Source organism: Prosopis cineraria, unplaced genomic scaffold, assembly GCF_029017545.1.
Source record: "Prosopis cineraria cultivar Desert tree isolate PC_DT_omini unplaced genomic scaffold, ASM2901754v1 PC5, whole genome shotgun sequence".
Taxonomy (NCBI): Eukaryota; Viridiplantae; Streptophyta; class Magnoliopsida; order Fabales; family Fabaceae; genus Prosopis; species Prosopis cineraria.
In genome coordinates this window covers 5,249,339-5,350,417 of record NW_026555336.1, presented here as the reverse complement: position 1 = coordinate 5,350,417, position 101,079 = coordinate 5,249,339, and the positions used below count along the sequence as shown (strand labels likewise).

General features: G+C 31.8%; 9 protein-coding genes and 1 pseudogene across 14 annotated transcripts; 5 read left to right on the top strand and 5 right to left on the bottom strand.

Annotated features, from left to right (window-relative positions):
• The first annotated feature begins 5,635 nt into the window (after positions 1-5,635).
• LOC129311494 (BAHD acyltransferase BIA1-like) lies at positions 5,636-6,615 on the top strand. The gene is made up of 2 exons (XM_054953824.1): positions 5,636-5,797; positions 5,881-6,615. The coding sequence occupies exons 1-2, from the start codon at positions 5,636-5,638 to the stop codon at positions 6,613-6,615; spliced, it is 897 nt and encodes a 298-aa protein (XP_054809799.1).
• Positions 6,616-24,634: 18,019 nt separating this feature from the next.
• Positions 24,635-26,289, top strand: LOC129311859 (stemmadenine O-acetyltransferase-like). The gene has a single exon (XM_054954330.1). The coding sequence runs from the start codon at positions 24,722-24,724 to the stop codon at positions 26,126-26,128; it is 1,407 nt and encodes a 468-aa protein (XP_054810305.1). The 5' UTR covers positions 24,635-24,721; the 3' UTR covers positions 26,129-26,289.
• Positions 26,290-33,495: 7,206 nt separating this feature from the next.
• Positions 33,496-34,934, bottom strand: LOC129311602 (glycine cleavage system H protein, mitochondrial). The gene is made up of 4 exons (XM_054953959.1): positions 34,775-34,934; positions 34,608-34,696; positions 33,882-34,052; positions 33,496-33,765 (listed from the first exon to the last, which is right to left on the bottom strand). The coding sequence occupies exons 1-4, from the start codon at positions 34,863-34,865 to the stop codon at positions 33,637-33,639; spliced, it is 480 nt and encodes a 159-aa protein (XP_054809934.1). The 5' UTR covers positions 34,866-34,934; the 3' UTR covers positions 33,496-33,636.
• A 1,135-nt stretch (positions 34,935-36,069) lies between these two features.
• LOC129310653 (uncharacterized) lies at positions 36,070-40,348 on the top strand. Its single transcript, XM_054952562.1, has 7 exons — positions 36,070-36,354; positions 37,186-37,320; positions 37,941-38,014; positions 38,101-38,179; positions 38,562-38,671; positions 39,163-39,227; positions 40,050-40,348. Exons 1-7 carry the CDS (start codon positions 36,201-36,203, stop codon positions 40,141-40,143), a joined length of 711 nt encoding a protein of 236 aa, XP_054808537.1. The 5' UTR covers positions 36,070-36,200; the 3' UTR covers positions 40,144-40,348.
• Positions 40,349-60,641: 20,293 nt separating this feature from the next.
• Positions 60,642-65,567, top strand: LOC129312184 (protein phosphatase 2C 29-like). Its single transcript, XM_054954808.1, has 4 exons — positions 60,642-62,625; positions 63,207-63,320; positions 64,363-64,627; positions 64,757-65,567. The coding sequence occupies exons 1-4, from the start codon at positions 60,883-60,885 to the stop codon at positions 64,879-64,881; spliced, it is 2,247 nt and encodes a 748-aa protein (XP_054810783.1). The 5' UTR covers positions 60,642-60,882; the 3' UTR covers positions 64,882-65,567.
• A 2,259-nt stretch (positions 65,568-67,826) lies between these two features.
• LOC129312208 (uncharacterized) lies at positions 67,827-70,550 on the top strand. Of its 3 annotated transcripts, none has more exons than XM_054954845.1 (3): positions 67,827-68,057; positions 68,146-68,676; positions 70,269-70,550. In XM_054954845.1, exons 1-2 carry the CDS (start codon positions 67,880-67,882, stop codon positions 68,661-68,663), a joined length of 696 nt encoding a protein of 231 aa, XP_054810820.1. In that variant the 5' UTR covers positions 67,827-67,879; the 3' UTR covers positions 68,664-68,676; positions 70,269-70,550. The 3 variants fall into 3 exon arrangements, with proteins under 3 accessions (XP_054810820.1, XP_054810821.1, XP_054810819.1); XM_054954846.1 differs by lacking the exon at positions 70,269-70,550 and adding an exon at positions 69,126-69,260; XM_054954844.1 differs by lacking the exon at positions 70,269-70,550 and having other exon boundaries at positions 67,828-68,057; positions 68,146-68,940.
• LOC129312207 (NAC domain-containing protein 71-like) lies at positions 69,061-71,064 on the bottom strand. 3 transcript variants are annotated; one of them, XM_054954842.1, is made up of 5 exons: positions 70,726-71,056; positions 70,482-70,613; positions 70,099-70,385; positions 69,749-70,027; positions 69,061-69,633 (listed from the first exon to the last, which is right to left on the bottom strand). In XM_054954842.1, exons 3-5 carry the CDS (start codon positions 70,357-70,359, stop codon positions 69,388-69,390), a joined length of 786 nt encoding a protein of 261 aa, XP_054810817.1. In that variant the 5' UTR covers positions 70,360-70,385; positions 70,482-70,613; positions 70,726-71,056; the 3' UTR covers positions 69,061-69,387. The 3 variants fall into 3 exon arrangements, with proteins under 3 accessions (XP_054810817.1, XP_054810816.1, XP_054810815.1); XM_054954841.1 differs by lacking the exon at positions 70,482-70,613 and having other exon boundaries at positions 70,876-71,064; XM_054954840.1 differs by having other exon boundaries at positions 70,482-71,060.
• A 6,491-nt stretch (positions 71,065-77,555) lies between these two features.
• On the bottom strand, positions 77,556-80,520 carry LOC129311960 (aluminum-activated malate transporter 12-like). The gene is made up of 6 exons (XM_054954479.1): positions 80,174-80,520; positions 79,409-79,549; positions 79,002-79,274; positions 78,790-78,917; positions 78,557-78,700; positions 77,556-78,413 (listed from the first exon to the last, which is right to left on the bottom strand). Exons 1-6 carry the CDS (start codon positions 80,475-80,477, stop codon positions 77,772-77,774), a joined length of 1,632 nt encoding a protein of 543 aa, XP_054810454.1. The 5' UTR covers positions 80,478-80,520; the 3' UTR covers positions 77,556-77,771.
• A 990-nt stretch (positions 80,521-81,510) lies between these two features.
• On the bottom strand, positions 81,511-81,628 carry LOC129312238 (U6 spliceosomal RNA; annotated as a pseudogene).
• Positions 81,629-83,752: 2,124 nt separating this feature from the next.
• Positions 83,753-88,413, bottom strand: LOC129311322 (MND1-interacting protein 1). 2 transcript variants are annotated; one of them, XM_054953552.1, is made up of 3 exons: positions 88,273-88,413; positions 86,512-88,173; positions 83,753-84,401 (listed from the first exon to the last, which is right to left on the bottom strand). In XM_054953552.1, exons 2-3 carry the CDS (start codon positions 88,171-88,173, stop codon positions 83,883-83,885), a joined length of 2,181 nt encoding a protein of 726 aa, XP_054809527.1. In that variant the 5' UTR covers positions 88,273-88,413; the 3' UTR covers positions 83,753-83,882. The 2 variants fall into 2 exon arrangements, with proteins under 2 accessions (XP_054809527.1, XP_054809528.1); XM_054953553.1 differs by having other exon boundaries at positions 86,512-88,194; positions 88,273-88,358.
• Between the last annotated feature and the right edge of the window lie 12,666 nt (positions 88,414-101,079).

The following is a 101,079-nucleotide window of genomic DNA, read 5'->3' as shown; positions in this document are numbered from 1 at the left end:
TCAGCTTTGGGATCCGCAGTTTTCTCAAGATTGACTTAAGGTCCGGGTACCACCAATTGAGAGTGAGCGCAGAGGATTATACTAAGACGCATTTCGGACGAGATATGGGCATTATGAATCATGGTGATGCCGTTTGGACTTACGATGGCTCCTGCGGTATTCATGGATTACATGAATAGGATTCTTTCGACCCTATTTAGATTAAGTTTGTAGTAGTGTTTATTGATGACATTCTTATTTATTCAAAGGATGAGGAGGCTCATGGTGAACATTTAAGAATCGTCTTGCAAGTTTTGAGGGAACATAAGCTTTATGCCAAATTAAACAAGTGTGAATTTTGGCTCCAAGAAGTAAAGTTTTTGGGCCATGTTGTGTCCAGAGACGGAGAGTTGCGGTGGATCCTAGCAAGATTGATGCAGTGATGAAGTGGGAACAGCCAAAATCTGTTACAGAGATACGAAGCTTTTTAGGTTAGCAGGTTATTATCGTCGCTTTATTAAGGGATTTTCGCAAATTGCGATGCCCTTAACTAAGCTGACTAAGAAGGATGCCCCATTTATTTGGACTGACAAATGTGAAGCTGCTTTCCAAGAATTGAAAAAGAGGTTAACCACTACTCCAGTATTGACTATTGACCCTGTGGTGCCGTACACTCTGTACACTGATGCTTCTTTAAAGGGTTTAGGTTTAGGATGTGTTTTGATGCAAAATGACCGAGTGGTTGCCTATTCCTCCAGACAGTTGAGACCACACGAGGAAAATTACCCTACTCATGATTTGGAGTTAGTGCAGTTGTGTTTGCTCTGAAGATATGGAGACACTACTTGTATGGATCTAAGTTTCAAATCTTCAGTGACCATAAGAGCCTGAAGTATTTATTTGATCAAAAAGAGCTTAATATGAGGCAGCGACGATGGATGGAATTTCTGAAGGATTATGACTTTGAATTACATTACCATCCGGGTAAGGCTAACGTGGTAGCTGCCGCCTTAAGTAGAAAGACTATTCATGCTGCACATTTGATGGTTCATGAATATCATTTGTGGAACAGTTTTCATGATGTTCCAGTAGATGTGATTGAACATCAAATGGCCGCACTCCAGGTAGCAGACTTTGAGAGCAAATTCTGGGAAGATCTCAGAGTCTCACAGCAGAGTGATGACTACTTAAGGAATATAAGGAAGGAGATAGTGGTAGGTAAGGCCCCAATTTTACCATCTCTGAGGACACAGTGATGAAGTATAAAGGTAGAGTTTGTGTACCTAATGATCCAAGATTGAGGAATATCCTTTTAGAAGAAGCTCATAGGAGCAAATATACAATTCATCCCGGTATAACTAAAATGTACCATGATTTGAAGCGAGGTTGGTGGTGGCCAGGAATGAAGAAAGATGTAACTGAATTTGTTTCTAGATGTTTAACGTGTCAGAAGATAAAGATAGAACATCAGAAGCCAGCTGGAACACTGCAACCGTTAGATATTCCAAAGTGGAAATGGGATGATATTTCCATGGATTTCATCACTGGACTGCCAAGAACACCCTCGAGTAAGGATGCTATTTGGGTGATAGTAGACCGACTCACCAAATCAGCTCACTTTTTGGCGATCAAGTTTACCTCTACATTAGAGAAATTTGCTGAGATATACATTAAGGAGATAGTTAGACTTCATGGTATACCCTCTAGAATTGTGTCAGATCGTGACCCAAGGTTCACTTCAAACTTTTGGGGTGCGCTACAGAAGGCTATGGGTACCAGACTGAGTTTTAGCACCGCATACCACCCCCAAACAGATGGACAAACAGAGAGGACGATCCAGACTTTGGAGGACATGTTGAGAGCTTGTGCCATTGAACTACCAGGTAGTTGGGATAATCATTTGCCATTAGCTGAATATAATAACAGCTATCATTCTAGTATTGGGATGGCGCCTTATGAGGCCTTGTATGGAAGGAAGTGTAGATCGCCTTTGTGTTGGACAGAATTAAGTGAGAGGAGTATCATTGGTCCAGAAATTGTAGAGCAGACCACCCAGAAGATTGCAATGATTAAGCAAAAATTGCTAAACGCTCAGAGCCGACAGAAGAGCTATGCTGATAAGAGGAGACGGCCGTTAGAGTTTGAAGTAGGAGATCATGTATTTTTGAAGGTTTCTCCAGTGACAGGCATTGGTAGATCCATTAAGGCAAAGAAATTGACACCTAGATTTATGGGCCCGTATGAGATCTTGGAGCGAATTGGATCTACTGCATATAGAGTTGCATTACCTCCACAGATTGCAGGTATCCATAATGTGTTCCACGTATCACAGTTGAAGAAGTACAACCCGGATCCCTCCCATGTTATTGAACCTGAAGAAGTAGAAGAATTGAGGGAGAATTTGACCTTTAGATCCGAACCGGAGCGAATTGAGGACTTTAAGGACAAACAACTACGCAATAAGACCATCCGACTCGTGAAGGTGATTTGGAAGGGTGGAGCCCTAGGTGATGCTACTTGGGAGACCGAGAGGAGAGTATGAGGCGAGATTATCCACATTTATTTGCTTAGGTACATAGTTTCTAAGCTTATCTATTAAATTTTGAGGACAAAATTTCTAAAAGGAGGGGAGAATTGTAACATCCTGATTTTTATATAATAAAGAAATTGTGGAATTTAGGTTTTGAGGAAAAAAAATGATAATAATAGGAATTTATATTATTTGAGGTTATTTAGAAATAATATTATGTTAGGTATTTAATTATGAATTTAAAAATTTAAATTTAAAACCACATAAGCAATATTTAGTTAAGATATAATACATAAATAATTTTTTTATGTGTGTGTTAAAAAAAAAAAGAGAAGGTAGAAGGAACAAAAAAAAGGGGGGTGGAAGGTTGTTGTTTCTAAGTCCCACATTGGTTAGATGAGGGAAGAGAAGAGGTGCCTTCATGTATAAAAAAAGGGGGTTGTGTTGCATTAGGAAGCATGAGAGGCTAAGATGCAATTTAGAGAAAATTGCAACTTTGGGCCCAAAGGTTTGAATAATTAAATTCAAACCTATAGTTTTTTTTTTAATATAATTTTGGGACTCACAATCCATTTTTATATTATTTTTCTCTCTTCCTCTCACGTTGCTCGGCGTTTTCTCGCAAGGGGGATTATTTTCTTTTTCTTCAGGTATGTTCTAACTTTCCTGTTTAGATTAGCATTTAAAAATTTATTTAATTACAAAATTAATTTTATAGTTATTTTCTAAATAATATTAGCTTTCTAGTGATATGATTATTTTGTAGGATAGAGTAAATATTTTGATTAGGATTTTTCTATAGGATAGTTAATCTGATGATATGATGGATTAAAAATATAGGTTAAAACTCTTAGGGATATAATAAATATTATAGAATATTTCTTGAGGTTGAAACTCATGTTTAAGAATTTTGAGTTAAAATCTAGATCTATATGGTTGAATTTATGTGGAATCTGAGATGTAGGGATAAACCTATGATTATTAAATATTTATTTAAGTATGAATAGGTATTTTTGAGGTTATAGAAAGGTGATTTGAGGCTTCAGGATAATTTTAAAATTTTAATTTATTTTTGGACGAATTTTTAGAATATAGAAGGATGAAATTGTGATACTAGAAGTGAATTGAGGATAAAAAAAAATAGTTCATTAGGGTACGAGAATTTTAGAAAAGAATTTGGGAAGTTAAATGAGGCATAAATCTTAAATTAGTGTTAATATGGATTATAGATCTAAGACTTTCTAACTCTTTAAATTAGAGTTATTTATTTTAATGTAAATTAATATATAGTATTGTGAAATAATTATGTAGATTATTGACAAAGATAGTGTGAAAAAGGAGTTGTGAAGGGGAACTTGTTATTCAAGACACAAGGTAACCATTATTAATGTGTTGTGATGAGTGTGTTTGTGAATGGTTATGTGTTGTTTTGTTGTTTGGAAAAATTATGAATTATTGAAAATAAATACTGTATATACTTGTTTGAAATTATTGCCAAGTGGGTTAAAAATTTATTTTTATTTATCATGATGAGATATTATTGTTCGGATATATTCCTGTTTGGATATTTGAATGATGCATGACTTGTCAGGGTATTTTAATGTATGGTGTTAATGGGAATTTCTGTTCGGTTAATTATTACCACGTGGTAAGCCCTCATTGGACCCAATGAGTGGCGTGTCGCTTGGTCCAACTCACCTTTGGCCCGTGTGATTTGGCGTCCGAGCATGGCGAAAGGAGGATATAAGGTGCAGTCATGCAATTAAATACTTGTTCGGTTTGTTTGAAAATATTGTTCGGTTAAATGTTTTGTGTGCCCACTTAGCAATCGCATGATTAGTTACATCCGCATGCATCATTACATATTAATTTTTGGTTACTGGACTTTTAAGTCTCATTCCCCGTGGTTAATTTTTTACAGGAGCGAGTCCGGCGAGAAAGCACCAGAGGTGTAACTATGGTGTATGAGACACCATCTTTTACGTTGCCTCTTATTTTGGATTATACAATGTATCTTGTGCCAACTTAGGACATATCTTCTTTGTGAAGCATGTAAACTCTAATCCTTTTTATTAAAAGTATTTATATGACCAAGAGGATTATGTCTGTCCCTCTTGATTCATGACCTGATTTAAATATCATGCATGAGGATCCTGTCTGTCCCTCATGGTTCTAATTGCTTTTTGAGATATTTAAGACCTTGGTATATGTCTTGGATGTATCATGGTAGAAATTTTTCTATGTAAGATAAGTATCATCAATGAAAAAAAATGATTTCTTGAATTATAATTTGCAAAATCGGTTAATTGAGGGTGTTACATGTTCCATCTTCAATCCTACATTTTTATAAGATTTTGTAACTTGCCAAATTTAATTATTAAATCAGGTTGCCTTGAATTTCTCAGTACAAAAAGTATAAATGTCTTATCTTCTATACAAAATCCTATTCACAACAGTTCAATTTATGACAAAGACTTCAATCAATTCATGTTAGGCATGCATGTATTATATACATATAAATATATATATATAATCCCTTTTTTATAAATATGCATGAGTGTTTGGGTAAGGTTAATTACTGTATACTCGTGGGTTCAAAATTCAAATACTTGAAAAATGAGTCGATTACAAAAGCTATATATACACACACACATTAATCTCAAAACTTACAGGAAAAAAAATAAACTCATTAGAAGAACTGCTGAGAAAAGGGATGCTAAGATCAGAATTGAGATCACTTCTAGAAAATGCATCAAACCAGCCGCATCCACACCATCGCACTTGAAATCTTTTAAACTCTCCCTTCTAGATCAGCTTTCCCCTAACATCCACAGTACTAGTGCTTTCTTCTTCCCTGTCGCCGCCACTGACAGCGGCAGCACCAGCTGCCGCGACCTCCTCTCTGATTTCTCCACCAAATCCCAACTTCTCCAGACCTCCCTTTCCCGACTGCTCACCTGTTTCTATCCCCTCGCTGGCCGCCTCTGGGGCGGCACCACCATCAACTGCAATGACGATGGCATGTTTTACGTTGAAGCGCGAACCCCCACCCTTCTCTCTCATTTCCTCAGCGACCCAGATCTCGACACTCTCGAACACTTCCTTCCTTCGTCCGACAAGCAAACCATGTTATTGTCAAACGGTTTCTTTATTCTTTGTCCAGTTCACAATGTTCGGTTGTGGTGGGACAGCCATAGGAATTTGCATCAGCCACAAGATTTCCGATCTAGCGACCTTCCTCACAATCCTTCAGAGCTGGACCGCCGCCTGTCGGGGAGCTGGAGATCCGTATGTTCCCGACTTAGGCCTCGCCTCTTCCCTTTTACCTCCACGAGAAATTCCGGTGATGTCCGCTTCTGTCAACATGGCAGTCGACAAGTTCACGACCAGACGGTTCGTTTCAGTCCTTCCATGGTGGAGCACTCAAGCGCGGAATAGAAACCGCTCTCGGAAAAGACAACGATCAGTTTCGCCCGTCGCGCGTCGAGGTAGTGCTTGCGTTGATTTGGAGATGCGCAGTGCTATCTCACAGTTCCAAAACGGGGTTGTTCAAGCGGTCGGCCATGTTCCAAGGCGTGAATCTCCGTCCCCGAATGGAGCCTCCGGTGCCGGCGACGGTGATCGGGAATCTCGTGTTGCCTTTCGTGGTGATGGTGGAGGAAGAGAAGGAGATGGAATTGCACGAGGTGGTGAAGAAGATGAGGAAAGGAATGAAGGAGTTCATAGAGAAGAAGGCAAGAAAGTTCAAAGAAGGAGATGGGGTTGAAGCAGTAATGGAGTTTCTGAAGGAGAGAGGAGAGATGATGAAGAAGAAGAAGGAGGAGACAGTGGTTTATAAGTGTTCGAGTTGGTGTAGGTCGGCATTGTACGACGTGGATTATGGGTGGGGGAACCCTGTGTGGATGTCGAGTGTGAACAAGATGGTGAGCAATACAGTGGCTTTGCTGGATTCCAGAGATGGTGGGGTTGAAGCCCTGGTGACTCTGGACGAGCAAGAGATGAAGATCTTTGAACATCATCAAGAGATACTTCATTATGCTCAGCTTAATCCCAGCATGGTTCTTCCACCTTCTAAGCCTAAACCTTTTATCAGTGCATCACTGTGATGTTGTGATTATTCCTTGTTTGTCATTTTAATCTCATATGAATTATTATTATGATTATTAAAGATCCTAGCACTCTCAAATTAGGATCTTCTGTGATATATCTAACGTTTCCAGTAATTCTAAAACTTGAATGCCACATTAATCGGCATCGTCTTGATCAAATTTCAGCCACATGAAAGTTTCCCTCAACCAGATTTAACCAAACTCTCTGCTTTGATCGTTTGTAAACATTAGTTTGAGATGATGAGCTAAACTCATGTAACTAATAATAAAAAGCTCATCACTAATGCATAATATACTATATTTCGTGTAGTAGTAATAGATCATCTTCGCGTCGGGTCGAAATAGAGCTGTAACAAAAATTCGTGGATTGCGGCGTATGATCCCATGCCATAATACACGCACACACACATATATTTCCACTCGTTTCGCAACTTGGCTTTCTTTTCCGCTTCTTCTATCATCGGTTGTACTTTTTTCTAGAGGAACATGCAACATCTTGATCTTTAAAATATGATTAGTTGTAGATTAATTAAAGGGTTTAATCCCATTCTCTGGTGGGAAAGGGTTAACACGAAAGAGAATCAGACCTCCTGATCGCATCCGGCTGGTTGCGTGCAAGGAAGAAGAGGTGAGCATCCAACCGCGAACAGTGACCGAGGCAGTGCCATAGGCTTCCAGCGCCGGCCATAAGGCAAAGTTGATTAGTCAAACGAGATAACGTGTCCGCTGACAGATGTGAATTTGACATGATCATTCGAAGTTGAGCACATCAAAGTTTTTCCCTCAACCATATTTAACCAAACTCTCTGCACATAGATCTCTCTCTCTCTCTCTCTCTCTCTCTCTCTCTCTCTCTCTCTCTCTCGGTCAGAGCATATCCTTGATCGTTATTTGTTAACATTAGTTTGAGATGAGTTAAACTATTCATAACAATATATATAAAGCCATACTATTTTGGATTTGAATTCTTTCTTTGTAGAAATGCGCTACTTTTTTAATTCGAGTAAAGGGTAAGTTTCATTTCTCTGGAGTAAGCTGTACAAGCAAAAGGCAAAACAGGAAAAAGCAAAGAAGTTACAGGCTATACATCAGAAAATTACACCAGAGATTTTTAAGTAGCAAATCTAAGAGTATGGATTGTGAGTGCTCTAACATGAGATAGAATAATATCTTCAGTGACATTACAGAATCATCATTGAGAAGTCGACGATTCCTAATTTCCAACATATGATGCTGATCGACCCCAGCCTTCCATGAATTATCAAGCTGAGGCAAATATTAGCCAGCAATTAATGTCCTTACCGTAAAAGTCAATGTACAAATCACTAGGTAGGACTTTTCTCCAAGCATTAGCAGCTAAAGAACATTCTTTAAGAACATGATTAATATTCTCAACTGGCGCATGGCAAAAGGAACATTGTTTATTTTGTGCTATCCCTCTTCGATATCTCTCTGAGTTGGTAAGGAGTCGCGTCCTTTAACTATAAGCCATAAGAATGTTTTTACTCTTTGAGCAACAGGAAGCTTCCAGATGTTGGTCCAGATAGCATCAGATTCATTCCAATCCAAAAGGGACGCAATATAAGCCGATCTAACAGGAAATTCATCATTTGCATTCAGATTTCAGGTACAAGTTGGTGATGTAGGTGTGTTCAAACTGATTGAGGCTTTAGCAATGCCGTCTATAACGTCTTTTGGCAGTAAATGCATGAAAGCATTCCATTTCCACTGTCCTTCATCATCTAAATAATCAGAGATTGTCTTCTGAAGCTCTTGCTCAGAAATTTCAGCATAAGATAGATGTTTTAAATGTCCTAAATCACCAATCCAAAAATCAAACCAAAACTTGATTTTTCCGACCATCACCCAGTTGCCATTTTATATTTATCACAGTGTCCAGCCAAATACGAGCAATATGCTTCCAGAAATATGAATATTTATGCCTACTTACATCCTGATTGATGTCTTCATTAATTCTATATTTGCCTTTTAGCACTCGCACCCATGAGAGCTTAGTTCAGAAACAATTTTATAAACCAGTTTGGAGAGGGAAGCTTTGTTTTGGGCTTCTAGATTAATGAGGCCGCATCCACCACGTGTCAACGGTTGACATAGGTCACTCCACTTAATTAAGCTAACGCTACGAAGCTGATCTGAAAAATGATGAAATTAGCATCAAAATTTACATAATTTAAATAAGATAAGAAGTTAACACGCATATCTAGAGAATCTATGACTTATGACTCCTCAAATACTTCGAGTGTAGGTAAACTCATAACACATCAGGCTCTCAATTTTTAGAGAATGCAGAGATAATAGAGAGAAATAAAAGAGTTGTGTATGTTGGTTATTGACTGATTGCATTATATTGATTATATTAATAACCGTCTTAATAATTAATTAATTAATGCTTCATTAACTTTAATTCAATCAATTAAGAAATAGAGAATAATTGACTACTATAAGGTTATAGGTTGGGTCTCTGTACATTGAGTTCACTTATATAACCCACCTATATATCACAATCCACACAAAATCATAATGATCAATCTATAAATCAATCTATTTTAGACTCACATTACAAAAAAAATGCTGCAATGGCCACAGATAATTGCCACGTTTTTTTCTTAAACTGTTGGATAATCCCACATTTTTACTAAAAAACCATTGCTGTCAATTTTCTTTTTTGAAAAAAGAACTAAAGCCAAGATTTTTCAAAAACTGTGGCTTATTGAGCCACGTTTTATGTGAAAAACAAGGCTCACATGGTCTTGTCACAAACCAAGCCACGATTCTCAGAAATTATGGCTCGATTTCTTCTTATTTATACCCACCCATATTATTTTCAACTCCGCGCAGTATATTCGGCATCTTGAGGTACACATGCTTCATGTCTTTCCCTCTTCTTTTTATTTTTTCTGTTTATTTTATATATGTTTTTATATTTTATATATTTTATTATATATTTTTAGGAGTTAAAAAATTCTCAAAGTCATTATAAATTTGACATTTCGCTGCACATTTGAGGTAATTTATTTTTTATTTTATGTTATATTTCGTTTTTTAATTATATAAAATTTTATGTATGATATTTATTATTTTGTTCTTAATATACATTGAATATCTATGAATAGAATAAGATAAAATTAGATATTTAATTTTTTAGGATGAAATGTGACATGAATTTATGTTGTAGTATTTTATTAGGTTTAAATTTTTTATTATAAAATTTTATTTTTATATAGGATAATTTAAATGTTACATTAATGTTGAAATTAAATTTATTTGTTGTGCTTAAATTTATGTTGTGCATGATGAGATTTTTATTTTCATTTTTTATATTCATTTAAATAATAAAAAATATGTTGAAATTTTATGCTTAAATATAATAAATTATAAATATTTTTTATTTTATATAGAAAATGGATAAATTATGGATATCCAATATTTGCAATACAAGAGAATAAATGAATGGTTTGGAAGGATTTTTAAATTTTACTTTTACAAATAGTGCTGTTGAAGGTAAAATAATTTATCCTTGCCCTAAGTGTAATTTTAATGGAATGTTCAAGAGGAGGTTCGAAAACATTTAATTGCTAAACCATTCCTAGATATATATGTTGGGTTTTGCATGGTGAAAATTGTGAATTTCGAGTAGCTTCTTCTAGTGGCCCAGTTAACGTAGGAAATAGAGAACAAGAAAATGAGGCTAGTGATCATATTCATAAATTAGTTTGTGATACTTTTGGTGTGCAAGAAGAACATGAAACATCAATTCAAATTGAGGATTCATCACAAAATCAAAATCAAAGGATGAATAATGACACCAAAGAATTTTTTGAATAGCTAGGTACAAGATGGGCAAGAGCAATTATATGATGGGTGTGAAAAATATTCAAAATTACCATTTTTAATTAGATTGTACCACATTAAATGCTTGTGTGGTATAAGCAACAAAGCTTTATCTATGATTCTGGAATTATTGGCAGATGCCTTTCCATTTGTTAAAATTTTCTCTTCATTTTATGAAGCAAAAAAGACTATTATCAAGTTAGGATTGGAATATAAAAAAATAGACATTTGTCCAAATGATTGATTGTATGTTATATTGGGGAGAAGATGACAAAAGAAAAACCTGTAAAACGTGCAATACATCAAGATGGAAATTGATATCCAAAGAGAAAAAAACAAGCAAAAAAACCAATGAAAATTTTGAGATACTTTCCATTAAAGCCATAATTGCAATGACTGTTTATGTCATCTAAAATTGCAAAGCATATAAGGTGGCATTTTGATGAAATAATGTTGATCGTTTGATGATGCATCCGAGGGATTTTGAAGCATGAAAAAATTTTGACATGAATTATCAAAATTTTGCTTTAAAACCTTGAAATGCACTATTGGCATTAGCTACTAATGGTTTCAATCCTTTTAAAACTTTGAGTAGGTGTTATAGTATCTGGCTAGTGGTTCTTATGCCTTATAATCTCCCCCTATGGATGTGTATGAAACAGGGTTCATTCATACTTTCAATGATAATTCCTAGATGAAAAGCTCCAGGAAATGACATTAATGTGTATCTGCAACCCTTAATTCAAGAACTTTTAGATTTGTGGAATGTTGGAGTAGAAATATATGATTCTTATTCCAATAAAATGTTTAGAATGCATGTAGCACTGATGTGGACAATTACTGATTTTCCTGGTCTTGGGACATTGTCTAGATGAAATGTTCATACAAGATTAGCATGTCCGACTTGTAATTTTGATTGTTCGTCATTTCAATTATCTAATAGTTGAAAATGGTGTTTTATGGGTCATCGACGCTTTTTAAATGGTATACACAAATTTAGGTTGGCTCATGCTTGATTTGATGGAAAATCAAAATTGAGAATGCCACTTAAGGTTCAATCAGGACGAGAAATTTTAAGCCAAGTTGAATGTATTGATGTGATTTTTAGCAAGGGCAATGATGAAAGATTTAAAAAAAGGGCTGAAAATTCAAGTGGTAAAGATTCTCAACAATGGCGTAAGAGAAGTATATTTTTTAATTTACCTTTTTGGTCAAATAACATACTTTGCCATTGTCTAGATGTGATGTATATTGAAAAGAATGTTTGTGATAATGTCCTTTTCACATTATTGAATGAATCTGGTAAATCAAAATATCATTTACAGTCATGAAAAGATTTGAAAGAAATGGGCATTAGGCTAGAATTGTAGCCAGATGATAATGAAAAATTTTATCCAGCTAAGTTTATTTGAGCAAGTCTAATAAAGATGTCTTTCTTAAGACATTAAAAAATATCACTATTCTAGGTAGATATTTGAGTAACATTTCTAAATGCATTAATTTGAGACAATAGAAGATTGGGGGATAAAAAGTCACAATTCTTATGTTTTGATGTAGCAATTGCTTCCATTAGCAATGAAAAATACTCTTTTAAAAGAAGTATCAACTATGTTGACTAATTTATGTTTTATTTTTAGAAATTTATGTGAAAAGGTTGTGAATATGAGTGATCTTAAAGAGCTTTAAAGCTGAGTTGTCATCACTTTATGTCATTTAGAAATGATTTCCACCCTTCTTTCTTTACTGTCATGGTCCATTTAATTGTGCACCTTGTTGAAGAAGTCAAACTCGGAGGTCCTATGCAATATTGATAGATATATCCCATAGAGAGGTGAGCAGAAAATATGGGTTTTAGACATCTAAAAAATATATTTCTTTTCACAATATAACCTAGCTTTGAGCTATGTTTTCTTGAAAAATGTGGCTATAGAACTCTGACAACTGAACAAGAGGCATAATTTTTGTAGAATGCGTGGGTTTGAGCCATGTTTTTTTTTTTAATCATGGCTATATTCTTCCCATGATTGATATAGTCAAGCTTTTTGACAATTGTAGAAGAAAGCTTTGCCATATTTTAAATACGTGGCTATTGAACAAGTAAAACAGTGCTAACATACTGGTTTGGTTGTAGTGTCAATATCTAATTGATACAAATTCACAATACATAAATATTTTACAAATATTCCAACAACAAAAAAACCCAAATGAACTTCTTGAGTAGCTTCTCAATTGTACAACAATCGACACAAGGTTGGAATCATAGTACTTTACATGGAATATAAAGGAATAGAGTCAATTGTCAAGGACAACTTTATTTTGCAAGAGTAATTCAGCTAGCTGGAAAGTGGTTGACTTTTGTATCCTGCTAGATTTTTATGCAACCTTTCCTAGGTATATTGATATATGCTACTAGTAAGCCTTCCAATGATAAGTGGAACACCTACATATCACCCCAAATATTCAGCATGTTGATAACTTAAGTAGTGGAAGATCTTGTATAGATAGTAGGCTACACATTCCTAGAGAAATAAATTATAGTCTTCATTTGACTTACTTTTTAACTTGAAGAAATACAAAATTGGGCTAAGACTCTCTCAAGTCTCAACTACTTCAACTTGGGAGTTTGAGGTGTCACCAAAGAGTATTAAATCATAAAAAAATGAGAGAGAGGAATTCCTTTACGCCCTATTTTAATAGTATGCCAATTCTTCTTTGTGACTTCATCAACAATTGCATAAAAATGTAAGACATAAAGGATCACCCTGTTGAACACCTCTCACAAGTAAGAAGGATGGCTTGCCATTCCAAATTAAGTATTTGCATGGTAAGCATGGTAATACGATTCATGATAAGAAAGATCATTGGAACAAGGAGATTCATGTCTTTCAAAGTGTCTTCAATCGAATCCTATCTCAACTAGTCAAAAGTTTTCTCAAGATCAATTTATTGCCATCCAGACTACTTTATGTTTTTTTCTTCCTTATCAAATGCCTCATTTCTTGAGCAATAATTATGTTATTAATGATACTCCTTCCTTTTATAAAATCAACTAATAAGGCACAGTGATAACAGGAATGATACTTCTAAGATGACAGTTAGCCAGGACATTATTAACCACCTTGTGCATAACTGAGCAAAGACTGAGAGGTCTAGATTGTCGTATAAATTGGTGTTGCTGAACTTTTGGAATTAATGCAATTAAAATATGATTTAGCATAGGATCTAAAGAATGCCCCTAGCTCCTAGAGTTCCTTAGTAGTTGAAACGAAATAATGCTAACCAGCCACCAACCACAACATTACAACACCAATGTTATGCCATTCAATTCCATTAACACTCATACATTCATTTACATAAACATTTAGCTCAATAATAAGCATTAATCCCTTTTATTGATTTCAATTGTAATCCCTAACCTGTCTCATTAGTATAAATATGTTACTTTACACTGTATATGAAGGCATGAATAGATTGAGAGAAATAAACTTCCAGAGTTCTTTTCCTATTTTTCTAGTTTTTATACATTTTGGTATCAAAAAAGGGTTCCAAAGCCAAAGAATTGGTGAAACATCTTTCGAGAATCAAGTTTGAGCCTAGAGTTGTCAATTAAGGCCAAGCCAGTTTGGGCCGAGCCTATTTAAACTCAAAAAAATTTAGGGCCGGGCTGCTATTTTAGAGTACGAAATGATAATTTAAGCTTAAAAGGGCCCTAAAATAAATGACCTTTTAGGCCCTTTTATATTTTTTTTAAATTTTAATATTAAAAAATTAAATAATATACTAATTCTAAAACCCTAGCTTTATTTCACATGAACGAAGAAGGAATATATAAAAATTTTAATATTTGTCACCATCAAGGCTCCATAAAGAGAATGATAGAATTACATTGATATTGATAATAATGAAAATCATTGAGATTTTACTGATAATGCTAGCAAAGTTTGATTATTATTAGTGTTGATTTTGTAATATTATTGTTTTTTATTAGACTTGAATTTGTTATTGTGTGTATTGACTTAAATTTTATTTTTATAAATTTAATGTTACGTATAATAGCTTTTTTAAGATTTTAAATATATTTTTGAAAATTTTTAAATTAACAAAATATAGGTCTAAGGCCCTGAGGGCCAGGGCCAGGCTTGCCAAAATGAAGCCCTGAGGTATAATTGGACTTTATAGGGCTAGCCTGTTTAAGTACTGACCCTTCAAGTACTAGCCCTTTAGAGTCAGGTCGGTCCTAATAGACACCTGAATTTGAGATGACATCAGTAAAAGAGGTCATCGTTACTCTTAGAAGTCCTATTTCCAATCCCTTTTTGCACAATTTGACATCACCATCATGCTTGGGAGGTCCAAGAATATGGAACAGAAGTACTCCCATCATAAAAAATGCATGCACTATCACCGTCGTGACAGGCGCTTGCTAAAGTTGAAGACACTAACATCATCCTATACGTTATCATGTTTGACTAGTTAATGAATTCTTGTCCAACCAGAGATTATTACGTGTCACAACCATCATGTCATCCAACCCAGTCAACCCTATTTTTTAAAATTGTAATTTGACCCTAACCTTTTAAAAGTTCTATTTTGACCCTTAAACTTTTGAAATTCTATTTTGGCCCCATATTTCCTAAAAAGTACACTTTGACCCCTTAATTTAATAGAAATTCTATTTTTCCTATCATTTTCCAAAATTATATATCTGGCCCAAAATTCCTAAATTTTCCCTTTTCACCCTTGCACTATCATACATTATATTTTCACCCCTATATTTGCTTTTCTAAAGTCCTAACCTTATAGAAAACAACCTAAGATGCCTATAAGATGTAGGAACGTGCATGAGATTGAGATAGAAGAAATGAGATGTAGGATATATTTGAGAGCTGGAAGCTATAGTAGAAATGTAGCGAGCTTTGTTAGACACTCATAGAGAAAACCCAAAAGGAGATTCGAGAAGCAACAGTTCATCATCTACTGATAACCGCCGCCATCCTTAACAATAGCGATTCCATCCTAATGACATCAAGGTAGACATTCTTGAATTTAAGGGAAGACAATAGCCAAATGAGTTCGTAAACTAGCTTTAAACTGTTGAACATGTATATGAATATAAGGAGATTTTATATGTGCAGAAATTTATGATTATTGCCCTCAAACTCAAGAAACATGCCTCTATTTGGTGAGAAAACCTTAGGTGGAAGTGAGAACATAAAAGAAAATGCAAGATTGAGACCTGAAAAAAAAATGACACTAATTCACTAGGAAGTTCCTACTAGAACATGACCATCAGGATAAATTTATTCAACTATAAAATTTTCAACAAAGGTCCTTGACTGTGGAAGAGTATATTAGAGAGTTTAAGAAACTCATGATGAAGTATGACATTTAGGAGAAAGAGGAGCAAACAATAGCCAGATACCTTACAGGCTTAAACATTAATATCAGCCATCTAGTCTAGCTTTAATAGTATTAAACCTTGGATGATGTAATCTGTCTAGCCATCCATGCTGAGAAGTAAATGTCTAAGAGATCATCTTTCTAGCCTTCTTCCTCTAAGGGTTATTCCAATGCTCGCAAGGTAGAGTCTCAGCAGCCTAGCCCCTCAAGCAAGTCACAATCTAATACCATGTGCAAGCTACCACTAAATGTCACCAAAGAGTCTAGCTCTAAAGTACTAAAATGCTTTAAATACTAAGGGTCAGCCATATTACCGTCTATTAACCTACCCAAAAGGTTGTCATCATTAGGGAAGGGCAAGTGCATGAAGTGCTTAAAGAAGATAAGGAGGAGACTGAGTTTTATGGAACTAATCCAGTATATGATGAAGAGGTTACGCTTGCAAATCAAGAAAAAGTATTGTTAATTAGATGAATTCTACATATAATTATAGTTAAGGAAGAATGTTAGCTATAACGCAACATTTTTCATACTTATTCCACAACCTAAGGAAAAGTTTGTAATGTCATCATCAATAATGGAAGCTATGAAAATGTAGTCTAACTTTATAGTGGAGAAATTGAGGTTGCCAACGCACAACTATCTACATCCTTACAAGTTTCACTAGCTTAATAAGAGGAATAAGGTAAAAGTTTTTAAATAATGCCTTATTACTTTTTCTACTAAGAACAAGTATTATGATAAAGTTTTATATAATGTTGTTCCCACAAATTCATGTCACCTTTTAAGGAGACCATTTCAATATGATCAATATGCTATTGATGATGGATGTGCAAATACCTTTTCTTTCATAAAAGATGGTGTCAAGTTCACATTAGTACCTTTACTACCCAATGAGATTAGCCAATCCTCAAGAGTATCTAAGCCATTAGTGACTTTGATGACTAAGGAGGAGTTTAAGGTGATGAAGTCTGAAGCCTAAATGATGAGATTCATTCTGGTGCTCGAGGCAAATGATAAATCTGCTAATTCGTTGGGAATCATGCCACTATTATCTAAACTTCCCAATATGATATATGTGAGATACCATTAAGGTTGACACCCATGCGAGACATACAACACGCTATTAACTTTGTTCCAAAAACAGTCATACCTAACAAGCCTACTTACAGGATGAGTCCTCAGGAACATGCTGAAGTCTAGCAATAAGTTGAAGAGCTGTTAAAGAAATGGTTTGTTCAAGAAAGTCTTAGCCTTTATGATGTACCTATTCTTCTAGTACCTAAGAAGGATGGGAGTTAGATAATGTGAATTGCTTACCGAGCTGTTAACAAAATCATTATCAAGTATTAGTTCCTAATACTTAGGTTCAATGATATGTTAGGCTAACTACATAGTGCCATTACTTTTTTCAAAATTGACCTTCAAAGTGAATACCAGTAAATAAGAATTCGATCAAGAGATAAGTGGAAGATAACTTTCAAGATAAGAGATAATTTGCATGAGTGAAATGTGATGCCTTTTAGGTTGATAAATTCCCTTAGCACGTTCATACACCTGATGAATTAGGTATTGAGACCCTTCATTGGTAAATTTATTGTTTACTTAGATGGCATTCTTATTTATAGCATGAGTGAGGAAGAACACTTAGATCACTTATGGCAAGTCTTGCAAGCCTTATGAGAATAGAAGCTTTATGACAATCTTAAAAAGTGCACCTTCCTCGCTAATGTAGTTGGGTTCTTGGGTTATACAATAACTGGAGAGGCTATTTAAGTTTATCTAAACAAAGTCACAGCTATCAATAACTAGCCAATTTTAAGATCTATTCGGGAAGTTTGAAGCTTTCATAGATTAGATTCTTTCTATATGAGGTTAATCCATAATTTTAGCTCTATTATTGCACCATTAGAAAATTGTACCAAGGCAGAAAAATTTCAATGGATAGAGCAAGCTTAGAGGAGTTTTAAAGAGCTAAAGAAGTAGTTAACTGAAGGTCCAATCCTAGCTCCTCTAAATTTTGACCAAGTGTTTAAAGTTAGTTATAATGCCTCTAATACTAGAATTGGCACTGTCTTAAGCCAAGAAGGCCATCCCATTGCTTTTTTTAATGAGAAGTTTAATAATGCCAAGCTTAGGTATTCTATATAACATCTTAAATTTTAAATCCTGACGCTAGATGTTAATTTAAGGGTAAATTGGCAATTATTGGATTGATTGAATAGTCAAAATTTTAAATGGTAAGCTAACATTTTAGTTTGCTTGGATGTTAAATGATTAGGATTGAGAGAAAGAGTGGCAATCTAGTGCGAAATAGGTAAGCAACAGTGAGAAGTTTCTCACTGTGCCACACACAGCAGCATACAGTGCATGCACTGCGGCGTATGGCACAGAATTTTGATTGTTAATACATAGGTAAGTGCGTAAAAAACATAAGAGATAAGGGGAAAGAAGCAGGAGGAGAGGAGAGGGAGCAAGGCTCTGGAAGGGCAAGAGATCTTAAAGCAATGGGAGTTTGTTTCGACTAGTTACTTGTCAGGTAAGTTTCGTACCACCCTAAGCTCTTGCTTTACACTAATTTCTCTTAGTTTGAGAAATAGAGAAATTGAGTTAAGGAGTTTTAAGGGTTTGTTTTCTCACCCATACGTATTAAAGAGTTTTTAAAGGTTGGCCTAAGATTTTACAACTAGTCTAGCAATTTTCAATTGAGCTATGAGATTATAGGCTCAACTTAACCTAAATTATGAGGTTTTAAAGGGGTGAGAATTGTTTATGTGGATAGTAAAGGAGCTATAAGAATAACAAAAGGTTTAAAGAAAATGATTAGGACTTAAGAGGAATAAATGAAAGTGATTGAGTAGTTGATTACGATTAATTATAATAAGTAGCATTTATGGTCAAATTAGTAACTAACATATAGTGATAAATTATGTAGATTGCATGGTTTGTGTGTATGACTTGAGGAGGTAACCGAATAATTCATTTTATCTATTAGTTAGATCAACTATTTATAAGTAACTATATTTGATATAATGCGTGAAATTTGTAAATAATGGCATGATTGTAAATTTGTATATTTTGTTTCGAAAAAGGGTTTTATGTAGAAAGTGAATTATTATGAAAGTTGATTTAAAAAGTAAACTTTTAATTTATATATGTAGAGATTTGAATATGCATATATTTTCATTCATTTGCATTAAAGGGGTGGCAGTTCACCCATATTGAAGAGATAAGTATGAAAAATCCCTATGGATTGGCTATCACCAGGGGACTCATGTTGCAATAATTTAGAGGACTGACCATGAAAAATCCAAATAGTTTAGTAACTCTTTAGTGCCTGAAAAGGTGAAAATAGAAGTCAATAACATCCTTAACATGTGTGAAGGGGGAATTCACAGTCCTAAAATAGGATAGAATACCTTAGCCTAGTAATTTACTTACAGAAGGTTGGGTGAGGACTGATCTCTTAAGGGACAGTCAGAGTTACCTACGAATTCAGTCAGGGATGTTCGGAGGATAGATGAACTTAGGTGGATCATATGTGTGAGAAAATGATTTGGCGAAATATATATATATATATATATTTATACTTTGATATTTGTAAATAAAATTAATTACTTTTTTATAGTTAGTCTCTTTAATAGATAGGTTTGAATTATCTTGGATACTAAGATTTTTATCTTGCCCTGTGATTTATATTTTTAAGTCTTGAGATTGATAGCAGCAAGGGAAAGGAATTGGGCCAAGATTAGTGAGACTACTGGAAGCTTTGAGTTTGTGTAATAAATTATAATATTGTAAATTGGCATGTTTATAAGTTGTCATAGGAATGCATACATATATGTTATATGGATGCTCTTGTATGTACGTGTGTCTTAGCCCTGAAGTATGAAAGTGTATGATGTGGTGAGGAATTTGGCCATATGTGTGAAGTATGTGAAAAAGTGTGGAAAATAGCCCTATGTGTGTGTAAAGGGCATATTTGTGGTCAGATTCAAATATATGTGTAATCACATATAAATTGAGGCCAAGAGGGCTAATATATTTGTGCAAGTGTATGATTGTGTGTTTGGAATGTTTATATGACTTATTGGCCAAGTGAGCAAGTTTTTGTGTAGAAATGTGCAAAAAGGCCTTATTATGTGAAGGGGCAGTTAACTAGCCAAACTTTTATATGTTGTCATTTTTGATAACGTATGAGGTCAATTAGGTGTAAAGTGTTCCATTGGATGTGATCAAGCCCGTGAAAATGGCTAATGACATACAGTTTGGGTTTGTAACACTTGGGTATGGGAAAATGACATAATGGTAGTCGGATGTCCAATTTCCAAATGAGGAATCGAATTGAGATGAAACCTGTGTCATTGATTAGATTTTGAAATAAGTGACGTGTGAGCACTTGAATCACCTTAATTGGATATTGAATGTGAAAATCAATAAAGCTACTTTGACATCAAAATCTGATACATGTGCCACGGTGCATTAGTCACATGTCATGGCGCATGATGCAACATGAGAGCCGTGGTTCTGTACCACATCCCACGGCATATGTGGTACAAGCGACGACGCATGGTCCTATTTTGATGAAGATTATTATTTTTTTATTTTTATACACACTTTTGAAAAGTTATCATCAAAATTTGGGATCATTATTTTGTAATTAAATTCCTGTAATTTAATAACCCTGATTTTTTTCAACCTAAAATGTGGGGCATGATCTTATGATTTGAAATGGGAATCTCAATGGCATCTTCTCATTCAAAAGTGCTTATTCTTTGATCGAGAAGAACCCACAGGAGCTTTATAATTCTACCTTCAAAGTCATGGAAATGGAAGGGGGCAGAAAGGATTAGATTCTTTATGTGGCAGACTTTTCACAATAGACTTCCCACGAATGCATGGCCTTTTGGTCATGATGCTCTCCATTATGTAACTGGTGTCAATGTAAAGTGGAGGATATCTTGCACATTGTACGGGATTGTGATTATGCTATACAAAACTGGCGAAAATTTGTTAATCCGAGGCACCACTCTATCTTCTTCTCTACTTCTCTGAAGGACCGGATGAATTTTAATCTTTGGCGAAAATTTGAGAATAGTAACAGTAACTGGGATCTCTTATGGGGAGTCATGATTTGGAAATTATGTAAATGGAGCAATAGTATAATTTTTTATCCAGATTTTAAAAAACCCATTGACCCGCTGTCTGTTATTTGGGCTACTTGGCATTTCTATGTAATTAGTGAGGATGATGAAATAATCTGTCATGGTACTCCACAGAACATTTGGACTCCTCCACCAGAAGGTTGGGTTAAAATTAACATGGATGGAGCGATGTCACTCTCTGATAAATTAGCAGGCTGGGGAGGTGTCTTGAGAGACCACACAGGCTCTGGATAGCTGAGTTTTGCCCCAATTTAGGTTTTTGCAGTGCTTATGAAGCTTAAGAGTGGGCTATGTTGAAGAGCTTGCGTCTGGTTTGGGATTTTGGATTCAAGCGTGTGATTCTAGAGTCAGACTGCAAAGAATCTTATTGATCTAATTGATGGGACGAGATCTAATAAACATATGGGAAGCTTAGTTTTTGTTGAAATTCTCAGCATGCTTGAGTGGAATTGGGAGGTGCAGATCCAATATGTGTCGAGGGATCATAATCAAGTGGCGGATAGACTGGCAAAAGAAGGACTCACTTATTCGTCTATGTTCGAGGTTGCTCCTAGTTTAGTTGGAGCTTTGTTACTTCTGATACTTTGGGATTTAATCCCCTTTAAGTGTAATTTCAGTTTATTACTCTGAGCTTTGCCCTCATTTGTACCAAAAAAGGATGGGGTTGAGCCAATGGTTAATCCATCCATTTGCTGGCTTATATGGTTAGGGTAGCTGCTCCATCTCTTAGATAAGGAACCTTTAAAAGTTTTAAATTTAAAAAAAAAAAAAAAAAACAATCATAAACCCAATGAAGCCCGTTTTACTTGACCCAGGTTACAGTGGAGCCATGTATCTGAAACCGGATTGAGATTCATGGCCGAAAATTGAAGTCCAAAATTACATTGTATTGAATCAAACATTCAGCAGAGCACAATTGTTCCGCCAGAGACTAAATCATAGGGTTTCATCCCTACCTAACAAGACTTGAGAAAGGAAAAAACTCCATCTCCAAATGTTCTTATTTCTTTGGTTCTACTTTTTATTTGCCAAATGTATTTAACATTACTATTTGAAGTTTTATCCAACAAAAATATAAATATCAGACATATAATTAGCATTATACATGCTATTTAATCTATGTTTTTACCAAATATCTTATGTGTACAAACTTTACACTTTTTGGGCCAGCAAACTTTCAAATACTATGGAGATTATGTTATTCCTTCAATCCTTCCTATTATATAACACTATGAACCTTTATCGTATTGCTTGCGTGCGAAACGTTGCTAAGAAGTGCATGTGATTTTATACTTTAGAGTTTGGATTCTTTAAATTATTTTTATTCCACCTGTGGTTTCCTATCTGTAAACATTTAGCCTTTATTTTTATCATCATCATCAATGCACGTTAGACTTATTTTTCGTGTTCTTTACCTACATACTTTTATTGCCCACATGTATCTTTTTATTATAAGTTACCTCATTCAAAACACAATCAAGCATTAAATATATGGATCCAACCCTTGTTTTGGTATCTTTACTTTTAAAATATGTGTAATATATATGCACCCTAAAGATACTGTTTCGAATAGAAATGGTCAAGGCATTCGGCAACAAAAGTAGGTAAGAAGTCTCTATTTTTTTATTACAAAAAAGGAAAATTAATAGTTTGGTTCTTATAATTTTAACTTAATTATAACTCAATCCTTAAATCTTGACTCATTATATATAACTTAGTCTTTGAAATTTTAACTCGGTTGTAAATTAATTCTTAAACTTTTTCTCTTGCAATTTAATCTCTAAAATTTTAACATCTTAAATATTAGTTCCTATATTTTAAAAAATAAAATTATAAAGATTAAAAGTATTTTAAAATTTATTACTAATATTTTAAATTATTAAATCCTTTTAATATTTATAAATATTAAAATTTTAAAATATTTTAAATTTTTATAATTTTATCTTTTAAAATATAGGGACTAATATTTAAGATCTTGAAACTTCAAAAACTAAATTGCAAGAGTCAAAATTCAGACTAATTTATAATCCAGTCAAAAGTTTAAGAACTAAGTTATAACGAGTCAAATTTAGGATTGAGTTATAATTAAGTTAAAACTATGAAGACCAGATGACTAATCTTTTTTTAATAAAAAAATAGGTGATTAGATTCAGCCCAAGCCTTCTTAGGGTTATGCACCTCTAGACTCACGTTTACAAAGACAAATAGGCAAGAGCTTTGTATCTAACTGAGCGTAAACAACGATGACATTGCTTGTGAGCTTAAAACATATATATACAATAGTATATGTATGTGTATGAAAGAAGGAAAAACTGAGAATATAAAGACTTGACTTTGAATAAATGGAAATGGAGCATGCACGTGTTTAGGAAAAACTTTCACAGGTACACACACACACACACACATATGCATATATATAATATTATGTGTGATAAGTGTTCAAGTAATTTTATGGATGTTTCCTCATGGAATAATAACAGCCAATTGCTCAAATATTTAGCAAGCCATTTAACTCGTCAACTAAATGATGTTATAAAATGTTTGGGTGAAGTTAACAGAAGAGATAGTAGTAAAAGTCATAAGTGAAAATGAACTCTTTCTTTCCTTCACCTTTATTTACGTGAATATCTTTTCAAATTTTTTATTGTAAAATTGATTAATTAAAAAATAACATAAAAAGAACTATACATAAAAGCACTTTTACTTTCTTTTACATTCTTTTTATCTAAATTTATGATAATTTTGTCTATATAAATATATACACTTTAATAATGAGATTTTTTTTTGGACAAAATATGTTTTTAAATTATAATGACAACAATAGGGGCAAAAATTTAATGACAATAAACATAATAATAAATTTAAGTTTTGTCAAAAAATAAATAATATATTTAAATTTATTACATATTACAATTTTTTACTCCTAACTCCAAGGTTCATTTTCTCTCTTGTCTGATTTGCTTTATATTAAAATTTCAAAAGAACTTTTAAAGTTAGTCTTATATTAAAGAATAAAGCCAAAAAGGAGTATCATTCCACTCTTTCCATTAACAAATGAAAGGTATTTTTTAAAAAATTAAATGTTTAAAAATATAAAATATTTTTAGTATTTTAAAGTCTATTTAATGTGTTTGTTTCAAAAATACTAGCTCATAATAAATAAATTATTTTTTATTTTAAATTAAAATACCCTATTAAATAAAGACAAATATGAAAAAATGGTACTAGTTTAGAGGCAATTAACTATTTTATTAATACGTAAGATTCAGTTAAAAATATATCAATTAATTTTTTTAAAGGAGGCAGTGTGTATTTACTTTTGTAAAAACAACAATGTGAATCACGAAAACTTTAATTGATGTATTTCTTACTTATGCTCACACGTTAACTTGTGATGAAAGAGGCGACGACCAATAATACTCCACACATAAATAAATATGATAATGTTTATATGTTTATGCTTCTCATACCCCAACGGAGGTCTTCTAGTAATGCATTTATTATATGAATTTATGACAATTAATATAATGTTCAGGTTGACTTCACAATTATATAATTAAGGACTAACTAATGGTATAGTAAGTTCCAAAAAATATGCAAACGATATTCGCTTGGTTTCTGGATGAGATCGAGACTTGTATATTTACAGGCACACAAACACAACCTCAAAACCAGAACATTGAAGCATGAACGTCGAGAGTCCTCAGAGGAAGAAATTCAAGAAAATGAGCACTATGATCAGAACAGAGATCATATCTAGAAGATGTATCAAGCCAACCTCGCCGACACCCTCACACCTCAAATCCTTCAAGATCTCTCTTCTAGACCAGATCTCTCCTAACATCCATGGTAATATGACCCTCTTCTACTCTCCCAACGCCGCCGCTGACAGCGGCGCCGGAGATCTCCTCTCTCACTTTTCGGCCAAATCCCAACTTCTCCAAAACGCCCTCGCCGAAACGCTCACCCGCTTCTACCCTCTCGCCGGCCGCATCCGTGACACGGCCACCGTTGACTGCAACGATGACGGTGCCGTCTACATCGAAGCTCGAACGGACACTCGTCTTTCTGACTTCCTCAGCCACCCAGACTTCGACATTCTCGAACACTTCCTACCTTCCACCGACAAGGAAACCATGGAATTGTCAAACGGTTCCATGCTCCTCGTACGGTTCACATTGTTCGGTTGCGGTGGGACTGCCGTGAGCATATCCCTCACCCACAAGATCGCCGATATAGCAGCCTTGATCACAGTCCTTCAGAGCTGGACCGCTGCGTGTCGTGCACGTACTGAACCGGACGTTCCTGACTTGGGCCTCGGCGCTTCTCTCTTTCCTCCGCGAACCATCCTGGGGATGTCCGCATCTGTAAATATCGCCGCCGAGAAGTTCACAGCAAGACGGTTCGTTTTCACCGGCTTCAAAGTCGGAGAGCTCAAGAGCAGAGTGGCAACTTCACTCGGAAGAGACAAATCCGACGATGAGGACATTGATCAGTTCCACCCGTCGCGAGTGGAAGTCGTGCTAGCTCTGATATGGAGATGCGCGATGTCGGCTTCCCGTTCCAAAACGGGGTCGTTTAAGCCGTCGGCTCTGTTCCAAGCCGTGAACCTTCGTCCCCGTATGGAGCCACCGGTGCCGGGGACGGCCATCGGGAACTTCGTGTGGCCGTTTGCGGTGACGGTGGAGGAAGAGAAGGAGTTGGACTTACATGCTCTGGTAAAGAAGATGAGGGAAGGGATAAAGGACTTCATAGAGAAGAAGGCAATCAAGTTCAAAGAAGGAGGTGGGTTTGAAGCAGTAATGGAGTTTCTGAAGGAGAGGGGAGAGATGTTGAAGAAGAAGAAGGAGACAGTGGTTTACAAGTGTTCGAGTTGGTGTAGGTTTCCATTGTACGACGTGGACTATGGCTGGGGGAATCCAGTGTGGATGTCAAGCGTGAATAAGATGGTGAGTAACACAGTGGCTTTAATGGATGTGAAGGATGGTGGAGTTGAAGCTCTGGTGACTTTGAACGAACAGGAAATGGATATCTTCGAACAACATCATGAGTTGCTTCAATATGCTCAGCTCAATCCTAGTATTGATATTTGATCTCTGGTTCTGTGTTTGACATTTTCAAATCTCATGCATATGATTCCTCTATCCATTGGTATGTTTTTTCCTGAATAATCAAGTACTATTTGAGCGTTCAAGTACTTACCCTTGAAGATATAATATGAAAACAATGAGTATATATAGTTTTTTTATTGAAAGGAATCGTTCGTCCAGTTTCAAAATTCAATTTAATTTATGTAGGTAGGTAAGTAGTCATTAGGAATTCGACGCACTGGTTCCGTAGAAATAAATGGCAATGCACATACCGGTATGGCAATCCAAAAGAGTGGACGTCACAGAGAAGATAAAAAAGGTCAACTCTTTAATTTGCGTTGTTGTGATATTTCAATGGGAAGAAGAATTGAAGGATTGCTTCACGACACCTTCAAGGTGACAACTCTGACGCATATACTAATGTGGACTTGGATTAGTGGCACGAATTCACTTATTACGTAAGTGTTATTTTAAGAGGACACAATTAAAAATTTTGTCATATAATATCACATTTGTTGAAAATGAAAATATCTTATATTTTTCAAGGATTTAGATGTAAAAATATGTAAAGTATTTTAGTTTTTTAAAATATAATTAATATATCTTTTTAAAATGTCCTTAATAAATAAATCACTTTATATTTATTTTAAAGTGAAATATCTATTAAACAAAGATAAATATAAAACTATAGTATTAGTTTAAAGATAATTTTAATTATTTATTAAATGGTCTAATCCCATTAAAAATACCTTAAAATTTTTGACAGAGAAAGTACTTAAAAAGTACTGAATATTTAATTTTAGAAGGGACAATTCATGCTATCAGCGTTTTGATTGTGATGATTATTTTAAATTTTTTTAAAAAATATATTTTAATAATTTTTTATTGTTGATAAAATGCAATGACTGTAATTAAGATACTAATTGAGTGAAAAAAAAATTAAGGCCACTTACTAGTTTTAAACATTGATACTCATCACAAAATAATGGTTTTGCCCATAACAATGACGAAGAGAAAGCTTGCCAACAAAAGTGATGAAGATAAAACCTAATGTTAAATACCTATTTACTCCCACATACTAAAGCTTCCTCCAGACTCCACATTATACGTGCTTTTATCTTTAACTTTGTTTGGTTCAAAATATAAGTCTAATTTATAATATCTAGAATATTTAATATTTTAATTTTGTGTGTTTTATTCTTTTTAACAATTAAATATTATAAGTAATTAATTCATTATTCTTAATGTAGTATTGATTTTTGCAATGGATATACTAGAAAAGTAATATATTTTTTTTAACATTTTAGTGATGTAACTTCTATTTGACTGTCATTTTTATTAATTTGTGTACTATAGTTAACTACCAACAATATCATTAGATTCAAGAAAAGTTTGTTATATTATTAAAATTGTTAAAAAACTACTTTGATTTTCATTTTTTTCCTCGAATAAATATCACGAATTTTTAAAATACTAGTATATACAATACTCCCTATAATAAGAACATTTTTAAAAGAAAAAATTAATCTTTTAGTCCTCTAACTTTTAAGTCACTTGTGATTCAATCCCTTAATTATGACTTGCCTATGACTCAGTCCCTAAACTTTTGAATTGGTTCCTTGACTTTTGTTAATTTTTTTTCATGTTAGCTTATATCTCACATTAATGAGTAAAAAGAGGGTATTTTAAAATAATATATGAGTATTTTTTTATCCCTCTTATTTGACAAGAAATTTTTTAAAAAAAATTAAAAAATAAGGACCGAGTCATAAGTAAATCAAAAGTTGAAGGACCAAGTTGCAATAAGTTATAGTTGAGGGATTAAGTCACAGTGAATCATAGTTGAGAGATTGAGTTATAAGTGAGTTGAAAGTTAAAGAATTAAAACATTAATTTTTTTTAAATAAAGCAATTTATTCTCTACAAACTTTTTGTAAAGTACCTGTAAGACCATGAAATTTTTCTTAAGCCGACCCATAAAAAAGAGAGGAGGGGGTATATATATACGGCACTTCATCGCTAAACCATCTTATACAGACAGCTGGCTGAGATTAGTCAAATCATACTCATTCAAGAAACCAGAAAAGAAACACCTCAGTCCTGTCCTCATGCATGTCTGATAATTAATGAGAGGAGAATGACGTATTCACATACAAACATCAATATAAAATGTATTATTATTAAAATAAAAATATAAACTTATTTTTTTAGAATGAAATTTGTTTTTAATTTTTATCCGTGATTAATTTATTGAAATGGTTTTTAAACATGATTATTCCATTAATCAGCCTCAATTTCACGCTGCGCCAAACGGAGACCAATTCTTTAGACGTATATTAAAAGACTAAGCAGCTTCATTTCTAAATTCTAATTTTCTATTCCAGTCAACTCTTTAATTAGCTCCTTGGGCTCGTCTGTTTTTTCTTTTCATCCCAGCCTATTCCAAATGAGCTTCATCAGATGGGCTATCTCAGCTTTTTGCTTTTATATTTAAAATAAATGTAATTTTATTACCAAAAAATGTAATTTATGAATAAAAATTAATCCCATTGATGTAATTTGGCCTATAATCTAAAAGCTTGTAGATTCAAATTCTACTGTTAATGCACATGTAGGCACTTCTATAAGCATACTTTAAATTTAGAGGCATATACTAGCTTGGCTGATCCTCGAATTAATCTAATTTAGATGAACTTTTTTATGATAAAATAAAAAAATATATATTTTTTTGAAAGTAATGAAATCTAAAGAATAAGAAGTTGTATTAATAATCATATAAAAATTTTACTAAAATTTGGATTTTTTTGGTATGGAGGACTAAAATTGTGAATAAAAATGCGTGCTATTTCTAAGTGAATGGGGGTTGGGTTAGGTTTAGTAGAAATGTCAAATCCCTTATATCTAGAGGTATTAATTAGAATCAAACCCGTCAGGCTAGGCAAGCCATTTTAAGTCTTTTTATGTTTTTTTACTTGTAATTTAAAAAAAATTAAGGGCTTGTTTGGATAAGCTACTTTTAGCTTTTAGAAAGTCTTTTTTGCACTTTCTAAAAGTTGAAAGCTGTTTGAATAAAAAATTTAAGATAAAGGAACATTCTAAAAATATATTTTAAAAGTAACTGCAAGTGAATCTTTTAAATGTAAATTCATGATAGCTTTTTAAAAGTATATTCTCAAAATGCATTAGGATGTTGGGTATTGCTAGTCTCCCAAAATAACCCAAACTCTTGTTGTGTGGGTTTGCTATTTATTAATAATGCTAATTTTCAGTATTAATGTATGTTGAACTATCTATATAAATGTGAAAAAAATTACAATAAAATTTCTTTTATTTATATAAATGATAATTTAGTCTCTCTAATACCAATTAAATTCCTAAAATTTTTTTGTCAATAAATTTTTAAGAAAAAGACTATTTTATCCTTATTAAAAATAATAAGACCCAATCACAATTTTTTGTTTAAAGAATCACAATTTTTATTTTGTAAATCACAAGAGTTGAATAAAAAATCACAACTTATCAAATATAATTTTTTTTATTAAAAAATAAGCCCCAATCATAATTTTTATTTAAAGAATAACAAATTTTGTTCTGTAAATTATAAGAGTTAAATAAAAAATTACAATTTATTAATTATAATTTTTATTATTGAAAAAAAATTTCAAAATAACAAACTCCATTCACAACTTTTATTTAAAGAATCACAATTTTTCTTCAAAAAAATTACAAGAATTAAACAAGAAATTACAATTTATCAATAAGGGTAAAATGATCTTTCCTTAAAAAATTTATTGACAAAGAGGTCCCTAGGGACTTCATTGGTATTATGACATTTTGAGGGATCAAATTATCATTTACATAATTTGGAGAAATTTTCTTGTCATTTTCCTTATAATTTTTGTCCAATATATCAAATTTCATATTTTTTTGTTCTCATTATTTAACATATCAAATTTTATGTTATTTATAATTTGTATCACATATATTTTTTAAACATTTTTAATATATTGTATTTATATAACAAAAATTATGAACTATAAAAATCAATATCTTTTTTGATAATAACACATTCAAAAGTGCTTTTCATTATATGTAATAAAAACAACTTTTAATTTATCAAACTAGCTTTTAAAAAAATATATTCAAATACAAATTCTGTTATAATAACTAATTTTTATTACATTGACTTTAAGTATTTAATTAAAAGAAATGAAAACCCTAGACTTATTCCTCCCTCCCTCATTCATTAATTAAGATTTAACTAATAATGCTATCAAAGTTTAAGTTTTATTAGTGTTAATTTGATATTACTATTTGATATTAAACTTAGATATTTAAGTTTTACAGATTTGTTGTTATGTGGATTAATTTAAATTTATTTTTCTAAACTTAATATTATGTTTAATGCATTTTTTAATATTATAATTTTTTATATTTTTAAATTAAACAAATAGGGCAAGGCCTATAGGGTTGATTCTTCAACCCTAAAGACCAAGGCTGAGTTTTTCAAAATGAAGCTTTGAAATATAATTGAGTTTATTAGAGCTAGTCTTTTTATTAAGAACCTATCCTTTATGATTAGACTGACTCTAATTAACAATTCTACATCTACTCATAACGTGATGAAGCGTTATTTGAATTCTTGTTAAAAGATGTATCTTTATTTAGTACCCAATCAAATGACCAATTTAATCCCAATACATTTTGAAATGCAACCAAGTCCCAAATAATTTTAAACCAATTTGGTCAAACCGAAATGACTTGAACAACCTCTTCATGCATTTCCCTCCCTCCTCCTTTCAATTCGATCATCTTTCCCTCTCTAAGTCCAACAACATTTTATTCCGTTCCTCTCTCCCCCTCTGTTTCTGCTGACTTTATCCTGCTTGTTTTCAAAGTGACATGGGCATCTTACCTTAGTTCCCATTTGGCCATTAGAATAGAATAAAAGGATAATAAACTAAATCACCCTTGTCCCATAATAAATATAATAAATTTATTAATATATATTATAAATAAATATAGACATTATAATATCTTCTAAAAATTTAATGAATTATAATTATCAACCTCAAAAGTTAAATTATCTATTTCTCTTACAAATATATTCATATATCCTCTTGATCATCTTATTTTTATTTTTATTTCTTTTAATCCTTCCATTCTACTTCTTTTCAATAACCAAACAGTTATCTAGTCTCATCAATTCTTCTGCATTGAAGGCTGTGCAAACACTCCAAGGTTTTCAGACAATTGGGACTTAGGAGACAAGGAGCAGGCAAGTGCACCGTCACTGGTTTTTTTAATATTGTTTTTGTCTTGTTCATGTGATTATTCTGTATAATTTTGATTCAAGGAAAGGTACGTCATGAACAATCGTTTGAGTTCTTGAAATTTTTGCAAATTTTCTTCCTAGATTTATAATTGTTTCGCAAGTAATTTGCAAATCAGGCTCCATATTTTAATAGGGAGTGTATTAAAAATTAACTTGAAAAAATTGTTTAACAATTTCACAAATTTGCAAATTGCCTTCCCAAAATTGCAATAGGCTTTTGAATAATTTGTTAATCATCTAATTTTTGACAGAAACAATAAAATCAATTTAAACAATCGTTTGAGACTTTTTGGGAATTTGCAACTTAGCTTATAAAAATTGAAACTGGATTATAAGTAATTTGCAACTCATGTGCCATGTTTTAATAAGGAACACAAAATTAACCTGATCAATGGTTTGAGATTGTCAGTGGCTTTATGAGATTTGGTAGTAGTTATGAGTAATTTGCAACTTAATATTTTAATTTTTAACAAGGAATAAAATTATTTTAATCAAATATTTAAATTTTTGAGTAATTTGTAACTTGGTTCTGGTAAAAAAAAAATTGCAACTTGGTTTCCTAAAAGTGAAAGTGGTTTTATGAGTAATTTTCAACTCATATTCCAATTTTTAATAGAGAAACTGAAAATAACATGATTGAGATTATTCAAGATTTTTAGGAATTTAAAAGTTCGCTTACCAAATTTACAACTAGGTGATGAGGAATTTGCGACCCAAGTTTCAAATTTTAATAGAAAAAGAAAATCAGCCATTCACAGACTTTTTTTGGTAGAAAATTGCCATCCACATACTCATTAAAGAAAGAAAAAGAACCAAAGTAACACATTTATTAATTACATATATATGGTAAAACTACATTCATGGTCCCCTAGAATCGGCTCAAATCCTTGTCCTTCTCAATGGCCTTCATTCTCTCCTCGCTGTTGAAGGGAACGAACATGGTGGAGCCGAAGCCGGAGTTAGGGTTGTACATCATTGGAGCATAGATGGAATGAAACGGAGAAGAGAGAGAGAGAGATGGAGGGAAATGGCCTCAGCAGAGAGAGAGAGAGAGAGCACGTGGGTGGGACCAGTGGAGAGAGGAATGTATTCAAAGGGCATTCAAGTCATTTCATCCTGGATTAAATTGATCCTCTGTGACCTAATGGTCCTTCAACCGTAAAAAGTACCACACTACAACTGAGAAGGGGAAAAAAAGGAAATGACAAAGTATTACAGATTGGTGGAAGGCTTGAGCTCTCGATGTTTTGGATGATGCAAAAGGGAGAAACTTGTCAATCTCTCCGTCTAAAATTTTTGAGTAGGAACTGGATACTTCGTTAACTAAATGAAAAGACACATACAATGGGCAAGAAACTTAAAAAGAGCCTCGAGTCTTCATCATTCTCCGGGAGGATGATTAAAGATATCAAAAATGTTGTTTGCAAATTCCTTCATTTAAGTTTTTCTAAAAGTTTTACTTGACTTAAAATATAGGATGTTGAGTAATTTTTATAATTAATTTTTTAACTATATTAATGCATTGAGTAATTAATTTTTTAAAATTATAGGGTGTTGAGTAATTAATTTTTATAATTACTATTTTTTAAAAAAATGCATTGAAATTTTAATTGTTATTATTAAGATACTTATATAATATATTTAATGAGAATATAATTAAAAAGATGTAATTTTTAAAAAAGTTTAGATTTCAACTGATGGTTTTTTAAATCATAAATTCGTTATCAATATCATATGTTATACTTGGAAAGAGTAAAATACTATCATTAACTACCTTTTACCTCTTGAAAAAACAGGCACACCATTGAAAAAATTACTTTCTCTTTCTATGTGTATTCTCATTTAATAAAATAATTCAATCGTATATATTAAATATGAAAATCTCATTAATTTTAAAAATTTATTAAAAATATTTTTTAAAAATCTCATTAATTATTCCTTGAAAAGCCAGAATATTTTATATTTTTAAATTATTTCTAAAAAACATCTTATAATCTTAAAGAAAGAGTATTTGTCAATCACATGAGGGAGGAGATGTAGTAAATAGATTAGATAGACGGGAAAGAGAAATGATGAGAGTAATAAATTAAAAACTGACAATCAAACGGTACATAATCATGTGGAGAAGAGTTAGCTATAGTCCCAAGAGTTGCAGAAGTAGCAAGTCTCCAACTTTTTAATGTGCAGCATCTTCTTCCTCACAAAACTTGGTGTATTCCTTGGAACCCATCAACGAGTCTAATTCTGATGGATTCTTCGGCTTTATTTTAATCATCCATCCCTCTTCATATGGGCTCGAATTAACCTTCAAAACACCACCAAATAAAAACAAAGTCAAAGTGCCATTATCCACAACAGCAAAAAAGCTTTATTTTAACAGTCTATGGGTTAAACGAAGGTTAATTAGAATGAAATAATTACCAGGCCAGGTGCCTCAGAGAGCTTAGTGTTAACCTCAACAATCTCGCCTGAGATGGGAGAATTAACATCACTGGTTGCTTTAACACTTTCAACTGCTCCGAAGCTACCCCCTTGGGCCACCGAGCCACCGGGTTCTGGCAGATCCACAAACACCACCTCCCCCAGATGGTCCTGCAATTCAAATGTATCATCATCTTCATGTATACCAATTACTAATTCTATTCTTTTTGGTAAATACAAGGAATAAGTTCCGTTGATAGTAGAAAATATCTTCCCTATAAGATGCTGAAAATAATAGATAGATCTCTCCCAACTAAATTACTATATGTTAGGATTCAAACTCCGTGACTCATCGCGTCAAGTTTAGTTGGTTAATTAATTCTATTTCTTACCAACTATGGTAGAATTTCTAGGCGTGTCAGAGACTCAAATGATCTCATTCTGTTCCCGACTTTTATCAAGCAAAATGGGCTCCTGGAGCCTCTCACTGCAGTTTTTGGGAATGCTAAGATTAGCAAGCACTACCCATTTTCCCATAATTAGTCACGAATCTAAGATTAGCAAACGCCAACTTGACTGAACTGTTCATCCATGTAATATAATATAAATATATATATGGCACAGTGATCATGAACAGATACTCAGAATCCATTATGCAGAAGTTGAGAGCACGAGCATTAACGAAACGGGTTGGCTAAGGAATTAATGAAGAATATTAAAAGCAACCTGGGCATGATCGGTGATGCCAATTGTAGCTACGGGGCCTTCATGCTTGACCCATTCGTGGGAAGAAGCGTACTTGAGTCCATCCAACACTGAACCAATTAACGACTCGGAGTTACAGAGAGAAAAATGAAACAGAAGAATGAATAGGAATAGTTGAGAATTAATACCAGAAGAGAAGCATCTGGAGAGATGTGGGCGAGAAGCGCAGGAGATCTTGAGGGCATTGGCAGTAGAAGAAGCCCACATTCTGAGAGCCATTGGTAGGGTGCGAGTGTGTTTTAGGTTAGGGAGAGAAATATAACTGAAGCAGAGGTTATATTCTATCTTGGATGAATGGTGGCCAACGAATGCCTCATCCTCATGCTCCAATATGATATCTCATGCCTTCGCTTCTAATTCGACAGTAAACAACACCCACGTTTTACTCCATGCATATCCTTTTTTCCCCTTTTTTACTCCATGCATATCCTTTCATTTATTTTCTAATTTTTTTATTTAATCAGGTAGAAAATAGTTTAATTAAAATATAATAAATAAATTATTTTTTTGATATTAAGATATGGGGTATTTATGTTTTTACAAATCAGAGAATTTTTTATATTTATTTTTATAAAAATAATGAAAAATTGAATTCAAATCTATTCATTTCTCGGAGTATCACTGTTATTTTTCTGAATTAAAATAAAAAATATTTAGTATAGTATTTATTTGTTAGAGAGAGATTATTAATTTGTGAAAATTACTATTTTCTCCCAAATAAATAAAAAAGTCTCGTAAAATCATAAAATTACTTTAAAATATCATGTCTTTTATCGATATTGTCATTTATTATATTGGAACTGTTAATTATTGCTGGATAGTTTGTTAGTGGAGTTATGTGGTTAAGAATTAATTAATACTCTCTTTCTCCAAATTATAAGATATTTTTAGATAAAATCTGACATACCAATAATCCTCATTAAATACACTTAATAATTTTATTTTTTCAAAATAAAAATATAAACTTTCAAAAATGCCCTTCATTTAATAACCTTAAATTCACACCTAATTAATATTAAATAGAAAGAGAAGGGATAATATTAAAATAAGTATATTTAATGAAACTTTAATTTTCTTAAAGTATTTTATATTTTAGCATAATAAATATTCTCCAAAAGTATCTTATAATTTAAGATGGAGGGAGTAATAATTAACAATTATCTTTCAAGAATTGATAATTTTAATAGAAAAATATGAGACTTCAGAATAATTTTATAATTTTATAGGACTTTGCTATTTTTATATGTTTATGTGAGATTTGAGAATGATTTTTCTAATTAATTTTTTAAGTCTAAAGCAGATTTCTAAATGGGCTTTTGACTAAAGCAAAAACATGTTTTATAATGGGCCGAGACAAAAAAGCTGGAAAATACGTTGGAGACTTGGAGTTGCGGTGGCCCATAATCATCAGCTTTTCCTTCTTCTTTCTTCGCTTTCCTTGCGCTCTGGCTCTTCCTTGACCTTAGACTTGGAGCCTGGTACTCAGTTCGGAGCTTGTTTTGCAGTACATTTGGCAAGGAATTTATTGATTGAATTGAGTTGTGAGGCACATAGATGAGCATGGGTGAGATTGTGGAGGAGGATGAGTTGAATCCCCTTGTTGGCTCTGACGATGGGCACGAGTTCGAGACTATTAGTAAGGTCGAGATCGTCCTCAAAACCATTGGCCCTGCTCGCCCATCTCGTCTTCTTGTTCCCTCTTCCTCAAGGTATATGGGTGCACCTCGTCTCTTTCCTTTAATTCAATTTTGGGTTCTCGCGGTTTTTTTCCCGGGTGTTACAAATGTTCTCTTTGCAATTGCACGATCTAGCTTAAGTTGCCTTGGAAATTATTATTTTATCTTGGAATCAAGTCTCCAAAGATTTATGGCCATCTGAAGAATTTGATGAATATGCAAAAATATGAGAACCAGAACAAGTTGTTTAGTTTTCTGCAAATTAGCATCGCCCCTGGAAAGAGGAAGTTCTTTTTGCATTTTCTGTTTTGTTTTATTTTTATTTTATTGACTTAATTGTTTTCATATAACTGGAATTTCCAAATACTTGCTCAAGCTTATTACATGCTCTAAAATTTTGAACGTCTGGCTAATTGATTCATCCTGACTGAGATTGTGTCCTCTGCGGCGTCGGATGCTTTCCAACCATATCTTACTATTAAGTGATCATATATCAGTATATCAGATGGACTATGCAGTTGATTATTTTTATCTGTTCCCGACTAATACTAAGATTTTTTATTCGTTTCTTAGAGATAAATCAGATTTTATTAGGAAAGTGAGGAACTTAATTTGGAGTTGGACAAAAGTCTAAAGTCTAAACCCAAAATTTGTTGAATGCCAAAAGTAGACAACCAATCTAATCTTTCAATAATGCCATGTTTTCTTTAAATTTCTTGATAGGGAAAATATGTTTTACATGAAAATCATGTTGGCTGGCCTTAATTATTACAGCTGCATTTGATATTTTCACTTGGGGGGTTTAATGCTCATTTGTAAATTCTTACAGTCTGCTTATAGTTTGTTTCTTCTAAATCATTTTTAGGTTCGTGACTTGAGAGGATTAATTGCCAGCAATGGTGGTTTACCTATTGATAACTTGAGTCTTATTCTGCGTGGAAATGTATTATATGATATGAAAAATGGAGATGACGTGTACATTCAACTTAATGATGGTGGTAAATGTCTTGCCTTAATATCTTTTTCGATCAATTCAGTGTATTACTTTTACATGAGCTTCTCTTGTATCATCTGCATACAGTACGGAGAAAGGTTTTGTTTCTCTGTGGCCGATGGCTCTTATTAAAACGTGTTTGGATGATAATAGATCATAAACATTTGAAGAACAATCAGCTCCATGTGACCACAGGAGCAAGTTCAAACTTTAACACAGATCTTCTTTACAAAATTTTTTATTCCTTTGTATCCGAGAAATATATCTTGGACAGATTGTTACTTTCATTGATCATTCATGACTTGAGTTGATCTAAAAGAAAGAAAGCATATCAAGTTCGGTAGGGGATAACTACTTCTCTATTCACTAAAGAAAAATCTCATTGAATCACTTAGGAGGTAATGAAAAGGAACATAATTTTTTTTTATTTCATTTTCAACAAAAAAAAACGTGCATTATATATGCGCCTATTTGTGGTAAATGCCTTTTGATGTTGAAAATCCATTCATGGTTTTGTTGTTAACGTGCATCATGTCTCTAATGACCCTTTATTGCATTTGTGTTTTTAGTTCAATTGACTATATATAATATTTCAATATTCAATGCATTGTGTAATTGTTTCAGATTCTCTAATTGTTGCTGTCAAACCAAAGCCACCAGTTCGTGATGGATATGATGATGATGACGACGATGACCTGGTAACAATCAATTTAATAATGTCTGAAGTGAATGTCAAGTCAATCTGGTACTCAGTATGATCTTTCTTTGATTGCCACTCTTCTAGAAGTTTAAGCTTCCCCATTCATCAAGTCAGTGGAAGAAGAGGCTGTACTCTTTTCTACATGATAACTTGAAGCTTCCAGGTGACAATCAACATTCTAATGGTTCCTTCTAAGCATGCTTAATATATTATTGTTTGGTCTCTGAAAAAAAAGTATAATTAGTCATAGACTAATTATGATTATCGTTTTTTGAGTATTTCACAACCTTTTAGTCATATCGATTTTTTTTTTTAACCTTTTGCTGTCATTTTAAAAGTTATGTATTGGCATAAGAAACATTTGATTTAGATTTAAAGCTATAATTACACAATTGATCGACTTATATATCATATGAAGAGTTATTTCAGGTATGTATTCAACTGGGGACAGCAACATAAATTACTCAATATTCAATAATGACTGAGCTACATGATACTCTTCAAATGTTAGTAATCTGCTGACCTTCTTCCTTTTGTGTTGATAGATATCCTTTTGATGTTTATATTCTCTCTGAGCTTGAAAGCATGGGTTCTCACACTTATGTGGTTTATCCTCGCACCCATTGCCCATAAATGGGATCTTGGACCTTTATATGTAAGTTTTGCCAATCATTGTATCCATATTTGGGCTTTGGATACTGAGCTTTAAGCTGCTGATTGCTACTTTGTAATATTTTCTGACTTTATATGTCTAGTCAATTTAATCAATTCAGATTTTGACTTGAGCTTGTTCTATTCCAACTTCTGACATTTCCAATCGTTCATTTGTTCTAATTGATATTTCTCTTCTCATAATTTTTCCCACCATTTGTTTGTTTTATTAATATTATTTTCTTTTGGCCAGTGTTTTGTTTTATTATTCAAAACTGATACTGAATCTGATTTACTTTTTTTTAGAAAAAACATAACTTTAGATCTCTGTACTTTGCTTGCATTTTGTTATTAGTCTTTATATTTTTTTCAGCGTTTTTGGTACTTGTACTTTTGTTTTTCATTGTTTTAAATCCCTTATATATCTATCTATCTATCTATCTATCTATCTATCTATTTGGTTGTGCTTCATCGTTTGTTACGACTTTTCTGCAGATACTTGCTACAGGTTTTTCTCTAATTCTCTTTAATCTTGGAAAGCGCCAAGCTGGTGATGTAAGGTATAAATCGATACAAAATATTGCATATTACACTATTACTGTTACACGATGACAATTTACTCGGGGTGAGAGCAATCCTCGTATATTTGTGAAAGTTCAAATAAGGCTATTAACATTCAAAAAGCAAACAGAATGAAAAAATACGGACGGTGGGAAGAAGAATTATTGTAAAGTATTGATTTTTGTTGGGGATGAAAAAACAAGCATATCTAACTCCCTTTGTAATATATGGGAGTTAAAATGCTTATTGTGTGAACTGTTGTAGCTCTGGATTTTTGTTTGTTCTTTTGGGGATTTATAATCTTATTTGTAAAATCATCAAATCTCTTGGAACTTCTTTTATTACTTTTTCATATTTCTCAATCCATCAAAGGGATTTTGTAGGTGAATTAGTCCAGCCAATATGTCCAAATATGAAAGGGGGAAAAAATCTCTTTCTAAGCAGAGCTTGTTAAGGATATAGATAGCTGGCTTATGAATATAAATTTATCGGTTATACCTATTACCTAAATGAGGTATTTATATTGATTTGGTCAGTATTCTTGATGACAAACATTGTTTGTTTTTGTGAATATACATACATTGCACCTGACTACCTACATTAGGTATTCACATTGATTTGGTTAGTATCATTGACTGACACATGCTTTCGTAATGAATATAATGCCACTTCATATTCAGCCTTTCGTGTCTGTTAATGCGTGTTTCAATTACTGAAGTTCTTGGAATCTGTTATTACCCAAGTTAGTTTAAGGATTATAAGAACATATGAAATCTATATCTTGGAAATCGATTGATAGTTTCTTACTATTTCCTGCTCAGTGCATATTCTATATTCAATGAAGATTTTAGAGAGCTTCCAGGGACCCTTAATGCAGATCGGCTTGACAGAGATATAAGAGCAGGACAGCTTTGAACAACCAAACACCCAAAAAAAAAAAAAATATGTACATATCTGCGCGAAGGATCGAGATTTTGATTAGCCAAGTTGGTAAACGCCCATAATTCTTTTTTTATTTTTTGTATTTTAGCTGTGTCCTGAAAATACTGTATGTGTTAGTTTGATATATCAAAATTATTTATGAGGTGCACATGTGTGGATGACCATGTTTTTGGTCACAGGTCGTATGAATTATACTTTCTTTGATCTTTATTATAAGATATTTTTTAAAAGTATTTTTTTATCCTTAACGTAAGGCACACTATGGTTATTAATAATGTTTTTCCAATATTACTTAACACATCAGGTATAAGAGAAAATATAATGCAAAATTAACAAAAAAAAAATCATTTATAGATAAGGGAAAAATTAAAAGTTTATTTTATTTTCATATGAAGTTAAGAACTTAATTACTTTTTTTAAGTTCCAGTGAGATTGTTGAAGGTATCTTGTAACAGGGAATGGGGGGGGGGGTATATGATAATCTAGTTAACACAGTTGCATGCCATAGCAAGATCCGAATGGTTAATTGTTATATTTCTTCCTTCCTTTTTTCTCCCTTTTTTTTTTGTTTGTTTGAAAGGAATGTTAAATGCAGTATTGAATCACTGACATCTTGCTCAATTGAAAAAGGAAAACCTGCTAATCCCTTGTAATGTTTCTGATCTGAATTTAGTGAGTGATTTAAGTACATTTAGTCAATAAATGTTTCAATTATAGTTATTGTATTTCAACAATACTTGAAAATTATTAAGATATATTTTCCTTTTAAGATTCAAAATAATTCCCATGATCAGAACACTTTTTATTTGTTGGTCCCTCCAAAAATTTAGAATATGATACTTTCTTGGCATTATATTATAAAATCTTTGAAAGCTGTTTATCAAATTATTATTATTATTATATTTTAACTCATTGAGTTAGGATCCAAATTCATACTGTTTCTCTGCTCCAAATCATGGTCAAGTGAAACGTGCCTCGCTCTCAGTAATATGCTAATATCAAAAGTTACGTAGCAGTCACTAAAGCGTTGTCCTTGTTTCTGGCATATTTTGTCTCGGACTTGGACTTTTCATATTTAGGATAGTATTTTCAAGATAAATTGGAAAAACTGACAGTCTGACACAATTGAAAGACAAAGGGGCTGTGGTTATAACTTTGTGGAACAAAAACGGAAGCTGGGCCAACACCATACGGTTAGGCGTCGATTTTTTGGAATTATATGTTGGTCCAAAAAGACATTTTAGAATTATATAATTGGGTTAAAGTGCGAACCCACCTCGAAATATTTTTTTTACAGGTGCAATTAATATTTTTAAATTTTAAAAAGTGTAATGTTTTCCCTATACTTTTCAAAAACTGGTCCAAAACTGATGGATCCCCAACACTGACGTTTAACTTGTGATTGTTTTGACCCTCCAATGTTTTGCTGACAGCCATGCTGGATGATGAACATTATCCCTCACATAGTGAGCATAATGGCCTGTGTCACCATTTCTGCAGCTTCAACCTTAACTAGAACAGCGTTCTCGGAGAGAGCCCTCCATGAGTTTTGGCCAAGAAGACAACGTGCGAGCAAAATGATGAGAGAAAGATCGATGCTATGATTGAAGAAATCGAGAATAAAATTAAACGCTTGAAAAGATAGAGAGGGACGAAGAGAGTAGGCCGCCAAGGCTTACAACGCTGCCGCTTCCAGATTCAGGGGTCATCAGGTCTTTGAAGGAGATCAAAGTTGCAACTTCTTTGTCTTTTAAGTATGGTACTAATTGCTTGCTTTTTTGTGTCGATGAAGTCATTCATTGATTTGTTTTTGGTTTTTCTGATGCAAATTATGGGATTTTGGGATCACCTGTATGAGCTTTATTGGGAAACAGTGTGCTTTTTCCTTCTCTTTGTTTCATATGCTGTTGGGTGCATGCATTTCGTGTAATTGAATTTTCCATGATGGTGGTTGTTTATCTGGATGCCTTGTCTATTGTTACGATTATGTATGTTCTCTTTTCTGGTGTGTTTGATACTTACTCGTTTTGGTGTATTGGGCTGATTTTGAGTGTAGTTTCCTTTCTTGCTGTTTGGTTCATGTTGCTATGGATCTTTTTTTGTCGGCTTTTCTTTTTGGATTCGGATGTTGTAAGCTGTAGCTGTGTTTCTATTATGTGTTGAATGAGGAAGAGGAGCAAGAGACGAGGAAGAGAAGTTGAACACATCTGTCCTCCTCCTCCTCCTCCTCCTCCTCCTCCTCTCCTTCTTTAAATGTTTAATTATTAAGACATGCCATGTGGCTTGCCAAAGTAAAATGGATGACATCTGGACATGCCACCTAACATCAGCGAAGTCAACATAGAGTCAAACATTTAAATCTATTAAAATTGAATAACATTGTATTAATTTTAAAAGTATAAGAGAAATATTGCATTTTTTAAAACTTAAAGATATCAATTACACATTGTAAAAAAGTTCAGGGGTGAATTTGCACTTTGATCTTATAATTTGGTTAGAATTGGATTCATGAAGTTTGAAATTTGTGAAATACTTTCTATAGAACTTTTAATTAACTCATCAAATTAATAAGAGGTAGTTAAATTATTAAAATGACTTAAAAAATAAATGATCTTTCTAGGCTATTCGTATTTAAAATTAGAAGCATGCATTTAAAAACATCACTGAAAAATTGTAAATAAAGATGATTTTGGGGAAAAAAAGCTAATTAATGCAAAGTTTATCCCTAATTTATGCTAATACATAAGATTGGAGGGAATAGGACAGATGTAAAAATTGGTTAAAATTTGAAAACATATTTTTATTGTTGGTATCATTCTTTTTTCTTATTTTAAATTTCAAACTAAAATATTTTATTTGAAAAAGGCTTAAATTTTATTCGAAATAACTAAGTAGCTGCTCAAATAAAATATAGTTTTTAGGTGAAAAATTCAAGTGAGTTTGGTAGACTTACATATGCTAAGAGCCTAAGTGTGCATTTGATTTTCAATTTACCAAAAGTCAATTTGATGAAAGTGTATTTGGCAAAAATCAATTTGGTAAAAGTCAATTGTTATAATAAATTTATATTTGGATACATTTTTTTAAAAGTTAGTTTGGTAAACTGAAAGTTGTTTGGATTAATAAAAATTTATTCTTTTGAAATATACTTTTTAATATGTAATGACCAAGAAGAACATTGATTTATGATAACTTATAATTTTTATTATACAAATATAATATATTAAAAATGTTTAAAAAATGTGAAACAAATTTAAAATAACATAAAATTTAAAATGTTAAATAATAAGAATAAAAAATATAAAATTTAATATTAAAAAAATTATATAATAAATAGTTAAATATTCATTAATATTGACTCGTTACATGATTAACAGTTCGATTTGTAATATGCAATTTGATCTCTAATACTGAACTCTATTCATCTCTCTATCTGATAGAGTACTATTTTAAAATTTTTCTCAACAAACTTTAGGCTTTATTTGGTAAGTTTTCTAAGAAGATTATTATATCATTCTCTCCCTTCTTCCTTGTCAGTGATACACAGAACAGAGTAAGAGATAACTCGTGCCTTTCCTTTGCTTTTCTCCTCCTCCTCGTTGCACTAGTTTCAATTCTATCGTTAGCATGCGTGTCTCCTCATTGTCGGAAAGTCATCCACTCCCCTTCCCTCTGTTGTTCGTTCATTTTTGTCTAGTGCTGTAGCTGAATTTCTTTTCTATTCTTTGCTATTGCATGGCTGAAAGAGAAACAAAGTGTCACTCTTTGGTGATACACACACGGAAGAGAGAATGAGGAGATGAGTTTTGAAATGCACACTGACTCTTAAGCCCAAGCACGAGAAAGACAAAACTCACGAGGGGGTATTATGGTCATTTTAATGCTTACATGCTCAAAGTTTGTTTCAAAAGCTACAAAGCAAAGCTTTTGAATTTTTTTCATTTCATCCCATTCTCAAATCTTTTTTAAAAGTCAATTTTATGTGATAAATGAATCCCAAACAATATTTGACTTCCTAAAAGTAAAAAATAGCTTTATGAATGCTAAATGTAAAGAAACCAAATGCACCCTAAGACAAACCTTCACTTATAAAAGAACACGACGATCTTTCAATGAACAAGATCTTCATACCAATAGCTAAATTTAAGCTTACTTTTTTGTTTCCTTTTGGTGGTAGGGTTTAAATAGCATTCTTACCTATTGTTTTAACTAGAGTGGTATTATTAGGACAAGGATTTCTTCTTCTTCCTTTCCTGTGATCTTCCCTTCTTCTTCTTTTTTTAATTAAAAAAATACTTAGATAGAGTAGGTGCACCATTTTATTTGTAATCTGTTTAATAAAAATATAATATTTAGATGACATTAAATATAAATTAATTTTAATATTAATAATGGTGAAGAGAGAAAAAGCAAGAAAGCGAATCTGTATTATATTATAAAAATAAAACATTTTTAATTGGACAGACTACAAGTAATATGGTGTACTCAATCTACAAAAGTATTTCTCTTTTAATCATTAGATCAAGATTTGGATGATTTAGATTTGATCTTCTATAAAATTATTATTGAAATATTAAATTATAAAAAATAAATATAATAAAATTCAAACTGTTAAAATTTAATATGAAAAATTAAAAATATAGTAAAAAAATAAAATATTTTTAAGAACTCAAATTTGAACCATTCAAATTTTGATCTAATACTTAAAAATTAAGAAGAGGAAGAAAAAAAGAATGAGAAGGGAAGAGGGTTAAAAATCTTCATCTAATGGCACGCAATATGAGAGGAAGAAATAGGAGAAAATGATAGCTAGATTTTAAATGTTTTGATTAATAATAGATACGTTCCAACAAAATTTTTTAAAAATATTAATTTAGACAATTATAAATTATAAATTTAATTTTTTAAATTGTATCTAAAATTCTTATTTATAAATTTTTGTATTGATATTTTTAACTCATGTTTTAAAAATTTTCATTGAAAACCTAACTATTATTAATTCAATTTTTTGGCATCTAATAATATTTTTTTCTAAAAAACAAAAATAACTTCATTCATGTGTATCAAAGTTCAAACAGAGGCTTTGTAATATTTGTTCATAAATTTTTTAAATATGATTTTAATTATTATTTCTAATTATACTCTTATTTAATATTAAAAAAATCACAAGTTAGATTTTTTTTGCCACACGTTTTAATTTTTACTCCCTCCAAATTATAATATAAATCATTGCAAATTAATTTACCTTTCCAAAAAATTTAGTTAAAATCTTAATTTTTTAAAAAATTTCACATTTTTTTAATCATATCACAATAAATATAACATTTGACTGATTAAAAATATTTTCATTAATTATTTAAGTGAAATATAATAGAATAAAAATATAATTAATATATATACACACACACATATAACCTATAGTTACCTTATATTTTAGAATAAGCGAAACTTCTAGAAAACGCTGTGATCCATCCTATAAGTATATGACATGAATTAACAAGAGTAACAAAGCACAGTTGGCATGCACGTTTTTGATGCGAATAAATGTGTAGAATGATCCCCCATTAAGATAGGGAATCTTATAATTTCTAAATTCTAATTTGACCTAATTTATCTATGCCATGCTGGATTTATCTTTGGCTTTTAATTTAAAAACAAAAACAAAAAAGCAACTTCTATTTATCCCATGATGGACGCACGTGTCTGGGGAAGGAAATGGAGGAAGGGGAGCTGCGGAGGGTATGAAAAGGTTTCGACAAGGATGACGTCACAGGAAGACCCACGGTAAGTGGCATGGACCCCTCTCCCTCGTTCTGTCAAAACAGTTGTTGACCAACTTCTATTTCGTGACACAAAATTGACAGTGCTCTGTAGACTGATTGTCATGAGTTTATATTGCAGTTTTTTCTTTTTTTCGGGTCAAAAGTTTATATTGCAGCTTGAAGAGATTGAATAGTTGTTGCTCATCGCATGAGATAAATGAAGAAATTAATATTATTTATCATATTTAGATTTGAATTTTTTCTGATTGTTCATTGTCATAAGAAGGATCCAATTTTTCTCAAAAAAAAAAAACTTGACAAATACTCCCTCTATTAAAAAATATAAAGTATTTTTTAAAAAATTAGATGTTTAAAAATATAAGGTATTTTTAATTTTTCAATATGTAATCATTACTTTTTTTTGTAAAAATTTTTCTATTAATAGTGATTTTATTTTTATTATAGAATATTTAATAAGAATAAATATAAAAAAATAAAATTAATTTAAAAATAAAAAACTATTTTATTAAAGGGTGAAATTTAATTAAAAATATTTTATTTTTTAAATAAAAGAGTGATACTTTTTTATTATTTATTTTCACTTATCTTATATAGATGTAATAAAATAACTTTTTTTTCCCACCAAATGAAAACTCTTTTGTCACCATGATAAGTTAAATATTTTATTATTATTATTTTGACCTATTGAAAATTTAAAGAGTCTTTAAACAACTTTTCCAAAAGTTTAAAAAAGCCAAAAACCCTTGGATCTAGTGGCAAGAGAAACGTGCATTTTATGACCCCAAGTTTCAAGTTTGGTTTGAATATTTGATCCTACACCGCGTCTTCAGGTGCTATGCCTGCATCTAGAAAGTTAATTGGAAAGAAGTCATATAAAACCTGAGTTTGATTTTTTTTTTTTTTGCAATAATATTGAGCGGGAGATAAAATACTTTGACTATCATTTAAAGGTGTTTTTTGCGGAGGGGAATAATGGAATGTCTGGAGATGACTTTAGCGCAATCGTAATTCGTTATCAACTCAATATTTTTATACCCTAAATTAGGTGGTTTAAAAATAAAATGTTTTGGAACAAATACTACTAAAAAACAAGTTATATATAATACCTTTATATACTCCCTCTATTTAAAAATATAAAACATTTTTAACTGAATCTTATCTCTCAATAAAGTAGTAATCTACGTTCAAATTAACCCTATCTTTTCATATTTGTCCCTGTTGAACAACCTACAATAAATATAAAGTTAATTATCAATAAGAACACTTTTGAAAAAAAAGGTAATGATTACACCTCAAAAGATTAAAAAATATCTTATATTTTTTAACATCAAACTCCTTAAAAAATACTTCACATTTTTTAATAAAGGGGGTAGCAATTCTAGAAAAAACAGCTATATAGTTGATGCGAGATTCAAGAAAAGAGATTATATAGTACTCTTTTCATTCAAAAATGTAAGACATTTTTAATCGAATCTCACTCCCAAATAAAATAGTTATCTACTTTCAAACTAACTCTATCTTTTTATATTTTTTTCCTATTAAATACCCTACAATACATATAAAGTCATTATCAATAGGGGCACTTCTGTAAAAAAAAAGCAATGATTACACCTCAAAAAACTAAAAATATCTTACATTTTTTAATATACAACTCTTTAAAAATGCCTTACATGCTTTAATAGAGGGAGTAGTTCTTTGAAATCACTATTATATAACCTCAACTGTTATGTAGCCTTTGAAATGTTTATTTCAAAGAATCGCTATATAATTTCTTTTTAAATTTTTTTAGAGACTATATAACAGAATAACTGTTATATACTTTTGAAAATATATATTGATTATTTTAAAAAACTGCTATACAATATCTTTTTTATTTTTTAGAGATTATATAATGGCTTTTTCTAAATTACTGTTATGTAGTTTACTAACTTTTAAAACACAGATTTTATATGACACATAGATTGTTGATGTCATTATTTTTAAACCATTTTTTAATCCAATGGCTCTCCCCACCCCCCTCTCATTGTCATTTTTCACATTCAAGTCAATCCCTCATGTTTCACCTTCATGACATTTAACCTCCCTGGCGCACAATTTCACTCGTCCACTCCATACTAAATCCTCTTTATTGCTTAAGTATCTTTTTCACTCCAAAATTTTGAATTTTTATCTTCAACACTCACACGATCAATTTCAGCTATGGTCTCTAGCACGACATATGTCCCTTCTCTACTCTATGTGCACACATGGCACTATGTGCCATCTTCTAGCTTGTGTCATACCCAATCTCCCCAACATCATTCTTTCTCAACTCTATCTCATCATCATCCTTAGTTATATTGTTAAATGAAAGGCTAGTGTTTTATATTTGCAACTATAATTTGTAGTTTTTGGTTTCATATCTGTGTGGTATTAGTTCAAGTTTGTCTTTTCATGAATATGTTTCTTTGATTTTCCAGATCTCTAGTTTTTTATTTTGCATTTAAATTGTTAAAAAGAAAATCTTAGCATCAATTGTTATTAATTTTAGATTTGAATATTTTCTCTACTAATATTTTTTCTACTACTCTAATCTTTGTAATTTTTTTCCTAATCTGTTACTCTACCTCACTCAAGAATTTAAGAGAAAAAAACCAAAAGATAAAATAAAATATGATGGAGGGGCTGCATTTCTTTTTTTATAAAAAAAAAGCTCATATATATATATAATAGTTATTTGAAAATAAATGCTATATAGTTACCAACATATAGCAGTTATTTAATAACTTAACCATATAGTGGTTAAAAATGATTATATATTGGTTTAAAGAATATATAATGCCATAATATATAATGGTTAAAAACTTATATAGCAAAAAATAATCATTATATACGGCCTATTTTATATTAGTGAAATAATAGTTTATAAAATTTTATCATCCATAATTTAACTAAAATATTATAAATATACCCATATACCCTATCCATTAGTCCGACACATTTGATGATTTTAGTGATTTACTTCATAATGAATAATACATGTTTTTATTGTAATTACTGTTGGTGTGATTAACTTTAAATTTAGCATGCATGACTAAGGACATCAATAAATATCATCTAAGATAGTTTTTATTTTTTCATACATATTCTTTAAATTATATTAATTGAATTATAACTCGTTCGACCAAGATTCAACCATTAAATCTTGAACCAATGTGTTGACTAATTTCATGTCCAACCCAATTACAAAAATATTACATTTCATCTCATTTTCTCAAATGCCTCAAGGTATAGTTTTTTTCATACTTGGTGCCTTGTTCCATTTTTTTTAGTTGACAAACAAAACAGTTAAAGGCGCGCATATCGAACTTACGAGCTGTGCCACATAAGCGAACTTAGTTTATGTTTGGTATATGAAAAGATGCTTTATGGGGGGGGAGGAGCGAGAAATGAACCTGTATTATTTTCTTTTTAAATACATTTTTCTTTTTTATATAAAATGTAACACTTTAAATTTTCAAATCGATTCACTTCATTTATAGGGTAATTAATTTTCATCACACTAATTTGAAATAGTAAAAAAACATCTATTATAGTAAATAAGAGTAAATATAATTTTTAATGAACCCTATCATGATAATAAATGGTTCATCACAGTAGAAAGAATAAAAAATATTATCATAAAACTCTACCATAATATAAAATGGATTACCGTAATAATTAAAAGTCAAAACAACTTCATAAAATCTTATCATGATAGAAAAAAAAATTCTTATAATAAAATAGATTTTAAAATGAACTACCATGATAGAAAAGGATCTACCATAATAGCAAAGATTACACATAGCAAATTAGACCTATGTGATAATTTAGAGATTAAATAAATTAATTATAGAAGTATTCATATTTGTATGAAAAAAAAAGTATCACGTAGTTTAAGAAAATTAGTTAATTATATTAATTGTGTCTAAAAATAAAAAAAATTGTACTACAATACCCTTCATTGATTGTGTTAATCAAACTTTTATTAATTGTTTCTTATAACTATGAATGATAAAATTATAAGGGGTAATTTAAAAGTTTACAATAACTGTTTATTGAAAAATATGATTTTGTTTATATAAAAACAACAAGTTAAAAGTTTTTCCTATAAATAAAAACATAAGGGGTATCAAATAGGACCCCATTGAAAAACAATTATTTTAAGTCCAAAATGATGTTCTAAATCTCATTTAGCATTGAAGCATGATTTTCATAGGATAAATTGTCCAAAAATAGGTTTAAAAAAGGTAAAAGTATCCAAAAGGACCTTTCTAACTAAAATAGGGGCATTTTTATAAAATTTGGGTCACCCATTGCGGCCAACGCCTCTTGCACCATGGTAGACAACACAATGGAAGTAAGCCATGGCCAAAAACATCATTTGTTGCAACCAACATTTCATTATGTCATGCTATAGTGGACCAGGCCATATCAATTTAATTATAAAATGAACAGCAATTATAAATTTGAAATATGCATAACTTTTTACACACACATTTAAATTAAATGATTCAAGTGTTTACAAAAAATTTGTCACAAGGTCTAGTTATTGGCTTTAATTTGGTACAAAATCAACTTCAAATAAAGATTTTGTTCGCTAAAACCCCATAAGGGCTCCAACACTACTTTTCAAACAAAACCCATCACCAAAGCTAAAGCTCATAGGTAAAACACTTGACCACATGATATATAAACTGAACAACAATTTTAAACCATACATATGTGGGTATACTTAAAATTATTATTGTTAGGTTACAAATACCCAATAAAATAATAATTTAATAAGATTCAAAAACTTGCCATAAAACAAATTTTGAACCAAAACATATTTTAATCACTTCATATAAGACTATGAGAGTAAAAAGCAAGCCTCATGACTATAATGGATCAAGTTTATCAAAATACAAGTCTACGTGTTCAAATACAAAATAATGCCTTAGGTTGGTATACATTAAGGGCAATATGAGGCTTACACAAACTAGGTGATGCCCCACACCACTACTAGCCTCTGATGTTTTTTTGGTTGGATTTTTTCTTGTAAAAAATTAAACATAGGGAATGAAACACAGAAGTCTTAATAACCAATAATAATATGCCATTATACATGCCAATAATGTGACACCAACCTTATACCCTTCCTTTTTCAAATCAAAGTTCATACTTGGTACTATTCACCTTACTAAAGGTAAGTTAGTCCAAGTCTTGGCAAGCCACTCAATGTGTCCAACAAGAGTATATCATGTGAAAAAGTTCATTTCCAAATAATAAAATCCCTAAATAACATCCAAACCCAATCATGCATACAAGAATATTTCAAGCTAATATGAATCCAAACAATTTATCATAATTCCAAACAACTTATTTCATCGTGAACATAATCACATATATACTTTTTAATTCCACTAGCAATAGAATTTTCTAAACAATTATTATACACTTTCCAAAACATATATTTCCAAACAACAATAATTTTCATTAAAACTACATACCACTAATCACAAAACACATACATAACATAAAAGTAAATGTTACTTTTACTCCTTAACTTCCTCTTACAAGTGTTCCCCCACTTTCAATAATACTAACACCACAATCTACATGATATATAAGACCAAACATAATTGATATTTGTGATTAAAAACTTATCACACCCAATCCTAGGGTTAGGTTAACTAATTTCATAATACTAGTTTGATCCCATACACTTTAATCATCAAACTTGTCACACTTAACTCATTACACTTCTAAATCATGAATTTAAACCTCAATCACCCAATCATTAATAATCATCACCAATACAGTGTAGGTTTTTGGATTTTAGCTAACAATCATCATAAACGCCATTAAAACAACTTTACTTGTTTAACCTCAAAATAACCATCAAATTAAAACCCAATGGTTGGGCATCACTGAAAACAAAATCCTAACCCACACCATCACTTAAACAAGCTAGAAGAGAGGAGTAAAGGGTACAGGGAAGATTAGAAGTCTCATCTCAATCCTTTATAGCCACAAGAATTCTAACCAAAGTGGAGGGAATACTAGAACCCTAATAGAGGCCAAGAAAATTGCACCCAAACCCTCAAAATCTCCCTTATGCATTTCTGTTTTAAATAGAAATATTTTTGCAAATTTTGCATCGTCTATTGTGGTAGACATATCATATGCCACGACGGATGGTGCAAAATGCTACACCTCACTTAGCCCACAACTGCTAGATCCGGGTAGATACCTAGGTTGGACCCTAATTAACCATTATACATAATTTTAAGCCCAATTTAAATCATAATTAAGTGTATGTACAATTAATTAACCTCAATCACACATATTTCCTCAATTAATGCCTTCGATTCATAAAAATTCTAAATTAAATCTTCAATACACATATTTCCTTAATTAAATCTTCAATATTTAAATATTCTTATCTTTTTCAATTAATTTCTAACTCAAAAACATAAAACACTTTTCTACATGCCAAACATCCCCTTTAAGAGCTTCCAAATCACTTGAACTTTGGCAACTTGTACCAAGTTCTGGTGTGATGTGAACATTGAAAGTCCCACTAAATTTGTCTTTGAAGTGCTCAATGTTACGCATGCGCAAACTTTGCTGCCCATTTCATACTAGAAATGTATATGATTTATTTTTTAAAAAATTATTAATAAATTTTATGTAGCGCACCTTACTATTGTTTTGAGAATTTTCTTACCATACTCTCATGTGAGATGAAAAAGCTAAAGCAATTAGAATTTACTTTTATTCTTCTCTTTACATTACTCATAACAGTTCCATAGAGGAAAAATATTATAATAACCATTTTATTCTATTCACTTTATAATAACTCCTAAATAATGATAACAATGAGATTATTGCTTCCTTTTGTAACACTCTCCAAAAATGGAACACTATTTCATTTAATTCTATTAAAGATTAATATATAATTTAAACCTTGAACTATAAGTTTGAGGGTGATTTAAATCCTAAATTTTTAAAAAGTATATTTTGAACTATAATCAATTAAAGTTAGGGACTTTTACTCCCACCATTAAATTTAAATAAATTTCTATAAGTTTTTTTTTAAAAAAATTGAGGGTCTAATGTGTCATTTTTACCAAATTTCATTGTCCGTCTTTCTTCTAACCTCATTTGAGAAAAATCGCATATTAGAATCTAATTTTTAAAAAATTGATGAGCGTTTGTTCAAATTTAATGTTAGAGTCGAAATTACCTTAACTTTAATTGTTTAGAGTTCAAAATATATATTTTAAAAATTTAGAGTTTAAATTATCTCTAGATCTATAGTTCAGGATTCAAATTGCATATTAATCCTTCTATTAATAACTATTTTATTTCATTCCATCCTAAATCATCAAACTGAGAGAAAGTTTTACCCTTAATTCATGTTAAAACTTATCAAAAAATCATAGACATTTAAAATTTGATAGAACAATATAAGGTATAATTTTTCCTTCTTTTAAATTAATCCATGTCCATTTGTTCTTTTGACCCTATAAGCCTTTTTATTTTAGATATATTATACTTTTAATCATCTAATTTTATATAATATTTTATTTTAATTTTTTAATTTTATAAAGTGTATTTTCAATCTTTTAATTTTAATACCATTAGTTTTATTGCATAAATTTTTTATATTAGACTTTTAAATATTGACTTGTTAGGTTTAATTTTTTTAAAAAAATAATAATTAATACAAAAAATAATTATTTAAAATTAACAATGTTAGGGTCAAAAACTAAAAATATACTTTATAAAATTAAAATATTAAGTTAGAGAACCAAAAATATATTATAGTCTTTCATTTTTATCTACTTCTTTCGTTAAAAAATATGGGGCATTTTTAATTAGATCTCACCCTCAATAAAATGGTTGCATACTTTCAAACTAATCCTATATTTATATATTTATTTCTATTAAATATCCTACAATAAATATAAAATCATTATCAATAGAGGTACTTTTTAAAAAAAGGTAATATTTACACCTTGAAAGACTAAAAATATCTTATATATATTTTAACATATGATTATTTAAAAAATATCTTATATTTTTAAATAAAAAGTAACTTTTACTGTGACAAACCAAGTCTTTCCATCTAGATTCGAATCCTCTTAATTTTCATTATATTGAAGCAAAGAATAAAAGAAAAGGTCAAAATCATAACTTATAGTTGACAAAATCATTATATTAAACAAAGGGATCGGATCTCTAGCTTCTTTTTCTTTTTTTTTTTTTTTTTCCATTCTACTCTCACTGCTTATTGAGATATGGAAACTTATGACAAAAAAGTATACCACCGTGTGTAATTTTATTAAAAGCTCAAAGGTGCAAATTAAATACATCATTCCAACGTTAGATCATTTGTAGATCCTTTATCAAATTTAATTATGAAAAAGTAACCTCCCTAAACTTTTTTCGAGCATAAAGGAACATTATATTGGAGTTTAAGGTTTGGGCATTTTCTTCCCGCACTAAACTTTTTTATTTTTTTGGCGAATAATTTGACCACTTTTATGTAACTTTAAACCAATGTTCATTCCACGAACAAGACAAATTAGCGAAATCTCTCTGTTTTCATTTCTTTTCTTTTCTTTTCTTTTTTTTTTTAAGTAAGGAATACAATCTTGCAAGTTGCAAGTAATGTTAAAGGTGTGCATGTATGAATTTGTAAGTGTGTAGGATTTTTAGAATTTCAAAACAAAATAAACCTAAATATCAATACGTTACTTTTTGGGCTAAATGTGACCTGACGAACAGTTACAAAGCCATTCGGTCATTCAATTTCAATTATTTGAACGAGACACACATGGATTTAAAATTGATATTCATGAATTTAGGTGAAGTTTTTTTAATTTTTTATAAAACAGAAAATTTTCTCTCCTATTCTTAAAAAGACAAAACTTTATGAAATTTATATATTCTCAACTTCAGAGGATCCGTTCTTGATAGACATGGATACATACTAAATTCAATACATACTTCCTCCATTTTATTTATTTTTCTTATCCTATTTATAAGGCAAAGAAAATATTTATATTTTGATAATATTTATATGCTAGAGTTTTTTTTAATGAATGATATAGTATTTTATTTTTAAAATATATATATTTAGTAAAGGTAAAGTTAAAAATCTATTGAATTTTTAGATATAGTTAATGAAATTTAAGATTTTTATTGATTTTTGTTGAAACATGTTGAAAATAAATTATAAATAAGATCGAAAAGAATATAAGACATTTTTAAGAGTGATTTGATATTTTAAAATATAAAATACTTTAATAAAAATAAATTTTTATTAATTATACTTGTTTTAATATTACGCTTTCCTTTTTATTATATTTTTCCTCTCTATTTAATGTTTAATAAATAACGTTATATTCAATTAAGAATATTTTTAAAATTTATGTTTGTGTTTTTAAAAGTATATGATTATAAAATATACTCTATTTAATAAATTTTATTAGCACCAGTAATTTTGTTAAAAAGTATATTATAAATTGAAATGGGAGTATATATTTCGCGTTTCGCACCTTTTTTCTCTTCACCTTGAAAAATACACTAAATAATCATCGCTGCTGCGTTTGACATTTATAGTGTTTCATTAAATTAATCCATTAAAGTGTACCCCAAAAAAAATATTCCAATAAAGTGGATTACCTTTTGACTTCAATGGAAAAGCTTCCCTCCCCGATTTTTCATAATAATAATAATAATAATATACCAAATAAAATAGTAACTTGCCGCGTCCAGTTTTCGTGTGAAATATTTAACGAATTATTATATCCCTAAACTTGTACGGAATGGAGGGTAAACAATTACTAATTAACAACTATACTTTGGTACTTAAATTTGGTTAAAGTCAAAACTTAGTCAATTAAGATTACTTACACCTGGTAATTCAATCAATTAATTCGATAACTTTATTGAGCATCTAAATTCAAGTATAATATAAGTTTTGTTTTTAATTAAAAAAACCAAAAATATATCTTTTAAGATATTTCATATTGGAAAGAGATCAAGTTGCAGTTGGGGAAGACAATAAATAAAAAGGAAAAACACTATTTTAATTATTACACTTTACTCAAGTTTAGATATAAATTTTTATACTTTTTTTCAATGTTTTAATTTTTACATTTTTCTTTATCTGTAATATTAGTTCTTATATTTTTAAAAGGATATTGGACATGGCACAAACAATGTTAATAATACTAATATATTAATTAATATCGTTAATTTTGTGCTTACATGTCAAACTGATATTAACGAATTTTTTAATAAATAAAAATTTAAAAAACTTATATAAGATGAAATAAAAATGCTGACCTGAACTCTTAAACGGTCAACAAAACACACAAATTTTAAAAAAAGTGGACCCTCATTTTTTAAGGTGCAAAGGAGTCCAAATCAATCTTTTTATTTCATCTGATGTAAGCTTTTTTTTTTAAAAAAGTTCTCTTTATAAAAAAATATATATTAACATTATCTTGACATGTAAGCATAAAATTAATAATGTTAATTGACACATTAATATTATTAACATTATTTGTGCCATGCCACATCAATGTCCTTATGAAAATATAAGGACTAATGTTGTAAATAGAGAAAAACATAGAAACTTAAAACACTAAAAAAATAGTGTAAGAATTTATATCAAAATTTGAATAAAATATAGAAACTAAAAGTAGTTTTTTTCAAGATAAAATGTAAAACATGGATATCTATGATAATGAGTCAGCTCGTTGCGTTTTTGTGTGTTACATACACATACACAATGTTCGAAATTTGTCACATGATTTACTTCATCCATTAAAGACATTTTTTAAAAATTAAATGTTAAAAAAATAAGACATTTTTAAAATTTGGGGGTTTTTTCCAAGCTAGTGATTTTTTCTTAAAGAATATTGACTGTCGAAGAATAATATAACCTTTTCTTTGTGGCCGGATATGGGGAAGATTGACTTTGCATCTGCCATTCTTTTCTCCTTCACCTCAAGAAAATTGCTATGTGGGACTTTTTTTATTTTGTTTTCTCTTTTTTATTAAAAAAGTAATTTTGCAAACCATTTATTTGAAATTTTTTTCAAAACAAATGAAAATGTGATTATGGTAATTTTAGAATTAATAATGGATGGCTTATGATAATAATTGACCATAACTGAAAATAATTTCTAATAGCCAAATATAGTGTACTTTAAAAATAAAAAACAAAAAAACTCTACAATATATATTTCAATTTTAAAAAAAATGCTTTGACAACATTTAAATTTAAAAACACTTATCCAAATAATTTTTTTATTTTTTATCCTTAAAGATAGAAATCAATCATGCCCATAGTTATCAATAACAAGTTGCCTGTTTTCAATGGTCTTTGGTTTTTAATTTAAAACAATATTAGTCAAACGGTTTTATTTATTTTAGGTAGGGCCGTACAAAAATCCTCCAATTCAGTTTGGTTTGGTCTGATTCGAGACAAACCTGATCCTGTTTAGTCTAGATAAAAATTGATTTTTTCAGGATAAAAAAGGCTAGACTCTTTTTTTGGGTTGAATTAGATAAAAGATCAAGTATCTTGACCACTTGATCTGGTCCAATCTATAAATTTATTTAATATAATTATAATTAATTTATTAATTATAATTATAATAAGTTAATTTATAATAATAATTAGTATTTTCTTTTGGTGTTGTATACTTGTGAAGTCATGAACATTGAGCAAAATTTTAAATTGACCAATCTCAGTCTTCTCCTTTTATTGGTGAAATTTGTTATGAACTTGATATAATGAACTTTAGACATGTTGAAGGTTGTTTAATTTGAATTATTTGTATTGTAATTGAAATACTTTTTATTGTTGTTGTTGGAGACTGTTGTGAGTTTATAATTGTTGTTGTTATAATAAATTTTATATGACTATAATTAATTTTATTATGTTGAAATAAATTGCTACCTCTCATGGATAAAAAAAATACAAAGTGAGATGCTGGATAAGATCGAGACTTGTCACCTAGTCCTACTGGATTAGTCGAGTCTTGTTCGACTTCAGGTTATACTAAGATCATACCAGATCATGGGTTACTTAACTCAATCCTTTTTATAAAAAAGATCAAATTTTGAATTAGATTGAAGTCTTATCAAATTAGTTCTTTATGTAATTTTAATTTTAGGTACAAGCAATTGCGAGTGTGTTAACATTTTCTCTTGACTAAATCCCCTATGAATATAAAATTAAAATCCTCTTAAAAATTACAATTATATGCAAAAAAAAATCACATTTATTTTTGTTCGTGAAATTAAAAACAATCATCTCATAAATCTTTTAAGAAATAAGCTTGGACTTTCAAATTTTTTTGATAACTTCCCTAATTTTGAAAAATACAAAATGTTTGTCTTAATATAATTTAGAAATGGTGATGATTCAAGGGATAACATGTGAAACTGACAGTTAAATTACATGAGAAAAAAGTAATAATAATTAAATCTCGATAAAATTTTATGACAAATAAGTTGTAAATATCTTGCAACTTCAAAAATTTTAATTACAAACAAAATATTTAAATTTTAAATATAATTATTTATTTGCAATTAAAATAAATTTATGTTTATAATTATCTAAATTAATATTAATAACTCATTTTTTAAGTAAAAATTTTTGTCACAGAACATACTTATCATTAATTTACTCTTTTAAAATTTTATTGCCATTCTTCCTACGAGGTATGTGTCTACTATTTCCAATGATCTGTTTTGGTCTAATTTGTTCATATATATATTCGTCAAGTCAAACAGTTTTATTTCGTCTAGGAACTATTAATTCTTTGCGTGTTTCTTTTGACAAAACTAAATGTGAATTCTTACCCAAAAAAAAAAAAAAACCTACATGTGAATTCAATGTATTCAAGTCTTAAAATTAGTTTTACTAACTATTTATGATTTATAAATAGTGTAACTCCTTCTAGATCTATATTACACACACATATATTGATTAAAAAAGAAGAGCTTAGAAAGAGGTTGAAGGGACATGAAATTGAGATATAAATTACTTTCTCTATTTCAAATTATAGAATACTTTTAAAAAAAAATTTCGTCTTAAAATATAAGATACTTTAAATATATTAAGGTTTCATTAAATGTACCAATTTTAAATTTATTTTTCCTCTCTATAATTAATTTTTGTCCATTCTCTTTTCAATATATTAAATGTTCGGCATTTTTAAAAGTTTATATTTTTATTTTAAAAAGATAAAGTTGTTAAGTATATCTAATGAGATTTATTAGTATGTAAAATTTTATCTAAAAATACCTCATAATTTGAGATGGAGGGAGTATCATAGATAAGATAGTTGCTTTTTAAAAAGGGTGTTTAGAACATGCATATGTAGTTAAAGAACAAGAGGGGTTTCTAAAATGCTATAAATATAAAAACATGTGAAAAAGATATTATAACAAGATATGTGCATCTTGTGAATCAATTTTAACTTAATAGATGATATCACCTAAGTTTGTATGGTAAAAATTTATGCACAAATTAGGTTCTAATTAATATAAATTTGTGCAATCTCAAATATTAGAAATTATCAGAGTTGCCAATGATCTAGCTGCCATAATGGCACCAAATCAGCCTTCAAAATCGTTCATAAGAGGAAGGCAGCATGTTCGAAACTTTCCAATGGGTTGTATTGGCAGAGTTGGTTAACACTGCATTGTTAAATTGAATTTGATTATTTAATTTTGATAGCTTTTAAAAGTAAAAGTTAACCTATTTAGTTATAATTTAATTAGTACAATTTAGACATGCAATGACGTAAGGAAAATGCTGTAGTGAAAAACCAAATTAATGTGGTGGCAAAGGCATTTGAAAGTGTTTAATTATCACATCGCGAATGTGGGATCCACATGGTTGACGTGACCAGTTACTTGTTGGTCACTGAGCATTCGTAAGATGCCATATGTAATCGTGAATTGTTCAGCCAAGGAATATGGAACCTTTGTGTTTTTTTATCATTATTTTCTCTACACTTTTCATTCATAACTATTGACATCATAGCATTAAGTGAATTTGATTTAATCATAAATTTAATGAATGATTACTTCTTTTAATTCTACTTATAAATTATTTTTAATATATTTTATTAAAATCAAATAAAATTTTAAATTTCATTAATTTTATCTTAAAATATATTAAGTTTTTGTCTTTATTTTTAATGAATGTTCTTAAATTTCATTATCGATAAATATTTAACAAGAATAAAAATATAAAAGGAGTATTAAGAATTAATAAATGTTTTATAAATAAGATTAATTTTTTTTCTTCCTACCCTATAAATATGATTAAAAGAGCATGATTTAGAGAAGTGAGGGAAAAAAGATGATTAAATAAAGAGGTTCTACTTCTGAATTGAACCAAAACTTTACAGTATGAGAAAGAAAAAAAAAATCTAAAAACAATATATATATATATATATATATTTTGAGGGAATGGCAGGGCTTATAAAGAAAAAAATTAGTTGAGTGCCGAACAAACTGAAAGTTTATCTCTCTATATATATTTTTTTGGGTCAAACTGAAAGTTTATCGATTTATAAGTGAAGCAATAAACTTGCACTCATCGACGAATCTTTGAGTTGTGTTTTGCTGCTATTTTTTCTCCCTCACTGCGTTCTACCTATTTTTTTTTAAGACGAGCAAAAACAGTTTTTTTTATAGAGAGAGACCAACATTTTTGTCTTCACTCTCACTCAATCAGCTTCGACTCATATAATTACATTACTGCCACTTCCCTCGCTTTACTTCCTCCTCCGTTCTTCTTCTCTTGCTCTGTTTTTTTCAACTCCGCCGGAAAACCTTCAATGGTTTCTTCTTTCTTGCAACACAGTGGAGCAAGTCAAATGTGATGGGAGGTGGATTTTCCAAATTCTGTTCCTGCTTTGAACCGCTAAACAGGACGGCGACGACGAGCCAACCGGACCAGCAGGATGGGATTTCTGCGCCGACTGAGCCTTTGGACGGAACTATAGGCCACTCCTTCCGATATGTCAGATCTTCATCTCGCTTGCTTTCACGCGGTCACTCGGATCGCGACGTCTTTCCTTCTAATTCCCTCCGCTTCTCTCCCTTCCATGAACCCGTTATCAGAGTCCGACCCGATTTCCCGGAAACTGGATTCAAGGCCATTTCCGGAGCTTCGGTGAGTGCTAACCATTCGACTCCGAAAACTGTTGTCCACCTGGAAGACGTCTGCGATGGAGCCAATGATGGTACCACTCCTGAAGGTGGCGTGAGGGGAAGTATTGTGAATGGGTTCGAAAGCACATCTTCGTTTAGTGCTCTTCCGCTTCAGCCGGCGCCGAGAGGAGAGCCTCACTTTCTCTCAGGTCCAATTGAGCGTAGTGCTCTCTCTGGGCCTCTTGAGCAAAACAACGCCACCGCAGAAGATGAAAGCGAGGTCCCTTTTTCGGCTCCTCTGGGTGGCTTTTATACCAAAGAGAAGCGCAAGAGAGCGTTTTCACGGTTGCGTAAGGCATTTCATCCGGCCAGTTCGGAGAAGCAGCAGCCAGGAGCGGTTTCGGTGTTGGATTTCGTGGGCAGAAAGGAAGCTCCGGCGAACGAAGAGAAGCCGGAAGTGAAGAGTGAGAGTAGTCATGTTCAATGGGCGCTTGGGAAAGCAGGAGAGGATCGGGTACATGTGGTTGTATCAGAAGAGCATGGCTGGCTGTTCATCGGCATTTACGACGGCTTCAATGGCCCTGACGCGCCGGAATTCCTAATGTGCCATCTTTATCGTGCTGTTTACAATGAACTAAAAGGTTTGTTCTGGGAAGCTGAAGGCGCAAAGGAAACCAATCCATCAACTTCTGAAAACACCATGATTGGCGTAGAAGAGCTCAAAACTGAGAGTGAAATTTCAGTGTGCGTAGAAGATGCAAATCCCCTGATTTTTCAAGCTGAAGATAGGCGACGCAGGCTATGGGAATTTCTTGAAGACGACGATCCAGAAGACGGTCTCGATCTCTCAGGGTCAGAAAGATTTGCATTTTCCGTCCATGATGCAATCAACGTCAGAAATGCGGGATCAGCAGTTAGTAGACGGTGGCTGCTATCAAAACTGAAGCATGGATTATCAAAACCCAAGAGGGTCCATGGTGGTAAGTTGTCATCGTCGATACAATATCATCAAGAGAAGGTTGGAGCGGAGAAAGAGAAGTCTTCTGGTGGAGGAAGGAAGAGAAAGGTGGGCCCCGTGGATGCTGACTCAGTGTTGAGGGCATTGTCTCGGGCTCTTGAAGCCACCGAACTTGCATATTTGGACATGACAGACAAGCTTCTGGATTCAAATCCAGAACTCTTTTTAATGGGGTCGTGTCTGTTAGTTGTTTTAATGAGGGACGAGGATGTGTACGTGATGAACGTAGGAGATAGCCGAGCCATTGTTGCGCAATACGAGCCCAGAGAGTTAAAATCTGCAACGGAATTGAGTTATGAGGGAAATAATAATGAGTCAAGCACAGAGAGCGTAACTGAGGAATTCTTAGCTGGAGATGAAAGAGCAATCAAGTTGGAGAATGAGGATCCTGGTCAAGAAATGAGGCTAGTTGCATTACAGCTTTCCACAGACCATAGCACCAGCATTGAAGAGGTATGCTCGGTTTATGGATTCTGAACACTGTATCAGGCTTATTGACTCCTCATCATTATCTTTCAGATTCTTCAATCAAAACTAAGAACTAAGGTACTCAAACCAGACCGGACCGGTCATTAACATTAAACTGCTTAAAACACTGTTTAAGGGTTAATGGTAAAAAACGTAGTTGAACCTTGAGAAAGCATTCATCAACAAAGCATTTTATTAAACTGGTCAAGACACTCATTCAACAGTTTATTAGTTCAATTGACCAAATTGACCCGATTGTTAATATTATGATCAGAACATGGTCATCCATTATTGATGACAAGTGTGTGATTTAGTTGGGATATTGTACAATTATTTTAAAAAACTATACACCTATCATGATTTGGGAAACTAATTGGCAATCAGAGTTTTGAATTAGTAATTTGCATTATGAGTAATTCGAAGTTGTTATATTCAAGGCTAAGCTGGCTTTATCTTATTCACAGATTCTTTCAAGTCCGAAAACACTAGAAGCTTTCTCTGCTGTTTTTTTTTTTTTACTGGTTATGTCAGTTGTTCAGTATAAGTGGGACTTCATTCTTTTACAGGAAGTGATCAGAATCAAGAATGAACATCCTGATGATAGCCACTGCATTGTCAATAACAGAGTGAAAGGTCATCTTCAGGTCACCAGAGCATTTGGGGCAGGATTTTTGAAGCAGGTTTCTTTCAGGATTTTTTTTTTTTTTTGGGTTTCAATACTGTTGTGTTATGCATGCTTATCAATTCTCCTGAGGTGTGCTTCTGATCTCTTATCTCCTCACTTCAAAAACAAACCAATACGTTGATCTCTTATCCCCATGATTTTCTTATATATTCTTGATCAATCCTTTTGGCTTTGAGCTCTGGTTCTCAGGTGGCACAGTCTTGATTAATTAATTTTGAGCAACATCAGTTTTTGTTGTATACTACTTTGTTTCTAATATTGCACATGGAAAATCAGTTCATAACTCTCATTATCCCTTGGTGCCTTGCAGTTAGAGGGAGGTCCTACGCTTCAGAGAGAGTCATAACTCAACTGTCTATGGAAAAATACACCATTAAATTCTTGATATTAATTATGCTTAATGATAGTCTACTTTACCAAAATAATTTAAATCATTTAGTTAGACACATCCCAAATCTTATATATTTATGATCTATTTTTTAATTTCTAGATATGGAACTTTTTTATCTCTAATAGCCACTACATGTGTGTCTGGATTAAAACTTTCAAAAGTGAAATTTTTATAAATTGAAGTTTGTAAACTGAAGTCAGAGGAAAACTTTGTTACTGTAATGAGATTTATATTTGAATATTTTTTTTTCATTAGTTAGTTTAATGTGATTTATGTTTGTAGTATACATTTTTAATTTCTTAACATGATTTATATTTTGATAAATAAACGCAGAAGCGAAAAGCCAAAAAATCAGCCTCTATGCCAACCTTAAGTTTGCGTCAAAGCCATTTTTCTACCATTTTTATACAAACAAGATTTTTTTGGATCCAAACTGACATTCGGGACACAAACGGCCAAATCTCAGTGTGGACCACCCAGACCTCAAACCTCAGTTTTAAACCAAAACTTGTAGTGCCTACTCTGAAATAGAATTCTGCTTATTTGGTCATATCTCTTGTTTTGTTTGTGACTGCATAGACTTTTCAAGTATTTTATATTAATTTATTTATACTTACATGATGGTATAATTTGCATGGTGGTGCAGCCAAAGTGGAATGATGCAGTGCTGGAAACGTTCCGTGCAGATTATATTGGCACTGCTCCATATATATCCAGCTCTCCGTCACTATGCCACCATAGATTAAGCCAAAGAGATCAGTTCTTAATCCTTTCATCTGATGGATTGTATCAATATCTAACAAATGAAGAAGTGGTTTCTCAAGTTGAGAACCTGATGGAGAACTGTCCAGATGGAGATCCAGCCCAGCATTTGATAGAACAGCTACTCCTTCGCGCAGCCAAGAAGGCTGGTAAATAAGAAATTTCTGATCTTGTTGAATTATCTCGTGTTTCGTGGTAGTACATACAGTAGAATTGTTACCAGGAAAATTCTGGAATGTCAGGTAGAGTTCACATTTATGGAAAAGGTGATTTTGCAGGAATGGATGTGCATGAGTTGCTTGATATTCGACAAGGAGATCGGAGGAAGTACCATGATGATGTTACTGTTATGGTGATATCACTTGAAGGCAGAATATGGAAATCATCTGGGAAGTATCTGTGAGACGTTGGATGTGTTTGGATACCTCTTCATAATCAATCATGGCTCCTAGAACTTTGTTTTGAAAAGGGAAAAAAAAAAAAAAAAACACCTCAAACATTCCATTTTTTCTTAAACTCGCTTTAGGCTCTGAAACTCCTTTGTGAGAGAGATTATTTGAAGCTCCATATGATAATCAATTATTTTGAAACTCCGTTTGATAATCAATTTTTTCCATAATGAATTTTATCCAACTGAAATCCAAACACAAGATCTTCTTGAACTTGCCGTGGTCACAGAATCTTTTCATCTCAGTGAGCCTCCAAGCCAGCTGATCCATTTTTCATGAGTCGTCGCCTTCTTCTTCTTCAGTTCTTTCTACAGAATAAAAGAATGGCTGATGTTAATGTCAATAGGCTGCCATGACCATCGCAGAGCTTCATCAACAATGCAAATTTAATTGCAAATGAGAAAGTTTCTGGAAAATCTCTTTCATCAGAAAACATAGTACAAATCTTTTTATTCTTAGCAGGCCCCTTTTTGTTTTCGTTTATGTTGCTTCAAGGAAACCAGAGGAAGTTTGGTGTACATTAATGGGATATGGCCGTATGGGAATGTAAGCATACATGTATTGACTGAGCATTGAACAGCTGTAATTGCTTCAGAACCATTGAGATTTTCTTTCTTTCTTTCTTTGTTCTTTTTTGAACCGACAGAACCATTAAGATATGTTTGTTACAAATCATTGCAATGAGATAATAGTCCCTTTGACTTGAGAAAGCTGCACAGAATATTGTGAATGTCAAACGTATTGATGCCTTCGTTTTTCAGCAATTATGCCTTAAAGCATTCCAATAAGTGCGCGCTTCATTTCATAATGTATCGAATTAAAATTTGAATTTAGTAGGGGAGGTACTCATCCGATTGCGTTTCAAATAAGATTATTTTTAAGCAGAGGAGGATACTTGAACGCAATAAAAAAATAAGAAAAAGATTTTTTTTTTTTGGGTGATCTGAAAAGAAAAGGAAGAAATAGACAAATGCAGAATAGCCTAATATATTTGAACTTTGTAACAAACTTGTTTAATTGTTATTTTTTTAAATTTCGGGTTAATAATTGGTGATAGCCTGCTTCGAAGTGCGATCCTCTTGGTCAAGTTGAGTTTTAGATGCAAAGCTCCAGTTCGCAAATATTTTTTATACAATTTAATTTAGAAAGTTTTTATCAGCTTGTTATCTACTTGTGACTGAGCCAAGAGCCCAAGACCATGAATTAGAAAGGTAAGTTTCTTAAAAAATTAATAGATTTAAAAATAATTTAGTAATTAAAAAATAATTATATATTTATTAATTATTATATTACTAAACTTTGAATTGAAAAGTTGAAAAAACAAATTTGAATTTAGAGAAAGAATATATGAAAAGAAAGGAGTGCAAAATCTAAAAGTCCATAACCATAATATGTAATTTCCCAAGTGACCATCATCATTGCTAAAGTCATCAATTAGGATCGAGCCCGTCAAGCCGGTCCTTTTAAGTTTAAAAAATTTCAAGGCTGAGTTGTTAGTTTAGAATATAAAATGACAAATCTAAACCCTAAAATAAAAGGGTTGATCCTTTTAAGTAATTTTATATTTTTTAAATTTTAATATTAAAAAATTTAAATATTACACTACTAAAATCCTAGCCTCATTTTTATGAGGATAAAGAAAGAATATATAAAAGGCTTAATATTTTTTTCATTGATGAGATTCCACAAAGAGAAGGATAAAATTATATTGATATTGATGACAATAAAAATCATCAACATTTAGTTGATGGTGCTAATAAAGTCTAGTTGTTATTAGTGTTAATTTTATGATGTTGTTATTTTTATTAGGCATAAATTTATTTTTCTAGACTTAATATTATATGTAATAACTTCTTGAGATTTTAAATATATTTTTTAGATTTTTAATTTGAAAAATGGAAAAACAATATAGGGCCTTCGCCCCTGAAGGCTAGGGTTAGACTAACCAAAATGAAGCTTTGAGATATAATCAAACTTAATAGAGCTAGCCCGTTTAAGCCTTAACCCTTTAAAGTCGGGCTGACCTTAACTGATAGCTCTAGTCATTGCTTGTACATTCCATGCAAAAGTGTCAATAAAATAGAAGATAAATGAACAAATTGTTCCTAGGCTAAATTATAGATATAGGAATGCTAATAAATTTATTTTTTGTGTAATGATTTTTTATTTTAAAAAACAGTGCGATTTGATTCTTGTCATTAATAAAAATTAATTTTAACCATTAATTAATTAAAAAATAATAGAAAATGACATTAAAAATTTAAAAAGACAAAAAATTACAACAAAGAAATCTAAAAATTACAGACAAAATATAAAAAAATTACATGACAGGATCGGTAAAATTTTATTTGTTCTTTTACATAATTTTTGATATTATTTTTAATTAATAAACTGTTTTCAAAAATTGATGAATTCAAAACCTTCTAAATTTATAATTTTTGAGTTGGTCCAAAAAAAAAAAATTATTTTGGACTGTTCAGATTAAGTTTAAACGATCCAAATTTAATATTTTTATTTTTTTATATTTTTAAAATAAAAAATATATAAAAATTTTAAAATCTATTAATAAATATACTTATTAATCTGATAATTTAGATTTAATATAGATATTCTAAATTTAATATTAAAAATTTAAATTGACTTTTTAAATATATTCTGAACAGGACAGTAAATTTATTAAAAAAATTAATATTAAATTTAAATTATTTATATTAAATCTAAACTCTTAGATTGATAAATATATTTATTAAATTTTTTATAATTTTTATATATTTTTTATTTTAAAAATATAAATGAAAAATATTAAATCTAAATCATCAAATTAAATTTAAACGGTTTAGATTAAGCCACTGTTTTAAAGAAGAGGCTGAGGGAGAGAGAAGCCGACTCCGCGAAAATAAGGATAAGTTGTTGTGAGGACTGAGGAAGTTAACGTGGAGGTGATTTGAGCATATGGCTTCGGGTCTCTCAAACCCTGTATTATCACAACAGGGCTGGAAGAGAAGCACCCCTTATAGCTTATTCGGTTGGAACATTGGCAAGAACAAGCCTGACGACAAACCTCAGACTAAGTATCATGACATCGATCTCACTTTCCCAACATCTCTTCTCAATAAAACTTTCTTGAAGGGTCCTCTCTCTCTCTCTCTCTCTCTCTCTCTCTCAAGTTTCAAACTTGCAGGTCACTCCTGACCTTCAAAATCCTGTGAATTGATCAGGTAAGGATCTCAAATGCTGCTATAGGGCCACAATCGATGGGTTCAGCGCGACAAAATTTCACGAATCTTGCGACTTCAAGGGGCCATGCGTGATTATAGGCTACACAAACAAGTCTTTCAAGTTTGGGGCTTTTAACCCTGAAGGCTACAGAAGTACTGATGATTACTATGATACTTTTGATGCTTTCTTGTTCTATTGGCCTGACATTCAAACCCAACCCATTGTTCTGCCCAAGGTAGGTGGCAGCGGCGCGGCTCTGTTCGATTATGCTCGTGGGGGCCCACAGTTCGGGGCCGATGGGCTTCTCATTGGGCCCCCCTTGGCCCCAGTTATGGGGGGCTTTGCAGGACCTGACACGAACTCTGGTATTGGTGACCTCAGGCAAGCCAAGTCTAGGCTGGGATTGTCTTATGCTAAGAGGGAAGACGGCAAAAAATCTCTTTTTGGGGACGAGTCCAAGGCTACCCTTGAAGAAGTTGAAGTTTTTTGCAGCCCTCAAATTGCTAGCTTGTACTAGAACATCATAATGGGTAACAACTAGTCATAATGCTACTATTTTGCCTTCCATGATGATGAAGCTTCTAATTATGGTATAGTTCAAAATGTTCATTCCTTGAAGCTTCTAATTTGTATAGGTTAGGCTTAAAGAATTAGCAGGTATAATGAGTTTTAAATGCTTCTCAAAGCAACTTCACAGTGTAATGTCTTGTCAACTTGGAAAGTAAACTTCAACTCAGCTCTTTTTATTAAAGAAAAAACTGAGTGAGCAGAATCAAGAGTCCAATTTGTTTGCATGCATTATGTACATGTTACTTTAGCTTTCAACTTTGACTCTTTTAGCTTTAGAAATTTAAGCGTCAAGATGCAGTAATGATGAATCCATAAGCAGTAGGCAGAGCAGAAGAGTATGCACATATAGAATTCTATGTATAAGCTTATTTTATTGATATTGATACATAGACGGCTGAATGTAAACCAGTTTCTGCATGGTGAAGCCGATAAAAGTGTTTATTTCCAGAGCAGACACTATAACACTAGGAGGGATACATCTAGTCCATCTGCATAGGAAGGGATCGCACATGCGCATAATTTTTACTCTAAGACGTACGTTAAAAGGCGTTGTCTTAGAGAGAGAAATCCCCCTTCCAACGAAACACCAAGAAACTTTTGTTGACTTAGTCCCACAAGGGTTGGACCTTCAAGGGCATTGAAATTGTCTCGCCTTCAAAAATTGCAACTTTTCAGAACGGTTTTGGATATCTGAGTGAATTGATATGATCAAAGCCTTCGTGAGATACATCTTCATTTCTATAGAAGTAGCCAACTTGATCGAGATCTTCAGCAAATTCAATTTCTCCATTTACATTTGAGTAAGATGAGGAGGTTGAATTTTCTGTTGGTAGGAATGATTGCCATGGATTCATTGAACATGATAAGTCGTACTGTGGAAAGTATCCAGACATGGCATCCTGTACTTGAGGGTAGTCCTGCAGAGTTGGGGGAGTAAATAAGTGAAGTATGAACTTGAGAAATGTCGCTGAAATCTTGCTAATGAATATGAAGTTCCCTTCTTTCTTTGTTCCTAGACTACAAACGTAATACCTTGGAAGAATCCAGAATCAAGTCAGGCGAGACATAAAAATGTGAAGGGTTGATGGACTCCAAGGAAGAAGCTTGCTCAGGCTCTGCCATGGTTGAAGCCACATGGTATGGACAAGAAGTGTTGGGGCTTGATTGAGACGATACATCACCAAAGGTCTTCATTGAAGCTTCTTTATTCCCACCGGTGCAACTGCTTCCTGCTACCTTACCTTTTTGTTCTTCCTGCGAACTCTTAACCTTCTCATTCTTCTTCATCACCCTACACAAGGCAAAACCACCCTACAAAGGGCCAAAAAACGACCAAATTCAGCCTCATTAAGGCCCGTACATCTAAAAGTAATAAAATTTACCTGAAAACTGGGAGATGAGTGATCAGAGTCATTGTTGAGTCGATACTCATGCATGATCCACTCAGTTCGATCCCCAAGTGGAGCTCTTCCACGATAGAAAACAAGAGTCTTTCTACATCCTTTAACAGTGAATGGGGTTGACTGACACTCTATATTTCTGTCTTTTCCAGTGGCTTTCCAGTACCCAGTTTTGGTAGCTCTATTTGTTCGCGATCCATTTGGGTACTTTCGATCTCGTGGACAGAAGAAAAACCACTCCATATCTCTCTTTGGGAGGAATGATTTGTCTGCATCATATATACAGTGCAAGTAAGCACAATAAATATCTTTTCCTATTACCATATATTTGTGTAATGCAATGCTATTGCTATTTTTTTTTTTACCTGGCAACTCCCATGGATCAAATTTGTACAATTCAATGACTGGGATAACCTCAAGTTCTATTTCAAGCCCCTCTATTTTTCTCTTTAGATAATATCCTATCAGTTCTTCGTCTGTTGGGTGGAAACGAAAACCTGGCGGTAATGGTGCACTTCCCATTCAAGATCTCTCTGTTTCTTACTTTTATATCACTAAGAAAAATAAAATAACCCACAAGAACTGAGGCAAAGAAAGAGAGAGACTCACCCCACCCACGAAGCACAAAACTTCAGAAAGATAAAAAGGATAAAATGTGAAGTGTTGCTAAGTAGCCGGAGAATGTGTAATAAACATATGGAAGATCCAAAAATATAAGCTTTTTGTGTTTTTCTTCTGGAGTCAAGTGAAACTCCTTACATGTCAGAATCATTGTCAATGTCTCTAATGGTAGGCTGCTTCAATATTCAGTCACTGAGAGGCTGTTAAGGGAAAAGGATACGAACAATTCTAAAGACTTGAGAGAAATCCCAGAAGTGGAAGCCAATGAATGCCCTGCAAGAGACTGAAACAATTCCTCTAGAAATTCGCAAAAGAAGAGAAGAGAATCAAGAGTAAAATAATCAGAGGCCCTATATATAGAGAGATATAATTTGGCGATGAAATCAGCAGTGGGAAAAAAAAAAAAAAAACTCACATGATACACCGAAAGTTTGGGATTGCTTGCCTCAAGTGCACTATGTACCCCAAAATTCCAAAGTACGTGGCCCACCACTTGAACCAGTTCACACGAAGGATGGTAGTGAAAGTTTGGTGTGTAAAGAGCTTATAGATCAGGAGTCCGGTTTCGGTAAGTGCTCATTGCTGTAATGACATCTCGGCCATTTAAATTTTAATTTAGATGGTTTAAATTTAAAGAATAATATATAAAAATTATAAATAAATTTTAATAAATTTTTTATTTTTAATATGGCCTAGATTTAATTTAAAAGATCTAATTTAATATTAAAATTTTTATAATTGAAATATATTAACTATCCAGATGTATTCTGCACAAGCCATATTACAATTAATCTGGCCTGTGCAGAGTATATCTGGATAGTCAATATATATCAATTACCCTCTAAATTAAATCTAGATCATATTAAAAATAAAAAATTTATTAAAATTATGTTATAATTTTTATTTTAATAAATATAATATATAATAATGTTTGAAATTTGAACTATTCAGATCAAAATTTAAATGGTCCAGATCTCACCACAGTGATGAGTACCCAAACTCGTTTCATAGATCAGGTGTTAGAGAAAAATACTTATAGAGATACTTGTATATACAAATCAGATTTATACTCATATGCTTGTGAAATATGAGTCACCTATACTTGCCACTGAATCAATATAAACAAATGTGCTTTTGTTTTTGCATAGACAAGAGATGCGTACATGGACAAGTTAGTGTAAGGAAGTCACGTGCGAATGAGAGCGGGAATTGTTCTTTCTAGGAGCTGTCATTACCATCAAATTTCTTTCACGTCATTACTGAGTCAGACAAAACAACTTTAACTTTTCTTTTATTCACTGATTGCGTCACCAAAAGTAAATCCAGAAAAGTGCTGAGTGATTTTTCTTTTGTTTTGGAACATTTATTTCAGAAATCATCCCTCCCTCCTCGGTTCTCTTGAACATGTGGTTAAGGCTGCAAAGCTCCCTCCAAACTACCGTTTGTGGGACCAACCAGTCATTGTTTACTCAATCAAAATCTTGGGTAATTAGTGGAATATCTTGCTTACGTATTACCAAAAGCTAAAGCCTAAAAAGGGTGAAAGCAAAAAAAACAAGAACGGAAATAAAAACTATGATTATGTTAAAATAAAATCATAAATTTATTCTTATATTGGAATGATGATTACTATGAAGAGGTTATTCCTGAGAATCCTAAGGAATTAAAGCAAACGGGACCTAAGACTTGCTTTATCAGCTGGTTTAGCTTGTTCTACTGACCTCTGTGTGATATACTGGGCTATGAATCTATTGGCTATTATTACCAGTTTTTGGAAATTTGCAAAAGAGATCAAGGGTAATTAGGTAGAATGCCAATCCCTGCTTTTTAAGTTCAGGGTTGATAAAAAGCACGGTCTTCTAACAGTCATCTGTATGATCCTCATATCAAATCTTAATAGAGGAAAAAAGTTCCTATCTCAGAAATATAATCTCTCAGGTTTAATATTCATCTGAAGTTTGTAAATTTCATTAATGGTCAATTAAATAATAGGCATTGACAGGTTGTAGTGGTAAGACAGACATAACAACGTGATACAATTTAAAATGCTCATACACTGTCTAGTTATCTGGTTATAGTTAATGCCAGTGAATACAACTTCAATTTTAAAGTGAAGATGATGCTTTTCCACCCATCTTCTTGCATTTCTTTGAGCCCATTGCTATTAATATTCATCAGTTTCTTTCCCCCCATATATTAGCGAATAAACGAAATGCAGAAAACAAAAATTTTTGCTTTTCCATACCAGGATGATGATGGAAAGTGAAGACAAGTTCCTATATCATCTTCAATCATTGATTATATCTGGGGTATCGAAGTTGATGCTTTTTGTTTCGACTTTAACATTGATATGTTATTTTCCCGCTTGTGGCATAGGATTTAAATTTGTCAGATCAATGATAAAGATTGCATTTGCATGCATGTATTGCCACTTTTTTTTTTTTTTTTAACATGTGAAAAGGAAAAAGGAGCTCGACCCTTGAGTGTTCTTTTGTTACTGTGTTGATATTTTGATTCGGGTGGTCCAAAGCATATATAACAATCTTTTTAGCTTTCTGATCAAAGCCACTAACCCCGATAATTACGTTCACATTGATTATTGATAGGAAGCAAACGACAATTTTGGATTTATTGAGACTGGAAATGAAAATTCCAAACTAATAATTGAAGCCCTGCTTCCCCCCCCCCCCCAAACACTTTCTTCTGTGGTGGAACGCTGTGAAGCAGAGTTTTCATGGACATGGATTTGTAAAGCTGCCCTAAATCAGTATAAAATCGTTATTATTATATCAAGATCTAAAAATTTTAATCACATTTGGTTCAACTAATAAAAGAGTTTCAGCATAACTAGAGGAGCAATAACGTTAGTGATAGAGCTTAGCTCCAAAGGGTTCTTCATCAATGTAATTTGGATTAGTCTAGGTCCCCCTTAAAATTCCTTCACCCTCTTATAAACCTACAATGATACCAATTGATTGGTACTTGCAATGAGAAACCCTCCCCCAAAATCTCATTATTGAGGATGGAGAGCCATCCCACTTAAATATCCTGTAACATCCAACACTCCTAAATGTGGGGGTTAAGAATCTCATACTACATACCTAACTCTCCGTTAATATCGTTTTTTTTTTTTTGGATTTTAAGCAAAGCAGGGGCTCACATGTAATCTCTGCAAATGCATGACAGCACCAAACCTTTACAATAGAATGAACCAAAAAGAAGAAAGAGACGAAGTACATATTGGGATTGCAATATTAGAACCCATGGAAATTTTTTCATGGGAAGTGAGAAAAACGTGGAGTAGGACAACCTAATCTTTGTCACTGTTTGCATAAGTATTCCCTTCAGTTCCATAGTGCCAAGTTCACGCAAGTCAAACTTATGTTCATTCCAGCTTGTTTGATTTAGAGATATCCTCCGTTAAGTAATGGGAAAGTCACATTCTAGTTTCATTAATTCTCGCTACCCAACTAAACGTGTGGTTGATGAAACCCAAGGCTGCTCTCAAATGGCTGTCTTTTAGATGATTGGGATTCTAATTATATGCCTGACAAGTACAACACTTTATTAAAATAAAGAAAAGAAAAGAGAAAACACTATTAGTCCTTGTACTTTCAGCTTTTTGTGGTATTAGTCCTTATATCTTTTTAATTACTCCAAGTCTCTTAAATTTTATCAGTTTAAAATGTTAGTCCTTATCATCATTGATATAATTAAATATGTTGATGTATACATAACTTTGTCAATTTTATTGCTGAGCTTGTAAACTTATGATAAGTTAGATATTGTATAAGCAAAATGGCCACTAACCTTTCTATTTGAGTGCCCTAATTTTCGTGTCTTCTTCCTTTTGGAGCTTTATCAATTGCATATTCAAGAATTCTAATTTAATGCTTAGCAGCTTTTTTTTTTTTTTTTGGGGGGGGGGCCTGGTACTTATTTTTTATACAGCTAAGCATAATTTTAATAAGTCAGCACAAGGAGTAATAGTGTTTATGTACACATTAACCATTGTTAAATCCTTGTAATCATATTTAAAAATATAAGAATTAACATTATAGACATATGAAATTTAAGAAACTTGGAACAACAAAAGAAAATATAGGAATTAATACCAACATACGTTAAAAGTATATGGATCAATTGTTGTATTTTCCTTAAAAATTATAAGCTTTAAAATTTGAGTCTATGAGATTGTGAAGAGTTCTACACTTAATTTTAGTACTTTGCATGCACCTGGAGTGAAGCTGAACTGTTATAGATTCATGAGATAAACCAGACCCAATGGATGAATGTAGGATGTTTGGCTATTGAGTCTTTGGGCGCACGCAAAATGTTACTCAAACGTTGACTGTTGGGAGTGATCATTATTAATAAGCCATAATCTTAGACACAGAACATTGACTTTTGGGAACTATATTAATTAGAATGTTGATTTTGTTGAAATGTAGATTCAATGCATCGTGATCATGAAGTCATGAGCCAAATTGCTTTGTCTTTCATGGTAACTATCTTGGTTAATCACCCTTTACATTGACACCACTTACTTGGCATTCAAAAAGCTTTATTTTTAAAATTTTTTTTTTCAAGTAATACATGTAGTTTATTATTCTTTTTTTTTAAATTCAAATATATGTAATTTATTACTTCGTTCTGAGATACAGGGCAAAACTATGGTAAAATCCACTCAGCAGGAGTGTATTTGCCATCTTATCTAGTCTCTAACCTCTCAAACCTTTGTTGCTTATTTTTAAAAGTTTAAGTGCAGAGGGTGGTAAAAAAAAGAACAAGTCTATAGAATATGTAATTTAATGTACAACAAACCAAATTGTTAGCAGCCAGATGTTGAGACAACCAACTTAAGCCTGACTTTAGTTGAAGCTGGATTAATGCCAAGTTGAGATTCAGAAGCCGGAAAAGGTGATTCCAGATCTCTGAATTAAATTATTAAAGACAGAACCTGGAGTAGTTTGTAACTGAGTTGCTCCATTCGTAGCAGAGCCAGGTGTGTGTGTGTGTGTATCAAGCACTAAAGTCCTGTCCAGATGAAAATTGTTAGGATATGCACCTTGTGAGTTCAAAGTAGAACCAGAGTTTGATAACGTAACATGTTTTCAATTTTAACATTTTATGAGTTATTGGAGAAAGTTCAGATGGAAGAGATTGTGAGGAAACTAACTTGATTCAGGCGGCAGGTTTTTGAAAAACTGGCAAAGACAGAGATAGGATAACTAGCAAGAGTTTTGCAGATTATAGCCTAGCAACAAAGACTCAACTGATTTGAACGTAAATTATAGCCTAGCCTATTATGCAGCAAAGTGAAAGACCAATCCACAGCTAGTAACCGAGTTGAATTTACATTTATTTGATAAGAACTAGAGATAAATATGACAACAAAGGCAAATGACCCTTTACTGAGCTTCCCTTCCAAAAGAGTTCTGTTTACCCTCCTGTTTAACATATCAAAGATTGGGGTGAAGCCTAGGATAGACACCATTGCCTTTTGTAACATGAGAAATACTCGGTAAGTTTTGAGAAAAATTGGTTTACTAAATGTCCAGTTGGTGAAAAACTGAAACATCACCTGATAGGATCTAAGATAGATAGAGAGAAATAAGGAAGATAAATCTCTATTAATATATGAAATCAGAATCTAACTTCATAATATTAATAAAAAAACATAGAACTGATAGAAGAAAGTAAAAGAAATAAATCTATCGAGATAATATAAAACAAGAATCTCGTTATATATTTTCCTCAATAGCCATGTTAAGGAGAATCTCCAAGGGGCCAAAAGTCTCAACAATCTGTTTTATTCATGATATGCTTGCTTTTAAGTTGCTAAGCATATTTATAATTCTAAATACAACCTAAAATAATGAATAAAATCTAGATAACTGGATAATTAAATAAAACTGAATAAAATCTTCTAAAATCTATATCTATATAAAATCCTAAATAAAATTTAAAGAATTAAATATTTAAATAAAATATAAATAACTAGATATTTGGATAAATATATAGATATCTAAATAAATATCTAAATATCTATATAAAATCTAGATAATTAAATACCTAAATAAAATCTAAACAATATTATTAATTAGAAAATATCTAAAATAAATTAAAAGTAATATTTATTCATAATATCTATCTTTCCAGATCACCTATTATCTTGGAACTCTATCATCACCTATCATAACTTGGTAAGGTACTTTCTTTGAAGATTATTGGGGTCATAGGCGATGTGATTACCGGCACCAAGTATGAATACTTGTTTGAATCCCCTATTGAATCAGAAGTAGATATCAATATCATAGCTTGCACTTGCCTGCTGGATTTGTAATTCCGGAACTTTTGGCCTGTTGATGAGGTTGCATATAGGAACTAGGACTCATATCTGTGATTAGCAAGTCCAAATAGTGTGGCCAAATTTTCACATCACTAGCAGCTTTGGCTTTTTTCTATTTTCAGACCCATAAACTCCTATTCCCCTTCTGTCACAATGATGCTTCTATTTCTATTTCTCTTCAATTGAAACTAGCCAGATCAGTAATCATCTGATCTGCAGCCTCTGAATGCTTAAAACCTTGATCCTTGAGCCAATAACAGTGACTCAATGTCTGTAACTAAGAAGGGATATAATCTTTTAGGACACTGAAGAGATGAAAGGGTCACATATCTTCACATACACTGAAAATAGCTTCAATGTGCTCATTTTCAGAAACAGGATTGCCTATGGCTATCATCAAATCTAGTGTGCTCTTGATCTTCAAAAGACTAGTCATAGCCTACTTTGTATTTCCAAGAAAGTCATTGCATCTCTGAAAGGAATTTATTGAGCTGGCTTTTGATGGAAACAGTGGTATGCAAATGCAGTTTCCTACAACTAACAGATTAACTAAATCTGGCTACATAATCTTGCAATTTAAAGATATTCAGACAGTTCAGTGATTTATCTATATATCTGAAACTCGTCATCATCATCGTTGTTCATGTCCATGAAAGAATACACCTCTTAACGTCTCTCTAAATTAGTCTACTCCGTGAGATGGTAAATGGCTCTGAGTTACATCAACCCGGGGTTTCTCACAGGTGACGACAATCTCATCACCGGGTCTGTACTCTTTGAAGCACGCTAATCTCCCCAGTTCTTCAACTTCCTCGATTACATGGTCCAATTTTGCTATGGTCTCCACAAGCAACGAAGCGAAAGCAGCAAAAGGAAGAGCCTCAGAGAACTCAAGGCTAGTAATGGCGATTTTACTACTCAACTGGGGTCTCAAAACCTTTCGCTCTGATGCTTCCTTGGATTGCTCAGCACTGGGCCTTTTGTTCTTCCATTCGAGCGAGGCAGAAGAATCAGTTTTAACACTTGATAATGTCACTCCTGATGAGTTATTCTTCCTTGGCTTTTTCTGTCCTACTTGCGATGCTGCTGCTGCGGCAAGCATGTTGGTGGTCTTGCTGTCGTCAGAGCCAAGGAAGAGCCGAGGCTGAGACTTGATGGCAGTGTTGAGGTCTTGTAAGGCTTCATGAAGATGATCGGAGAGTATCTCCGGCGAGCAGTGCCGGCGGTTCCTTATGCTGTTGGCAAGTTCTATCAGTACTTTTGATACCTCTGTCGCCAGCCTTATGCAGGGGTCCTTGAACATGGCTCGAACCGATGGCGGAGTCTGAAAAAGAAAAAAAAAAAAAAACCGAACTTTGCAATGAGTATTTCCAGTACCAGAAATAAATTTCTCTGTATTAAATTCCTGAAATGTGGGAGCATTCTTGGTCCTAGGTAGGTTCATGCGTGATTCCTTGAATGCAATACCTGAATTTCTGTTCTCAGACAACCATGGAGGGCTACGACGGTGTACCCAAACTGGCGAAGAACAGCTCCAACTTTTACATACTGCTGCCATGGAAATCTGTGACAATACCTCGAACGCCTTGGCTCCCAACTCGCATGCAATGCCTACTCAACAGAATACACACAGACACACACACACATGAACAAGGATTAAGAATGATGATCTCAAACATGTGTGTATGTGTTAAAATTACCAGTGTTTCATCGGTGGATTTGGAGTCTAAAACAGCCTTATAACCCTTGTATATAGTATCCTCGGATGAAGATTTAACGTCCTCATTTTCTTGAATGACACCGTTTTTGAAGTACTCATTAACACAAGCTGCGAGATGTTGATATAATAAATCTGCGACAAGAAAGAACAAGGAAAAGAAAAAAATGTAGCGGTATGTTATATTATAAGTACCTTGGATGGAATCAGCGAGGCCTTGGAGCTTGAAGATGGTGGACTCATGAAGGTCTTGGCCAGACCAGTTAGGGAAAACGAGAAGGCTCATGAAAAGAGAGATGGCACAACCTATGGCGATGGTGTAGAAACGCTCATGAGCAATCTTCCTGACGTTGTCGACACGATAGCTTGTCACACTGATCAAATTGAAGGTCAAGAGGAATATGACCACACCATAATCATAGTTCTTCTTTATGTAGGGAATGAATCTCATGTATGTAGCTGCAGCTCCTGTTAAAAATTGTCGTTCAAAAGTCATTTTGAATTCAGAAAGTTGTATCAAAGAGCCAAGTACTGCCTGATTCATTTAGATCTGTCGAAGCATATGTGTGTGTATTTATATATGTATGTATGTATCTATATACCTATAATAAAAACTGAAGCTCCAATGGAAAGAGCTTGAAAGACCCGACCAGACGCTTCTGCAATATACTCTATAAGAAGTGCTAATAATCCAGCCAATAGTGTCCCCAATCCTCTGTTGAGCCCCTTGTATAACGTTGCCCCTGCAAACCCAACTCAGAAAATTCATTATCTTGTCAACTCAAGATTATGCATAACGTTGCCCCTGTTCATCAACTCAAGATTATGAATCAGAAGCAAAGGCAGAGAAAATCAATCTTGTCAAAATCCAAACGAGTTTTGAGCCGGTCAGAATACTGGTTCATTAAAATAGTGATTTAACTGCTATTAATAAAATTTAAAAATTATGTATGAAAAGTAAATATAGTTTAAACAATATTTTACTATGAACATATCATATTTATACTCTATCGCTCCAGCGTTATAATAAAACTATTTACTGTCTGTTACATGTAACCAAAATTATCATCAACTATGTTAAATTAATTGTCTAACTGCCAGACCAACACAAATTTCTATTATTAACTAAAATTACTAATGAATCATCAAATATATGTATAATAAACCACAAGACAAATAAAAACACAAAATAACATATATAATTTTGGGTTATTGAAATTTTAAAAATTGAAAATTGGTTCTTGACTGGTTTTCCACCGGACCAGTTCACTTCCTCTCTGGTTCTGTACCTTAACCAGACTAGACTACAGGCCGGTCCGGTGCAGTTCTAATGACACTGGAAAAAACCAAACAAGAGAAGGTGTGACCTGCAGTGAATTCAAGGACAACAACGACGGTCATGACGGCCCAGATGGCATTCTCGCCAATCCCTTTGAAGAGTGGTTCCAAGAGATAGAGCAAAGAGACGACCGTGAGAGCCAAACCCACTTTGATTGCATGAATCACTCTTCTGGGATCTTCACGTCTCACCTTCCACGTTGATTTCCATGCCATTCTCGGCATCCTCTTCATCTTCTCACCTATTCTGTTCATCCTCTTCTTCACTTCCCATCCCATAATCTTCTCACCCGTTGCCATTTCCATCTCTGCATGAACTAACTTCGCCACCATTTTCTTGTTCTGGGGAGTCTAGACGATGCCAGAAGAATCCCAAGTTTCTTCAACAAGCATGCCTGAACTTTATACTGGTGTAGTAGAGAGAGAGAGAGAGAGAGAGAGAGACTCGGGTGATGTCATTTCTGCACTCACATGCATTCCATTACACAACGCTTTAAGAGGTGAGTTTTTCACAAGTCTTAGAAGTCAACGCATTGCAGAAATATACTGATTTTTGTTAGAAAAAGAAGTTTAGTGGGAGTGGTTAGAAGCTTCTGTGATCTGCTGGTAATCGTGGGGTGGCTAGATAAATGGCTCCAATTTTGTTACAGAAATTATCAGGAGCATATTTATCATTCTGTATCAGCAATTCATTAATAATGGTGAATATCACGTGTTACATACACAGAGGTACGATAGAGGCACAGTAGCTACTTGGTTTAGCAAGTTCAACAAACAGGTAACTTCTTTAGTACCCACCTTTTTTGGGAGTTTAGTTGGATTAAATTGTCCTGAAATCCCCTTACATTTTTTTTTTAATCTAATTAAAAGTTTCAGTTAAACTCGAGAGTTTATCAATATCAAGGCATGTTTTTGTAAATATACTTACAAATCCGTCCCCCACTAACATGACCTTATATTAACAATGTGATTCGAGATCATCTTTGTCGGTATTATAGGATAGCTGGATCAAAGCCAGAGGTTCACGAGAAATGAAACAAAAATAACGGCCCATGTATAAGGAACCGTGTGACTGGGGACTGTTATTTTGTAAACTTTATGAATCAGAGTCGTCGGCTGTGTTTATTTTTGTCGTTATTAACAGTATCTGTTGTTCTCACAACAGTTGGGTTGACAATTTTGCATGAAAGGACGGTTCTCTCGTGCATTGTCAACTTCTCCATTTGAATTTACGTCTTCGATTTCACCACATGGCACTATTTTTCAGTTGCCACCTGCTTCTCTTTGCTTTCTCATAATTCCTTTTTTTTTTGGATTTTTTATTTTATTTTATTTTGTTTTTGGGGTCAGGATTGTACTTCTTCTTAATAAAGGTTTGTATTTCTTGATTTATGCATGTCATCCTTATTATACAAGGGTTATGCAAGGACCAAGCAAGTCTTTTATGTATCATTCAAATTTTATTAGATATCTCTCAATAAAATAAAATTTAGACATGACCACGGTTTATAAAGTGTTAGTACAAAAAATTGGAAAAAAAAAAAAAGAGAATGACTAGTTGACATTGTGAAAGTTCTTAGAAAAAAAGAACATTAATTGAACAAGCTGAATTCTCAGGTATTAGCAGGGGTGTATCTACATGTGAGGGTGGGCACATTTACTTGGAAAAAATTGCATGTTAGTGTAGAAAAATTAATACTTTGACTTCACAAAATTTAGGATTTTTAACCCACTAGAATATTTATCTTCCTCACTTAAAAAAAAATTGAGAGAATTACAACTACATCCCACACAAAAAATTTAATTACTACAAGAATAAATAATTTATAATTGATTGTGTTATCAAATGTTAATGGTGTTTAATTGTATTGTCAATGAATTTCTTTATATAAAACTTCAATGAACGTTGATGTAGTACTAAAATTTAAAGATATTTCTATATTTTAAATAGAAGAGTCCAAATATAAATAGTTAATTTTATTTTATTTAATCTTAAAGTTAAACATATTTTATTTAAATAATAAATTTTTAATTTTTTTGTTATTTTTTTAAAAATGCCCCCCCTAACCGAAGGTCCTCAGTCGGCCACTGGGTATTAGCCCAATTACTCCAATACCTACGTACTGCTGGAAACATGATCTTAAATATGAAGGATGATTACTCAATACTCTTGGATAGGCGATTTTAATACTTTAAAGTGATATTCCGCCAAAAAAAAAAAAGGTATGAAATATTCGTGAAAATCCAGTCTTTGTATGTCCAAACAACATGCAAACAATAACGTTTAGAGAGAATAACAATTAAATTTTAAATGAAAGAATTAATAACAGTCAACAAAATTACAAACCTCTATTTAGATAATTATAAATTTAAGAATTTTAATTATAAATAAAATATTTAAATTTTAGATATAGTTTTCAATTTACATTTAGAATTCCATATTCACAGGCCATTTTTAAAAAAAATTTATTTGAAATTTAGCTACTATTAATTTCCTCTTTTAGAACTTTATTATCATCCCCCTAATGTTTTCCATACCAATACACACATATGGGTTACTTTGATTTATTCATGATTAAGACGTTGAAAGTTGTGGAAGGAGAATACTTCCTCCGCCCCATTTACAGACACATTCTACAATATTTATTTAATTTTATTTATAAATTATGCTACAGTTTTTATATAGGATTAATATGTAATTTAAATTTTAAATTATAGGTTCATAAATGATTTAAACCATAAATTTTTAAAAAATATATAAATTTTAAATAATTAAAGTTGAGATAATTTTAACCCTACCATTAAATTTCAATAAACGTCCATTAAATTGAGACTTAATATATGATTTTTATTAGATTTTACTCTCCCTCTCTCATTATTTGGTGAAAATTATACTAGCTTTAATTCCACATATGTTTGTCTAAAATTTACAATGGAAGTAAAATTGCTCCACTTTAATGAATGTTTGTCTAAAATTTATGGTGGAAGTGAAATTGTTCAAATTTTAATTCTTTACAGTTCAAAATATATATTTTAAAAATTTAATATTCAAATCACCCCTAAACATATAGTTCAAGATTCAAATTGCATATTAATCCTTTTAAATAATTAAAATGTTTTTCTAAAGGTATATATAAAAATTTACATACTTTTATTCCTTTTATATTTTTGTATTAGTATTGATAATTGTATTAGTATTGATAAGGTTGATAGGAATGATTTATAAAAAAAATCAAAGGAAGTAAATCCTTTTAAAGTAACTCCTTAATACTCAGCAGGTAAGCCTGAATATTTGATTTGTAATATAAATAAGCTAGCTCCTGCCTTGAGTAGGAATAATCACTTATTATTAACACCCTAACAGTAATTTTAAAAATCCAAATGCTAATTACTTTCAAGATATGGAAAAGGCTATCCACATCACATTCGATATAATGCAGTTGCAAAACTGCATGCTTACCAGAATGCCAAAGCTAATTTCAAGTCATCCTTTATGGGTCATTTTTCTCAATTGCCGTAATTTTATACAAGCATCAAATGGTCTATTTTTTTGTTTGGGAAAGCATTGACATGCCTATTTCTTATTTTCAGCAGCAACGGAAGAAAAGTTTGAGATATTCCTGGAGACGAGCTAGCGCCAGGACTTGGCTTTTATTTACATAAATCCTGATTATGATGACTTCCCACAGCATAAGGACAAGTATGAAAATTCATAGCATATATTAAAAAAACTATCAGCTACGAACTTGCCCCGAATACACGAATCCTCTGCTCAATTGGAACACAACAGCATGGACAGGCAGCTTTGCCCTTTCTCCCATACTCATCACTGCAACTAGCACACATAACTTGGTGAGCACAAGGCAAGAAAACAACAGAGACTTCATCTTTCATGCATATTATGCATTCCCTATCACAGTTTACTTCTTTATCTGAGTATGCCTCCAGTTTATCTAATTCTTGAAGCATCTTAGCAATTGTCTCTCTTTGGGGCTTTGCACTCTCAGACTCGCTTGCAGGTGAAGTATTTGATTGATTTAGAAACTCAGCAGACTGAGCAGATGATTTTAAGCGTGAAAGCTCCTGCTCAAGTCTTAGGAGATCATCCTTGTGCCGCTGGAAATCTATCTCTATCTTTAGGCGCAAAGCCTCAAGCTTCCGCTTATTTTTAGCCTCCACTGCTTCCTTAGCCCGTCGCTCCTCCTCAACTAATCCTAAGGCTTCCTCTTTAGCCTTCAACTCTTTCCTCCACTTGACCTGCCATAAGAGTGTGGCAACACAACTGGCTCAGCAGATGCACTTAGGGTATATTTGGGAATGGGGAAGGCAAGGGAATGGAATCCAAAGAAGGAAGGGAAGAGAATGAAGGAAAATGAAAGGTTAAGTGGTCGTTTCATTCCCTTTGTTCAGGGAAAACTTGCCACTCCAAGATTCCCCAGCTAGGGGTACTTAAGCTATAAAAGAGAGAGAACTATGAAAGACTTTGGAGGGTTGGTTGACAATCTTCAATCATCCCTCCCTCTGTTCAGGAAAAATTTCCTCCTTCATTCAGGGAAAAACTCCTCCAATCACCCCAAAATGGTCATTTCCTTCCCATTGTTCAGGGAAAATTTCCCCCTCCAAGATCCTCCAAAATGGGGGAACTTAAAATTATAAAGGACAGAGAACTATAGAGGACTTGGGAGGGTTAGTTGACAATCCTCCATCACCACCCCCGCCCAACCACACACACACACACAAAAATCCTTTACATAATCTCTCAAATGAGGAATAGGTTTCCCGGGAAACCTTCCCTTCTCCCCCATATTCCCCCATCAGAACACACCTTTAGAAAAACAACAAAGAAGCACCAGACAGAAACAGCAGTTTTCACAGAATCAGATTTATATTGGAAATAAATAAGTATAAATTTGTTGTATCAGGTTGAATGCTGGCAAAATCATATAATAGTATACTATTCAAAGAGACTTGAGTGCCGTTAATAGAGGGAAATTTCAGGAATACCATTATCATATTAGCCGCGATTAAGCACATAATCCATTTTCAGCATTATGGACGAGAAAACAAATATATAATATGTATGATATGGGATCATCAGTGACATCAGTTCTCGACACGCCAATATAAAAATACACAGATAAGAAAAAGTTCCATTGCTGATAACTGGGGACCAATTTATCTGCAGAAATTATCTCCAAAATATCAGTAAAATTAATGTCAACTAAATGGAATTCAACTTTCTTTTGGTTTCAAACTGGGTATAATAACATTAAAGGTAGAAAGAAATATAAAATCTATTTTCAATTTTTCACTCAGAAAATAGAAAATTAAAACAAGGCATAAATTAGATCTTGATTGAAACAATGATGATAAATATACTTAAGTTCAAACCTGCAATCACACTGTAAATATGTATCTCAACACATCATTACGAGTTTACTTTGATTAGCGTTTGTTGAACATGATAAAAAATCATAATCATATTAAGAATCCACCTAAACAAAGATCTCAGTTTCCAATAAGAATATAGTGTTAAAAAAATAGTGGAAAGAACATGTTCACGTACTACCTGTTCCCTTTCACTAGCTCAAATAACATAAAGGTACTACACATTAAGCATATTGAAATATGTTTCCCTTGACTTGAGGAAGTATTAGCATACGATATACTATGAAACATTATACCAAACTATCATCTGAGAGATGGTATTATCGTAACTTGTTTAGAGACAAGTAAAACATCACATTACATCATAACCTAATCAAAGATCTCGCCTTAAGGAATATCTTCTATGCTAATTGGAATTTAAGGTTGAAACCCATGAAGCAAAGTACATCATATTCAAGTACATTTTTGCTTAATTTGGTGGTGTAAAATTGAACAAGCATTGAGAAACACATTATCCCAAAACCCCGAGCACACATCTATGCACATGCAAACTACAAGACATTCTAATGTCCAAAATGGAAGGAAATCGATACTGATTCATCTTTCTAAAATCACATTTGATAACCAGTCACTTGTTATTCTAAATAAATGTAAGTCCTATATAATGTAAGACATGTTGAACAGCACATTGTGGACTCTAATTTCAAATTTGATTCAAACATGAAATCATTCACACGTATGAAGAAAAGAACTTCATGTAGAAACTAGAGGTCACAAGGTGACAATAGTAAACCACCTTTTTTATACCTATCCAGGATGCATTTTAGACATCTGATCTTGAAATTGGTTATATTTGTTGTGACATTAGGGATGCAAATGCATAGGAATACTTCACCTTTTTATGAGGTATGTGTGAATGGCATTGTTGATTAATAAACAAATTTTGATCAACCAATAAAAAGGATGGTGGAGCGCACACCTCAGCATCTTTCCGACGCTGTTTAATCTGAACCAATTCTTCCTGCATCTCCAGTATCTTCTCTTTCTCACCTGAAATCTCTTGCTGTAGCTGAGCTTTCTGTTTTTCCCAAGCTACAAGCCTCTTCATGCACTTTTTCTCCCTCTTTGCAGCTTGCAAGCAAGTCATGACTGATTCTGATGCACTTAATTTGGAAGCCTCCATCTCTGCTTTAATTTCTGCATTCTCTGTCTCAAGCTGTCTCACAGCTGCATTTGCACGGTCCACTTGACCACTGGCCCTTCTTAAAGCATTCTCCATCTCTGAGAGTCTTTTCATGGTTGTGTCCTCCAGTGCCTGTTTCCCTTTCTTCAATCTCTGAGTCTCCTCTCTTTCCATCCTCAACATTTTCAGCTCAGTCAGATCATTGCTTAGCTTTCTTGCGGCCTGCATTGCCTTCTGATGGGCCCAATCTTTTCGTTCTTTTACCTGTTTCTCAAGATCCTTAATCTGACGAAATAAAGTGACTATCACCTCATCTTTCTGATCTTCTGTCACAGACTCCAGATTCTCATCAAGATTCAGATCACGGAATTTGCTCAACACTGAGTTCACAGAATCATTGTTATTCAGATTCTGAGAATCCCCAGACTGCTCTGTTGGGACATCAGTCCCTGATACAGCTGGAGATTCCAAGCTTGGCAAAGTGCTATTGCTGGGAGAGGCCTTGGCCTGTGTCTGAAATTGTTTTGAATTTGCCCTAAAACCAGCAGCAAACATTGCAACATTTCTTTTCAGTAAAGACTTCATTGAAGGAGAAAGATTAAACCTTTTTGGAAGTTCAATATCTCTTCGTAAATTCATCTCAGCGCTATAAGAGAAGAACCCATTGAAGGGGAGATCTGAGCCTCCCCCGTTTCCAAATCCCCAACCCCCGTGAAACCTACACAGGGCAGGGGCCAAAACACCAACTGAATTGCTAGCCTCAGAGGCACTAGGATCTGGACAACCATTACCTGAAGCAGGAAGCACTGGAATTTCCATGGCACATGCCCGTCCTACATGAAGATCACTCATAAGCAAACACCACATGGCATCGCCTTTACTCAAATGTGGCCTGACTTGTTGCAGCAAACAGACCATGCCTGCCAGAGAGCACTCCTCCAACTGCCTCAAGTCAGAGAAAACAGGATCGGACTCATCCGAATTGCCATTACTACTAGTACTGGTACAATCACAGTTACTATCCAAATAAGCCAACGAATTATGTAAAATATTGGTGAGCACATCCATTCGACCATAACAGTGCCCATTTCGCAATATTGCTTTGATAGCCACGTCCTCGTCGTAGCCCAATGCAACAAGCTTCGATACAGCTTCATTATATAAATGTTCCAAGTTTTTCAACAGAATTTCTTCTAATTGTTCTTCGGTGCAGTAACCCCAGCCGGTTTCCTCAACATTAAGGGAAAAACTAGGGTTAAGGGTAGGATTAGAGTTGGAATTTGGATTTTGAGAAGAATCGTTGAGAGCAAGATGGTTTCTCACAGGCTTCAGGCTTGATTCCAGTATAGATTTGGAAATGGGAGCCTTGTCGAGATAACAGCAGGAATCCATATAGGGTTTGGATGATCGAGGTCTCCGATTCGCTCGGAGGTGCTTTTCCCTCACAGTGCAACCCATCTATCAATTTATATATACAGGCTTATGCGAGAGGAAAACAGAGAGATATACAAATAAACATGAAGAATCAGAATATGAGGGGCGACGAGAAAGACTCACAGACGCGGATAAAGAGAAGATCGTCGTCTGAGTCGCTTCTGAGTATCGCTGTAATTAAAAGAGAAGAGAGTTGTCAAATTTTGTTATCTACAAGACAGCATGCAGAGATGAACAATAGTATACATTTATGTCTCGAACAACTTCATCCTTTTTTGGCCAAAAAAGGCAAAGCTTTATTCTTTGCCTGTGGTTAGGTGTTTTTGGGCCTTTTTTTTTTTTTTCCGGTTAGTGTTTCAGTTTTTTATAGTTCAGTCATCGATCTTTTCGTCACCCTTGTTTGAAAATTTTGCTTATTGAGAGTTGAGACCTTGTGAAAGTTTCTCTGGATGGCATCACATTCTTGGGTCCATTATGAAGGGTCCACGGTCTAAAACAAGTGGCGGATGGATTGGTGCCTAACAGCAAGTATCATGCCTATAAAATTGATTAAAATCTTAATTTTTTAAATTTTTTTACATCTTTCCAAACATAACATTGAATAGAATGATTTAATGTTTGAATTATTTAAAATACTCTTATTAATTACTTGATTTGAGTGAAATATAATAAAATAATTATATAATTGGAAAAAATATATATATAACCTACATAATGTCCTATATTTTAAATTGAGATGTCTGAAAAATATTCTATATTGTGGTGTGAAAGTAGTTTTCTATTATCTACTCTCTTTAGTCTATATTATAAGTTACCTTTAACTATCTGACCAAAACCAAAGAGATTGGATTAAATCATTAGCTTTGTCTAAAAATAAAATAACATTTCAATTTTACCTATATTTAAATGCAAAAATTTTAAATCTAGATTACATTATCTATCATAATTAATGAATTTAAATATGAATAATATTAAAAAATATATAATTAATGTCACAACAAGTACCTTATATTAAAGACCGTCAATCTTTTTTAAAAAGTATCTTATAATAAAAATCGGAGGGAATGTGATTTATGATCATATCAAATTTAAGTGCTATCTTATTCAATTAGGAATTAGCTTCTCAACATAGCTTTTTCATTTACAAGATTCAAATCATCAATCTAGTCATTATTAGTAACATTGCAAGTTTTTTTTTTTTTTACAGTAGTTATCTTCATCCCCTCGTTGATTTAATTTATTGGAAAGTAAATTAAAATTAATATTATAAGGTCGATTAAATACTTCTCTTAAAGCTGGCCTTAGTGTTGGTGACGAAGATTGGCATGGGAGTTTTGTAGAATTTATTAGTTATTTATGTATAGTTATTTATGTATAGTTATCTCTCATTTATGAATGAAGTTATGTTTAAAAGAGGTGAGATAAAAATAGTTGTGAATACAAAATTGAATTTTTTATAAGTCAAATTGTAACACTATTGTTCATACATTTTAATGTTGAATTACAATTTACCTATTTCGCACGATTTAGTGTATATTTGATTTTTCGTTGGTCAAAAGTTAGTTTATCAAAATTTTATTTGACAAAAGTTAATTATTGTAATGAAATTTATATTTAGACACTTTTATTTAAAAATTAGTTTGATTAACTAAAAGTTATTTAGATTATATATATTAAAATGTGCTTTTGAATATATACTTATAAAAATAATATTGATTTATGATGATTTGTAATTTTTATTACACAATTGTAATACATTAGAAATGTTAAAAAAATATGATAAAATAAAATTTTAAATAAAAAAATTGACGTATTAAATAATAAGAATAAACAAATAGTTTGATATATTGAAAAAAATTATATAATAAGTAGTTCAATATACATTAATATTGAAATTTAATATAATTAATTGTTTGATTTATAATGTAAAATCTGGTTTCTAATTGAATCGCGAACTCTGTTCGTTAAAACATGTGTTTGAATATGATAAGTTGAATAATTGGCCAAAAAAAAGAAGAGTATGATAAGTTGAATAAAATATATAAAACTTCTTTGTTGAAAAAAAATATATATAAATGCTATAAAACTTTTAAAGGGTAATATGGGAACTATAATTTCAAATGTATATTTTCAAATGTCAAAAGCAACTCTAATGAAAGTTGAGCAAAAATCCATTTGGATTATATGAAATGTCAACGAAACTAAAATTGAAAATAAACCAAACACTCCAAAAAATGAAAATGTGCTTTCAATCACTCTAAGGATGTTTAGTGAGTATCCCAACAGGCTCTTAATTTGTCATACTAAATTTTTGTGAGATTTTCCTTTATTTAAATTCTCATTGTTACATATCAAGATTATGTTAGGCTCATTTTGTATCATGAAAGAAGTTTTTGATAAAATCAAAATTAACATAGAATTATGTTTTAAAAATATATTTGATATGGAAATGAAATCTTAATGTATTTAAAATGTATCTATGAAGACCCAAATGTCCTTTTCAAAACTGAAGGGAAGAGAAATCTCATTGCTGCCCTCTTTACTTATTCCACAGATGGTGATAATAACAAATAGAGAGATTGAGGGTAGTGATGAGATTTCCCTGAAATTGGGCCAATTCTATTGTGGTAATAAAATTAAATTCCAGGCATTTCAGCTAAATTAAAATTCTTGAGAACCAGAATTCATGTATACCAAATCATTTTAATTTCATGATTTTGGTTCCATCCTTGTTTCTCGTTGGCCAATTCTAGGCTATTTGCCTACCCAAACACGGCTGTATTCCTTGAACATCAATTCTTGGTAATGAGAATTCTATTTTTATTGGAAACCATTTGACATGCAATCTTAAAGTTGAATCACGATTCCTTCCCTCGTCCTTTCCTTATTTCCTTCTCACCACATGATTAAGGCTGTTAAGTCAAGTGTAATACCCCAAGGACTTGCTAATAGTGGGAACATAGGAGGAGTGTAATACAATGATGAGAGGATAAAGCAACTCCCTCCTAACACGGTAGTCAATGATGAAAGGAATTGATCTTCACTAGTTCTGTATATAGTTTTTTTCCTGAGAGAAATATAGCAACCACTTTTAATCCCAAAAATAAATGAATAAATAAGGTCCAATGTGATTGATAAAAAAAAACAAGAAGAAGTGGAATGTATTGAAAAATAAAGGTAAAAATAATAAGATCAAAATGTAGAGGGAGATAGCTGAATTATATTCATAAGAGAGAAGGAGAATTTTAGTTCATAGGTTGAGAATTATAATTCATAAGATTTTTAAAAGATATAATGATTCTCATATTTATGGTATATAGTATTAACTTTTATACTAAAATACATAAAACTCTTATGAATTTTGAGATAGTTGCATATGACCCATTTATCTTTCAACATTTAAAATTAACTCTCCTAACTTTTAATTTCGTTTTTCAAAACCTCCTACTATCAATTAACTACTATTTTATTAATATAGTTATTTCCATGTCATATTAATGCAATGCACATGACATATGATATGAAAAAAATATTTTTATTATTTGTTAACACAATTTAAAAAGGGATAAATTGTAATTTCTAATTTTAACACACATAATGATGGTCTCATTTTTTTTTAGTTTAGTGACATTGTTCTCATGGTTCATAAGTAATACAATTTAATAAAAACATTATAATTTTATTATTCTTTATCAATTAAAACAATATTTTATATTAAACAAATGAAAATAAAAATATTTAAAAGCTGCCATTAATAAGAGTCTTATAAATTTCGTTATCTGCTTTGTTTATTTTCTTTATACTCTTATCTATTTGTAGTTTTTATTTTCCCTTTTGAATAAAATTTCACTACTTATTCAAAAATATATAAATATATATATATATATATTACTAATATGTTACAAATGGAATGTGTGCAACTTTAGAACAATATATATTTTTTAGTATTGGTGTTTTGTATTGATTTTGTTTAAAAAAACATGTAAAATATCATAGTTTTCTCATATTAAAAGATAAATTTTTATTTATTTGATTTTTATTAATGACAACTTTTAAATATTTTTCTTTTCATTCATTTAATATAAAAGGCTATTTTAATTAATAAAGAATAATAAAATTATAATTTTTCTCTTAATTTGTGTTACCTATGAATAATAAGAATAATGTCATTTAACTAAAAAAATGAGAGCATTGTCATGTGTGTTAAAAGTAAAAATTATAATTTTACCCCTCCTTGAATTGTGTTAAAAGAGAACAAGAAGAAAGAATAAATCATAAATGCTTGCCTTTCTTCTTATGTTTTTGAAAACTACTTTACATTTGCTTTTAAAAACTTCATTACTTTCCTGAATTAAGCTTCTTTGATATAAAATGGATTTTTTGAAATGGAATTGGTTGAGTTGTCCATTGTTGTTGGTTTGATTTCTAAGGCTTCATTATCCAATATATATCATGCCATGTGTTCTTTCAAGTTTCTTCTTCTATGCTAATGTCTTTCTCTTTTTACATGATTTGCTTAGGTTTCTGACCATTGATGATTCCTTCCCATGTTTACATTGAATAACTTTGGGAGCAATGAAGTGCCTTTTCTTTAGGTAAAATATTGCTTTATACTTTAAGCTTCTACCTTTGTTCAGTTTGCAATAGCAAATTTTACGTACCACTATGTATTTGACTGTCATCATTTCATAATAAGCTAGCAAGGCATAATCAAAGATATATCAAAAAATATGGAGGTTTGCATAGTCATTAAATTTTAATCTTCTAACTACATGAGATGGCCACTAGCGTTTTGTCTCAATCATAAAGTTGTAGGTGGTGCGCTTGTAACCTTTAGGTTTTATGGATGCAAAGCTGTCCACAATTTAACGGTCCATCAGCCACTTCATAGCTTCTCATTTTATTATTTGATTTCATTTCTCAGTGTTTAAAATGCTGTAGTTAATATTCATTTTTGGACATTATATTTACTTCTTGCAGATTATCCTTTGCTCTTTGATGAAACATTTTCGTGGAGCGAAGAAAGACACAAGACTTGGTGAGACATGCATTATAGAGCAATGAAACGGTTTGGTTCCATCATAAATATTTATTTATTTCCATAATCGTAATAGGCATGTAGTTTGTACAAATCTTACATGGGCATATGCAAATCATCACTAATTCCTCCTACTTGAATTCTGTAATTTTCAAATATGTGCAGACCATTGAATGACCAGGTATGCATGACAATGTTTACTGTAAACATGCTTATTTAGACGTGGCAATATGCCACTGGATATAGGTTGTCATTCATAGCATTTTACCAGCTTGGGAAAGTAGAATGATGAATTTATTCATGAAAATCTTAGAGGCTTATTAAACTAGGACATCAAGAGAGGACAAATTGAAGAGGGTGACACTAAAAATAGATGAAGTTGATAGATATCTTTGCATTGCAGTAAGTTTTCAAAGGTTTAAGCCCTTGTATGTATACCATTATATTTTCCCCTTGTATGTATCAGATTTTTCCCTTGTAATGTAAGTATTTGGAAACATTTCGCTATATCAATTATGCAGTTGATCATGAAGCTGATAGAAGTGAGACATGACTTAAAACTTGCAATAGAAAAGGTATTTCAGTTGCTTTGAGGCCTTAATGATTGCAAGAACGTTCCCCAAAAAAAGTTCTGCCGCTTCAATATATATATTTATAGGAAATCGCAAGAAAGTTCCCTTAGAAATAATAATCTGTAGGTTCCTTTCTCCCATTCGCATATAATATTATACAATTATGTAAAGTTGCATCTGATGGTTAATATGGCATTGTAACAAGGTATTGTTGATGCGGCAGAGGGTAATAAGGCTTGCGCTTTACTTTAGAACAAGAATGTAAAGAACTTATATATTTAGTTTTATATATATTTAGTGTAACTATTTTTAATTAAATCAAGACCTGTGAATCTTTTATGGATTATTTATACATGCTATAATAAATTTTTGTTATCAATTTAGTTAACATATTCAGATTCATTTACAATGATTTGATTAGATATAAGTATATTAAGTATATATGGTTAAGTACATAAAATTTAGATTCATTGACTATACTTAATATAGGGATTGAGTGCTTGTGCCACCTGAGTAATTAAAATTCAAATCAACAGTTTAGATAAACTCATTAATTAATTAATTTTAAGTGAAATATGAATTTATAACCATTGATTTAAATTTTAATGGTTCAAATGATATAGACACTCAATATCTATATTAACTATAGTCACTGAATCCAAAGTCATTACATATGTCTTTTGGAAACCACAAATTTTTGATCAAAGTGTTGCCTATCATATTTTTTTATAATTAACACACACACATCTTATGATCCTTTCTATAACTTTAATCAGAGAAGAATTTTTGTTTATATTTCTAAGGTATATCATTGACTTTTTTGTTGTGTCATTTTTCCTTTATTAAATGTTAGCATATTTAATAAAAGAAAAATTGAAAGCTCATTAAATTTTTAAATAGAGTTAATAAATTTTAAAGTTTTCATGGATTTTAGTAAAATATATTGAAAATAGCTAATAAATAAGATCAAAAGGAACATATAATTTCACTTTATCATTTTTTTAATTTTTTTCATATATTATATAATTATATGTAATTTATTCTCTATTAAAAATTTATTGGCCTCCCTTAATATCAAGGCTGGTTCGACCACTGAATGATGGTCTCTTTATGGTTGAAAGCACTAATTTTTATGAACTCTTCACTACCTAGATCAAAACCACTAATTGGGACTGTGATTATATGGGTATTCTCAAGAATTTTCAACAAAAATATCCAAAGATGTTGAGTTAGGAAAATGGACCCAAATATAGGGTGCATTTTCACCACTATAAATTATCAAACCAAGTGAGGCCAAACAATCTACTAGTATTCTTGCATCTCCATGTAGTAGAGGGTACGGAGCTTGACAACCTAAAATGTTTAAAAAGAATAATCACCAAAAAGACTTTGTGACTTGCTATTTTCTTTAATAATGTCAGCCTAATTGTCTTTGGGTTCGTGTCTTACATGATAAATATAAATTCCAAAATCCTATCATTCTTATCGTGTGTAAAACCAACTCTTGCTCCTATACATGGTCCAGTATATGTAGAGTTTGAGATCAATTCATAACTCATGTGGGCTAGAAGGTAGGGAAGGGGGACTAAACACCATTTTGGTTCGATAAATAATGCCCCCTTCTTGAACCCCTTGTGAAGTGTGAATCTCCTAATGCAAATTCTATCCTACATGCAAAAGTATTTGATTTCTGCTCTGCGATAGGAAGATGGAAAGTTGATCAATTACACAGATATCTGCATTAGGATGTCATGAACCATATCACTGTCGTTCAACCTCTAAATCTCAATGCAAATGATGATATTATATGTTGGAGTTCTTTTAATGATGGTAAATTCACCATCAAATCTGCTTATAAGACTATTGAAAACTATTGTGATAGCAATAGCTCTCAGATCTGGAAATGGCCAACTTACAAGAAAATTAAATCCTTCCTCTGAAAAGCGACTTGAGATCGTCTCCAACTTAAATTTACGTATTCTAATAGGGGCAATCCTTATATCAAGATATGCCCCTTTGGATGTAACTCTTTAGATTCTACCATTTATATATTGAGAGATTGCAAAAAATATAAAGAGGTTTGGAGAAACTAATTAAACAATCTAAACTTAACACTTTCTTTTCTCTCCCTTTATAGGAATGGATAATTTGAAATGTGGAGAATGATGCAAGTAATACATGTGCAAGGAAAACCTTTTGGTAAAGACTCTATGCACACATGTGTTGGAACAAATGAAAAGAAAGATGCAAAAATATATATTCTAAAGAAGATATCAAAAATAGAGACATTACTTTCACCAACATCCAGGATATACTCAGGGTCTAATATCTTTAATGTAAAATTAATTTCTTATCTCAGAAGGGAGATAGAGTAATAGCTAAATGGTCTTCCCCTCAAGAAGGATGAGTTAGGTTGGATACTGATGGCTTCATTAACATTCATAGTGCATCTACTTATGGTAGTCTCATTCGAAACAACCAAGACAACTGGATTAAAAGCTACTCCAAATACCTTGAATATTACCCAAGTACAACAGCTGAGCTTATGGACATCTTAAAAGGATTAAAAATTTATTGGGCTGAAAAGTTTGACAAAGTTAATGTCCACTCTAACATTACAAAATCTCTCTTGTTAATTTGCAATGAATTCTTTACTAATCACCTAACTTTCTGCTACTATCAACAAAATCAGAGATCTTATCATGTGAGATTGGACAATCACATTCAACCACATTTTCAGGGAGGAAAATAAATGTGCCGATTGATTATCTTGTCAAGCCCCTATCGACAATTTATATATTCGCATTTTCAATACCCCACTGCTTGGTTGTTGTAATTTTTCATATGCTGACATGACTTATCTTGTCAAATTAGCACAGTTTATCCATGGCCTTTGATTAAAAAAAAACAAGAAGAAGAAGATCATTTCAATGCAAAACCATAAAGCTTGTGACCAAAAAAGGGGGTAAAAAGAAAAAACTTCTAGGATTCAACTTATGTGGACACAGCAACAAGATCTTATGAACTACCACTCAACTTGGTGATTGACTTATTTCTAACTTAATTAGCCAGAAGTGATTCCGTTGGATTCTAGAAATAGGTGCACAAGTTGATTATAAAAAACATTAGACTAAATAAAACCCTACAGCATAAATGAGCAAGATTACCTTTTTGGCACCAGGAATTTCATAGAATGATTTAGGACTATCAAGTATCATCATAGATATAAGTTGAATATACAAAGTCAAAGACAATGATTAATTTAATTTATGAAGCTACTATTAAACAAGATCAATCAAGTGTAGTACATCATTTGGAATAAATCAACAACTACTGCACTAGTGACAATGTAAATTAAGACAAATAAACAAGAACATAGAAGTACAGCACGTATCCGCTTTTCAAAATTTGATTGTACTTGGGGTTTGCTTTATTTTGTTTAATTTAAAATTTCTTATTGTGTATTGAAAAAAAAATCCTCTTCTTTAAAGATTTTACATATATCCTAACCCTTTTTCATAAAAAAGAAAGATGCACGCACCCACACATGCACACTAACCATATTAATGTTAGGTTCAAACCTATGATTTCTTTCGAGAGAAAAAGTTGTTGTAGTTATTTTGTGTGTATGTCAAGAGAAGTTCTACGTTGCTCACACGAAAAGAGCTCTTAATGTATAAATATTAAAAAATGAAATGGGTTAGTAAAATGAGCTTCGAGAAGAAGAAGATTTATGCACATGAAACAAGCCAACTGAAGGTAATTACAGTTGAAAATAGTCAATTCGCCCCCAATGTGCGAGTTAAATGGGCATTGGGTTTTTTTTACCAAATTATTTTTTATAAAAAAATAAATAATTATTTATTTAAATTAGCTTAAGCAAATTCTTAAATGGATTTTATTATTTCCATTTAATTGAGGGTTAATGGTTGTTTATTCTAGTGATTAAATCCTAACGTTCATGTCCAAGGTCTCGGACTATATATAGGCATGCATGCAGACTGAACCTTTTGCTTGTCTTTTGAGTTTTCAAGCCTATTCTTTCCTCCTCTACCTTTTATTGTGTGCTAGTTTGCCTAAGTTATCTTGTTCGTGCTTACTGTTCTATTGCCTTGCTTTTTGGCAGGACAAACTTATTTAATCCTGTAGAGTTGTCAGTTTACCATACCATGTGCCGGAATAATTTTTAAAAATAGTGTCCTTCAGCAAGACTCAAGTTTCATTTTCCTACTTGCCACCAACAGAAGGTGGGATTGCCATTAGAATAATTGACCGTTGACAAAAAAAAAATCCTCTTCTTGAAATGTCTCTTATAGTATCATCCTTTTTAATAGTTTAAGCTGGGAGTTAGGATTTAGCTTTTTGAACACTGATTTCCCCCCTTTTAACCTTATATACTTAGATTTGAATCTAATAAATGGTATAACTCTACTCATTTAATAAATATCTCACACTGACACGATAGTTATCGTTTAATTAAATTGAATGGTTGAAAGAGATTTTATCATATATAATACTTAAAAAGTATTAAATCTTAAATTTTTGAAGAGAACAACATATGTTTGAAGTGATTTGATCATGAGGAATTTTTTAAAATTTTTGAAGGAAAATGTATCTTAATAATTTTTAAATATTAATAAAATTTAATGATTATAATCAAAACACTTATTAAGTGAGTGGATTTAGGTCACTCATTAAATTGACTCTTGTATACTCTTGTTGTTTGTTATTGTAACTTGTAATGCATGAATCCACAATTAAAAAATAGAATTATATATAAGGTAAAGGTGCATTTTTATCTTTGAAATATTTTCTAAAGAACATCCAACATCCTAACATTTTTGTTAGAGTAATTTTATCGTTTTTATTAAATTTTTAATGTTAATCTCAAATGTTGCTACAACGAGCTGTGGGGGCATAATTAGAGATAATATAAACATCAATCTTTGGAAGCTTTTATGCTTAAACTTCCAGATGTGGACATTCTTGTTGCGGAAATTTGGGCTTGTCTTGGACACATGGGAAGTTTTGCTTGAGAAGTGACTTGCTTGAGATCCTTAATTTGATTAGAGATGGAGATAATAATATCCATGTTAATTGGGACGTGATTCCTGAATGCCACAATGTGCTGTCTCGAGATATGATTGTCAAGCTTGGCTATGTTTACAGGTAAGGGAGAGAAAAATCGAATTAAAATAAAAAATTAAACTGAATCGAATCAAATTTTATTTATTTAATTTGATTTATTTAGTTTTTTGGTTTAATGTGATTTTCTTTTTTTGATTTGAAAATTTTTAAACCAAATAAACTGAACCAATCAAATTATATATATATATATATACATATATATATATATATATATTTCTTTTCATATTTTAAAAAATGTGAATAATTCTCATTTAGATGAGTAAGAAACATTTTTCTATTACTTGTTGTAGTAGTATTTTTGTGTTTAATGTGATGTTCTAATTTTTTTATTTTTATAATTTAATTTTTAATGTAACAATATTGAGTTTTATTAATTTTTTCATAAATTATAGTATAAAATTGTTATTTTTTTGTTGGGCCTTCAATATTAAGGGAAAAAATTGAATAGAAAAATATATGAACAATTAGACTCTGTAAACTTGAATCAAACCTCATGAATAGAATAGACTACTCAAATCAAATCATTATAATTCAGTTTAATCATATATTTTAATTCGATTCGATTCAAATTTTTTATATAATTCGGTTGATTGATTTTAAAAAAAAATTGAAATCAAACTGGCCGAATGGTCACTGGAAGAGAACATGGAGGCTAATCACCTTGCTAATTAAAAAAGCTCTTGCACTTTTCCCAGGCTCCACTTTTTATCTTTGAAGGATCTTTCTCTTTTTGCTTCTGGTGTTGTAGAGTAATTGCTTCTTCTTCTTCTTCTTCTTTCTTCGTTTATAATTTTTTTTTTTTCCATAAACTTGATTATTTGGCACAGTTCCAACTCAAACGAGTGGAATTCACGTGATCTATGGCCAATTCTAAAAACTTTACTAAAAGCGTGGTCCCCTTGTGCCACGTCTTATCTCAATAAAATTCAAAAAAAAAAAAAAACCGTTGCTTGCGAGATAAAGATTGGCCTATTATTAAGTCACAGCATCAGCTTGTTCTATTAATGTCGTTCATAACGTTTAGTATGTTAATCTCTGTCGAGCCTAACATTTTTCACTTTCTCAGTGATATCAGCATTAATGTTATGTTTGCTTGGAGAGAAAAATAAGAAATAAATGAAAAAAATAAAACTATGTTAGAAAAGAATGAAATGGAGAGAAAGTTGAGAAAAAAAATAACTTACTAGACCTATATATTTTTTCTTTTAAATTGTTCTCTAAATATTTAAAGATTTTTTTAAAAAAAATTACTTTCAAATTTATTCATATATATATATATATATATATATTCACGTTCTGACAACCTCCCTCTATATTTATCCCTATATATGATTGTAGTTTAAAATTTTTAGATTATTGTACATAAAAATTATGTAAATAATATATTAAAATTTTAAGTTTTATTATACCTAAATATTTTTTATTTATAAATTATTGTCAAAATAAAATAAACAATTTTTTTTTCTTTTTCCTGTTTTCTCTTGGTCAAGCAAATGTGAATAGATGAAGAAAAAAAATCTCTTTCCTTTTCTCAACTCTTCACTTTTTCTTTCTTATCTTTTTTGTTTAGCCAAGCAACGGCATAAAGGTGTTTCTAGCATTTTGGCTTCTAGTTCTAATTCACCAACTTTAACACGTCACACCTTATCACACTTATTTTTTTTAAATATATATATATATATATATATCAAGAAAATACCACAAAGAGTTGGACTCCTCTGATTTATATTATGAATTATTTATGCAATAAAAACATATTTTGAATTATTTATATTTTTCTTTTGACATATTTGAAAGAAGAAAAAAACAGAAACATACATACACCCCTCCTGTAATGAAAAATAACAAGTTATTTCCATTTTATGTTTTGTTTTTTTGTTTGATAAAATCCATTTTATGTTTAGTTTCCTTGAAAAATTAATATTAAAGAAGTGGTATTTGAAATTTATGAAAAACAATGACAACTAGGCTCTCTATTTAGAAATTAATGACATATAAATTCCTTAATTTGTAAAATGACACAAATAAGATTCTTAACTGTCTAAAGAAACAAAAGTTTGATTGACAAGAATACCCTTTATAATTTGCCATTCTTGTCTATCAAACAAACAAGAAAAAAAGGTTTGATAGACACAATTAAATTCCTTGAATTTCATGTAATTAGAATTCGCA

What these genes read in the sequence shown, in the direction of transcription:
- LOC129312184 (XM_054954808.1), top strand. Translation starts at nt 60,883, where the DNA reads ATGGGAGGTGGATTTTCCAAATTCTGTTCCTGCTTTGAACCGCTAAAC. An exon ending in ATAGCACCAGCATTGAAGAG is followed by an intron (nt 62,626 to 63,206) that starts GTATGCTCGGTT and finishes ATTCTTTTACAG; the next exon opens with GAAGTGATCAGAATCAAGAA. An exon ending in TCGCGCAGCCAAGAAGGCTG is followed by an intron (nt 64,628 to 64,756) that starts GTAAATAAGAAA and finishes GTGATTTTGCAG; the next exon opens with GAATGGATGTGCATGAGTTG.
- LOC129311322 (XM_054953552.1), bottom strand. Translation starts at nt 88,173, where the DNA reads ATGGGTTGCACTGTGAGGGAAAAGCACCTCCGAGCGAATCGGAGACCT. An exon ending in AGCGTCGGAAAGATGCTGAG is followed by an intron (nt 84,402 to 86,511) that starts GTGTGCGCTCCA and finishes CTCTTATGGCAG; the next exon opens with GTCAAGTGGAGGAAAGAGTT.
- LOC129310653 (XM_054952562.1), top strand. Translation starts at nt 36,201, where the DNA reads ATGAGCATGGGTGAGATTGTGGAGGAGGATGAGTTGAATCCCCTTGTT. An exon ending in TCTTGTTCCCTCTTCCTCAA is followed by an intron (nt 36,355 to 37,185) that starts GGTATATGGGTG and finishes TAAATCATTTTT; the next exon opens with AGGTTCGTGACTTGAGAGGA. An exon ending in ATGATGACGACGATGACCTG is followed by an intron (nt 38,015 to 38,100) that starts GTAACAATCAAT and finishes CCACTCTTCTAG; the next exon opens with AAGTTTAAGCTTCCCCATTC.
- LOC129312208 (XM_054954845.1), top strand. Translation starts at nt 67,880, where the DNA reads ATGGCTTCGGGTCTCTCAAACCCTGTATTATCACAACAGGGCTGGAAG. An exon ending in CAATAAAACTTTCTTGAAGG is followed by an intron (nt 68,058 to 68,145) that starts GTCCTCTCTCTC and finishes TGAATTGATCAG; the next exon opens with GTAAGGATCTCAAATGCTGC.
- LOC129311494 (XM_054953824.1), top strand. Translation starts at nt 5,636, where the DNA reads ATGTTATTGTCAAACGGTTTCTTTATTCTTTGTCCAGTTCACAATGTT. An exon ending in TGTCGGGGAGCTGGAGATCC is followed by an intron (nt 5,798 to 5,880) that starts GTATGTTCCCGA and finishes TCAACATGGCAG; the next exon opens with TCGACAAGTTCACGACCAGA.
- LOC129312207 (XM_054954840.1), bottom strand. Translation starts at nt 70,638, where the DNA reads ATGGGAAGTGCACCATTACCGCCAGGTTTTCGTTTCCACCCAACAGAC. An exon ending in TGATCCATGGGAGTTGCCAG is followed by an intron (nt 70,386 to 70,481) that starts GTAAAAAAAAAA and finishes TATATGATGCAG; the next exon opens with ACAAATCATTCCTCCCAAAG. An exon ending in TGATTCTGGATTCTTCCAAG is followed by an intron (nt 69,634 to 69,748) that starts GTATTACGTTTG and finishes CCAACTCTGCAG; the next exon opens with GACTACCCTCAAGTACAGGA.
- LOC129311602 (XM_054953959.1), bottom strand. Translation starts at nt 34,865, where the DNA reads ATGGCTCTCAGAATGTGGGCTTCTTCTACTGCCAATGCCCTCAAGATC. An exon ending in GCATCACCGATCATGCCCAG is followed by an intron (nt 34,053 to 34,607) that starts GTTGCTTTTAAT and finishes TTTGAATTGCAG; the next exon opens with GACCATCTGGGGGAGGTGGT. An exon ending in TCTCTGAGGCACCTGGCCTG is followed by an intron (nt 33,766 to 33,881) that starts GTAATTATTTCA and finishes GGTGTTTTGAAG; the next exon opens with GTTAATTCGAGCCCATATGA.
- LOC129311859 (XM_054954330.1), top strand. Translation starts at nt 24,722, where the DNA reads ATGAACGTCGAGAGTCCTCAGAGGAAGAAATTCAAGAAAATGAGCACT.
- LOC129311960 (XM_054954479.1), bottom strand. Translation starts at nt 80,477, where the DNA reads ATGGTGGCGAAGTTAGTTCATGCAGAGATGGAAATGGCAACGGGTGAG. An exon ending in TGTCCTTGAATTCACTGCAG is followed by an intron (nt 79,550 to 80,173) that starts GTCACACCTTCT and finishes TTGGGTTTGCAG; the next exon opens with GGGCAACGTTATACAAGGGG. An exon ending in GTCTGAGAACAGAAATTCAG is followed by an intron (nt 78,414 to 78,556) that starts GTATTGCATTCA and finishes TTTCTTTTTCAG; the next exon opens with ACTCCGCCATCGGTTCGAGC.